Genomic DNA, 122,243 nt, shown 5'->3' on the forward strand with positions numbered 1-122,243 from the left:
CTTTAAATGCATTCTCCAAGCCGCCAACTGATAGGGTGGTGAGCGCTTCAAGAGCCACACAATATGTGTGGAAGGGCCACATGTGGCTTCTGAGCCACAGTTTGGCCACCCTTGACCTATGGTAAATAAGTGCTTGAGTTGATGTTAAACGGAACAGCTTACATCGCAGGTTGGAATGACAGGAGACCCCACCAAAACATTCTGTTATTGTTCAGGGGGTATCCACAGCAGCATCAAGAACCCTCTCGCGCTCTGCCCTTTAATGACATTTGCATGCCCTCCCAAGCATTGATAAAGCGTTACACAAAAAGAATCTTGACACAGCCACATTGCATCAAGGTGGCTTTTTCTGATGGCAGGGTTTTTAATAAATGCATTCTTGTGCGCTATGAATCAGGCAAGAGTGAAGTTACAGGAGGAAAGGTAAACCGTGGGAAATATGAGCATAGCTAGTGTACTATGTAAACTGAAGATTTGGGGAGGGTGGAATGAAAGAATGGAATCTTTCCTAATGTATTTATTCTGCTTCTGAAGCAAGACTAGATCATTCAGAATTCCAAAATTCAGAGAGAAATGCAACTGGGAAGAAGTGTGAACAAGGGGGATCACCAGTACTTGAAGGGCTGTCATGTAGAGGATGGTGCAGAATTGTTTTCTGTTGCCCCAGATGGTTAGACCAGAACCAATGGGTTGAAATTAAATCAGAAGAGGTTTCCAGCTCAGCATTAGGAAGGACTTCCTGACTGTTAGAGCAGTTTCTCAGTGGAACAGGCTTCCTTGGGAGGTGGTGGGCTCTCCTTCCTTGGAGGTTTTTAAACAGAGGCTAGATGGCCATCGGACAGCAATGCAGATCCTGTGATTTTAGGGGGAGAAATTTGTGAAATGGTGCAAGGGGTTGGAATAGATGACCCTGGAGGGTCCCTTCCAACTCTGTGATTCTAAGTGTTTGTGTGTTAAGTGCTGTCCTTTCTGACTTACAGTGACTCTATGAATTAATGTCCTCTAAAACATCCTATCATTAATAGCCTTGCTCAGGTCTTGTAAACTGAGTCACTCCATCTCATGTTGGGTCTTCCTCTATTCTGGCTGCCTTTGACTTTTCCTAGCAAGATTGTCTTTCCCAAGGACTCTCGTCTTCTCGGAATGTGACCAAAGTCCAGTAAGCCCCCGTTTAGTCATTTCAGCTTCTAGAGAGAATTCAGTCTTGATTTAATCTAGAATCCACTTGATTGGTCTTTTTGGCAGTCTACCATACCCAACGCCATGTTTCAAAGGAATCAACTTTTGGAGAAAGCGGCACCCCCCTTAATCAAGTCCTTTCAACAAGCAGCCAATCCACTTCCACAACAAAAGTGGACGTCGCCGTGGGCAGAAACAGAAGGCCGGGTTTAATACTGCCAGTCTGCTCATCATCCATTGCCAGGAACAACCTCTTGCAAGGCTCTGGCCAAAACGCTAACCCACAACCCACTGTAGCTTGTAGCTCTTTGAACGCCCTCCCTGCCAGCGCTGGTGCATATTTACCATACTCGGGGTGGAATTCTAGCAGGAGCTCCTTTGCATATTAGGCCACACACCCCTGATGTAGCCGATCCTCCAAGAGGCTTGTTTTGGTAAGCTCTCGGAGGATTGGCTACATCAGGGGGTGTGGCCTAATATGCAAAGGAGCTCCTGCTAGAATTCTGCCCCTGAACGTAGTTATTGGGACATTAGTTCTCCGGTGGGTGGTTTTCTTGGGTATTTGGGCTGTAGAGGAGTCAGAGTGGGTTTCACTTGCACGGATGTAAACCGGGAGAGGTTTGACAGGGCAGTCCTCAACTCTGACTCGGTAGCTCAGGCTAGCCCAATCTCATCCTGTCTCAGAAGCTAAGCGGAGTCAGCTCCGGTCAGTATCTGGATGGGGGGCCACCAGGGAGGACCAGCGTTGCTATGCAAGGGCAGGCAACGGCAAAGCTCTTTGGTTTGTCTCTTGCCCTGAAAACCTTCCAGGGTTACCCTTTCTCACCACTCCTAAGCAGACCTTCCAGCGTCGATTGAAGCCGAGAGTTAGGCGGCTCTGCTTATGTCCACCCAGTTAATTTCCCCTCTTCAGTTAAATGAAGAGCTGATTTGTCTGACAACGAGAAGCCCACGGGGAAAATCTTGCTCTTACACTTTCAGTCCTCTGAAACCAAGATTATCCTTTTAAGCTAAGACTCCCCGCAGTGGTTTGCAGCAGAGACATGCGATCGGGTGCGTTCACAGGGCACTAAAGAATGTGTTTCGCAACTGGATTTTCACTGCGTAAGAACAGCAAAAATCAAGTTACGTTATTTAGTGTAGTGTGAATGCACAAATGGATTCCCAAATAGAAGAGATGGGGGTTTGAAGCAGCGTAGAAGCCCCCCTGTTGAAACTAGGCATTTGGGGTTTTTTTCACCGTTTACAGAGAGCACACAGAGCCCTCAGCAAAAACATTTTTGTACTCAGGTGGAATTCTAGCAGGAGCTCCTTTGCATATTAGGCCACACCCCCTGATGTAGCCACATCCTCCAAGAGCTTACCAAAAAGAGCCTTGCAAGCTCTTGGAGGACTGGCTACATCGGGGGGGGGTGGCCTAATATGCAAAGGAGCTCCTGCTAGAATTCCACCCCTGCTTGTACTAACATATTTATGTTTGGATGAAAGAACAAATGTCATGATCTTCTGTGATGTACTGGCTATTAACGTTCCCCGTATGGACAGACCACATCAAGTTAAGAACATAAAACTGTCCGCAATGCCCTAAAAGATTTTTATGATTACACTAGTTCTGCAAGTATCAGAAAATTGATTGAATTTGGATGGGAGATTGTATTTATTTATTTTTTTAAAGTTACTGCCACTAAGTCCTGGCGGGGAATACAGATTTCTTTGATTCATGATCAGCTCAATCAGTCAGTAATAATAAGGGTCAATCAGGGCTTTTTTGGTAGCAGGAATTCCTTTGCATACTAGGCCACCCCCCCCTCGATGTAGCCAATCCTCCTGGAGCTTACAGGGCTCTTATTACAGGGCCTACTGGAAGCTCCAGGAGGACTGGCTACATGGGGGGGGGGGGGGTGGCCTAATACGCAAAGGAGCTCCTGCTACAAAAAAAGCCCTGGGGTCAATAGATTATCAGGAAAGTGTTCTGGCAAGCAGAGGTTGCAAACACCTGTAAACCAGGGGTGGCCAACGGTAGCTCTCCAGATGTTTTCTGCCTACAGCTCCTATCAGCCCCAGCCATTGGCCTTGCTGGCTGGGGCTGATGGGAGTTGTAGGCAAAAAACATCTGGAGAGCTACCGTTGGCCACCCCCTGCTGTAAAAGAATCAGACTTGACAACCCGCAGTGGAAAGTATTATGCTTTCTAATGCTGCCACCTAGCGTTTAAACTTTAGCTGGCCCACCGTCTGCAAGCCAAGTTTACCGCTAGAACATTATACTGTCTTTCCCATCAGGATGCGATGATGGATGAGCACATCTCCGGGCAGGGTCTCTGTAGCGCTGATGGGAACTGTTAATGCTGCTGTCCTGAAAGTAATGAATGGCTGATGGTCAGTGCTCTGAGGATAGGAGAGATTTCTGCAGACAGCACTAATGGGCTGAACCAGTGATGTTACTGGTCCCCAGCTGGTCTCTCTAAAAGCAAAGTTGGAGAGTGGAGTGAGTACCAGGTGAAATATGGCCACTCAGGGACAAGGGAACAGCTGGGTGATTTTCTGTAGAAGAATTAGGTTTTCCAGTTTCGATCAGGGACTGAATATTCTCGTTGTCAGTCAGGAGATGTAGAATGCTTACCTGTTGATTGGGCCTTCTTTTGTAGCAGGAACTCCTTTGCATATTAGGCCACACACCCCCTGATGTAGCCAATCCTCCTGGAGTTTATTAAGAGCCCTATAAGTGGAGGATTGGCTACATCAGTGGGGTGTGGCCTAATATGCAAAAGAGTCCTGGTTACAAAATAAAAGCCCTGCTGTTGATGCAAAGATAAATGGAAACAGAAAGGATGGGGAAACCGGCCGGCTCAAGAATTTAAGAGGTGGTAGGTTTCTGAAGGACGAGGTGTCTGTCAGTGGGGATGAGTAATCCCCACGCACCCATCTGTTCATGCTGCATTTCCTCACAAAACCCCATATGTAACCTCCAGTACCAATCTGCAATAGGTTTCAGCGTGATATATTGAAAATTACTAGAAACCAAGGAAATTCTGAGAATGTTCTAACAGCCTAGACACAAATTTAGTTTCCTCTTATTAATCTAATTCACAATACCAGAGCACTCGAAATCGTCTACTTGTGCTAGTTAAACAAAGACCGCAGCACATGGTCCTTATGAAATCTAGGAAACTTAGTTTAAGTATTTTTCCCCCAATTTCTTTTGTGTGTTTATAAATTTTTTTATTTTTGTTGCAATGAGATTATCAGGATTGTGAAAGGTCAGTGATTCAGGCATTCCGGTCTCTTATACGCAAAGAACTTTGGATACTTTGGACAAGGGAAGGAGTTGAAGTTACACAAAGATGTCCCTCTATTGACTCACAACTTCTTCCCTATGGTGCTGTTTGCTCCCCCCAGCAGTGCCAAATTGAAGTACTTCTCAGGTCAGCTTGTGTATAGTCCACTGAAAAATAATCCAGGTTCTTTGCTAAAAGTAATCCCAATTCTGCAGCAAAGATGGGCATATTCTGCAACTTGAATAATTTATGTAATCTTGTACATCTATTAAAAGGGGAGGGGGAGGAAAGCCCATTTCCTTGTTACAGTGCACCAAAGAAGCAATTTGAATGATTGTTATATGCTCATATTCTAGATCAAGGGTGTCAAATTCATTTGTTGTGAGGGCTGGACCTGACATAAATGAGACCTTGTTGGGCCGGGCCGTGTGTGTCATAAAATGTAATGCCAGATAGAAGAGAGATAAAATTTAAACTTAAAATATGCTTAAAAGATTAGCACACTTGCAGTATTTTGTTTAAGAGCCCTGTGGCACAGAGGGATAAAGCTGCAGTACTGCAGTCCTAAACTCTGCTCACAACCTGAGTTCAATCCCAGCGGAAGCTGGGTTCAGGTAGCCGGCTCCAGGTTGACTTCCGAGGTCGGTAAAATGAGTCTCCAGCTTGCTGACAAGGAAGTGTAGATGACTGGGGAAACAATGGCAAACCACCCTATTAAAAAGTCTGCCGTGAAAGCGTTGTGAAAGCAACATCACCCCAGAGTTGGAAACGACTGGTGCTTGCGCAGGGGACTACCTTTACCTTTTAATATTTTGTTTATTTAACAGTTTTTGATAACTAAAATCTCTTGCTCTGAATTATTGCATCAAAATCTGGAGACAATGTCTGTGCTGCAGCAATCTTGAGTATGTTGTTCAGGTGTGTATCTGTAAATTGCAAATCTACTTTTGATTTATTGACATTCATTACAAAAATCTCATGGTCAATGCTTTGAGCCTAAGACCCAGGGGAAAACTTGAAATGGCTGGGCATTGTGAGCTTTTGTACATAAATTGCTTCCTGTGCTAATCAGTCAGTGAAGAAAACAGGTTTTGCTCTGTAGCTCCTGTGTGATTGAGCAAGCCTGGAAAAGCAAGCTGTGACGCAGAAGGAAACAAGAGCGAGAGAGAAGGAAGCAGATGTGAGTTGCTCGTAGGCTTGACAGGAGCCCTCTGGAGTGTGTGATCCAGTCCTTGGATCACATGTTGAACGCCCATGTTGCTAGGGCAAGGACTCTCACAGTCACAGTAACAGATCTTAGCCTTTTCAGGTCTCAGTGTTTACACACGCATGCTTGACAATCCCACTGTTATGAGTCGGTCTGGTTTCCGAGCAAGCCGTGATTAAACTCCAAGGCTGTAATCCTGTGCTCCGTTCACTGAGAACAAACCTCATGGAAACCAATGGCAGGGAAGGCAGTGAGATGTGCTTCTGCCACGTGTACCAAGCAACAGTTCAACCCTTACCTCAGTTCTTTTAGTGTGTCACTGTCAGGGGTTCAGGAGAGACACAAAACATTAGCCCCTAGCTTGGATTTCCAGTGAGCAGATGCACAGGTGCTGGCACTTACCTTCAAAACCTTACACCAGGAGTGGCCAAACAGGCTCAGTGTAAGAGCCACATCGAATAAACATCAGATGTCTGAAAGTCGCGAGACATGAACGTCAGATGTTGGAAGGAAGGAAGGAGCTATTTCAAGGGAAGGAAGGCAGGAAGGAAGGAAGGAGCTATTTCAAGGGAAGGAAGGAAGGAGCTATTTCAAGGGAGGGAGGGAAGGAAGGAAGGAGCTATTTCAAGGGAAGGAAGGAAGGAGCTATTTCAAGGGAGGGAGGGAAGGAAGGAAGGAAGGAAGGAGCTATTTCAAGGAAGGAAGGAAGGAAGGAGCTATTTCAAGGGAAGGAAGGAAGGAGCTATTTCAAGGGAGGGAGGGAAGGAAGGAAGGAGCTATTTCAAGGGAGGGAGGGAAGGAAGGAAGGAAGGAAGGAGCTATTTCAAGGGAAGGAAGGCAGGAAGGAAGGGAGGAGCTATTTCAAGGGAAGGAAGGAGCTATTTCAAGGGAGGGAGGGGAAGGAAGGAAGGAGCTATTTCAAGGGAGGGAGGGGAAGGAAGGAAGGAGCTATTTCAAGGGAGGGAAGGAAGGAAGGAGCTATTTCAAGGGAAGGAAGGCATGAAGGGAGGAGCTATTTCAAGGGAGGGAGGGGAAGGAAGGAAGGAAGGAGCTATTTCAAGGGAGGGAAGGAAGGAAGGAGCTATTTCAAGGGAAGGAAGGCAGGAAGGAAGGAAGGAAGGAGCTATTTCAAGGGAAGGAAGGAAGGAGCTATTTCGAGGGAAGGAAGGAAGGAGCTATTTCAAGGGAAGGAAGGAAGGAGCTATTTCAAGGGAGGGAAGGAAGGAAGGAGCTATTTCAAGGGAAGGAAGGAAGGAGCTATTTCAAGGGAGGGAAGGAAGGAAGGAAGGAAGGAAGGAGCTATTTCAAGGGAAGGAAGGAAGGAGCTATTTCAAGGGAGGGAGGGAAGGAAGGAAGGAGCTATTTCAAGGGAGGGAAGGAAGGAAGGAGCTATTTCAATGGAAGGAAGGGAGGAGCTATTTCAAGGGAAGGAAGGAGCTATTTCAAGGGAGGGAGGGGAAGGAAGGAAGGAAGGAGCTATTTCAAGGGAGGGAGGGGAAGGAAGGAAGGAGCTATTTCAAGGGAGGGAAGGAAGGAAGGAGCTATTTCAAGGGAAGGAAGGAGCTATTTCAAGGGAGGAAGGGGAAGGAAGGAAGGAAGGAGCTATTTCAAGGGAGGGAAGGAAGGAAGGAGCTATTTCAAGGGAAGGAAGGCAGGAAGGAAGGAAGGAAGGAGCTATTTCAAGGGAAGGAAGGAAGGAGCTATTTCGAGGGAGGGAAGGAAGGAAGGAGCTATTTCAAGGAAGGAAGGAAGGAGCTATTTCAAGGGAAGGAAGGAGCTATTTCAAGGGAAGGAAGGAAGGAGCTATTTCGAGGGAGGGAAGGAAGGAAGGAGCTATTTCAAGGGAAGGAAGGAGCTATTTCAAGGGAAGGAAGGAAGGAGCTATTTCAAAGCATCAACATGAGAATAAAGAATTGTAAGGTACTTTTTAAAAAGTGCTACACACTATTAGGACTATATTAAAAGTGGAGAGAGGAGATTAACATCTGCCACTATTTATGCAAAATGAGTACATATGAACTCTTATCGCAAAAGCGAGAAAAAGCCACTGGATGACTCATGGAACTGGTGCTCAAACCCAACAGGTGGGAGCCGTCTTTGGTTATGCTTCAGTCCCCAATGTGTTTGTGGGCAAACTCCATCAAAGGCTTTTGGGGAAATAAGCCAAACTCTTGTTCATGCACTGGAACCTTCTGTGGACCAAAGGCACTCTTCTCACTATCCCTGAATGTCTCGAAGACGGCGAAGGAAATAAAGCAGCAGAAGACAGCAGCTACCATTTAACTACTTTATTTCTCTCCCACCCACCCCCAACCTATATACAGTTTAGTAATCCAAGAATCTTAAATAGTTGAACACGTTGGGGGTCATTAAAAAAAATACATCCAGCACGCAAGATAGGACAGAAATATACACAATATATACATTAAATAAGTGCTTTTGACATGGTTTAAGACTGGTCTGCAGTATTCTAACAGGGCTGATTCGCTTAGTTCCCGGTTACGCACTTCCCCTTCTGACCTCAAAAGGAGACTTAGGGGGCCACAGTATGTGAGGAGCATGGGCCCCCAAGTTGAGCTATACAAGTACGGCAAACAGAAAAATATATTGGCATTTCCCATAATTAGACTCAAACGTATTCCCACCCCCCACCCTGCCTGTGAAAAAAAAAAACCCACTTCTTGAAGCATGTCTGCTTCACCATTGTAAAAACTTCCTTACTCTGTACACAACTCACACGTGGTATGTCTGTACAGCGAAATTAAAAAACAAAGACATTGCACTGACCGGAACGTGAATACTGTCTGAACGGCGTGCTTCTAGAATACTGGGTTAGAGCCTAACTTCTACAGACAGAGGCCAGGAACTTCCACATGACCTGTCCGGTTCTGGTGCCTGCCACTCCAGGTTTCGGAGGTTAACCACTCCGCTGAATGATACCGATTGCTTTCTAGACAGCAGAGGAAGTTAATTATTGTAGCATTTTAATACAGAAGGACAATGTTACATTCTTGCCCAGGGGTGGCCAAACTTGCTTAACGTAAGCGCCACATAGAATAAATGTCAGATGTTTGAGAGCCACAAGACAGGAATGTCAGATGATTGAGAGCCGCAAGACAGGAAGGCAGGAAAGCAAATAGATGCGGGAGAGAGAGGAGGAAAGAAAGCAACTTCAACTTTAAATGCATTCTCCAAGCCACTGACTGGCCTGGCTTGGAGAAATGATTTAAAGAAACAAATGCCTTCTCCAAGCGGGCTGATGGGATGGTGGGAGCTTCGAGAGCCACACAACGTGTGCGAAAGAGCCACAGTTTGGCCACCCCTGTTCTAGCCATTCCAAAGAGAAAACACACAGCGCTTCGCGTCTGTTCCTCTGATGCGATGCCTCAAGTTCTACCCTCTTGAGAGCAATACACGAGAGCTGTTTGATACAAAAAAGAGGCATTTTCCTACCCTAACGCGAATGTTTCCAGGGTTGATTCCACTGGTCGCCAGTCTCAGTAGAGTTGCCAGCTCCAGGTTGGGGATTCTGGGGGTGGAGCCTGAGGAAGATGGGATTTGGGGAGGGGAGGGAGTTCAGTGGGTACGATGCCACAGAGTCCACCTTCCAAAGTGCCCATTTTCTCCAGGGAAACTAATCTTTGTTGCCTGGAGAGCAGATGCAATCCCAGGAGACGGCTCAGATACCACCTGACAAGTCTATTTTCAGTGCATCTGATTCATCCTGGAAACAACCCCTTGCTGGTTTACACAGAAGCAGGGCTCTTTGCGGGCAGGAGCACACAGCGGAGGTCGGCCCTGGGCTGGCACACTGGGGAAGGGGTGGGGAGGCATCTTTAAACACCTCCCTGATGGCTTCAGCCTTCCCCTGCATGCTCACTGCAGCGGGGAAGGCACAGGGGAACTCCTGTGGGGCTTTTTCTACAAAAAAGGCCCTGCATATAAGAAAATATTAGTCATAACTGATCAAGGATTTATTCTCTTGTGGCTGATCTCAACATGCAGCATAAGGCAATGGGAATGAAGGGATGGAATGAAATACACCGCAAGGGAAGGGTGGGGGCAGGGCTGTAGCCAGGATTTTTCATTTAGTGGGGCACACAGCCAGTGGATCTCCAGGTCCTACCTGGAGTCTGGCATCCCTACCCCCAGCCAGGTCCCACCTAAAGTAAGTAGTGGGGCCAGGGCCTTGGGGTCTGGAGTAGTGGGGCTGGGACTCTGGGGCCTCCAACATAGCTATGGGCCTGGATGGGTGGGAATAATTTTGACATGTTCTTTTATCTTCCTGCAAGCAGAAAGCTAGATCAGGGGGTAAGGAGCTAGAGATGTTCTCTTCCCCCAACAGGTTTATTTTCTTGTTGCAATGAGTTTTTACATAAAGAAACGCTGGAAACTGTTATTACCCCACAAGCCACTGGAACTGTTATCAGGGCTTTTTTTGAGCAGGAACGCAGCTCTGGTTGGCTTGGCGTCAGGGGGTGTGGCCTAATATGCAAATGAGTTCCTGCTGGGCTTTTTTTTTTACCAAAAAGCCCTGTGTGGAATGTTGGTGGCGTCGGGGTGTGGTTTAATATGCAAATGAGTTCCTGCTGGGCTTTTTCTAAAAAAAAAAGCCCTGTGTGAATTGTTGGTGGTGTCAGGGGGTGTGGCCTAATATGCAAATGAGTTCCTGCTGGGCTTCTACAAAAAAGGCCACTTTATTCTACTGCTTCTGAATTATTCTACTGCTTCTGAATTCTTCAGCCTCATTCTGTTGCCTCCCATGAAACCGTCCTGAAAAATCTGCATCTTGTTTTGAATATATGAAACTTTCAAGTCTGGAACTGTAAGCAAGCTCAAAATAATGATAAGTACTTGCCAATACCCGTGGGGGCGGGAGATGAGCAAACACTTCAGGAATTGCGGTCACCTTTCAAAGCAAGCTGCATGTATTGCGAGCCAGTGTGCCTTGAGACGAGACGAGCAGGTCATGAGAAAGCTTCCCTGGCCTTAGAGCTGGCAAAGTTAAGGCGATAAAATTTTAAATCAAAAAAGGTAACCTCAAGGTAACAAATTTTTGCATTTAGGAAAAACATCTGTGCCGCCAGTTCCAAGACACAGGAGACAGCTGCTGTCTTGCGATTCAAGGTGCGTTTCTTAAATCAGCTCCTGAGCTGTTTCATGTGATCAAAGAGCATGGCACAGGACAGAAATTAGCCAAACGAATTGGTCACTTCTCACTTCCCAGGCTAAAAAACAATTATGGATCACAGCTGAGATGCACTCCAAAACATACAAAACAGAACCGTGATGTAAGGGCTACCATGCTTTTACTTATAATTTTCAATAATAGACAATAAAAACAATTTTCCACAGAGCTCACTGTTGATTAATCATACAGCATGTAATTAACTAATAATAACAATAAGGCGCGTTTCTTTATGGAGAGTGGTTTGGCCAGCAATGAAACGGCAGGCTTTGCACAAGTTTTAAAAAAAAGATACTGGCTTACTTCTTCACTACATACAGCTTAACAAGAAGAAGAAATTAATAATACTGAAGTGGCAACATGAAACACGTCTTATTATTAGTTAATTACATGCTGTATGATTAATCAACAATGAGCTCTGTGGAAAACTGTTTTTATTGTCTATTATTGAAAATTATAAGTAAAAGTATGGTAGCCCTTACATCGCAGTTCTATTTTGTATTTTTCGAACTTCCCAGACCACTCAAGCCTGAGTTACAAGCATACAGGGCCCGGCGTTGTAGAAATCAAATTTTTTTCTTCCAGAACCCAGGATCCTTTTCCAGTTGCCAACTCTATGGTTTTATACCTACACGCACCTTTCCTAACCAGTGCTAAACACAAGCATTTTGCCTTCAAGTACCGGAAACAATTTCCAGAAATCTCATAAGCAGCAAATCTAGGGGGAGCAGCATAATATCTAATCTTCTTCCTCACATCTGTGCCAGAAATCTGTACGCTTGGAGCCGTACTTTACGTCAGCTAAAAGCCAAATACTGCTGTTCAAAACACACACATCCGGATCTTCCCTAATTAAGGAGCACATGTCGACTGAGCTGGAAATAAAGGGAATGAACGCAAGGGGGCAAAGATCAGTCACGGCACCAGATGGAGACCGATCATCCAGTTTCACGGAAGAAAACTCAAACACTGAAGAACCAATCGGACTAATCTAGTAGAACTCCAGTTAAAAGCAAATAACTGAACTTTCCCCACACATAACTCAGAAATGACTCCTGTGTATTCTTGGCATTTATCCCATGAATTTCAAACACCTCCAAGTCAGGAATACCAAGCTAGGCAAGTCTCATGTTTCATGGTGGATGGGATCTAATGTTCCCCCAACTGGTCTGAGAAATATTGAAGAAAAAGATGATGATGATATTGGATTTATATCCCACCCTCCACTCCAAATCTCAGAGTGGCTCACAGCAATCTCCTTTATCTTCTTCCCCCACAACAGACACCCTGTGAGGTGAGTGGGGCTGAGAGAACTCTCCCAGAAGCTACACTTTCAAGGACAACCTCTGCCAGAGCTATGGCTGACCCGAGGCCATTCCAGCAGGTGCAAGTGGAGGAGTGGGGAATCAAACCCAGTTCTCCCAGATAAGAGTCCGCACACTTAACCACTGCACCAAACTGGCTCTCTCTTGAAACAGCATTTTAGTTGTCAACAAAAAGCTCCACATGCAATTCCTGTGTTGCATCTTTAGAGGTGAAGGTTTGTGGAAAAAAGCATGATCACATGATTTTTTTAACTGCAAGGAATGGGACTGTTAACGTCCCATTGAAACCTCCCCGCCCCCTCCCCAGCTGTAAAAAGCTATTAAAAATGCAGGCTTAGGGATTTCCCTAGTGCAGGAAGAGAGGATTACGGTGTGATCCTAAACTGTGTTATACCCTTCTCAATTCACTCTAGTGAATGCGTTTAGAAGGATGAAAACACCGTTTAGGATTGCATCGTTGATCTCAACCCTTGTGCTTTGCCCGAGAATTTGCAAGACCTTACGCTCTCTCCTTGTTAAAAGAGAAAGCTAGCCATACCTTCTTCAATACACACACTCTCATTTGTACTAGCCTTTATTATATTCAAATCAAAAAAAGTAAACTCTTCATATATGTATTTTAAAATAAAACTTTTCAGGCTCCGAAGATTGTCCAAATCCCCGCATCACCTGGTTTATTTACACCACACACCACCTGGGTTCAGTTAATGCTCAGAGCAGCTATAAAAAGGGAAAAGCGGTGTACGTGGGCCTAGAGCAGCTTCGGCTCTATAGCCTGGTTTCGTTTTGGTTTTTTTAAAAAGAGATTTGTGGAATGTAATACTTTGCCTGGTAATGAGATTAAAAGGAATCAAGTAAAGCAGGACTGGCCGCCATTACTCGAACAAAAATGTCGTGGGGTTGCTCCGGAACCAAAATATTTTGTCACCGCAAAGACAACCAAGTGCCCCCTCACAGGGTAATACCAAAACCAGGAATGTAGTAAAAGCAGTGTGTTATGGTAACGCTCTCAAGGCAGACCTCGACTCAGTCAAAAGGCCTGCTTTGGAGAAAGTTTGCTTGTGGGCGGGGAATTTTTGTTTATGTGTTTGTGAGCCAGGGCCTTTTTTTGTAGCAGGAACTCCTTTGCATATTAGGCCACACACCCCTGATGTAGCCAATCCTCCTGGAGCTTACAGGGCTTACTTCTCACAGGGCCTTCTGGAAGCTCCAGGAGGATTGGCTACATCAGGGGTGTGTGGCCTAATATGCAAAGGGGTTCCTGCTACAAAAAAACGCCCTGATGTGAGCGCACACACCTGAGCCAGCATGAAGCAGGACGATTCCATCCACTGGTGGGGCACGGAAATCTAAGTCGGGGGGGGGGGGCAGTGGACCTGCGGTAAAATATTTGACTGCGCTTTTTAAAAAGTGTTTGACCTTTAAAAAGAAAAGTAGTGCTCCAAATGACAAAATGGTGTTCTCTACAAATGACTAAAATCCTCAAAAATGTACAGCACATAGAAGCCTGTACAAAGATCAGTGCATAACAGAGCGGGTTCCACAATCATGCTTACGCTCCGGTCACCACGGTGGCATAATGCTGCTGTGTTAATTCACGAGTTACTTTCCTCATCTTAAACAAATCTCTATCGCAACATCTTAATGGGCTGATTTGGGGCCTGCGCATCCGTTGGATTTTATGTTAAAGTACTGTGCAAAATGTGCAGGGCTTTTTTTGTAGTGAGAACTTCTTTGCATATTAGGCCACTCCCCCATGATGTAGCCAATCCCCCGAGAGCTTAAAGAACTCTCACTACAGGGGCTACTGTAAGCTCCAGAAGGATTGGCTACATCAGGGGTGTGTGGCCTAATATGCAAAGGAGTTCCTGCTACAAAAAAAGCCCTGAAAACATGTAAGATTTCTAACACGAGCCGCCATTACAAATGGGCCAAGATTTGAGTCCAGTGCTCTGACCGTTTACAGTAGCCCAAGGGGAACAAGTACACTACCCTTGTGGCTGGTGGTTTGCTAGGAGCGTTCTCTCTGTGCATGAGATGGCAGAATTCAGGTCTGGCCTTGAGGAGTTCTGAACAGCAGCTTTCCTATCAACGTTCCTACATCCAAGTTCCGAGTGTGGATTCCTACAAATGTCGTTTGCTGCAGGCTGAAGATTCCTTTCACTGCTACCGAAGACAACGGTGTCGAGGAAATCTGAAGAAGTCTCTCTTCCATAGCTCCTCAAGGAGTCCTTTACCTTAACAATTCAAGCCCAGTCCTGTCCAGTGGTCCGGCACCATCAGAAAATACTTGTCCATGGCTTCGCAGAACCTGGTCCGGTACAATTCTGGAGAAACCACGGTCGGCATTTTGCCTAATCATTTTTTAACAAGGAAACAAACAAAAAGATATGCCTTAGAAATTAAGTCTGAGGCAGCGAGGCCACGACAGCTAAACATTTATGGTAGCTACTTGTTTTGGTAGGTATGCAGGGGTGGAATTCTAGCAGGAGCTCCTTTGCATGTTAGGCCACACACACCCTGATGTAGCCAATCCTCCAAGAGCTTACAAAAAAGAGCCTTGTAAGCTCTTAGAGGATTGGCTACATCAGGGGTGTGTGGCCTAATATGCAAAGGAGCTCCTGCTAGAATTCCACCCCTGCAGGTATGGGAGGGCTTCAAAACAAGAGATCAAATTCCCAAGCCTTTAGCATCCCTCTTAACAAGGCAAAGGGACTACTGGTTCCTCATTTACCAATGAATCAAGTCTTTGAAAAAAGAAATAACATTTGAAATGGGACTCTTGCTAGCTTCCCCTCATGCTGCACACTTTTCATGTTGAGAGGATGAAAGAATCCCTGCTGTAGGAGATTTCTCCTTGAAATACTGGACTTGTTCAGAAGGATGCCTTTCACAAAGAGACAAATGGTTTACAACACAATATTATATGCATTATCTTGTTTTTGCTACATTGTTCTCTAACCTGGCCTGCAACCCAGCTTTTGAACTTCTTATGTCATGTGTTACACTGTCTCTATTAGATTGTTTTCTAACTTTGAAATCCAATCTTATTGCACTGTAATATGTCTTATACCAAGGGTGGCCAAACTTGCTTAACATGAGCCACATAGCAAAAAGTCAGATGTTGGAAGGAAGGAAGGAAGGAAGGAAGGAAGGAAGGAAGGAAGGCAGGCAGTTTTAACTTTAAATTCATTCTCCAAGCTGCTCTAAGAATAAATGTCAGACATTTGAGAGCCGCAAGACATGAACGTCAGATGTTGGAGGGAGGAAGGAAGGAAAATTATATGGGTGGGGAGAGGGAGGGAGAGATGGAAAGAAAGCAATTTTAACTTTAAATTCATTCTCCAAGCTGCTGGCTGGCTTGGTGAAGTGATTTAAAGAGACAAATGCCTTTTCCAAGCTGGCTGATGGGGCAGTGGGGGCTTCAAGAGCCACACAATGTGTGTGAAAGAGCCACATGCAGCTCCCAAGTCAAAGTTTGGCCACCCCTCTCTTATACTATTCTTGCTGCAGAACCAAGTTTGAGTCCAGTGGCACCTTTAAGATCAACAAAGTTTTATTCAGGGTATAAGCTTTTGTGTGCACACCTGAATCCGTATCCTTATTGCACTGTTTTACATTTTGTAACCTGTAAATAAACATGTGCTCAAAAAATTGCAGTCAAGGTGAAAACTGAAACCAAATCCAGAGTGCCAAAGAAGCCTTCAGTTCCATGATGCCTATTCCACAGCTGCAAATGACAAGCAATTGCCTCTTGTGCTTTCTATTTAGCTGTCAACAAACAGGATGGATGTCCACAGTATTTCTGCATGGCACTGCAAAGCAAAAGACTGCCCCTCAAGGGGGTGATATTATAGCACTGGGGGAACGTGCAGAAAAGGGCAACTAGAATGATTAAAGGGTTGGAACACTTTTTTTGGCCACTGTGTGACACAGAGAGTTGGACTGAATGGGCCCTTGCCCTGATCCAACATGGCTTCTCTTATGTTCTAATGATATACCAAACTGGGGGGGGGGGGGGGGTGGAGGGAAGAGATGCTCTCATGGCAACAGCTGAGGCCCAGAGTAAGAGCTTCAGGCCAATCAATTCCCAACAAGCTGGTTTGTATTTTCCAGAATGAGATTGGAGACTAAGGAAAGATTCAGCGAGCTGTTTGGAGAGCTGCTCTCTTAACTACTCCATTAAAACCTTTCCACACATACTGAAACTAGAGAAAATCCAGTGTAGTTCCTTCACATGCATTGCTTCCACACAATCAGGACAATTATGTGGGTTTGAAAATGCCTTCCCCCCCCCCTTTTTTACACAATAAGAGCATCTTATGGCATTTCGAGTTTTTATGTTCATATTCTCAGGAGAACCCAGCTTAGTTAAAAACATTCACAATAGGGAATAAAAAGAATCAGAAAGGGATGGAAAGTAGCACTGAATGTTGACTAGAAAGACCCCTCCGACTCACCTTGGCCTCCCAGAATTCCTGTTGACTTAACCACCATTTCAAGTTTTTTGTCCCAAGTAAATGTGCGGATATAATCTACAGTAAAGGTAAGGAAACCTGGGTTAGATACATGGTCTTGGATGCAATGCGTTCCAGAGGCTATGGAAAATCTGTGCCATTAGCAAGCGCTCCCTTCCACCCCTTCATAGCTCCTTTGGTCTATGTGGCACCTGCCCCATTTCCTCTTCCCTGTGATCCATCTCCCATTGTGCGCCTCACTTGCCCCTTGTTCTAATCTTTCACACCTGCGTATCATTAAGAAGGCAGCCCTTATGGAGGGAAAAATGTAATGGACCTTTGAGAACCTCTGCTGTCTATACAAAGAATGAGCTTGTGCCTGGCATTTTCCTGTTTTTGATATGACTGAATGTTGTATCATTTTTATTTACTGTTCCACTTTAAGCCATCAGTCTTGAGAAAGGCCACGAAACTTATACCAGTTTTGCATGGACTGGCTTTGTGTGAGTGGACTTTTCTTCTTACACATCAACGCTATATCGGAGTACTGATTTTTTTTTCGGAAGTATTTGTTTGATGTGAGGATTTTGAAAAAAAAATTCGTTGCAGAGCCTTTAAGAAGCGCCTGCGTCCACAAGTTTTGTACAGTCACTCTGTGGACTTCCTTGTATGTTTATCGTGTCTGCAACACACTTGGATTTATGAGTCCTCACAGCCGGACTCCTGTGAATGAATTGTTGAATCTCTGATCTATTAGATACCTTGTAACCTTTTTGCAACAAATCTTTAGGTAGAGCAGCAAGCATTGGCAGTTATTTCCAGGCATTATCTGTTTTGGAGTTTTCCTTGTTCTAACCCAGCAGATCTTACTGTTTCATCCATGACCACCTGTCACGTATACATTACCAATGAATACACACACACAGTAAACATTGGCATAAAACCAGCCCTACAGACAGGGCTTTTTTTGTAGCAAGAACTCCTTTGCATATTAGGCCACATACCCCTGATGTAGCCAATCTTCCAAGAGCTTCCAGGGCTCTTAGTACAGGGACTAGTGTAAACTTCAGGAGAATTGGCTATATCAGGGGTGTGTGGCCTAATATGCAAAGGAGTTCCTGCTACAGAAAAAGCCCTGCCTACAGACAACTTCATTTTACATGGGCTTATAATTAAAAAGGTAAAGGTAGTCCCCTGTGCAAACATCAGTCGTTTCTGACTCTTGGGTGACGTCGCATCACGATGTTTTCATGGCAAACTTTTTTATGGGGTGGTTTGCCATTGCCTTCCCTAGTCATCTACCCTTTACCCCCAGCAAGCTGGGTACTCATTTTACTGACCTCGGAAGGATGGAAGGCTGAGTCAACCTCGAGCCGGCTACCTGAACCAGCTTCCGCCAGGATCGAACTCAGGTCGTGAGCAGAGAGCTCGGACTGCAGTACTGCAGCTTTACCATTCTGCACCACAGGACTCATAATTACCTTGGCACATAATACACAGATCTCAGGTATACTTCTAACAAAACCTTTGTGCCTGAGAGCCAGCCAACTCCACAAAGTTAGGTTCGATGCCCATTTTGCTGTCTGTCACTTTTTGAATGCTCTGTGGGGTGGGGTGAGGATTCCCATCCTCAGAGTAGCAGGAGCGATATATTCTAGTTGTTGGAAGCCTGGTGAAGGTGATGCCTAAAATCCCTACATTCCCACCATAAGCTCTGAATGCTCCCTCAAGACTGCATTTTTGTAGGAGGAGCTCCTTTGCATATTAGGCCACGACCCCAATGTAGCCAATCCTCCAAGAGCTTACAGGGTTCTTAGTACAGGGCCTACTGCCAGCTCCAGGAGGATTGGCTGCATCAGGGGGTGTGGCCTAATATTCAAAGGAGCTTCAGCTAGAATTCCAACCCTGGGCCACACCTCCCTGATGTAGCCAATCCTCCAAGAGCTTACAGGGCTCTTCGTACAGGGCCTACTGTAAGCTCCAGGAGGACTGGCTACATCAGGGGGTGTGGCCTAATATGCAAATGAGTTCCTGCTACAAAAAGAGCCCTGACCACAGTTCACCCCCGGGTCCATCTTGCTCCACCTGAAGATCCCTGGCCCTGACCTGGGTGGCCCTCGCAAGCCCTGTCTGGTCAGATCTTGGAAGGATTGGCCCTGATTAGTCTGTGACTGGGAGACTACCAAAGAAGTCCAGGGTGGCTACAGAGGCAGGCAGTGGCAAACCACCTCTGAAGCTCTCTTGCCTTGAGAACCCCGAGGGGTCACCATAAGTCTGCTGCAACTTGACTTGACGGCACTCTCCCCCACCAAAGGTCACTGTCCTACATCACACTGATGTAATTTTGGAATGTGGCTCATTTTTATACATTTCAAGCAGAGTCTGGCAGAACAGCATTTAATACCTCCACAGCCTCACAGAACCTCTCCCATTACAATGTGTACACTCTAAATCAGGGGGGTCAAATATGTGGCCCGGGGGCCGAATCAGGCCCCTGGAGGGCTCCCATCAGACCCCTCAAGCAACTGGCTGTCATCGGCTTCCTTCTCCCTCTCGCTTGCTTTCTCCCTCTTGCTTGCTCCCTCTCCCATCACAGCTTGCTTTGCCAGGCTTGCTCAAGTGCACAGGAGCTGCAGAGCAAAGTCTCTATTTTCTCCATTGGCTGAGGCTCCTGTCTTGGGGAGCGAGGGAGAACTCGCTTTGCCAGTCTCTCTTAATAGCACAGCAGAGCTACTGAGCCAAGCCTCTCTTCCTTCTATTGGCTGAAGCTCCTCCCCCTCCTGGTCCTCTGAGCAAGGAAGAAAAGAGCCAGAGCCTCCTTTGCCCAGTTCCCTGAATCCCATGGAGAAATATAAAAAAGCACCATTAAGACCAACAAGTGCTAATATATTAATCATGTTTTATTTTAATTTTTTTTAAAAAAATCTTTGTGTTTGTCTGCATCCTTTATAAAGTTTATATCTCTGTTACCTGTCATTACATTTTATGCCACACCTGGCCTGGCCCAACAAGGTTTCATTTATGTCAGCTCTGGCCCTCATAATGAATGAGTTCGACACCCCTGCTCTAAATACATAGCTGGCGGCAGTATTGCATAATCAGACAGCGTGCTGAAAACATAACACTCCTCTGCTTTAATTCAAACCCAGCATTCTACATACAGCAAGGAAATATGATGCCGGTTTCTGGGAAGGCGAAGGGTTATTTTCCTTCAGCACAGAGACCCCATGAAAGCCCTTCTACACAGCTGTGACAGTGAGAGCGGAAGAAACCGAATGCTTGCCTTGCATCATCAGGGAAAGTTATGTCTATGTAACAAAAAAAAACAACCCTACTGAGGAAAACTAAAAACAGAAACAGATGGGGAGGTCAAAGAAAGGCTGGACTTTATTCTCAGTTTGAGATTCAGGGAGGCTACCCATAATGCATTTAGAAACTGCCTGTGTATTTTTTTGTATAAGGTCAGACACTATTATAATGTTTTCAGTTAAATGATATACATATTATAAAGAACTGTGTGTAAGCAAAATCCAACATCTAAACTTTTTTTTTTAAGTGGATATATTGTTGAGCTGGGTAAATTACTGGATTAGAAGAAGAGAAGTGAGAAGAAGAGATTGGATTTATACCCTGCCCTTCATTAGCTGAAGGAATCTCAGAATGGCTGACAATCTCCTTTTCCTTTCCTACAACAGACACCCTGTTCGGTGGGGCTGAAGGAGCTCAGACAGAAACTGCTCTTGAGAGAACAAGCGCTGAGACAATTGTGAGCGGCCCAAGGTCACCCAGCTGGTTGCATGTGGAGGAGTGGGGAATCAAACCTGGTTCTCCCAGATTAGAGTCCGTGCACAACCACTACTCCAGACTGGCTCCGAGAAGGCAGCAAAACAAACTGTCCACAGGAACCAGCACAGGACAGGGACTGCCACGACCACCAAGACGTTTCATTCTATCCAATCCCCTCTCCCCCGCTTACAATAGTGTAGAAATTGCTAAGTGGTGATTGAGGGGAGGAGCAATCCAAGGAGCACACCAGCTTATAGAGCGGATGCAACATGGCTGCTGCATTGAACATATGAAGAGATGAAGCTGCCTTATACTGAATCAGACCTTCGGTCCATCAAGGTCAGTATTGTTTACACAGACTGGCAGCGGCTCTCCAGGGTCTCCAGCTGAGGTTTTTCATGCCTACTTCCTTGGACCCTTTTTAGTTGGAGATGCTGGGGACTAAACCTGGGACCTTCTGCTTTCCAAGCAGATGCTCTACCACCAAGCCACCGTCCCTCCCCAAATCACGTGATGTGGCCCCCTTGTGAGACGGCAACCCAGTGGTCATTTCGGGTCGAGGGTTACGTACCGATGATCCCGACGACCAGCTCATCGGTGGTGTCGTCCCGGCCCACCAGAAGAGAGTAATCGATGATGAGGTGGCTGGAAAGGAAGTGAGAGTCGCTGTGGATGGAGACCCTCAGGACAGCCTTGGAGTGTGAGCGGATGTACAAGGGGTTGTCCCGCACCAGCTTCAGGAGGTTCTCGTCCAGCAAGACCACATCGCAGCTCTCTTTCCCAGTTTCGGTTTTCACGTTTCGGTTTCGTAAGGAGCCCTTCAAGTCGAAAACCTAGCAGGAGAAGAGGAGGCAGGTATAACTGCAGGGAAGTTACTTCAGGGCACTCTCTAAGTCAGGGGTGGCCAAACTGCAGCTCGGGAGCCACATATTGTGGCTCTTTCACATATTCTGTGGCCCTTGAAACCCCCACCTCCTTGGAGAAAGCATTTGTCTCTTTAAATCACTTCTCCAGGCCAAGCCAATTAGTGGCTTGGCGAATGCGTTTAAAATTAAAGTTGCTTTCCTTCCACCCCATCTATTTTCCTTCCTTCCTGTCTTGCGGCTCTCAAAACGTCTGATATTTGTTCTATGTGACTCTTGCATTATGCAAGTTTGGCCATCCCTGCTCTAAGTAAAGTAGGTTACCCTCTCCCTCACAACAATATGGACAAGGCACCAGATTTGAAGCTGAATTTTTTTTTGCCATAAACCCATCTGTCAAGCCTTCAAGTCATACACCTGAATGGCCAGGTCTTTGTCCACAAAAGGAATGAAGGACTTATTTTACCTGGTTACTTCAAGATTATGGGGCTGCCCTTGTCTTAAATCCAGCGACTCCAGCTAGTGCAGAATGCTGCAGCCAGGCTGTTAATGGGAGTTCCTCTACGGGAGCACATTCAGCCTGTGTTGAAAGTGCTGCACTGGCTACCGATAATGCACCGGATTCGTTTCAAGGTGCTGGTTAAAGCCCTATATGGCCAGGGGACCGCCTTTCCCTGCATATGCCCCAGCGAGAACTTCAGCCCGGGTCTCAAAACCTGCTGACAGTCCCAGCATCAGAGAAGCGAGGCTCAAATCAACAAAAGCCAGGGCCTTTTCTGTTGCTGCCCCTAGCAGGCGGAATGAGCTGCCGGAAAAGATCAGGGTCCTGCAAGAGCTTCCGCAATTCTGCAGGGCCTGCAAAACAGCACTCTTCCGCCAGGCATTTTCATAATGATAACATCTGCAGCAGCGGGATTGGCCCATAGAAACATCACCGACGGTCTACCTCTTCAAGCTATCGCAATCCTAGGAGTTCTTAGAATGGCTCACCACCATTCAGATTGCTGCCTGAAACCTTGATACCAGCATAAGTAGATGTTTTTAGAAATTGTTTTTATTGTTGTTTTATTTTATTTGGTCACACAACATAACTGTGCAACCTTAAATTTGTGAGCCGCCCTGAGCCTGCCTCGGCGAGGAGGGCGGGATATAAATCAAATCAAATTAGTTAAATAATTCAAGGCCATAAATAAGGTAGGGTTGATAATTCCTAAGCCACGATGAGATATATCATAACCGCTACTCGTTTGCACTCAAGAAATGCAGCTTCCTACACTGGCCCAGAACTATTTCGCCTTCAGAACGATTCTGCATTCTTCACAGCTTCAACTAAAAGTTTGTGGGGAAACAGCCTGGGACGTGTACTCTCAAATATAAGACAAACCATTTGTGTGTGTGTGTGCACGCACAATCTCTGCTTTAACAGTGTTGGCAGCCACATGTTTTATTTATTTATTTATTTGTAATTTATATCCCGCCCTTCCCACCAGGTGGCTCAGGGCGGCTTACAACATGTAAAATCTAACATAAAAATATAAAATTATGGATAAAAATTAGTCATTCACAATTGTTACAACATTCACAAATGTTACAAAAGAAGCCAAAGAAACTGAGGACCATTCAACAAGGGGCATTTGGTCAGAGCAAGATTAACACAGTTTTCAGTCGCTTCTTATGCCAGAATGTAATTGGGCAGGATCTAAGGGCCCAATTTGAATGGGGAGAGGCAGTCTGGCACACTGGGATTTTATGCTGAAAACAGCATCAGAAGTTATGAAGCATCTTTTCCTTTGTTTGTGAACCTCACAGTTCCGAGATGCACTAATTCCAACAGACTGAATCATTTTAAAAAGCGGGGGGAGGGAATCAGCTGTTATTTTTGTATCCCATTTAAGACAAGCTTTGTGCTTCATCACACAGCAGCTCCGTAACAAAACCAGATGACTCACCAATCCTTTCCTTCCCCAGTCTACGACTCAAAAACTAACATTTTAGTCTCATTTCTGTAATCCAGTCATATCTAATGAAAGCTAGGTTGAACAGCATGAGGTTTGTGATTTTTGTCCTATGTAAGCCTTGTGTCTGAAGGCATTCTCATTCATTCATTCATTCATTCATTGGGCTTATTAATCGTCCCATCCCTGCTAACGCTGAGTTCTGGGCGATGTACATCAATAAAAGATATATAAATTACAATCAATAATACAATTCAGGTTAAAACATCTGATATCTTACAGCCCCACCCAATGGCAGCTTAATTAATTTCTTCTGTTCCAGACTGCTGGGCATCATATTGAAAGGGGGGGGGCTCAGAGGGGTGGGGGAAATAAGGTGCCAGATCGGCAGCTATTGCTGCCCTTACTCAAAACCCCGGTGGAACATCTCTGACCGATTTCTCACTAGGCTTGTTCCAGTCTTGGAGCCCTTGTGCAAAGCGTTGGGGGAAAAGCACCAGGGAAAAAGGGTTTTGAGACCGGAACGAGCCTAGTGAGAAATCGGTCTCTGCCTTGCAGGCCCTACAGAATGGCCCAAGATTCCGCAGGGCCCTAAAGTCATCCGGCAGAGAGTTCATCGTCAATGACAGCTGGACCTCTTTAGGAGTAGGAATCACCAACAGGTTTTTACCAGCAGAGCATAATGCTCTTCCAGGGACATAGTGGAGGAGGCTTTAAACTCAAAGGCAGCCCCTTCCTTTCATCTTCTCTTGAACCGTTGTTTTGGCACTTCCTCACATATTGGATAAAGGGTTTGCAGAAAGTCTGATAAACATGTTTAGCCTGGAGAGGCGGCAGCTGAGGATGGTGTGGAATTGTACTTGAAGGACTGTCCTACAGAGGATGGTACAGAATTGTTTTCTGTGGCCCCGGAAGGTAGGACTAGAACCAGTGGGTTGAAATTAAATCAAAAGAGTTTCCAACTCAACATTAGGAAGAACTTCCTGACGGTTAGAGCGGTTCCTCAGTGGAACAGGCCTCCTCGGGAGGTGGTGGGCTCTCCTTCCTTGGAGGTTTTTAAACAGAGGCTAGATGGCCATCTAACAGCAATGCTGATCCTGTGAATTTAGGGGATGGTTGTGAGTTTCCTGCATTGTGCAGGGGGTTGGATTAGATGACCCTGGAGGTCCCTTCCAATGCATTTTAGCGATTGTTTGCAAGTAGGTTTTGCATTTGGGCTGGAAGTGCATTGTTCACAGAATGTGTGAATGTACTTTTAGTTGTAACAGCTTTGCTGATTTCAAGGGCTTCATCATGTGCATCTTGAGTCCACGAGGCTGTTGCTGCAGCCAAAAGGGGCTAGGATGGGCTGCCAAAACCACGACTGGCCCTGGGGAACATGACTGACAGAAGTTCAGGAAAGGGGAAGGGAGGACAAGCAGTTAAACATAGTTCTGCTATCTCAGGGTGCTTCTGGAAGCCTCACCACCTTCCAAAGAGAAACCCTTGCCCAAGAGCAACCTGGCTATCCCAGCAGTTGAGCTGTTGACTCACCTGAGCCATCTTCCTGCCGTAGAAGAGGTTTTCCATGACCAGCAGGTCAAGCTTCTTCTCTGTGTTATTCTGAGAGTTCTTGAAACCAATCCGATACACCCCGAGGATCTTGGCCAAAGCTGTGGGTTTCTGAAATGGAGAATGCATGTTTTGTTCAGCAGAGAAGCTGCTAGGGGTGGGCACGAACGGGAAAAATGCAGTTCGTGTTGGTTCATGGTTAGAACTGAACCATTAACTGAACCACAGACCGAACCGGGGTTTGTTCATGAACTGAACAGAGAACCCTGCAGAGAAGCTGCTAGAGGTGGGCACAAATGGGAAAAATTGAGTTAGTGTTGGTTCATGGTTTATGGCTGAACCATGAACTGAACCACAAACTGAACTGGGGTTTGTTTATGAACCGAACAGAGAATATGTGTTTTGCTCAGCAAAGAGAAGCCGCTAGAGATGGGAATGAACTGCAAAAAATGCAATTCATGTTAGTTTGTGGTTCGTGGCCGAAGTACAAACTGAACTGGGGTTTGTTCATGAACCAAACAGAGAATGTGTGTTTTGCTCAGCAAAGAGAAGTTGCTAGAGGTGGGCACAAACTGGAAAAAATTCAGTTCATGTTAGTTTGTGGCCCTGCAGATCTGTTCTAAAAGGACTGTGGTCCCTTTAAACAGAGTTTGCAGAAAGTCTGATAAAAATGAATGATGGGGAGGACTGTACACTCACTAGGCAGCTCTACAGGGGACTTGGGACCCTTGAGTTGAAAACAACTGCATTAGATCACTTGCTTGGGGGGGGGGGGGGTGTGAGATCAGAAGACAGGTACTATTATAAAAACATTGCCAGATTCTCTAACCCAATTTTACTTTCAAAATGCACTGTGCTGATTTGGGCTAGTAACAGAGCATTCTTTTAAAAACAGGTGCAATCAAGAGCACAGCTCAGCCAGAAAGATTCTGCAAGCCCTACCTTATGCTGCACAGCGTTAGTGATGTATGTGAAGTAGTGCGGGGCAAAGTCTAGGAAGGATTGGACCTCCAGGCGGGGCATCTGCTTCAAGATGAAACGATCATCTGAAGAACAAGTATTAAAATATCGTACGAGAATGATTTCCTGTGCAGATTTTTAAAAACGTTGCTTTGCCAGCAGCTGCTATCACACCACAAGGATCTTCACTATGTGACTGAAGGTAAACTGTGGCAGCCATTTTGTAGCTGGCTCCTCCTCCCGCAGCAGCCATTTTGTGTCTGCCCCCACCACAATGTATCAAAATTCCAAAGGGGCCCACAGGCTCAAAAAGGTTTGGGTTTAATGTGTCATGTTAAAACACTCATGCTTTGCTTCAGTTCCGTTTTTTTTTTACTTCCAACTGCTTCTAGACATCTACAACTCTAATCGTATTATTTATCAGATGTCCCATCCTGTTGATTGTATTGACTAACTATGTGTAATCTGTCTTGAGTCCCAGTGAGAAAAATGGACAATGTATAAAAGAAGAAGACTGCAGCTTTATACCCTGCCTTTCTCTCTGAATCAGAGACTCAGAGCAGCTTACAATCTCCTATATCTTTTCCCCCCCTGTGAGGTAGGTGGGGCTGAGAGGGCCCTCATAGCACCTGCCCTTTCAAGGACAATTCCTACCCTAGCTATGGCTGCCCCAAGGCCATTCCAGCAGCTGCAAGTGGAGGAGTGAGGAATCAAACCCAGTTCCCCCAGATAAGACTCCGTGCACTTAAACACTACACCAAAGTGGCCCAAAATGTTACCTTCAGTTACATAAAAAGCAGCTCCTGATTTGCCTCCTCGTGCCTGCCAGGGCAAAGAGTGAGAGAGCGAACGGATGAAATCCTCTTCACTGCTCCCAAGTATCACTTCGCGCATTTTGTGGAACTCTCCCGCATAGTAAATCCGGCAGTAGAACTTGGCGTTCGCATCGGAGAATTCTGCAAAGGAAGGCGAAAGCTCTTCAATTAGCAAAGGCAGTGGAATGGGTCAGAATGGACGCTTCGTGGGCAGACCTCTGTCGTTTCTTCTTGCCAATTGCACCAGAGACTTGTTCTCTTCTTTAAGATGTTTCCTTTCATAAAGAGCCAACCTGCCACACCAAACATGCAAAAAAGGGTCACACAACACAGTTTCTGTGCACTCAACATACACCAGGGCTTTTTTGAACAGGAACGCAGTTCCGGCTGACAGGCCTCAGGGGGCGTGACCTAATATGCAAATGAGTTCCCGCTGGACGTTTTCTACAAAAAAGCCCTTTGTGAAAGAATGGTGATGTCAGGGGTGTGTGGCCTAATATGCAAATGAGTTTCTGCTGGCCTTTAAAAAAAAAGAATGTTGTTGTTTGCTTCACAACAAAGCCCTATAAAAGGTCTTATGCATCCATGTCCTTACATCAGGACAGGAGATCTGAATTAAGGCTTCCGGGGGTTTGGTGGTGAAGGAAAGTGCCTCCAAGTCACGGTTTGGTGGTGACCTCGTAGGGCTTTCAAGGCAAGGGACGTTCAGAGGTGGTGGTGCCATTGCCTGCCTCTGCATAGCAACCCTGGGTTCCTTGGTGGTCTCCCATCCAAGTTCTCACCAGGACTGACCCTGCTTGGCTTCTGAGATCTAACAAGACAGGGCTAGTCTGGGCCATCTGGGTCAGGGCAGGGGTTTGGCACCTTTCTACTTTAAAGCACAGTATGAAAGTTGGACCAGAAGGAAGGCCGAGCGCAGAAGAATAGATGCTTTCGAGCTATAGTGGTGGTGAAGACTCTTGAGAGTCCCTTGGACTGCAAGAAGATCCAATCAGTCAGTCCTAAGAGAAATCAACTCTGACTGTTCCCTGGAAGGTCAGATGCTGAAGCTGAAGCTCAAATACTTTGGCGACCAAATGAAAAGGGAACATTCACTGGAGAAGATCTTGATGCTGGGAAAAACAGAAGGCAAAAGAAGAAGGGGACGGCAAAAGATGAGATGGCTGGACAGTGTTACTGATGTAACAAACACGAATTTGAGCAGACTTCGGAGGATGGTGGAAGACAGGAGGGCCTAGTGTGACTTGGTCCATGGGGTTGCAAAGAGTCGGACTCGACTGTGCGAATGAACAACAACAACAACATTGACTTCTTAGGTACACAGAGAACAAGGGAGTCTCATTCTATGGGAGGCTTTCCTTATTCGTTTATTTCATTCACAGCCTGCCATCTTTGCAGAGGCTACACTGGATCGGAATCATTTCCTCCTCCATTCCGGTTCTCTATCTAGCTCCTACTTACGGAGTTCAACGTGTGGGTTGGCCAGCTGTTTCTTCTGCCCATCGCTTCCATCCACTTCGTCTGAAAGAGTAAAATGGGAAGACGGATCAGGGATGCCTTGCCATGGGGGCCATACACAACTTCTCCCCCCACCTCCATTCTTGCAGATGAACAAGCAAAGGACTCAACAGCGACTGTTTCCTAAATGCTGAGCTGTTAAAAACAGCAAATGTCAAAGGAGGAGGAGAAGGAAGAGGAGGAGATTAGATTTATACCCCACCCTTTGCTAGCCAAAGGAGTCTCAGAGTGGCTTACAATCTCCTTTCCCTTCCCCTCCCCACAACAGACACCCTGTGAGTAGGTGGGGCTGAGAGAGCTCTCCCAGAACTGCTCTTGAGCAGAACAGCCTTGAGAGAACTTGTGACTGACCCAAGGTCACATCAGCAGGCGTATGTGGAGGAGTGGGGAATCAAACCCGGTTCTCCCAGATAAGAGTCCGCACACTTAACCGCTACACCAAACAAAGCTAACAAAATATGAGAAACACAAATCTTCCAGTTCATGAGTGCAAGCTTCTGTTATACATGGCTGTCCCTCCAAAACCTGATACTAGATAGCGACTAATGAGGACATAAGAACATAAGAGAAGCCATGCTGGATCAAGCCAATAGCCCATCTAGTTCAACACTCTGTGTCACACAGTGGCTCAAAAAAACCCAAGTGCCATCAGGAAGTCCACCAGTGGGGACTAGAAGCCCTCCCACTGTGCCCCTCCCCCCAGGACATGCAGACTGCTTGCCTGTTCAGTCACACAGCCAGGCAAAAGTTGAGCCCTGCAGCCTTTCTTTTGGGGTTATTTTTTGTATTTGTGTGTGCATGCGCACACACACATGCCCCCATGTCTGGAAGTCACGGCGACCTCTGGCAACTCTTGCTGGAGCATGGAGAAGTGGCTGCATACAGCCTGCCTCTGCATCCAGGGCCTGGTATTCCTTTGGAAGCCTTGCTTGCCGGGGTTAGCCTTGCTTAACTTCCGAGATTTAACGAGATCAGGCTTGCCTGGGCTATCTGCAGCAGGGCTTCTTTGGGCAATTTTTAAAGAGAAAGAGTGGAACTTTCTGTAGGCACCTGCATCTTTGCTTCAGATGGATTCTGAGTGGTCATGTGACCTGGAGGCAGGGCCGCCCTGCCACTAAGCAAACTAGGCGATTGCCTAGGGTGCCCCCTATGTGACTTGGTGACATTATCAGTGCAAGGAGAGGGGCACCAGAAGTTAGCCTTGCCAAGGGTGCCTGACAGTCTATGGCCAGCCCTGCTTGGAGGCCCACCTGTCCCTCTGCCAATGCGAGCTTACCTGGAGCATCTGCCCCTTGGTTCTCTGCCCCTTCTTTGCCCGTCTGCCCAACCTGGTAGTAGGCACTGTCTGCTCCACGCAAAGTCTCCTTTTTCTGGGCAGAGAGATCGGGGCTTTTCCCTCCAGTACCACGGAAGAAGGACAACACTCCGTACGGCTTCTTTGCTGCAATCACAGCAAGGAGAGAAAAAGTTAGCTTTCGTCAATCCATCTTGTCTCCATTCAGTCAAATAAATTTAGCCAAACCATCATCAGAAACTGCCTGCCGTTTTGTCTTTTGGCAAATTTATTTGTTCTAAGAGTTCTACACAGAGGAATTTCTTTATTGGTGGGAACCATTCGGACAGCCAGCAGCTGATAAAAGCAGCTTGACAATACAGACTCATATCTGGTGCTGCCTCCTTCACCCCTTTGTTTCCTTATTTCTCAAAACATTAAAACTTTATTCATTTACTTGGCAAAGCAAAAAGAATAAAAACTGAAGCAAGCCTCAGCTAGAATATCCCAAAGTTGGATTTCCATTATTCGCTTTCCTTGCTTCAACCTGGGTTCGATTTCCGAAGCAACACGCATCTAACTCTGTTTAAAACTGGAGGGGGGGGGGAGACACCCAAATTTCACCATTCTTACGCTGTTCCGCCTCTGCCATTGAGTTCGCTGGTCCCACGTTCGTCTCGGCCAGCCGGACTGGACTGTTGTTCTTTGCTCGGCTCTCAGCCAGACTGGAATCAAATACCTGTTGTCAATATGCTGTTAAAATCCACCATATAGAAATGTAATTCCAAGAGAACCTCATTCGCAACACCCACGTGCCCTTTAACCCGTGTTCAGCAATAGGTTCTCATCAGTGTTCCCTCTAAGCTGAGTTAGTGTGAGCTAGCTCAGTTTTTTAGCCTCCAGCTCACAAATTTTTGTCTTAGCTCAGGTAGAATGGCCCCAGAGCAAACTAATTGATGCAACAGCTCACCACTTTAGTGCCAGTAGCTCACAAGGTAGAGTTTTCGGTCTCAACTTCCACAGCTTAGAGGAAGTATTGGTGACCAGTGTTCCCTCGAAGCTGAGTTAGTGTGAGCTAGCTCACAGTTTTTTAGCCTCTGGCTCACACATTTGTGTCTTAGCTCGGGAAAAATGCCCCCCGAGCAAACTGATGCAGTAGCTCACCACTTCAGTGCCAGTAGTTCACAAAGTAGAATTTTCGCTCTCAAGATTCCACAGCTTAGAGGAAGCATTGGTCCTCATCCCCAAATCTTGGAGCCACTGCCCTTCAAACATGACAGTCCTGGTAGTTCAGACCATCTGGTCCCATCACATGTTCTCAAAGGGGATCAGTCATCCTCCAGGCAAGACATAATGGCAAAAGCCGTCCCCCTCCAATGTTCCCCTCAACTGACATTCAGAATTACAATCAAGAAGGTTCCATATAGCCAGGGCTTTTTTTGTAGCAGGAACTCCTTTGCATATTAGGCCACACCCACCCTGAGGTAGCCAATCCTCCTGGAGCTTACAGTAGGCCTTGTACTAAGAGTCCTGTAAGCTCTTGGAGGATTGGCTACATCAGGGGGTGTGTGGCCTAATATGCAAAGGAGTTCTTGCTACAAAAAAAGGCCCAGCATATAGCTATCTTGGTCAGTAGCCACTGATAGACCAACGGATCATATAAGAGATCAGAGACCAAACTGCATGCAGAGGGCACACCGGAAAGCTTTAAGACCGGACTATCAAAATCTCACTGCACAAGTTAGCAAAGAGAACAATTGGGAACTAGGGATATGCACAAACTGAATTACAAACAGAAGTTTATCACAAATTGGGCCCAGTTCGTGGTTCGTGAACCTCGGTACCTGCCCTCTCACCCTCACAAGCCCTATGAACCTCCCAGGTGGGCTTGCGTGGTTCATGTTGGCAGACCCACTGGTGTTGCCGCGGGCAGGGCTTGGAGAAGGTATTTAAGGAGACTGCCAATCTCCTGCATTTAAAGAGACAAGCCAATCTCCCCTTCCCATCACTAGATGCCAGGGTGTACATATGAAAATACATTAAAGTGCCCATTTTAAGTAACTCATTTAATGCCAAACAATGTTGAAAATAAAGCTAGTTGAAAATAAAAAAGCATCCACACTGCCTATTGATCCTACAGCACTGATGAAGTTAAGCTGTTGGTATTTTCTCAAGCCTATGGGGAAAGTTTAGGGGCTGTTCTGAGCAGCCCTGTTTCATGTCACTGCTCGGTAGCTACCACCTCATCACCTGCTTGTTTGAAGTCCTTCTTCTCCATTGCTTTTCAGGGACACTTTGGATAGTTCATCTAAGGCACTTCTGTACTCCTTGCAACTGTTAAGGAAAAGGATGCATCAGAATTCAAAGCGGGAAAGCCAGCCTTCTGGCAAAGGGTTGGATTTCCACCAAAGGTTTCTGAACACACAACAGACCTTGTGCACACAGCACTGACATTATCCCTTGCTGTCTGCTCGTGCTAAGTGAAGGTGATGGTGTTGAAAGCTATCTTTTCCACACATGTAATGCACAACATGAGGCATTTCTTTCAATCCCGTTTCAAAATTAAATTCAATGAACCGTCTGTTGTACAATGCTTTGCACGCTAGGCTACACCTCCCTGATGTAGTCAATCCTCCTGGAGCTTACAGGAGGTCCTGTAAGGTCTTGAGAGGATTGGCTACATCGGGGTGTACCTTAATATGCACAGGAGCTCCTGCTACAAAAAAATCCCTGATATTAGGACTTTATCATTTGAACTTCTGACACAATGGCATCTGCCACCTTTAAAATTACACTACATCAGATCACCCAAACAACCAACAGTCTGGAGGGGGTGTGGGAAGCTGGGCACTTTTAAGCACTGTTGGTGGGAATGTCCCATAGCTGCTACCTTTGGAAACATCATTATAACCCAAATTGATATAATTACAGGATACAAGACACCCAGATTTCCGGAGTCAATACTTTTAAATGCCTGGGATGAGTGGGATATTCCAGAGATAAGGAAAAAACATCAATAGTGATTTTTCTTGTAGCGGCCTAATCCGTAATAGCTTTAAGTTGGAAAAGTAAAATGCCACCCTATGGATGGAAAGCCCATATGAGGTTGCAGTTCCATATCCAAAACAGAGAAATAACTCACAAACCAGAACTGACTCATCTACCTGAGAGCGAAGGCAATGATGGAGCTGGGTTCCTTTTCACAGACCGCAATGGGAACGCGCTCGTGCTCATACATCAAGTAATGCTTGTCAGGCTCACTGCGTCAAAAACACAAGAAAGAATTTTAAGCTCTAGTACTTATTTTCTCTATTTGTCCATTTGTTAAAGTGAGGCTATCGTGCTTTGGTCGCATTATGAGAAGACAAAGAATCACCGGAAAAAGACAACAATGCTAGGAGAAGGTGAAGGCAGGGGTGGAATTCTAGCAGGAGCTCCTTTGCATATTAGGCCACACACCTCTGATGTAGCCAGTCCTCCAAGAGCTTACAAAAAAGAACCCTGTAAGCTCTTGGAGGATTGGCTACATCAGGGGTGTGTGGCCTAATATGCAAAGGAGGAGCTGCTAGAATTCCACCCCTGGGTGAAAGCAGCAGGAAAAGAGGAAGACCCAACATGAGATGGATTAATTCAGCCAAGGAAATCACAGTCCTCTGTTTTCAAGGCCAGAACAAGGCTGTTAAAGATAAGACATTAATACATAGAGTCACCATAAATTGGAAGCAACCTGGCCACATTTCTTCTGCGATTGTTTTTTGTTTGCGTTGTTTGCAATATTTGTAATCTGTCTTGGCCCTCACTTGGGTCGCCGAGATGAGCCCAATCTCATTAGATCTCAGAAGCTAAGCAACGTCAGTCCTGGTTAGTATATGGATGGGAGACCGCCAAGGAATTACAGGGTCACAACGCACAAGCAGGCAATGGCAAACCACCTCTGTTTGGTCTCTTGCAGGGCTCTTTGTAGCAGGAGCTCCTTTGCATATCAGGTCACACACCCCTGATGTAGCCAGTCCTCCAAGAGCTTACAGAAGTGTGTGGCCTAATATGCAAAGGGGTGTGTGGCCGAATATGCAAAGGAGCTCCTGCTACAAAGTGAACCCTTGACTTGAATATCCTAAAGAGTCACTGTAGATTGGCTGCAACTTGACAGCACTTTACACACACAATCTGTCTTGAGGGTCAGCAAGGAAGTCATACAATACAGGAAAGTAACTAACTATATACCGAAGAGCAGCACAGTTAAGACAGAATAAGAGAAGATGCAAAAAGCAGGCTGATTTACACACACGCTAATCCTGTTAGAAACTGCCCAATGCCATTTTGTTTCAGGAAGTGACAGGAATGCATGAAAAGCAGCCCCTGCTCATTTTCATCAGTTTCTGAGGGAAACCATGTTGGTCTGCAGGAGAAGAGCGAGATTTGAGTCCAGGAGCTCCTCAGAGACGGAGAAGTTCAGGGTAGAAACTTTTGCAAGTCAAAGCCCCCTTCATAAAAATTTCCCTTACAACTAAGTGAGGCTGAATTTGACTCAACTGCATTCAGTCAGGTGTCTTCTCTCTCACACACAAATACAGTTCCACACCATTGTAATAATGATGTTTTGTCTTGTTAGGCAATAAAAATCTAAAAAGAGACCTTGCCTGAACATCAACCCCATTTTCCTACTCCGCTGGAAGCAGGGTTTTACTCACAAAGGGGACGGGATGGGATTGTAGCTGTTTCCGGGTAAGAGATTTGCTAGGATAGCTTTCATGGTCGATTTCTCTTTCACCTGGCTGTCCGAAGAGCCCAGCAAGTGACCATCAAAAGGATCTGAAATAGAACGTTGCTTAAGTATTGTCTCAGAATTCTGGTTCTTGAGGCAATTTTCGTTTTAATAGCTGAAAGGCAGGATATAAGCCCGCACAAATTTCCAAGGGCTGGGCATTAAAGGTGACTTTAAAAATATTTAAACTCACACCCACAACACGGATTTTCAAAGAGTTCATCAAAACGACAGTAGGGGACGACGTCAGTACTGGGACGTCAAAAGCAACAACCAGCGGGATGAAGAAGCAATAGATGCTCTCCGGAATAAAGTTATTCTGAGAGACTTCAAGAAGGCCATGGGGGACAGGATACATTTCCATGGTAGGATAAACCTCTGGTGGCTTCAATGTTCAGGGCTCTGTCTTTATTACCATTCTATCTGTTGATGCACGCAAACACCAACTGATCTCAAAGCACAGACTGACTCAATGCTGGTGGAAACAACAGGTAGAGCAGATAGCTTCGTATTCAGAATTTTAACTATGTTTCACCACTGGCAGCTGTATTCCTAGTAGCAAAATGGAGGTGGTGAGATTAAGATGGTCTTAATATAATTTGGATCATGCAGCCTAGGTTTAGAAGTTGAACTGAGAGTGCTTCAGTGGTCTTTCCCAAACCACCAAAGTGTTCGGGGTTCAAATCTTAGAGGATTCAAAGCAAAGCCACAAGCAACTATTTTAAATAATCGGACACTGCATGAGGCTCATATCACAATGGCCTTTCTTTTACAAAAGAAAAGGAGGGCCACACCAAGCAAAAAGCAAGAGGGAATAGGCTCAAATTCTGTTGCTGTGGAAACTGTTCTGACTGAGATTTTGCAGATCCCTTGAGGAAGTGTACCAAAACGCATAGGGGGTCTCACAGTTGAATTAAACTGAATTCTCCCACTACACCAATTTGTGTTTTTGTTTATCCACAAACAGAAGACTACCTTTGTTTCCCTTATCAAAAGCCATCTCCAGCAAAAACCATAAAGCAGGGGTGTCAAACTCATTTGTTATGATGGCCGGATATGACCTAAATGAGACCTTGTCGGGCTGGGCCAAGCCATGTCAGGCCAGGACATGCGTGTAATCTTTGTCATATATTAATATAGTTCTTGCCACTCTAAAGTCAGTCATTATTGGGGGAGAAAGAAACCCAGGCTGTCAACAAGATAATTTGTTTCACTGGCACGATTCAGGTAACGTTTTAGCAACTGGATGAAATGAGATCAACAAAAGGACGTTGGTACCTTCAGTGCTGCTCGTGGTCTCAGGTTCAGGGAGCACGCTGGCAAAGGAAGTCCCCCCGGTCAACTGGTCTGACACAACTTCAGGAGGGGTGGGAAGCTGGAGGAGAGCAGAACTGGTGGAGCTCTGGCTCGACAAGGTTGTCAGAAAACGGTCCTCTGTGAAGTGAAGATGCCGACAAGAGATTACTCCAGCTCACCTCATACAGACATTCGGAACGTCAAGGCCAGGGGTCCCCAACCCCTGGGCTATGGACCGGTACCAGTCTGTGGCCTGTTAGCGACCGGGCCGAAGAGTGAGGCAGAGACCTTAACCTACTCCTTATTTAAAGACCCCCGTGGGGGGCAGGGATGAGGTGCGGGGGCAGCCTGGGGCAGCAAAAACCCCAACACCCCCACCGGTCTGTGGAAAAATTGTCTTCCACAAAACCGGTCCCTGGTGCCAAAAAGGTTGGGGGGGGCCACTGGTCTAGGCAATATTACACATACACCTCTGCTTCGTTGGAAAAATTCTTTTAAGTTAGCAAAAACACAGCAAATGATTTTTTGCCTCTTGCCACTTTACATAGATGGAGTAACAGCCAATCTGTTTCACTTTTGTTGCAAGGCTTGTTAAGAGAACGCAAAAGGTACCTTTGTCGCCATTCTGGACTGCTGGAGAGATGTTTCGGGGTGAGGCGTCCATTGAGCTGATCTGTGGAAGAGAAAGGGAGCACATGGTTCCTGCTGGGTTTCAGATCTGCATTTCTGCCCTTTTGCCCTGATGACTGTCAACCCACTAGAGACAAGATGGCTACCATGAAGCTGCTTTGACTACTCAAGCTTGGTTTTCCTCCTACTATAGTACTCCACTTTATTCAAGAGAGCTACCAAGTTGGAGACTTGTTTTCGCTCTTAATTGTTGACTTGGGCTTTCACTCTTATAGCCACAATTCTACACACATTTTAACTCAGGAGTTACTGAACTCTGTGGGACTTTCTGTGCTTAGAACAGAGCGGCAGAACAAAATACTAGGGAACAGTTTCCATTTGATCACATAAATGAGTGACTTAATCTTACAACTAGGGATAGGTGCAAACCAGATTACGAACCGAAATTTATCATGAACCAGGCTCGATCATGCTTTGCGAACCTCGGTTCTTGCTATGCTGCCCCCACGAATTTCCCATGGGTCAGTAACAACCCAGTGTTCGAACAGGGGACTACCTTTATCTTTTACCTTTATATATGATTAAGCTGTACCACTGTTTGGTTTAAATAAAAATTACATTTAAAAATGATGAAAAGGAACACTCTGCAACTCTAGTTGGAGATAGAAAGCAGCTTTAAAGTTCTTTGTTCCAAACAACAGAATTCACTACCTTGCTCTCTTCACCTTGCCTCAGTCTTCCGGGACTAGGGGGCACCGAGGGGCGTTTCCTGCCTTTCTCTTGTTGGAAGAGATCCTGTAGCCTGCAAATAGGATTTGAGTTACTGTTCCCATATATCTTAGGACCACAAATCATACCAACACTGGAAACAGGTTTTCTTTTCGGGGTATGAACTGAGTGGAAGGAAGGACATCTAGCTGATCAAATCTGTTTTCCCCAATAACCCATTCAGCCCCTAAATTGTTAAAGGCTTAGTTCCATCAGGTGGTCTGAACCCAATCTCCCTTCACACCTGACCCCACCCCACCTCTTCTGCTTTACAGAAGAAAGCAGTCTGGAACAGACTCCTGCTAATAGTATCACTCCACATCACTGGCAACCATCACTGATCTTCATCCCAGACTGAAATGACATTTACAGGGTTTTGATTCAAATGTGCACTTCAGAACTTCCAAAGGAGATTTTTCTGTGCTTACATTCACTTGCTTGCTTGCAGCCCAAACTCGCATGAACTCATTCTCAGTACAGGGACTATTTACTTAGACAACAAGCTTTTCCGTGGTTTCTTTTTTTGGTCAGTTTTGACCCCTTACTGCTTTGATTTATCCCCTTATTTCTGCATGCATTTTTGTGTCTTTAGTTTTCACCAGGCCTTTTTTTTTCTAGCAGGAACTCCTTTGTATATTAGGCCACTCCCCTCTGATGTAGCCAATCCTCCTTGAGCTTAAAGTAGGCCCTGTACTTAGAGCCCTGTAAGCTCTTGGAGGATTGGCTACATCAGGGGTGTGTGGCCTAATATGCAAAGGAGTTCCTGCTACAAAAAAAGCCCTGGTTTTCACTTCAGTTATTATTTTTCTGGTTCTTTTCAGACCACTTTCCCCCCACTGTTTTCCTGGAAGATGAATCAGAGTCGCCTTTTTCTTCGTATGTGATGTTCCTGTTGGATTCCTTTGTCCCATCCACTCTCCAGCCTGCTTCTGGATGACTGAACTATCATCAAACCACTCCCTCTCCTCCTCCCCCCCACCTGAAGATGAGTGGTTTCATATTTTTTTTAATGGAACTAAAGTATCAATATGCTGCAATGACAGGTCAAGCAGGTTTTCTGAATTCCCGGTTTTCATTTCTTTTAAAAAAACACTACATCTCTAGCCCCTTCGCTTGCAGAGATATAGGGGAAAAAACATATCTCGGCCAGGGAAGGGGACAAAGACTCACTTTTTTGAAATTAAAGCTGGGAATTTGGAGAACTTGCTTGACCTATCATTGTGACAGCGTATGATATTTTAGTGCCTTTTTAAAAAAACATGGCCATGATATGGATACAAAACATGCGCAAAAATAAAAGGGGAAGTTTTCAGGCACCAGATGACAGCACCTTCCCTTGAAAATCCTGATTATTTAAGGCATCTGCAGAAGAAAATAAACTGACTCTATGACTGTGAAAATGCATTTGGAGAGCAGATGTCCAGAAGATCCATGCTCATGTCAAGTATGTAGAAAAGCTCAGTGTTTACAAAGAAACCTGGGCCTTCATGGCTGCCCGTGACTGACCAACTGCAGAAAAAACGTTGATAGAAAAACAAATTCATGGCAACAAATGATAAGCAACAGCACTTAAGAGTTATAATTAAGAAATATTTTGTGATCATTGTATTGATAATCTACTGTACTGAGAATCAATTGTATTGAAAATCAATTCCAAATGAAAAATAGATAGGAAAAAAATTACTAGTAGAAAGGTAATCTGCCAAACTACTTATGCACAATCGAGATGAATAAGAAAGGAAAATACCCCTCCCTGAATACTAGTATAAATAAGGACATTGGTCTTTAGGTTGAAAATATAATATTTAATATATGAGTATGTTGGTCAAGTCAGCAGCCTCAATGGGTGCTCCAGAATCAATGGGACCCACAATATTTCAAGACATGATCAAAAAATTACAAGATAATATGCAAATCTATTTTGGGACAGTATTGAATCAGATGCAGGTGAATCTAGCAGAGCAGATGGGTGGGTTGAATTCAAAAATGGATAACCTACAGGAACAAATAATAGGAACTAAGGAAAAGATTCTGAACTTAACTCAGTCTTTAAAACCTCTTGATATTAAAGTGAAGGTTGCTAATCAAATATTGTAGGTAGATAAGACAACTCAAGTGATTAAAGAAGGAAAGTTAGTTAGTCCTGAGATGGAACAGATAATTTATAGTTTGAGACCTCAAGAAGTTCTGGAACAAAAACAAGACGACGGCATTTCACATGGTTCAAGTGATGCACTGGTAGTAGTAACAGAAATGGAGCCCTTGGATACAGAGGAAGAAACAGAGGATTTATATAAGGGTAATTCAGCCCATAATAGAAAGCATTCTTCTCAGAGGGAAGATTATAGTACCTTTAATAGAAAAATGGGTGAGGCAAGTTGGAAAGTCTTAACAGATCAATTATTGAAAATTACTGAACAAAAGATTAAGGTCTTAGGAGAAACTCCATGGTTGGGGAGGAAGAGAAGGTCAAAACTAACTCTAGTCTACACAAATGATCAAGGAAGGAAGGAAGGAAGGAAGGAAGGAAGGAAGGAAGGAAGGAAGGAAGGAAGGAAAATAGATGGGGAGGGAGGGAGAAGTAGAAAGAAAGTAAATAATGGTATGTGGCTTGTTTGTTTTTTTAGTGAATGAAGCCGGTTAAAAGGTTAATAAGGTGCTATGTTGAGTGAAGAGTTAGAAATATTGTGAAGGAGATACACGGTTGTCCATTGTTGGATGGTTTTATATGGAAGCTGCATTCTCCACCCTAATTTATGTTATGTTGTTATGTTTTGTTTGTTTTGTTGTTGTTGGTTTTGTTTGTATTTCTTTGTGTTCTTGGGTTTTGAAGAAAATAAAAAGACTATTACTGGGAAAAACAAATTCATGGCAAACACTGACATTTCCATTCATCCAGTACTATTCAAAAGAATGGAGGGAAACTGCAACTGATACAAGTCGTAACAGCTCAGAGACCCAAGAACCCCAAGAAAGTTAGAACCGGGGGGGGGGGCGAACTGTGGCTCAGGGGCCACATGTGGCTCTCTTACACATATTGTATGGTTGTCAAAGCCCCCACCATCCTGTCAGCTGGCTTGGAGAAGGCATTTCTCTCTTTAAATCACTTCTCCGAGCCAAGCCAGCCGGAAGCTTGGAAAATGCACTTAAAACTGCTTTCTTTCCACCTCTCCCTTCCTCCTTCCTCCCCATCAATTTTTCTTCCTTCCTTCCTCATTCATGTCTTTCAGCTCTCAAACATCTAATGTTTATTCTATGTGGCTCTTACAATTAAGCAAATTTGTCCCCCCCCCCCCCCAGTTAGAGCTGTCACCCTCTCACCTGTTATTCCACGCTTGAAGCATCTCACAGAGGTTCTGTTTTTTTGTGACCAGAGATTCGAAGACTGACTGCAGCTGCTGAGGAGTGTCCAGAGATGCCGAGAGCATCCTTGCTTGAATTTTCTCAATCCAGTTCCGGAACTCAACTTCCTCCATCTAGCAGAGGAAACAGCAGAATGTCTGGCAGAAGTCCTTCTCAGGCAAAAGAGCCTATTCCTTCCCCCTACCCCAGACGTTCTCCTAGAGCCGTCTTCCTAGGTGGCCACCAAGCACAGATCACATGCCTCGAGTCCCATTTCCCCTAATCCTTATCTAAGCTGCAGCACAGACCTTCCTGCTATGTTGCACAAACTAGAAACCCAGAGCTTTTTTTTGTAGCAGGAACTCCTTTCATGTTAGGCCACACACCCCTGATGCAGCCAATCTTCCAAAAGTTTACAGTAGGCCCTATAAGAAGATCTCTGTAAGCTCTTGGAGGATTGGCAACATAAGAGGGGTGTGGCCTAATATGCAAAGGAGTTCCTGTTACAAAAAAAAGCCCTGAAGAAACCTGTCCAGCTGAAAACCCCTTCAGGATGCTCTACCCACAGGTGTTAGATTCCTCCTGCATTTCATTTGGTACATTACCTCCTTTTGTGCAAAGAGGTCTTCCATCTTCTCCTCCCTCGTTTTACTAAAGGTATCTGTTTTCAGAGAGGTGAGGCGTTCATCCACAGCAGCGTACACCAGGGACACCCTGCCGGCAGGAGATTTTCAGAAGTTAAACCACAGTCCAAAATATTCCGAATGGAACTAGACACCCAGGGCTTTTTTTTGTAAGCAGGAACTCCTTTGCATATTAGGCCATGCCCCCCTGGTGTAGCAAATCCCCCAAGAGCTTGCAGTAAGCCCTGTAAGAAGAACCCTATAAGCCCTTGGAGGATTGGCTGCATCAGGGGTGTGGGGCCTAATATGCAAAGGAGTTCCTGCAACAAAAAAAGCCCTGTAGACATTAAGCAGATTTTGCCAGAGAGACAGAGTGATCTCTATCTCCTTGAAGACAGTAACTTAATCCCAAAATACCTGCATAAGCAGTTCTTCTGTAAATAAGCTACACAAACAAGATAGAAGGACCATGATGTTAATTGCCATGGAACAAAAGACTAATAGTGCCATGTGGAGGGAAGGGAGTCTTACTTTTGAGCAAAATCTTTCAGGTCTTGAAGAATGGTAACCTTTAATGGAACCCGACGTTTGATGTAGATCTTGGGGTGTGGCACGCACACCTCAAGCAACCGGATAGGAGAATAACTTCAAAAAGAGAAAAACAATTGTCAAAACTGAAAGCCGTCAAGTCCCAGATTACAGCTCACAATTCAGATTTAGCACCAAGCCGTGGTTCAGGTTAAACCAAGGTCTGGCACAACGTGCTAAGTAAGCTCACGTGCTAAAGCTTTCCTTTGCGATAATTATTTATTCAGAAAAGCGACACGTTCAAGGTGGCTTACAAGTAGAGCAATAAAGCAAAACCTTTAAAGTCAAGCCAGGATATTAGAACAAAATCTGTACAGGAGACAACATCCTAACGTTTCGCACAGAGCTGTCTGAAAGTGCAGTCGTGTTCCCCATCAACACAAAAGCATTACGTTTGAGAAGCACACTTCAACAGGCTAGCCCGATCTCATCAGATCTTGGGAGCCAAGTGAAGTCACCCTTGGCTAATATTTGGAAGAGTGACCTCCAAGGAATACCAGGGCTGTTATGAAGAGGCAGGCAATAGCCATTCACCTCAGAAATGTCTCTTGCCTTAAAAAAAAGAAATCTACCTCGCCACCTAATGGTGCATAATGTTAAAAGAGCTAGAACTTCAGGTGTCTGGCTGCCAGACATTCTTAGGATCTCCTGGCAAGACTACACACACTAGAAAAGAAAAACAAAGAGGGGGGGGGGGAAGCTTAACCCAGAAACTGGAATTAAGAACCTGAAAGGTATACAGCAGGGGTGGCCAAACTTTCTTAATGTAAGAGCCACATAGAATATCAGATGTTTGGGAGCCTTGAGAAAGGAAGGAAAAAGAAAGAAAAAGGAGGAGATGCAGGAGGTGATGGAGGAGATGCAGGAGATGATGGAGGAGAAGGAGACGGAGATGGAGATGTAGGTGATGATATTGGATTTATATTCCGCCCTATACTCTGAATCTCAGATCTTAGAGTGGTCACAATCTCCTTTATCTTCTCTCCCCACAATAAACATCCTGTGAGGTAGGTGGGGCTGAGAGAGCTCTCCCAGAAGCTGCCCATTCAAGGACAACTCCTATGAGTAAAAAGCATGAAGGCTCTTTCTACCATATGTGGTGGACTTGTGAAAGAGCTAAAATGTTTTGGCAGATGATTCAACAAGAGATATCTAAGATCCTAGGATATGAATTTAAAAAAGAAGCAGAGACATTTTTGCTGGGATTACAAATGGAGAATTTTCCAAAAGAAGATAGAACTTTAATATGGTACTTGCTCTCAGCTGCTAGGACATTGTATGCGCAGTTGTGGAAGCAAGAAAAAATACCAGAAAAATGGGACTGGACTTTAAAAGTTATGTCATGGAGTGAAATGGATAAGCTAACAAGAAAATTAAGAGACTGCGATTTAGAACTCTTTAATCGGGAGTGGAAGAAATTCAGAAGATATGTAGAAAAAGAGTGGAAAATAAAAGGACACTGGACAATTTTTGAAGATTAAGACCTTTAAGACAAGAATATAACTTTTGAAGGGTTTTTTTTTTCTTTCTTAATCAATTTTTGTTTTTTCTTGATAGTTAAAGGTACCTTTAATATCTGTTTTCTAAAAAATAACACTGGCGGGGGTCAATTATTGGGGGGTGGGGTGGGAGGAAAGTAAGATGTGGGGTAGAATGATGCTTTCATCTTAAGGCTTTTTTTATAAGCTGTAGAAATAGTTCTACTACCATATGTTACTAATAAAATTGTTTATACAAAGGACAACTCCTATGAGAGCTATGGCTGAACCAAAGCCATTCCAGCAGGTGCAAGTGGAGGAGTGGGGAATCAAACCTGGTTCTCCCAGATAAGAGTCCGCACACTTAACCACTACATCAAACTGGAGTCGTTGGAGGACAAAAAGCATCCCCTGGAGATTTTGGTAACAGCCTCTCTGTCAGGCCTTCCCCTCAGTCCTGTCACTTTGATGGCAAACGCAGAAGGGATGAGAACTAAGGATGGAGGGAATCTAGGAGAGCCAGTTTGGTGTAGTGGTTAAGTGTGTGGATTCTTATCTGGGAGAACTGGGTTTTGATTCCCCACTCCTCCACTTGCAGCTGCTGGAATGGCCTTGGGTCAGTCATAGCTTTCACAGAAGTTGTCCTTAAAAGGGCAGCTTCTGGGAGAGCTCTCTCAGCCCCACTCACCTCACAGGGTGTCCGTTCTGGGGGAGGAAGGTAAAGGAGATTTGTGAGCTGCTCTGAGACTCAGATTCAGAGTATAGGGCAGGATATAAATCCAATAATTTCTGCATGACATTTTACAGCACACATGGCCTGGCCTGACAAAGTGACATTGATGTCAGATCTGTCCTTCATAACAAATGAGCTTGACCCCTCTGAGTCTGTGAGATTTGGCAGTCTGACTACAGTAGAATAAGCCTCAATCACATGGTGATCTTTTGGAGTCTGAAGCAACCAAATATCCAGCCAGTGTCGCATTGCTCTAGCATGCTTTGAAGCCTTCCTTTGCAGCCCAAGAAGACACTTTCTGTTGTGGGAAGTTTTCTTAGGTGGGAAAAAAGACTTTCAACTTTGCTGAGCAGAGTCACAATTTGAACCCTATGTCTGGCAATGACTGATACTGCAAGCCTCATTTGTTCCTGGAAATGACACCATCCTTCAATTTAACATTACATTGAATACTAAGCCAGTGGTCCCCAGCCTTTTTTAAACCTGCAGGCATCTTTGGAACTCTGAAATAGGGTGGCGGAAAAGGCAGCCACAAAATGGTTGCTGCAGGGGGTGGAGCCAGCCACAAAATGACTGCTATAGCTTACTCTCAGTCACACAGTGAAGATCTACATAGCCTACCAAATCTCCAGTGGCCAATCAGATTTGCAAAAGCCCCACCTCCTAAAAACAACCCACTTCCTATTAGGCAGGCACCAGAAAAGATGTCAGCAGCCACCACGGTGCCCATGAGTACCAGGGTTGGAGACCCCTGAACTAGACAGCATTCATCCATTCTAACCCTACCATTTAAGTCAGTGGAACTTCCCAGGGAACAACATGCCCTCCCTCCTGAGAGGCTTGAAGCCTCTTCCGAACAAAAGCCAGCGTTACCTAAAAGAGGCCACCATCTGATTGTACGAAAAATACTGGTGGTAGTCGTGGTGTATGGAGTGGCCACAAGGCTCAGCATTGGCTCTGCGCGTGTACTGATGCCCATAGAAACGCAGCTCAAGGTATTTGGCGAACGACATTGACCATGAGTCGTTGGAAAGCGGGACGACTGGCGTTACCTTCAGAAGTGAAAAACTGAATGAATCACAGACACAAAATCCACTCAACCAGATCCAATGTTTCAGCATTTCTTAGATGAATCGCAAGTATGCACCCACTTGGCTTTATTTATAGTGGCAGAATATGAAGCTAAGCAAGTCTCCTGAGAGTGTTAAGTCAGTCAGCGATATTAATAGTACCTTGGCATGGGTAAAGTGTATGGGTGTGTATTCAAAACACTCCATGTACATTACCTTGCTGTAACTGACAAGAGCCCTGCGAGACAGGAATATTATTGCTGATGTGGGGCCAAGAAAACACGGTTTCGTGAGTAGAAGACAGATTAAAATTGTGCATTTCCCAATCCATAGCACAGACTAAATCTCTATATTACACCAAGTCTTGCGAAATTGATCTCTAGCTAAGTGGGCATCCTTCATAAAGGTATGTTTATCCAGTGGGACTACCTACAGCGGTCTGAGCAAAATTCCTTCTTGTTCAAAAACGAGTCCTGCCTCCATCCACTTTCTGACACCCTTGCTAGCCACCAGGTCCATCTTGCAACCCAATTTTAAGCTTGGAGAACCAGGGCTTTTTTTGTAGCAGGAACTCCTTTGCATATTAGGCCACACCCCCTGATGTAGCCAATCCTCCTGGATCTTACAATAGGCCCTGTACTAAGAGCCCTGTAAGCTATTTGAGGACTGGCTACATCAGGGGGTGTGGCCTCATATGTAAAGGAGCTCCTGCTAGAATTCCACCCTTCCCTTTATCTGTTACAATCTCACGTTTTAGAACTGTAAATGCAAATGCTGACCTTTAGAAACTGCAAACTTTGTCAATGGTCCTTGATGTACACCGCCCTGAGCCCTATTTTATAGGGGAGGGTGGTTTAAAAATCCAATTTAATAATTTAAAAATGATAAAATAACAATTACCTGCTTGCATATTCTACACCAGGAGTACGTCAGGATGGTGTGCTGGTAGCCAGGCACCGGGGAGTCCAGTTCCTTCAGGATGATTTGCACGCAGCCTTGCCCGTGGACAAAGCGACGGATGTGGTGCACCATGGGAGTTTCACAGAACATGCTAGGGCACTGGTAAGAGGGCCTGGAAACAAAGAAGGAGAGTGGTGAGGGCAGCATGTCCCAGCCTGGGCAGCCTTTTCAGTTTGTTCTTTCTGGATACAGGGCTTTTTTTGCAGCAGGAGCTGCTTTGCATATTAAGCCACATATCCTCTGATGTAGCCAATCCACCAAGAGCTTACAGGGCTCTTAGTACAGAGCCTACTGTAAGCTCCAGGAGGATTGGCTACATCAGGGTGGGTGTGGTCTAATATGCAAAGGAGTTCTGCTACAAAAAAAAAGCCCTGTCTGGATATAACAATGATTCTCCCCTTTGCTTCACCTCGTGCTGTACCTCTGGAAACCAAAAATCTTTACTAAAACACCTCTCACATAAAATAACTGATCATCTTCAATTTGCCGCTCTTCTCCGTCCTGCGGCTGTTATACCATGCCTCTTCCTGTTATGTTCTGTGTTGACATTCTAATATCCAGGGATGGAATTCTAGTAGCAGCTCCTTTGCATATTAGGCCATACTCTCCTGATGTAGCCAATCCTCCAAGAGCTTACCAAAAAGAGCCTTGTAAACTCTTGGAGGATTGGCTACATCAGGAGTGTGTGGCCTAATATGCAAAGGAGCTCCTGCTAGAATTCTACCCCTACTAACATCCATGCCCTGCGGGACTTAATGCAGTTCCACAGGGTCTGTAAGGCAGAGATGTTCCACTGAGCACTTGGTTGAGGACAGCAACGGCGTCCATCTGGCTGGCATTCTTACCCCCTGCCCCACCCCCACAAGGCAGTGGCACAACTGGAAGTTCCTGATTTCCACCTACTTAAGTTGACCACTGTAATTTTAATGTTTTAATCTTATATTCGTTTGAATCCGGTCATTTTATCTTTCATTGTACTCCACCCTGAGCCCTGTCTACAGGGAAAGGCAGTATAAACATTAAATAGAATGAATGAATGAATGAATGAATGAATGAATGAATGAATGAGCAGATAAAGTGGGATGGGTTCAAAGGAAAACAACGAAGCTTGTCTGTGCTTGGAATAACAAGGCTTACAAGGAAAGTGCGAAGGCACTGGAATGGAGGAGAGACAGGTGTGCTCTTCCCTAACGGACTGGCCCACAGAAGATGGAAGGACTAGATCAGGGGTGACCAAACTGTGGCTCAAGAGCCCCATGTGGCCCTTTCACACATACCATGAGGCTCTCGAAGCCCCCACCGCCCTGGCCGGCATGGAGAAGGCATTTTTCTCTTTAAATCTCTTCTCCAAACCAAGACAGTCAGCTGTGGAGGGTGGACTGTATCCCGCTAAGGTTTCCCCTCTCCAAACTCCAGTCTCCCAGGTTCCACTCCCAAATCTCCAGGAATTTCCCAACCCAGAGTTGGCAACAATACTCTTCAGGCTGAAGGAAGACTTCCAGCTTTCCTCAGCGTGTGATAGGATAGAGTCCATCCCACTGTCGAGAGCGATCGAAAAAAAGAATCTCACCTGAAGCAATATCTTTCAAGAAACACTCCCAAAGTGAGATCATTCTTTCCATAGAATTCCATCGTCACAATCCTGCAATGACAAGAGAAGATAATACTCTTTTTTAATGGTTTGAAAAGTCTTGTACTGTATTCCCCCCAAAAAATGTTCAAGAGGACTTCCACTTGGCCCAAACATAGCCCATGAGTGTTCTATATCAAAGCATTTATATCCTTCCAGACCTCATTTTGGGCAGGAGCTCACAGGAGCAGAGCTCTGGAACCTCAACATTTTGATTGCGCTCTTTCTTTCTTACCGCCCCCCTCCCCGTTGCCCAAATACTTGCTTCTGGGCTCCACTGTTCAAATCCCCTGTGAGAATTTTGCTGAATTCTAAGATTTGACAAACTTTCTCATATCGCCCTCCTCAACAAAAAATGGAGAAAGAACCAAAACATACAAAACAGACAGATGGAAATCTTCTTCATGCCTCTGTGGACACATAGGAGAAAGCAATTTAAAAAGTCTGATGTGAGGAAGGTTTTATGATTTGATTTGTTTGATTCATATCCCACCCTCCCCGCCTACGCAGGCTCAGGGCAGCTCACAACAGATCATAAAATGAGAATAAAACAGTTAAATTGAGCATTGATTAAACCATTAAACAGTATAAAACAGTTCGGTGCTTTCTACTATTTGGTCACAGATGGCGTTCGGTATTCTTATGCATCCTTTAAAGCTGATATTATCAGCAGTTTCAGTTAAAAGCTAAGTGAAATAATGCTGCCTTGCGGAACCGGGCAAGGTCTCGCAAGACTCTGACCTCCTGCGGCAGTTGGTTCCACCATCGGGGAGCTGCAATGGAAAAAGCTCTTTCCCTGGTTGTTTTCAATCTTCAGGGATCAATAGCAAGTTTTGGACTCCAGATCTAAGCACCCTCTGGGGAACACGTGGGGAGAGACGGTCTCTAAGGTAGGCAGGTCCTCTGCCATATATTACAATGACAATTCTCATTCAAGAAGCATCTGAAGGCAGCCGCTGAGCGTTGATATAATTTAGTCCACCTTCCGGCGATGTTAGGGGTGTTGGCATATGCAAATGAGTTATGCAAATGAGCTGTGCTAACGAGCTCCGGCAGCTCTTTTTCTACAAAATGACCCCTGTATCCTACCCCTTTCCCCCTCAGGAGTGGTTTGAATCACCCATAAAATCCCACAGCTACAAACTGAAACAACAATCCATGCATAAAAGATCATGACACTCAGAGGCACACTTGACATCATGACCTAGTCAGCCAAAAGGCTCACTTCTTGCTAAACAGGGTAGATCCTGGCAAGTACTTGGATAGGAGACCTCCTTGGAATACCAGGACTGGGAGGCAGAGGCGGGTTTTATTCACCCACCTCTGTGAATATCCTCCATGCCCCCAGTAGGAGTCAGTCACCAGAGGAGGTAGGAGGAAGCAGAAGAGGAAGAGGAGGAAGAAGAAGACAGCAACACAAAGGGGGTGTGGCATTTCTCCCATTCCAGCTCTCTTCAAAAGCCCTGACCTTGATCAGGCAAGCAGGATCTCGCCAGGCCTCCGATGCTAAGCACGGTTGGGCCTGGTTAGTACTTGGAAGGGAGACCACCACGGAAGTCCAGGGTTGCTACGCAGAGGCAGACAATAACAAACCACCTCTGAACATCTCTTGTTTTGAAAACCACATGAGGGGTTACCATCAATAGGCCACATCTTGCCAATACTTTCCATCACTCACTCCTGGAAAGTCTTCTGATCTGAAGTCAGAGGAAGACCTACAAAATCTCCAACCCGCTCCCTGTATCTTTCTTGTCCAATGCCCAAGATCATGTACAAGATTCGCAAGCCATACTGCTCCCGCCTACCCTTTACATTTGAAGCAAATGTCACCTTGGGGATTAGGATGCATATTTAAGTTAACCAGGATGCTCATTTAAGTTCACCAGGCAATGCAGACAAAGGGGTTTCATACCATGGGCTAACGCAGGCGCTTGGAGCGTTGCTGGATTGGGTCGAAGAGCTGCTGAACAACACGCAGAGCCTCTGGTGATTCAGAGGGCTGAGGCAGTCCACCTGAGGAGGCACAAACAACGGGGAGTTAATAAACCATTCCTGACTTGCACACCATCATCTACTGCTGAAACGCAGAGGAGCACTTTTTCTGTGCAATGTGAGCCTTTTGGGCCCCGATATGTTTTAAAATTATTTTACGCAGTTGTCTGAGTCAAACAGTTTTGGCTGAATGGTCTAGGAATGGATAATGTAATGACAGGTCAGACACACAGTTCCTTGGTGCCTGAAGTACAAGACACGTTTGCAATGCACGCCCATCTCATATTCCTCTGCTTTGTTCATCCCCTTAGCAGACCCCCAAAGGTCATGTGAAAGGACCTGCCTTGAAATTACAGAAGCACTTTCTTCCCCATCTTGTAAAAATCTGAGGCACTCCCCACCCCTTGGACCAAGAGAAAAAGACAAAAATTGAAGACACAAGCATATGAACAGGGCAGAAGGTATTTGAAAATGAGGTCCCTAGGTTTTATCCCTGCCTTGAGTCATTGTGATTTCTTGTAAAATCATTTTAAATTGGTCCTATTTTTAGTATTTATGGTATTGCTTGGAGTCAGTGTGCAATATATATCTGACCAATTGGCCGAAATTGGTCTTGGTTGCATATGCCTTCTGTTTGTACCTATGAATGATTTTATTCTGTTTTGAGGCTACAACCGAGTCTGTATGTGGTGTTATCTAATTTGTAATAAGTATGTGGTGTCATCTAATTTGTATTGTATGGAGCAACATAATTGGATATACACTTCGGCGCGCCTGATGAAGTGAGCTGACAAACAAAATCCTGTGCTGTAATAAATTCCCTTTTGTGCCTCAATGTAGTTATCTAAGAGCCCCAATCCTCAAATGCTTATGTGCGTGGCAAAATGCAGCTGTACTTCCTCCTTTTCTCAAGACATGTCTGCCTGAAAGGGCTTACAGAATAAGAAAAGGAGGAGGTCTAGAAAAAAACGGTAGATCGAGCACCCCGGTTTAATACGTCATCCTGATTTCCTGTTGATCCGAGTATTGTAAAGTGAGTTCACTCAGCTCTTAAATAAGCAGCAACAGTGTATTCAAGAAAAACTGTCACAACAACACAGGAAACTCAACTCAATATATACACAGCGTCTGAGTAAAACGTGCCCCCTTTGGTTGCCGGCAATCCCTCCTATTGGTCTCTCCAGGATCCTTCATTTGCATTTATTGGAAGAAATGCTTCGTATCCTGATTGGCTGGTTCTAAGAGAACAGCCAACCAGAAAGCAGGCATCAGAATCCTGAAGAGTAATGGAAGCTTGCTTCAAGCTCAAGCCCCATATAGCAGTAGGAACTATAATAAAGAACACCAAGGACCGCAGTTTAATGTGTTATCCTCTTTTCCTTAAAAAAAATACACACTCTTCTTTCTAAGTCCCCTTACAGGCAAATATACATGCAAAAAAACAAAAATAGCACACTTCAAACATGGTCACTTACTTTATGGGCCCATAAAGATTCATTCTGAACAAAGCCCCTCTCGCAGTCTTCTGCTTTCGTGCCGGGGGCCTCTTTTGGTTGAACAAATGGATCCGAGCTTTTCTGAGCAATCCTCCCTCCCCTGGCCCGGTAGTCGGACAGCATCGTGGCCAGCTCTTTGCTGGTGCTCAGGGACTCTGCGATTCGGCTGACCACCAGCTCGTGGGGGGGCAAGATCTGAAGGGGTTTGGCCTGGGTGCTCCCGTTCATCGCCTGCAGCCCACAGATGTCCCTCAGCAGCTGCTTCTTCCTCCTGCTCTCCAGCTCTTTGCATTCCTTGTTGAGGAGAGGAGACAAATAAACCTGCTCCGGGAAATACTCCCTGGTGGGGCACCGCATGCCCCTCTCTGTTAGCAGAAAGGGCTCCGGGAAGGTGATTATGGGGGAAATGCAGAGAATTACATCTTCCAGCTCTTGGTTAAAGGCCAAGGAGAAGGATTTGAGGCGGTCTTCTGAGGAGGTCACTTCTTCTGTGATGTACAGTCCGGTGTCATCTTGCAAGGGATCCCTAAAAACTCTCGTGTGACTGTTCGGCTCCCGAAGACTATCCAAATCCTGCAGGCTATCCAACGGATCGCTGTCTAAAATCCCCAGGTGGAGGGCCAACAGTGGCTCCGGCACCAGTGTTGGCGTAAAGCACGCTGTTAAATCCACTGGGAAGTCACCACTGTCATCTTCTGTCAGAATTTTTTGTTCCAAGGCGCCGATGTTGTCGGACAACACCAATTCGGAGATAATCGGCAGCTTGTCGGAAAACACATCTGCATCTTTTATTGTCGTGCTGCTTTCTCTGCTTGGCAGGTTTTGATACCCGTTTTCTTCTCCCCACTGCTTTTCGGAGGGAGAGAGAAGGGAGCCATTCCTGGCCAGCATCGGGGGCATGGCAAATTCGTCCATGAGGAAGGAGATCTCTAGCTGGGAATGGTAAGCCACACAGATCATAAAGATGAGGATCTCCTTTACACGAGCCAGCTCATACTCGCCAGCACCACGCAGCTTAATAGTGCAACCCAGGTGCTGCGGACATCCGTCAAAAAACATCAAGGTCTTTGTTTGCTCTGGGAAGTTATAGGGTGGAAGAAGAGAAGGAAAGAAGATGGAGACGGGCAGTTTTAGCATAAGGCAAATAAACATACAGATCCAATGCATCTTGGGTAATGTGCAGCTAAACTGTTTTAAATTAAAACAATTAAATAATTCCAGTTATTAAGATCAACCATCTAAAAAAGTAGTTACAACCAACACACACAATAAATAGAGGAATGTAAGAGATGCCAAGCAGCAGAGACACCCAGTGTGATGTAGAGGTTATAAGCAAGGTTGGCCACCTGCTTAACATAAGAGCCACATAGAATAAATGTCAAATATTGGAGAGGAGGAGAGGAGGGGAGGGGAGGGGAGGAGAGGGAAAGAAAGCAACTTTATGCATTCTCCAAGCTGATAGCGAATGGGGTACTGAGGGCTTCAAGAGCCACACAATATGTGTGAAAGAGCCACATGTGGCTCCCAAGCCACAGTTTGGCCACCCCTGGGTTATAGTATCAGACTAAGATCTAAGAGACGCTAGGTACGAATCCCCACTCATGCCATGGAAGTTTGCTGGGTGACTTTCAGCCAGTCACACACACTCAGTCTAATCTACCTTGCAGCATTGTTGTGAGGAAAAAATGAAAAAGGGGGGAAATGCTGAAAGACACCTTCGGGGACAGAAATGGGGTAGAAATGAAGTCAATAAAACAAGCAGAAGAAAGCCATAGATGATGAGCAGCCCTAATGACCAAGACCTCCTCAGAGGCTTGGTGAAAACAGAGGTGTCTGCACCAGCAGCCTGAAGAACAAAGTTGCCTGGCAGGCTGAGAGAACTTCTCAGAGAAGGTGAAGCCACTGAAGAGGCCATCTTGATTTCTGAGAAGTTCTTGGCACAAGCAGGTTTGTGCTTCCTCCCCATGAGGTCTGAAGAACACGGGAATTCCCCTACAAAGATGATCATGAAGAGCCATTTGGAGGGTAGGGGGAAAATAGTATGAATCTGCCACAACAAGAAATATGGAAAAGGAAATGCAGGGGGAAATATGCTGCAGTTAACAAAGCTAGTGTTGTGTGCAGTGTTCCCTCCAAGCTGAGTTCGCATGAGCTAGCTCACAGACTTTTAGCCTTCAGCTCACACATTTTTCTCTTAGCTCAGAAAGGATGGCCCCAGAGCCCACTCATTTATGCAGTAGCTCACAACTGTAATGCCAGTAGCTCACAAAGTAGAATTTTTGCTCACAAGACTGCAGCTTAGAGGGAACATTGTGTGCCATAACATTCATCAGAGTTTAAAATGAGCTTTCCATATATATATAAAAAGAACTCCCTTCAATACCCACTACTGGGCAAACTAGGCCAGGCCTTTTCAGGTTTACTTACCATTAGGCAACTGGAACACTTGGATGTAAAACTTGTGGCAGGTTCCCAGGTGTGGCTTGGTCAACAACTGGTCCATCGACATCACTAAGTCTCCCTGAGTCATTCGACTTACTCTGTCCAACACTTGCTGTAAGACATTGGTAAGATCAAGGATGTGTACATCTCACTTTGCATGGGGCAGCAAGAGAGAATCACAGGCTAAGGGCTGTGGTCCTTAAATTTCCATCTTCTATCGCCTACCAAGCAGACAACATGAACATCAAGTGCCCTCAAAAACAAGATGAGGCTGATGATAAGGATATTATCAACATCATCATCATCAACAGCACCATTCTAGACAAGTTGTAGGAACATAAGAGAAGCCATGTTGGATCAAGCCAATGGCCCACCCAGTCCAACGCTCTGTTTCACACAGCGCCAAAAAACCCAGGTGCCATAAGGAGGTCCATCAGTGGGGCCTCCTGATGGCACCTGGATTTTTTGGCTGCTGTGTGACACAGAGTGTTGGACTGGATGGGCCACTGGCCTGATCCAACATGGCTTCTCTTACGTTCCTACGACGTCTAAAATGGTGCTGTTGAGTGTCACACAGTCAACTTCAGGTAAAGGCATGACAAATGCCGAGAAGGAAGACAGAACTCAAAGCCTCAAGGATAGAGGAGAACAGGTGGAGGTGTTTCATTTTGTTTTTGCCCAAGTGTGGATGAGGCATTCCTGTTTGATTCCTATTCACTCAAGAACAAAGGAGAGAAACCCAGATTTTTAACCTCAGCTCGGGGGTGAGGTAGGATGAGCCAACGCCTCCTTTGCAAGTTTGTCAGGACTCACTGCATACAGGCAGGAAGCTTCATCTAAAACCCTAAGAATTGCCTCTCAATATTTGAAGATCTGTATGGCCCGGGTTGAGAATCATTGGGTTAAGACACCAGACGAAATCAAAGCTATTGTCTACTTTCTGGCAGGAAGTATAAACTCGACCAAACACAGATATGGCACTTGGAAACCAAAATCTGCAACAGTATTTACAAAAATTCTAGAAGGAGGCACTATCCCAAATTAAACTGATATCAGCATTTCCCCCCTTTTTCGTTTTGTCCTCACAACAATGCTGTGAGGTAGATTAGACTGAGTGTGTGTGACTGGCTGAAAGTCACCCAGCAAACTTCCATGGCATGAGTGGGGATTCGTACCTAGCGTCTCTTAGATCTTAGTCTGATATAATCTTGTTTTTGAGGGCACTTGATGTTCATGTTGTCTGCTTGGTAGGCGCTAGAAGATGGAAATTAAACTGATATCCATTTCCCGTGAGCCCCTGACATTCCACTTAGACCTGAAATCTTACTGCTGAACTACTGGCCTCAAGGAACGTATCCTCCAAGAAACAAATCAATACAATTATTGGAACTGCCAGAACACCAACTGCCGCCAAATGGAAAAACCAAGCAGCACCCAGCCTATGGTATTGCAAACTGTGGGATCAATATATAATGGAGAATATTTCAGATAAAATCCACAGAGCAATGAAATTTCCTAAACAAACTAACTTTACTGAAAAAATGGCGCCCCTTACTAGATTCCTTGGTAAACAAAAACTTTATACCACTTGCTTGGGTACAACTACAGAGATGGCGATAAAAAATGCTTTTCTCGGACACGAAATGTTATCACTCTTTGCTACAAATACATTTTGTCAGTGTGATACTTTATACCTCTGTAACTCTACATAAACTAATTCAATGTGTATTGAATGCTGTCTGCGTAATTCTAATCTCAACTTTAATAAAGTTAATTTTTATTATTTAAAAAAAGAATGTTTACAGGTGCAATGAGAAGACATGTGTGAAAGGGACTGGGGTGCAGGCAACTCTGTCCCCCAATTCCACACCTGCAGGCTGCATCATTCTTGAACTTTTTGCAAAGTCAAGCCAGCTACTAGCGACTTTGGGAAAAGCCAAGCTATTCTAAGAGTCCCCATGTAAACCATGCAGAGGTGGAAAGTGCTATCAAGTTACAGCTGATTGACAGCAACCAGGGGACGTTTTTTAGAAAAATAGGTGGTGGAGCTCATCCAGGGATTGTTATGCAGCTTTACCTACTATTCAATTGACAAGGTGGGAAGGAGGAGGTGGAACTCTCAGAAAGGTTCAGGAGCTGTGCTCCTGTGAGCTCCTGCTGAATCCGAGGCCTGACAGCAACCCAATAGTATTTTCAAGGCAAGGGACATTTAGAGGTGGCTTGCCATTACCTGCCTCCAGCCCCATAGCTAGAGGCTGAGGGGATAGGGGGCCGTGGGGGGCCATGGGGGAAGAGCTCTTTAAATTGTGCAGGAGGCTGGTGACTGCTCCTGTTGCCCATCCAGCGGATTTAGACCCCCTTAATCAGCTGATTTGTGGGCCCTTTAAAGAAGGGCAGTGGCCACTCTTGGGCACCCCCCCCCACGCAATTTAAATGGTGCAGAAAGGAGAGGGGAAGCCTGTGCGTGAGGGGCCCTCCAAAACTGTCAGGGGGCCATTTCCCGTGAGCCCCTGGTTAGCTACAGGCCTGCGTGCCTCTGCATAGAAACTCTGGACTTCCTTGGAGGTTTCCCATTCAAGTCCTAACCAGGGCTGATCATGCTTAGCTTCCAAGATCTATGAGATCAAGCTAGCCTGGGCCATCTAAGGCAGCGCTATACTCGCTGTATACAAATGCAAAGATTCTTAAACTAGTTAGTAACTGGACAGAGAACAGCCTATTTGTTTATGTCTCCAAGAACATTATCCTTTGCACTGGTTCATATTTAAAGGCGAGCACCCCTAACTCCATTGAGAATTCCCGCACCTACCGGCTTAACATTCGTGACTAGTGTAATGCCATGTTCCAGCAGCAGCTCCTGGGCAATATGGGCCACCGTTTTTTCAACCAGGACCAAAGTGGGCCTGACGTCCACTATCCGCTGAACGTAGTTCTTCAAAAATTCCCTTTCCTAACACAGCAAGAGAAGGTAATAACAGCATAAGAGAAGCCATGTTGGATCAGACCAATTACCCATCCAGTGCAACACAGTGGCAAAAAAACCAGGTGCCATCAGGAGGTCCACCAGTGGGGCCAGGACACTAGAAGCCCTCCCACTGTTGCCCCCCCCCACACAAGCACCAAGAATACAGAGCACCACTTGCCCCAGACAGAGAGATTGGAAAATACCCTGTGGATAATAGCCACTGATGAACCTCTGCTCCATGTTTATCCAGTCCCCTCTTGAAGCTGGCTATGCTTGTAGCCACCACCTCCTGTGGCAGTGAATTCCATGTGTTAATCACCCTTTGGGTGAAGAAGTACTTCCTTTTATCCGTTCTAACCCTACTGCTCAGCAATTTCATCAAATGCCCACGAGTTCTTGTATTGTGAGAAAGGGAGAAAAGTACTTCTTTCTCTACCTTCTCCATCCCATGCATAATCTTGTAAACCTCTATCATGTCACCCTGCAGTCGACGTTTCTCCAAGCTTAAGAGCCCCAAACAAGACAAACAAGAGAAAGATTCTACCACTACCTGACGGACTATAGGATCTATACACGTAAACTTTGTTTCTTCTCGGTAGAGGTATTCAATGGAACATTTCAACAGAAGAATTTTGGGATTTTTAATACAGAAATTCATCTGAGGGGAAAAGAGAAAAAGTTGCTAAATACAAAGAAATACCATTTTACAACAGTGTATAAAGTTCATGTTGACCTTATGTACCCCTTAATTCGTTAACTGTATTAATACCCATTGTAATAAGGGTATAAATTTTTGGCAGGTCACATAAGAAGCTGCCATATTGAATCAGACCATCGGGCCATTAAGGTCAATTTTTTTTTCGCCATCAAGTCAAACTGGCAACCAGTGTTCTCTCTAAGCTGAGTTAGCGTGAGCTAGCTCACAGATTTTGAGCCTCCAGCTCACACATTTTTGTCTTAGCTCAGGAAGGGTGACCCCAGAGCACAATAATTTATGCAGTAGCTCACAACATGAATGCCAGCAGCTCACAAAGTAGAATTTTAGCTGCTGCTGAGAGGGAACATTGCTGGGGCATGAAGGCAAGGGACATTTCAGAGGTGGCTTGCCATCATCTGCCTCTGCATCCCAGCCCTGGTATTCCTTGGAGGTCTCCCATCCAAATATTTGTCTGGGTCAGCCCTGCTTAGCTTCCGAGATCTGATGAGATCGGGCTTGCCTGGGCTATCCAGGTCAGGGTCCACCAAAGTCACTACTGTCTTCTGAGACCAGCAGCACCTTGCCAGGGTCTCAGGTGCAGGCTTTTCATATCCCCTACCACAGGGGTCCCTAACCCCAGGGCCATGAACCGGTACCGGTTTGTCGCCTGTTTCCAACTGGGCCACACCTTGCCACCCCCCCGCAATCTCGCGCCCCCCCATGGCGCCTCCTCCCGCTTTAACCATTTAAAGGCTGGGGAAGGGGTCCTGAAGTGCTTCCCAGGCAGACACCCCCCCGCCACCGATCACCTGATCAGGGGGGAAACCACAGCAGTAAGCAGCAAGGGCAGTGCAGCTCTTTCAGCAGGTCGTTCGTTGCTGCTGCTGCAGGGGGGGTCAGCTTGGGAATCGCTTCAGGGCGCTTTCCCCGGCCTTTAAATGGTGAAAACGGGGGGCGGCAAGGCTGCGCAGGAAGGGGGCGGAGGAGGGAGGAGGAAAACAGGGGGGGAGGCGCCGCAGGGTGGGGGCGAGGCCAAATTGGGTGCCTCCACCCTGCCGGCTCTGGGGCCATGGTGGGACGGCCAGTCCCTGGGGCCAAAAAGGTTGAAGGCCACTGCCCTAACACACTGAGCCCTTTAACCAGAGATGCTGGGGATTGAACCTGGGACCTTCTGCATGACAAGCAGATGCTCTACTGCTGAGCCACAGCCCTTCCCAACACATTTATCTGCATCTTATGGCTTCTAATGCCTGACCCATTTGCTATTGCTGTGAAATTCCGTTCTAATAAGACAAAACATATAATACAATTTTCCTCCTATGAAGCATAACTTGTTAAAAACCAGCTTTGCATGTGTCTCAGGTACAGTCGATTTGACTTTTCAGACATACGGTGGACAGCGTCACCAAGAGCGGAGATTGTAGAATCTTTGTTCTGACCCTGTGCACATCTGAACACAAGTATTCTGCCAAAAAAGCATTTTTCAGAAGCAGGGCTGGAATTCTAGCAGGAGCTCCTTTGCATGTTAGGCCACACCCCCCCCGATGTAGCCAGTCCTCCAAGAGCTTACAAAAAAGAGCCTTGTAAGCTCTTGGAGGATTGGCTACACCAGGGGGTGTGGCCTAATATGCAAAGGAGCTCCTGCTAGAATTCCAGCCCTGAACAGAAGCAACACATGTGCAGAACTTGGGCAAAAACATACATTTTGCTATTAATCCAGGTCTGAAGTTATACGAGGGAGCAGAGTGATGAAACCTAGATCACAATATTTCTAGTGCTTAGGAACAGAAAGGGTCGAGAGAGCAAAACTGGAAGCTACAGAATGGTTTCTTCACAAGGAAATGACGGAGAGCAGAGACATTTCTCTGAACGAGTCTTTCCTCAAGGCATACAAAGATAAATACAGTTGCATCCTACCTTTTTATGAACAATGTTCTTGGTGCACACAAACCCGTTCACCATCATCGAGTCAAATTTTTTCCCACCGGGAATCTGGCAAAAAGATTGTTTACATTTAGTCCCCTCATTTTCCAGACACACCTAGTTCTGAATTAATAAGTAAAGATATTTTAGAGGAAGGGCTTTTTAACCACAACCAGGGCTCTTTTTTTTTTGTAGCAGGAACTCCTTTGCATATTAGGCCATGCCCCCTGATGTAGCCAATCCTCCAAAAGCTTACAGGGCTCTTTGCACAGGGCCTACTGTAAGCTCCAGGAGGATTGGCTACATCAGGGTGTGTGTGGCCTAATATGCAGAGGAGCTCCTGCTACAAAAAAAACCCTGACCACAACCACCAAGAAGCCAACCAGAAACAGCCTCTGGAAGATGTGACCTAAGCTACGTTCCTTTGAACAGCTCCTCTGTGGACCAGAGAACTCTGCCTATGCTCAGGGCCGGCCCTGCCAGTGAGCAAACTAGGCGATTGCCTAGGGTGCCAGCCTTCTGGGGGTGCCAAATTCAATGCCCCCCTGTGACTCAGTGATGTTACTAGTGTGGGGGGTGGGACAGAAGTTAGCCCTCCCTAGGGTGCCAGACTGCCTACGTTTTCAGACACTTAGTTTAGGGCCTTTCTGCACCATTGTTCGCTCAACGTTCAGCTGATGTTCACTTCTTGGGTTTGATCCAGGGTGAAGCTTCTCTTGCGCTAGAGCTCTTGTGCAAGAGGAAACGCCAAGAAAAAGAGCACAACAGCCACATGCACCAAGCCAAGATTATTGTTGTCCAGCTTGCATTTCTAGTTGGGGAAGATCTGGTATAACAAATTTCTGGGCACAATAATAGATAAGGAGAGAAGGGCTGGTGTTACACAAGGCCTTGTGCAAGCGTAACTGTTCTAAGTCCATTTGTGTTTACACTTCCGCATCGCTGGATCCAAGCTGTGGATTACAACCTAGACCTCTTCCCTCAAGGAAGTACTTTTCTTTCTGGGGAAATCTCTTCTTTTCACAGCACTCAAAATAACAAGGTGCTGTAGATCAGGAAAGACTATCCATTCCCCCATCTAACTGGGTACTACAACTTGAAGTATTCACATATAAAAATGGTAAAGGTAGTCCCTTGTGCAAGCACCAGTTGTTTCCAACTCTGGGGTGACGTTGCTTTCACATTTTCACGGCAGACTTTTTAAGGGCTTTGCCATTGCCTTCCCCAGTCATTTACACTTTCCCTCCAGCAAGCTGGGGACTCATTTTATCGACCTTGGAAGGATGGAAGGCTGAGTCAACCTGCAGCCAGCTACCTAAACTCAGCTTCCACTGGGATTGAACTCAGGTCGTGAGCAGGGAGCTCAGACTGCAGTACTGCAGCTTTACCGCTCTGTGCCATGGGTCTCTTAGTCACATATAACATGCTAGGAATAAACTTTCTTTTTAATTGCATTTTAACTTTTGATATTGAGAGCTCCCCCCTGCACAAAGGTGGCATATAATACACTCACAACTCACACAGATAGTTCCAAGTAGACAGCCGTATTGGTCTGAAGTAGTAGAACAAAATAGGAGTCAACTGCACCTTTAAGATCAACTTAGTTTTATTCAGAACATAAGCACACGCAAGCTTGCGTTCTGAATAAAATTAAGTTGGTCTTAAAGGTGCAATTGACTCCTAATTTACATGGAAGAATACCAGCTGGGCTTTCTCTATGCCAACAGTACCCACCCAACCACCCCAATTTTCTGAACATTTAAAGAGTTTCCCTGAAGAGATACAAGTTTGAACACTGGGTGAAGCTACAAGCAGCAAAGTGAAGACGTGGGAAAAAGGGGCAGGGAGGGGATTGCTGTTCTACTTGAGCTTCAACTGGAAGTGAACCAAACAGTCATAGCCAAAGCCTGTCCGTATTTGTTCGCACACCAGTTCAAAAGTGCTTGCAACACACAACCTTGAGCAAGGGCCTACTGCTGAGCGATTCTAAGAATTCACATCAGATGTCTGAGAGCCACAAGACATGAACGTCAGATGTTTGTGGGAGGGGACGGGGGAAGGAGGGAGGGGACGAGGGAAGGAAAATAGATAGGGGAGGAGCAACAGAGAGGTGGAAAGAAAGCAACTCCAAGCTGCTGGCTGGCTTCACTTAGAGAAGTGATTTAAAGAACAAATGCCTTCTCCATGCAGTGATGGGGGCTTCAAGAGGCACACAATATGTGTGAAAGAGCCACATGTGGCTCTGTCCCGAGCCACAGTTTGGCCACCCCTGATATAAACTAAGTCTCTGAAGGTTCTTTTGAATCCAAACCTAAAGACATCGAGCTACCTCATCAGCTTTCACAACTAAATATTTCACAACTAAATATTTGCTGTTACCAGCAAAGCCTAGTTCAGGCTTATTCAACTTGTGACATGCTGTGGGGGTTAAGCCAAATGTTCAAATAAAACTCACCTTCTTGACATGGACGAACTGGCGGATGTCCATGTCGTCGTCCCTGTTCTTGACATCGGGACGGACGGTCTGAACCACCTGGCAGACGACGGGCACAATAATGTCCCTCCAAGAGAGGGATAAGGACTCGTTGTATAGCAACTGCTGGAGCAGTGCCAGCATGTGGTTGTGATTGGCCGAGCTGGAGGGAAAGGGTCAAAAAAAGAATTAGGGGAAAAAAGGAATACCACAACTCTGGCTATGAAGGGCTGTTGTTCTTCCATAGTTCAATAGCTTCTATGAGATTTTTAAAAATAATTTATTTTGGTATGTAACCAGCACAAAACACAATTATAAGCCATACAGTAACTACATAGGCTTTGGTAGAGAAAAGGTTAGATGGAAGCTCTACAAATATTTTGAGGAAAAGAAAATCTTTATCTTTCCCAAACTGAAAGCTACAAAGGCTCTTTGCAAAGTCTTTAGGGATTTTATAAACTACAGCCAAAAAATTTGGTGCACACAAGCATAACTTAAGAGAATCCAGTAAAATCCAGGGGTGGAATTCTAGCAGGAGCTCCTTTGCATATTAGGCCACACCCTGCTGATGTAGCCAATCCTGCAAAAGCTTACAAAAAAGAGCCTTGTGAGCTCTTGGAGGATTGGCTACATCAGGGGCGTGTGGCCTAATACGCAAAGGAGCTCCTGCTAGAATTCCACCCCTGTTTAAATCTGGGTCCAAAAGACCCAAAAATCTATCCAATATAGGCTGGATATAATTAGCACGTATCTCTTGAGAGTACCCACAACCAACAAAAGTATGTTCAATCTTTTTCACTTTGTCAGAACCACGGGGATCTTCTTATAACAGCCCTCTGCAACCGAAAACGGAAAAATATTACATAGGGTCATAGAAAAGGCTCTTTGGTAGGACAGGATTTCCAAACTTGACAGCTATGAAGCTAGAGACACCACATATCTCCTTTGGGGGATTCTATGAGATCCATCCACTCAAAGGCACACCCTTTACATTTATGACACCTTCATCTTTGCTTAAAAATGAACTTGTAACTCTAGATTTCAAGGTACTGAAGCAAGCCTGAGTTACAAGCACAGAAATTCAATCTTCCTTAATAATCACTGTGTGCCATCAAGCCACAACTAAATCACAGTGTCCCTTATTGGGATCTTCAAGGCTAGAGACTTTCAGAGGTGGTTTGCCATTGCCCGCCTCTGCACAGCAACCATGGACTTCCTTGGTGGTCTCCCCATCCAAACACTAACCAGGACCAATCCTGCTTCGCTTACGAATTCTGATGAGACTGGGTTAAGGTGAGCTATCTTGCTGCTCCTCAACCTTCCTTAAGTCTCAATTAATACTAACTTGCCCCTTTTTAACTCATATGGTACAATATTCGCATGCGGAATTCACCTCATTTTCCCCTACACTCAGAGGCATTTATCTGAAGTTATCCCGCTATGAAAGACTTCCCCTATTACAGAAATGTCTTCAGAACTAGCATGCCTTCCGATGAGATAAAAGTGTTTGTTTGTTTTTCACAAGAACGTATTTCAACTCAGTTGCCTGTCCATGTGATAGAAAGAGGTTTCCTGCTGCCCTATTGCTACCTCAGATATTTATATCTGAAGAACAGGGATTTTTTTTCTGGGGGAATGCAAAGGAATGAGATTCCGGAACCTGTTTGTGGAAACAAAATTCTCAACCAATGTTTAAAAGTTCCTGAGGGGCACCTGTGGGGTTTTTTTGCCTTCATTTCTCTCTTGAGAGTTTCCCAAAAAAAGCCCGTCTGAAAAATCTAAAGTACAGGCTATTATTGGAACCAAAACCGAGTAGAGTGAAGAAAAAGAGAACTACATATTTCCACAGCGAAATATGTTGCTAAGTAACAAATACCTCACTGTAAATATTGACAGTACCAATTGCAAGAGCAAGGGAACAGAATAAGCCCTTCCACCTTAAGAAACCATAGAGGCTCAAGAAAGGTACACTCTAGACTTCGGCGCTCCCATGACCCGACTTACAGCAGTCTCTCCATCGCTTGCTTTTCCCCATTTTCCTCTCTCAGCAAGTCAAGGTTGCTATGGTGCCACCCCAAAGGCGTGAAGAAAAGATCTTTGGATTTTTCTTCCACCCTCCGATTGAACAACGACTCTATGAAACAGGATGGGAAAGTGAGGGAGTTGTGAGATTATAATGCATGAGCACACGGATCTTCCATATAGAGTCAGTCTATTGGCCCATCGAGTTTCAGGATTGTCTGCTCTGACTGGCAGCAGCTCTCTACAGTCTCAGAGATATTTCACAGCACCTGTTATTGGATCCTTTTAACTGGAGGTAACAGGGAATGACCCTGGAATCTTTTGCATGCCACACAGATGCTGTACTGCCAAGCCACGGGCTCTTCTCAATACCACCCCGTTTTCCAAAGTAATTTTGCAAACAGCCGTTTCATACAACATTATCCCTACATTGGAGGGTGCTGCTACACGGGATGCATCCTTTAAGAGGTGCTTACTGCCATAAACTAACTGATTCTCCAGCTCAGCTGCATGACACATTATACCTGGAGTTCTGCTTGTCAACCAGTTCCTTGGACAAGGTGGAGGCCCCCTTTGTAAAGTTGCATGGAGACAGAGCAAGATGGGTAGATGTGATAGTCTGTCTGTAACAGAAGCACCTTAAAATTTGTGGCGGCGTATGGGTTTTCGTGAGTCATTGCTCACTTTCCAGAAGTCCTGAAGGTGTAAGAAGTGACTCACGAAAGCTCATACCTTGCCACAAATGTTGTTAAGTCTTTAAGATGCTACTGGACTCTTGCTCTTTTCAATTCCTAACCTGGTTATTGAAACAACTGTATAAAGCTCTCCTTCCAGATGAGCTAATCTAAACACTTAATACAACCTGTACTGTAAGAACAATCATACGTTTAAATCAGACGACAGAAGAGAAGAGGATCCAGACATGTCTGATTCCAAATTAAATTTCAAAAGGATGGGGTTGAATTGGGTGGTATGAGGGAAGCATCACTGCATTTTTTGGGCCATCTTTGCCATCCAACTTAGGATTCCTCCCCCAGTAGCAGACGATCAAAACATTAAAAACTAGCTTTAAAAGATATAAAAGAAGGGTTTTTGTAGCAGGAACGCCTTTGCATATTAGGCCACACCCCCTGATGCAGCCAATCCTCCGAGAGCTTACAGTAGGCCCTGTAGTATGAACCCTGTAAGCTCTTGGAGGATTGGCTACATCAGGGCTGTGTTCCTGCGACAAAAAAGTAGTTCATGCGACAAAAAAAGCCCGATATAAAAGCAACAAAAAAATGAAACACACAAATGAAAAAGGAAGGGCCAGTGAGAGATTGCCAAACAAAACAGAAAAGTCTTCACCCAGTGGTAGACAGGAACAGACAAAATCTCCCCAGGGAAGTCACTGGTTTTTTATTTGTGCGGTTTTTAGAAGAATATTTGCAAAATGTTTCTCGGCAAGCTTTTAAGAGGCAAATTTTAAAAAGTACCCAAAAGCATCAAAACAATGGAAATATTACGATATTCTTTTTACTGAATAGCTACTTCAGAGGACCAGCATTTTTGAACTGTGAAGGGCATGGGGGTTTCTTATAGGTCCCAGCTGCTTGTCTGGCATTGGAGGAAGCCCAGAAACAGAAAACTGAACTTTGCTTTTATGACGAAAGGGGCAGGAACGCACAGTGAGTGCTAATCATCAGTTTAAAAAGCAGCTTCAGGTAGCTCTTTCTGTGTGCGCACACAGCAAGGTCTGAACAGGACGCTCCGGCAAGCTTGAAAACATGCCAGGCAGCAACAGAAGCCAGAGGAGGACAGATGCAGTCACATTTGATGTTTACCTGCAGGGATTTCATCAGGCTTGGGACGGAATCCCAGCTGCCCTAACGCAAGGCAGGCGGGGAGGATCACACCTTTAAACTGTTCGCCCGATGCCTCCACCGAATTCCCACCCCACCCCTCCCCTCCCCTTCCCCTTACCTTTGATGAAAGCGTCACTTATTGAGATCATCTGTTGCCCTCCGTTGTCTGCAATCAAGTACTCTGGAAGAAGAGAGGGAGCAACAAAAGAAAAAATAAAAGAAGGAAAGGATAATGTATGGAGACGGGAGGAGAAGCTAAGGCAAAGACAGGTCGGGCTGGTGCGGCTGCTATAATTACAGGACTTCCACACCCACTCCGAAAGCGAGAGAAAAAACAGCATTACTCATGGCATATGTTTAGTAACAGGTCCAGAAAGCAAAAGGCTAGAAATAACTTTGACTTCTCTCATTCTCTGTCTCTGTGTCGGCATGACTCCTAAATATTAAGGGGCTACAACAGTGGTGGTGGCCAGACTGTGGCTTTTTCACACATGTTGTGTGGCTTTCGAAGCCCCTACTGCCCCATTGGCCAGCAACATGGAGAATGCATTTAAAGTCAAAACTGCTTGCTTTCCACCTCTCTCTCCCCATGTAATTCCTTAATTCCTTCCCTCAAACATCTGAAGTTCATGTCTTGCGGCTCTCAAACATCTGATGTTTATTCTATATGGCTCTTACGTTAAGCAAGCTTGGCCACTCCTGGGCTATAAGAGCAGATTGCTAGGGAAAAGACGACGACGGCAGAGAGCCCCTTTCCGAATTCACCCTGACTTCCTTAACCTAACCGCTGGATAGCCTTCCAGGAAGGAGTTTCACACAGCAAGCGAGGGTTCGGATAAGACCAGAAAATAAAAACCAGGGTTGTCGTTCACATATTTTTATATTCATTATCCCCACCCACCACCCACCCCGCTGCCGGTCTCGACAAACAACTTATGTACAACAGGAGGCAACGCCTTGGGATCCATTATGCGGGTTACTGAAGAAAGGCCCTTGTTTGGGAAAACGGTAGCTTGTCAAAAGGATGGAAAACACTGGTGAGGGCAGGAAAAAAGAACACTGAATGACTTTGTCAACTAATGCGGCAGCCAAGAGAACCGACCTAGAAGAAGAAGAAGATGTGAAGATATTGGATTTATATCCCGCCCTCCACTCCGAAGAGTCTCAGAGTGGCTCACAATCTCCTTTACCTTCCTCCCCCACAACAGACACCCTGTGAGGTGGGTGGGGCTGGAGAGGGCTCTCACAGCAGCTGCCCTTTCAAGGACAACCTCTGCCAGAGCTATGGCTGACCCAAGGCCATTCCAGCAGGTGCAAGTGGAGGAGTGGGGAATCAAACCCGGTTCTCCCAGATAAGAGTCCGCACACTTAACCACTACACCAAACTGGCTCTCCTAGGGCTGTAGCCTGTCAATTCCACTCCACAGTCTAATGTTTACAACAGTGATTGCTGCCATGAAGACACAGCGGAAGTATCTCAGTTTTGAAACTCACCCCATGATGGTTACATCCAGTAAGGGAAGTGGGAGTCCAAGAAAGTTATCTTATATTAGGGCTTTTCTGTAGCAGAATTTCTTTGCATATTAGATCACACACCCCTGCTGCAGCCAATCCTCTAAGAGCTTTTAGGGCTCTTCGTACAGGGCCTACTGTAAGCTCCAGGAGGATTGGCTACATCGGGAGGGGGGGGGCTAATATGGAAAGGAGTTCCTTCCTGCTACAAAAAAACACCCTGTCTAATACAATAAGGCACACTACTGGCTGAGCGTGCCTATCTTTCCTCAAAGGCCTCCTCAGTTTGTAGAGGGTTCCCTCTGGCTGATTCACCCCAGGGAAGGAAAAAAAACAAAGCAGGAAACTCTGTTTTGTCACCGGAAGCATCATGCAAAAAACCTTACTTGAGACCTGCTCCAGGATATGACGGCTTTCCCCACCCCCACCAAACTTTCCAGTCAGAAATATTATACAGAGCCAGTATTCAGTCATTTAAAAGTCTGTCTGGCTCTGTCTTTCCTGCTACAAAATGCACACATTTTCTTAAGGTGCAAAGTCTACCTTAAAACAGGACAAAACTCCCACCCAACATTGTAAACACCCTCCCCATCCCCACCCATACTTCCCCCATATTTTTAGAATGCTCAAAACCCACTTAAAGCAACATCAGTTCAACTATGATGCTAGCTTCCAAACCCATTCTTTTATCTACAGGAAACAGAAATCAGTACATGGTAAAATTCCTCTGTTTATTGGTTCTGCCTTCCTTGGGTTTCTCAGCACGCCTCAATACCCCGTTCCTTCCTCTGTCTGTCTTTAACATCTAAGCAGCTTCGGTTTCAATGTACTATATATAATCCTCGTACCACTGCAAGCTGCAAATACAGCTCTTCCAGAGCTGATCTACACTGTATGAATCCTACTTCCCAGAGGTCTATTCAAGACTGTGACATTCAGGGGTGGAAATCTAGCATGAGCTCCTTTGCATATTAGGCCACACATCCCTGATGTAGCCAATCCTCCTGGAGCTTAGAAAAGAGAGCCTCGTAAGCTCTTGGAGGATTGGCTACATCTGAGAGGCGTGGCCTAATATGCAAAGGAGCTTCCGCTAGAATTCCACCCCTGGTGACATTATAGGCAGCCTTTGAAGAGGCTCAAGCTTACTGGACATGGTTGTAGAGGTGTAATACTTTGAGATCAGAGCCTTGAAGAACTGCACACGCACAAAATCCAAAAAGGAGTCTGGCGGTGCCCGCAAGTCCAACAGCTTTTCTGCAGCACAAGGCCTTCTGAGTTGGAGCTCGCTTCATGAAACGCATGGTGTACAGCTACAGCAATGCGGAAATATTACAAAGGGAAAATGGAAGAAAACCAACCCATTCTAATAGGGTTGCCAAGTCCCCCGTGGCCTCTATGGTATCATAGAGTTTTCCTCCCAAATTGCTAGAGCATCTGGGAAAACCATAGAGTTTTCCTGGACACTCCTAGAGTGACGCCATTGCATTTCATTGGAGGAGGATCCTCCCCACCAGCCCAATGTGGGCCGGCGGGTTGGAAACTCCCAGGGTGGGAGAACCCCCACCCCGCCTGGTAATTTGGCAGCCCTACGTTCTAATCAGAGCGGGTGAGGATCGCTCCTAACTGAGTCAGAGTCCTAACTGAGATTAGTCAGAGGGGTTTTAACATAAAATCAGACGTAATCTTATATCAGTTCTTTTCTGCCCATCTTCAACAGTTGACAGGAGTGGTGTTGCGACAGAGAGTGCTGGATCAGTATCTGGAAGAGCCAGGCTCAAATCCCATAGACTGCCATGGAAGCTTGCTGGGTGACCTTGGCCCAGTCACACACTCCCAGACTAACCTACCTCACAGGGTTGTTGTGTTGATAAAATGGAGGAGAGGAGAAAGATGTAAGCTGCCTTTGGGAGAAAGTTGAAGTAGAAGTGAATAAAACAAAAAAAAACTAGTATTCACCCATTTGGAACAGATTGATTTCTCTCCCATGGGTTATTGTTTTCAAACGTCTCCACACTTCTGCCAGTTTGGTGCAGTGGTTAAGCATGTGGGATCTGGAAGAACCGGGTTTGATTCCCAACTCCTCCACTTGCAGCTGCTGAAATAGCCCTGGGTCAGCCATAGGTCTCACAGAGTTGTCCTTGAAAGGGCAGCTTCTGGGAGAGCTCTCTCAGCCCCATCCACCTCACAGGGTGTCTGTTGTGGAGGGGGGGAGTAAAGGAGATTGTAAGCCGCTCTGAGACTCCAATTCAGGGAGAAGGACAGGGTATAAATCTGTGGTCTTCTTCTTCTTTCTGTTGTTTGCAGTTATTACTATAAATAACTGCGACGGATGTATACGTCAGAACTGGGCTTGGGTAAGGTTTGCCAGTATTTAACATGCCACTGGGCTTACGTTTAATTTTGCTACCACAGGCTGACAGTTTGGTTACACCTTCTGAGGTTAATGCAAGAAAACTCCCTGCCTTGGGACAACCTCAGGAGACGTACGTGACATTGAAACATTTTACAAGCAAGTCCCAGCGGCAACTCCTCCCATTCCTGTTCTTACACTTACAAGCTGGTTTACATGCGACTACGGTGCCTTGTAGTCTGGTCTCACTCTTCCTCACTCTTCCTCCGCTCACTGCCAAGTTTATATGCAACACGCAGGGGTGGAATTCTAGCAGGAGCACCTTTGCATATTAGGCCACACACTCCTGGTGCAGCCAATCCTCCAAGAGCTTACAAGGCTCTTTTTTATAAGCTCTTGGAGGATTGGCTACATCAGAGGTGTGTGGCCTAATATGCAAAGGAGCTCCTGCTAGAATTCCACCCCTGTGCATCAGTCCAGAAGCATCACCCCAGAGGTCGAGAGCCTTTCTTCCAGCTTTAACAGGGAATCAGACTTTAAAAGAATTTGAGGAGCTTTAAAAGGGAATTCACTGCCAGAGGGATGAGGTGATAGCCACAAGCACAGACAGCTTTAAAAGGGGATCAGACACAGGAATGGACTGCCACAGAAGTGAGCAGCTAAAAGAGTGGACAGAACAGCCTTGTATCCACAGATGCTTTCATACACACCCTGTGAAGAAATGCATTTTCTCCTGGAGCAGGGATGGCCAAACCACATGTGGCTCTTTCACACATATTGTGTGGCTCTTGAAACCCCCACCACCCCACTGGCCAGCTTGGAGAAGGCATTTCTCCCTTTAAATTGCTTCTCCAAGCCAAGCCAGCTGGCAGCTTGGAGATGTATTTAAAGTTAAAGTTTCTTTATTTCCACATCTCCCCCCTCCTTCCTTCCTGGCACTCGAATGTCTGACGTTTGTTCTATGTGGCTCTTACATTAAGCAAGTTTGACAACCCCTGCTATAATACATAGGGAGAAAAGCACTAGGCACGCTACAAGATCTCACGCAAGCAAGATAGGACTCTGTTTAAATTTCCAATTGCTAATCCCTGGATCCAACCCTCTGTCTGGTTGCCATGTAGCTGAACTTCATAGTACTCTTTAAGTCCTTTGGCAATGTATTTGTGTCAACTGCCAAGCCAAGAAAACTTTGAATTGGGTTTTTCAGGATTTCTTGCAAAAGACTTGGAAGACAGACCACTTAAATGTCTTTCTCTCCAGGAACTACATCAGAACATTTTTGACACATACAACCATATTATACAAAGCTCAGGGTACAGCAAAGCCAGAGATAAGCCCCATTACTACAGTTATTCTACAGCATTAGTTTGTCTACAGATCACTTCAGTAAAAAACATTTTAGTAAGCAGAAGCTATTGCATATCTAAAAAAATTTAGCTGAGAATTGCTTTTGTTAACTTCTCCACATGAGCATGCATAGATGAATTTGCTTACTATCATAGTCCCATCTTTAAATTTAAAAAAAAGGAAAGGAGCCAATCTAATTTCCATAGTGGATGGAGTTGGAAAGATGAGGGAAATGAAAGAGGACAGAACCAGCAAAATTTGTGTTTCAGGATTTCAGTGACTGTCTTCTTGAATGGTAACCACTGAGGGAGAGGTTACCACAGAGAAATAGAGATGAACACCGCTGAGGGGGAGGTTACCACAGAGATGAACACCAGTAGCCTTCTGTTTTAATGCTTTTAAACAAAGAGGTCTGGGCTCCAAACCATATCAAGACAGCAAGGTCTTGTGGAACCCTGAAGATACATAGTTTTAAGGCGATATCGGGTTTCATGAGCCAGAGACCACCTCTGGTCAGATGCCACAAGAAGTGTGCCCCTGTCATTAAGGTACCTCAGAATCTGGAACAGTCCAACATGGCTACCGCTTTAGGAAGACTGATTTTATATAGATGATGACTGTTTTTTAAACATCTCAATACCCAGTACAAAATAATCATATAATAAATATGCCAATTTAAAGAACTCCCGGAAGGCAAATATCCTGCAGTTACTCTTAAAATAGCTAAAGTTGGTTGGTTCACGTTTAGGACAAGAAAATTACTAGTAGCATAAAATGCCGGAATACATTTGTTTTAATGGCCATTTCTGAATATTTTTTCAATTTTAATAATGTTATAATACTTTTGTCATGTTTTAGAGATAGTTCTTATGGATATGTATAGTTATCCCTTTTGTTTAAGATGTTGGCTTTGGCTGTAAGTAAAATCAAATCTAAAATAATCAACAACATATGGCAGGAATTCAGCTGCTGATTTGAAACACGCTACAAAATAATGTGATATTTTTCATTTTGTTGTATGTACAACACTTTAAACCCCTCATCTCACAGACATGAATCAAGAAACCCTAACGTATCTTCATTAGTTGTCAGCCTAATATTACAATCTAAACTAAAACTTTCTCCTTGATTAACAACAGCTTTGTTCAAACAATTTACAGGGTTCATGTTAAGCTTAACTCTATGGCATTTAACTTCCACAGAATTACCAGTCAATTTAAATATCAAATATAATCATGGAATCATCTGTGACCATCTCATTAGGCTGTGAGCAGTTTGTATTCCATTAGAAACCTGTTCTCAAAAACCACTGCATATTTAAAACAATGATAGTTAAGTGAAGTCACTCACAAAGTTACCGGGAAAAAATAAGCATTTTAATTTTGTGGTAACTTTGAAGTCTAGGACCCTGTGAGTTGTCCCAACACTTTTTGATACAAGTTTTACCTTGTATTGTAACACTATTCATATTAGGTCAACTCTTAATGAGGGCACATTTGGTCCCCTGATTTATGTCTGTGAAATGAAGAGGGTTTTAAGCATTATCATAAACGGGTGAGATATCTCTGAATACACATAACAGGACATTTTATTTCGATTTTAGGGTGTGTTTGCTTTAAACCGGCAGCTTCTGTCCTGACGTATTAGATACAGATAGCTATACAGTATCAGGTGGAAAAGATCTTTTTTCCATCATTTTTTTCTGGTTTTGGGGGCGGTTGTAGGTTTTATTTTCCTCTCGCCCCCTCCCCCACCACCACCATCATTTAAGGCAGGGGTGGGGAACTTCCGTCCCGAGGGCCATATGCAGCCCTCGAGGTCACTTGGTGACCTAGCAATCACTCAGGGATTGCTAGGCTGAACTGAGTCATCTGGCAGCCTCCCTGCGCCCTGGCTGGCCAGCGAGGATTGTGGGGCCCAGCCGCACTGTGCAGCAGCCTGCCCAGGGCCAGGCAGGGATCACAGGGTCCAGATGTACTATGTGGCAGCCTCCCTGGGGCCTGCCTGGCTGGCCAGAATTGCTGCAGAGCCTGGAAAAGTTACTGTCACAGTTCAGTTTGCACTTGATTACCCTAGATGGTGTGACCTAATATGTTAATATTAGGGGATGTGGTCTAATATGCTACTGAGTTCCTGCTGGGCTTTTTCTACAAAAAAGCCCTGGACCTATGCATTTGCCTAGGGCGGCGGGCCGGGTGTGCGTGTGTGCCAGATTAGGCTCTCCCCACATGACTTCATATAGAAAAACAATTTTTTGCATTAATTTTGCTGGCCCGAATTGTTCTCCCTCGGCGGAACAATGTTTTTTAAGTTGATAATTTTTATGGCCCATGAATGATGTTATAAATATCCATATGGCCCTTGGCAGAAAAAAGGTTCCCCACCCCTGATTTAAGGCATCTTAGTTTAGCCTGGTGTGACTTTGTCCATGGGGTCGCAAAGAGTCGGACTCAACTGTGCGAATGAACAACAAAGCTTAGCTCAACTTTATGGAAACAGACTAAACACTCCCAGTGTATGTCAAGTAACTCAAAACCCACATTGGCCTATTGGGTATTGGACGACGGCGCCTCATTTGACAGGGCACCAGGGGTGGAATTCCAGCAGGAGTTCCTTTGCATATTAGGCCACACACACCTGATGCAGCCAATCCTCCAAGAGCTTACAAGGCTCTTTTTTGTAAGCTTCAGGAGGATTAGATACGTCAGGGGTGTGTGGCCTAATATGCAAAGGAGCTCCCGCTAGAATTCTACCCCTGCAAGGCTCTAAGGCAGCTTGGCCTTGAATGCACAAGAAACTACCTCATACTGAACCAGACTATCGATCCATCAAGGTCAGTATGGCCTACTGCCTGATCTTTTAGTTGGAGATGCCAGGGATTGATGCTTTAACACTGAGTCATGGTCTCTCCCTCTTAAATTGAGATCTGCTTGAAATTTCCACAGACTGAAGGGATTCCTGATGTTGAGATGTGATTCTGCCTCCCCTCTCTGGCCACAGGCCAAAATGCCCTCCCCCCTGCCCCGGTGCTAAGGGGAGCAGATAGAATGGCAGAGTAGGATCTTGGGAGACACAGGTTTAAATCCCCATTTCTCCCACGGAAGTTCTGCCTTATTACATCCAATATTAGGGATGTACTGGGCAACTGATTTAGGTTTTTTTTGGTAAGAAAAACCTGTGTGAACAAATGGTTGCTTCTAAGCAGAGCCTTTTTTCCTGGGGGGATGTGGCAGAACAGAGTTTTGGAACTTCTTCATGGAAACAAAATGCTGAAAAAATGTTTAAAAGTTCGTGAGGGGGCAACCCACATGTTTCTCCTTCATTTCCCTCAAGAGTTCCAGAAAGTTCCAGAGAGTTCTTTTTCCAGAAAAAAAAGCCCTGCCTCTACGGAATGTTACATGAGGAACTGCGCACTCTACGCTGATTGCCTACAATTGCAAGGTTCTCTAAAGAATCAACCCAGGGGATGGGGGAGACCGTATTCAGAATCAACCCAGGGGATACGGAGACCGTATTCAGATCAACGACTATCTGAGGAGCCCAACCCTCACCCTTGAGCATCTCCAAGGGGGGGGTGCATGTAACCACCTCCTACCTTTCTGGTCGGCAGGGTGAGGGGGCACGTGAGGGTACTTGGAGTGCTTCTTGATATGGAAGTTCACGTTGTCCAGCTCCACGTTCAGGCTGATGGAAGCGGCTGAGTCGCTGTCCATGGCAGACTGGAAGCTGCTGACTGAGGGACGCTTGCTAGGGCTGGCGGAATCTTTTGCGATTCGGGCAAGGGGGGAAAAAATACAGGGAGGAGAAGGGGTGGGTGGGTTCAGACAGGTGTGCACGGAAGATATCAAGGAGAGGAGAGAAACGGTCTTCAATTACACAAAGCCCAGTGTGCAACGCTATAAGCAGAAAGACAGACAGAAAGACATGCTGGTTTTGCCTACTCAAGCCCTGCCAGCAGCCGTCACCTTCCAATGCAGTCTAAACGCTGTTCATTCATGTTTTTTGGAAGTGCAGCAGCCGTCAGTAGGGTTCCCTCTGCTACAGCAAAGAGGTCTCAGGCTTAGTTGGGAAACTGGAACAAACATCTGTAGCAGGCCACACAGGAAAGAATACTGCCTCTGTTTTTCACGGAACTCACTGAGGATTTTTTTAAGGACTACGACGGCTGCAGGCAAAGCCAAGCGGGCACGTTCACTGGTTGTAAGATGGCTTTCCAAGCTCAAAAATAACAATACGGACTCACTGGTCATGTTATCATCTCCTTCTTCGGCAATCTGTTCTGTGTCGCTGTCGTCGAATTTGATGTCTTTGAACCAGGAGGGTTCGGAGTGGCCTTCCACGGAGTTGACAGAATCACTGTCCGGAGACGGGGTTTCCGAAAATTCAGTGCTCTGAAAGATCACAATAGGAAAGAAAAAAAGAAAACAAATTTGCATCATTGTTCTTTATTTATTTATTTTGTGCGTGTGTGCACCTGGAAAGACATGGTTTGGTAACCCCTACCGGGACTTAGAAGTTCAGAGAGGCAGCTTCTATTGCCTGTCTCTGCGCCCCAGGCCTAGTATTCCTTGGAGATCTCCCATCCAACTATTTGCCAGAGTCGGCCCTGCTTAGCTTCCAAGATATTACAAGATTGGGCTTGCCTGTGCTATCCAGGTCAGGGTTTTCCATCGTTATTTTTGAGAATAAGTTAGTAGAGCTACAAGAAGTATGATTTACAAATTAGGAGAGTTTTACAGAAATATTCTGAGGGCAGAAGTATGAGTGGCCAAGAAAAGGAGGGCTGAGAGCAGGATTATGGATAGATACACATTTATGGGGGATTTTCTGCAAATCTGTAACCAGAAAATCCCACCTTGGATGAATATGGGTGAACTCGGGCCACTCATTCTCTAAGCCTAAACTACCCCACAAGGTTGTTGTGATGGTAAAATGCGTGTGTGTGTGTCTTACATGCCGGCATGTCACTTCATATATAATGGAGACCCTATGAACTAATGACATCTAAAAAGTCCTATTGCCAACAGCCTTGCTCGGGTCTTGCAGATCGAGGGCTGCGGCTTCCTTGACTGAGTCAATCCATCCCATGTTGGGTCTTCCTCTTCTCCTGCTGCCTTCAACTTTTCCTAGCCTTATTGTCTATTGAGAGCCAGTTTGGTGTAGTGGTTAAGTGTGCAGACTCTGGGAGAACCGGGTTTGATTCCCCACTCCTCCACTTGCACCTGCTGGAATGGCCTTGGGTCAGCCATAGCTCTTGCAAAGCTGTCCTTGAAAGAGCAGCTGCTGTGAGAGCCCTCTCAGCCCCACCCACCTCACAGGGTGTCTGTTGTGGGGGGAGAAGATATAGGCGATTGCAAGCTGCTCTGAGTCTCTGATTCAGAGAGAAGGGCAGGGAATAAATCTACAGTCGTCTTCTTTACCAGTGACTGTTGACTTCTCATACTGCGACCAAAATATGATTGCCTCAGTTATATTCATTTTAGCTTCTAGAGAGAGTTGAGGTGTGATTTGGTCTAGAATGCTCCCTTCATGGCTTTTTTTGTAGCAGGAACTCCTTTGCATTTTAGGCCAAACACCCCTGATGTACTAAGAGCCCTGTAAGCTCTTGGAGGAATGGCTACATCAGAAGGGTGTGGCCTAATATGCAAAGGAGTTCCTGCCAAAAAAAAAAAGCCCCGATTCCCTCTAATTTTTATTTCCCTACTGAAGATAGAAGATATTGGATTTATATCCCACCCTACACTATGAATTTCAGAGCGGCTCACAATAAATAAGCTGTCCCATGGCACAGAGTGGGAAAGCTGCAGTACTGCAGTCCAAACTCTCTGCTCACGACTTGAGTTTGATCCCAGCAGAAGCTGGGTTCAGGTAGCTGGCTCAAGGTTGATTCAGCCTTCCATCCTTCTGAAGTCGGTAAAATGAATACCCAGCTTGCTGGGGGGAAAGTGCAAATAGATGACTGAGGAAGGCAATGGCGAACCACCTCGTAAAAAGTCTGCCGTGAAAACGTCGTGATGTAACGTCACCCCAGAGTCGGAAACGACTAGTGCTTGCACAAGGGGCTACATTTGCCTTTTTAATAAATAAGAAAACAAAATCTTGGGTGAAGGAAAAAGAAAAAACTTGGCTAACATCTTTAACCCATGAAAGTAAACTTTAAAACCCTGTTCTTCCTCCTCTCTTCCCCTCTCCCTCCTTTGCATATTAGGCCACATTTTGCATATTAGGTGAATTCATCAGTTGATGTTTCACACCTCTCCTGTTAAATTTCTTGACCTTCAGGGAATCAGATTACTGACCATGATGTCAGCTGAAGTCCTTTGTACACTTTCCAAACAAGCAAACAAAAAAATCCCTTCTGGTAAGATACTGAAGTCACTACACTGGGACAGAGAGGAAAAGGAGGAGGAGAAGAGGAAGAAGAAGAGAAGGAGGAGGAGGAGTTGGATTCATACTCTACCCTTCACTTGGGAGTCTCAGAGTGGTTTACAATCTCCTTCCTTTCCCCTCCCCACAACAGACACCCTGTGAGGTAGGTGGGGCTGAGAGAGCTCTGAGAGGACTATGGCTGATCAAAGGTCATTCCGCTGGCTGCATGTGATGGAGTGGGGAATCAAACCTGGTTCTCTATATTAGAGTCCACCGCTTTTAATCACTGCACCACCTACATGTAAGTCCCTCCGTACGAAACAAGATTCCTACCTGTAGTGGCCTGTAAAGTGCATACTCATCTCGGAAGAGCTGATCGTGATGGCTGACGCATTCCAACCACCGGCCGTCGACCAAGGCCTGCCCAATCGCTATGGCTTGAGCTCTGGAAAGAAACAACGGCACAAACGTCAACCAAAGGGTTTCCTCTGTTAGATTTAGCAGACTGAACTCCATGAGCCCAGCACACACATACCCTGCCTCCAAGGAAACCCGGTTCACATGTGCAAGACCTCAGCCTCAACGCCCTCAAGACTCATGAGCACTTTGCTGCACAGGTAAGACCAGCAGCCAAAGCAAAACAGGGAAGAAGAGGGGGGGGGGAATGCAGAATGATGAAGAGTCACAGAAATATCATTTAACTAAGGTGCCCCACTCATATAAGGGCAGGGGGGTGTAATTCTAACAAAGCAGAAGACCGTCTTCAACCTTATAAAAAGGTAAAGGTAGTCCCCTGCGCAAGCAGCAGTCCTTTCCGACTCTGGGGTGACGTCGCTTTCACAACGTTTTCACGGCAGACTTTTTACGGGGTGGTTTGCTGTTGTCTTCCCCGGTCATCTACACTTCCCCCCCCCCCCCCAGCAAGCTGGGTACTCATTTTACCCACCTCGGAAGGATGGAAGGCTGAGTCAACCTTGAGTGGGCAACCTGAACCCAGCTTCCACCAGGATCAAACTCTGGTTGTGAGCAGAGCTTAGGACTGCAGTACTGCAGCTTTACCACTCTGCGCCACAGGGCTCTTCCTTCAACCTTATACCCCCTCCATTTAATGTCCTTAAAGGAATGAAAGGGAGACTACATTCCAATGGCAGCTTTTGTCTCAGAACTGCGGGCTCACACTCTCTGTTTTCTCCCCAATGCTTAGCTGGAAAGATTCAAGACTTCCTCAGCTGGTACAAACCATAATTCACTGTGATGCCTCAAAATGTTTTAATCATTGATTGGTTTTAATGTGAATTTAATATGAATTTATTGTTTTATTATTGTGTTGTTCACCTTAAATGTTGTTAGCCGCCCTGAGCCTGCTTCGGCGGGGGAGGGTGGGATACAAATAAAATTTTACATTACATTACAAAATAACAGAATATGGTTCTTTTCTCTCTGACAAACCAGGAGGTCTTTTATCTGCAAGCCATGCACTGCTCTGAAATTGTGACTGAAATTGTTCAGCGATCTCATGAACCAATGGTGGCTCAAAGAGCACAGGAGACAACACATTTTTGCAGGGCCATTAAAAGCAATGGTAAAGTAGTATCATGTACCCCTATCAATCCTGAGCAATCCAGACCGCAAACTGTAAAACAGCATCGTGTACCACTATCAACCACGAGCAATCCAAACCACTGAGTGTCACAAACCAGCAGGGCAATTACTGTGAAGAAAAATCAGGGTGTAAACAATCTCTCCCCCCCTCCCAATCCCAGGTAATGTAAAACTTATATCATGTTAACTCCATAGCTTGAATATGAATGAGACTCAGCACTAGCTTGTCGAGGGAGGAGAGAGAAGAAATGCACTCCGTAAAAATTAATCCCAAAGGAGCTACATAATGTTCCTCATGCCCCTGGAGCTTCCGTACCTCGTGGTGATGTGGCCATTCCTCATGAGCCAGTTCACCAGCTCCTTTCCCACAATGCAGTTGGGATGCGTCCGCAGCCAATAGCGGTGGTCCTGAAACTCCATCCCGTTGCTGTGGTGGCAGATTTTCTTCCACAGGTCCTTCAACTGGACAGAGTCCTACAAGATAAAGATGACTTTTAATTTTTTTTTTTTAGGTAGCATATGTTTGAGGGGGGCTGAAGTGCCCTCAAGGCAGAGAGGGAATGCTGTTTATGTTTGGTGCAAATTATTCACTAATGGTTTTCGGGCACACTGAAGCCAAGACAAGGTACAGACAGCTTTTTACTCTATGTAGCTATTGCTCAAGTGAAGCTAAGTAGCTGTTGCTCAGATGATATCTCATGAAAAGAAGTCTGATTTGCACTGAAAGGTAGCATCTTGTTTGCATGGAGTGCATATGCTGTTTTCTTTTGTTCTATCACTAGATGCACCAAAATTAGCTTCTGTGGGCCTTTAAAAAAGAAAAGTAGGCTATGATGTAAGAATTTATGTGCTGTGTAGAAACTAAGAGATGGACAGTGCAATTCAAAACAGAGCTATATCCTTCTAAATCCACTGAAGCATAACTTTGCTTAGGAGTGCACTGTGAACTATTTATAAGGTAGTCCATGACTTGAATGTTCCATCTGCCCAGATAACCTTAGGCAAGCCCCCTTTACAGCTGCCCTCCCCCTAAAAATCTGCAATATTGGGACAATACTGATCTGCCTTACAGGGCTATTGTAATCCTTACAGCATACTTTGATAACTCTGGAGAAACACCAAGATTAATACAATACAGTAAAGGAGTATTATTACCACCACTGCCTGTGAAGGGGCCAAGCACATGGAAACATCTGCCAAGATGAGCAATTATGTGAATATAACATAATACAAGGCTGTTAGGAAAAGCCTGGGCTCCATTGAATATAGTTATTAAAAGACAGACCACCAAGGACTAAAGAACAAATTTCAAAGGCCAGAGAGAAAAACTCTGGCCTCTACAGTCCATCTACTGGCCCTCTAAGGCAACTGGCGAGCTGCCTCACAAAACGGCATGCTGGATTAGACAGGACCACTGGTCTGATCCAGCAGAGCACTGCTTGAGTCTTGATGCACAAGACAGCCTCATTCAAAATTTCAAGCATCCAAATGGTGCATAGCAGGAACCCGTTCCTCTCAGAAGGGAGCAACATGGAAACAAGAGCTTGGCTCGTACCAGCAGAATTTTGCGCTCATCTTCATTGGCCTCCTTTGCATAATTGCGGTTCGCTTGTGGACTGACGGAGGTCTCGTAGGCAGGCCCCATGGAAGTCCCGGAACGGTCCAGAGACAGGTTTGTGATGCTGGCTGACCTGTGGGTCGAATGGAACACTGATCAGATTGTTACACAACTTTCGTCTTCCAAAATTATTAAACTTTAACAGGACAGCTCAGGACATTAAGGAGCCTCTCCCTCTCACCGATTCATTCCTGTCAGGTGCATAGCCATTTTTTAAAACCTTTAACTAGAACGGGGTGGGGAACGCCCAGCCCGAGGGTCATTTACGGCCCGCGAGATAACTTGGTCTGGCCCTTGGAGATTGCTGGGCCAAGCCAAGCCATGTGGCTACTGAGTATGTGACCTAATATGCTAATATTAGGGGATGTGGTCTAATATGCTAATGAGTTCCTGCTGGTTTTTTTCTACCAAAAAAAGCACCCTGAATCTAGGCATTTGCTGGGTGTGTGCATGTGTGTGCGCCAAATTAGGCTTTCCCCACATTACTTCAAATAGAAAAACAATTATTTGCATTATTTTTGCTGGCCTGAATCGTTCTCCCTTGGCAGAGCACTGTTTTTAAACGTTGATAATTTTGTACGGCCTGCAAATGATGTTATACATATCCAAATGCCCCTTGGCAGAAAAATGGTTCCCCACCCCTGAACTAAAGCAAGAGCTCTCCTCAAATATTGAGCTAGCTTTACCTACCGAGTTCTTTCACCCATCTTTACTCTCAAAACAATAGACAGGAACCCACTTTAGTGTCTCTTCTCCGTATTTAAATGAGGGGGGGGGAGGAAATTAAGATCAGCTTAATTGAGGAGTCTTAGGCACAATTCCCACTTGTGGCAAGCTGGAGTTTATTTTACAAAATGTATATCCTGCCGTTCTGCCCTCACAAGAGCCACCAAAGCGGCTAACAAAATATAGTGAAATCGTTTTTTAAAACCATGCCCCCCCCCTCCACAACACATATCATTAAAACTGACTCCTTGGGAGGGCCCAGAGGCCCCAGTCAGGTTCCACTCATGAGGGGGGAGACTTTAAGGGAAACTGGGGCTTCACATGTGACTGAGCAGTGAGCGCAACTGAGGCAGCTTGGAAGATGGCTGCCCTATGGGCAAGCACCAGTTCCTGGAAAAAGAGGGTTTGCGAGATGGTTGTTTGGTCATGAGCCCAATTTTCATATATTTACTTTATTACATTTGTATCTCACCCTCCCCTGACGGGCTCAGGGCAGCTAATATATAGAATACTTCCAAGTCAGTTCATATGACTCTCAAAACCTTCAGTAAAACCTTCATATCAAATGGAATGAGAAACCATCTGGAGTTGAAATAAGGAATCATAGACAAGATTTCAAGTACATTTATTGGAACTTATAGGACACAGCACAAGCACTTTAAACTTCGTTACTGAAGCATATGAGACAACATCAGCATTTTATTGAAGATTTTGAGAGTCATATGGACTGACTGACTTGGAAGTACTCTATATATGAATTGTGTTCATATGTGTGTGTTTGGAATTATGTGTTTGGGATATTGAACCTTGGAATTAAATACTAAACTTTGATAATGTGACTTTGAATGTGACCCTCCCTGAGCCCATTTTTGGGAGGGGGGGCAGAAATATGAAATAATAAACAAATAAATAAATAATGAATTACAGCCATGTCTCTAACTGGGTGACTGAGAGCCAGTTTCTCTCTCTCCCAGCCTAATCTACCTCACAGTGCCGCTGCTGTTGTGAGGAGAAAATAGAGGAGGGGTGAGCAACACTGTAATCAGCTTTCCTCATAGGGGAATAAGTGAGGTGTGATTTTAATGAACAGTTAACATGTCAAAGCTACAATTTATTTATTTATTTATTTGGGATTTATATCCCGCCCTTCCCACAAATGGCTCAGGGCGGCTTCCAACAGTTAATCAACATAAAATTTAAACAATTTCAAATATAAAACAATTAAATATTTAAACAATCTCCTCCCAAGTGCCACAAAGTAGTGAACAGAATTGTCTGGTCTCAGACCCAAAGAAGAATCCACCACTAATTCTTTTTTAATCTGCAGACAATATCATCAAGCGTCTTTAACCAGTTACTGGTAAAGAATATTTAAGAACTGTAATCCTCTACTTGGTAAGTGGTTACAGCATTTAACACACAAGAGCTGATGCTGTTACCCCCCCCCCCCAATCAGACTTAGGAGAGTTAAACATAATTAAGACAGATTTTTCACAATGGTCAAAAGGTATTTATACTTCACAGCCTGAGAATTCTTCCTGGCTTTAGCCTATAAACAGGATACTCCCAGAGAAGCATCAGTGCTGCTCTAGTCACAGAAAAATATTTGGGAAGATGACACATGTTCTCCACAGCTGGGTCACCCAGCTCTTAACCTTCCTGTTCAATCAGACTTTTCAAAATCTCTTCCCCATTCATCTAAGCTACCTTGAAGAATGCCATTTGAGAAAGTTTCATTGTTTATCTGAGGTATTCCAGAAGCTGAGGCATGGAGCTTTGCTAATATGACCCTCTCTTGTTGAGAAATGAAAAGGCTGAAACAGGGTTGTAATGCTTTTTTGTTCACATATAAAGCAGGACTGGGTTGTCTGCTTATGGCCTCAGAAGAGGTACATGGATGAGGAAAACTGTTTCACACCTCATTTGTTTGAGTCCCAAAATCTCAATCACTCTTCTCCCTGGTTATTTTTCCTCTGAGAGGCAAGGAAACGGGGCTACAAAGCAGAGGCGCAACTTCACTGCCATTTTATGGATGAACAAAGATGGCTGCCCCCATTACAACTGAACTGGTCTGGACCTGTTAGATGGCACTTTTTTCCTGCAAGGAAACCCTACTTTATCAGTTACTGGATGCAGAAGGCGATACAATATTACAATACATATCACACACAAACCTCCAAGTCTGAAGGGACCATTCTTCCTAAAATGTGCTTCTAGCCAATTACCACTGAGCATTTGGTTCACACTTGCATTGTTGGGACAAATAACTCTCACTGAGACATAAGATGCCCACAGTCGTTTCCCCGCTCTAAGATGTATACAATGAATTTTAACGATTTTACTGTAATTTATTTTAATATTATGTATCTTAACTGTTGTGAGCCACCCTGAGCCCGACAGGGGAGGGCGGGATATAAATATAATATAATAAAATAAATAAATAAGATGCTGACAAGAATTAACAGAAAACAACTGCTTTAAACTAAATCCATCAATACTCTCAAACTTCACCAGAGCAAAGAAGGGCATCATTAACACATTAAACCATCAAAGTCTGTATTGTCTACTCAGATTGGCAGTGACTTTCTAGGGTCTTAGGTCTTTCACATCACCTGCTACCAGAACTTTTAACTGGAGATGCCAGGGATTGAACCTGGGACCTTCTGCAAGCCATGCAGATGCTCTCCCACTGAGTCACAGCTCCTCTCCTAACTGGAGGATGATATCAAATCAAGCAGCCAAGTGGTATTACTTACAAAGTAACATAATGGCTTCAATCTCACTATCTGCCTGTACTGACAGAAGGGATTTCCCTGCTCCAAAGTCTACAATAGGATCAGAAAACAATAATCTGCTTTCATCCGAACACTCTTCGCCTCTGAGTTTCACGGTACAATATAAAATCACATGACTCAAGATTTAAAAAAAAAAACACCTGTTAGCTAGCCAATTTATAGAACTGCTTAGTTGGAATATTCCACCTTCCCTGCCTCAATTCATGAGGGAATGATAGAGGGAGGAAGTGAGAAGAGGCCGCTGGCTGGCTAGCGAGAGCTTAACAAGATCTGGCTGAGGCAGAATCCATTTCCCCTCAGCTTCTCACAAGTATCAAAAAGAGCTGGATATTTTTGATACTTGTTTATTTATTTATTATTATTATCAAGTATCACAAGAGGAGAGAGCAATCCCGTGGCTGGGAGCTGAAGGGCAAAACTTCAAAGGCTGTAAACCTACGGGTGAGAGAAAGATCCAAAAGAGAGAAAGAGGAAGGCCTGATCTTCAAGTGAAGCCTCCCACATTCCTTGGTTTCTGCTGTATTTCTTCCTTTTGTATTCTAAAGCCACCTTGGGATTCCCCCCATTGATAAGAACAGCATAATGTAAATTATTCAATTAAAAGTTATTTAAAATCACCAACTATGTGAGAAACACTGATGCAGTCACATCCAGCTTCTGAGTCATCATTCAGTATTATGTGCTTCAATAAAAAGTTAGCAGAACCCCTTTTCCATGGCCCACAAGAAGAGCTGGTTTTATACCCCACTCTTCACTACCTGAAGGAGTCTCGGAGCAGCTTACAATCACCTTCCCTTCCTCTCCCCACGAAAGATACCCTGTGAGGAAGGGGAGGCTGAGAGAGTTCTGAGAGAGCTGTGACTGACCCAAGGTCACCCAGCTGGCTTTATGTAGAGGAGTGGAGAATCAAACCTGGTTCTCCAGATTAGACTCTGCCGCTCTTAACCACTACACCAAGCAGGCTCTCAGAGTGAGGAAGGGGTACAGTCAGGGGTGGAACTCTAGCAGGAGCTCCTTTGCATACTAGGCCACACACCCCTGATGTAGCCAATCCTCCAAGAGCTTACAATAATAATAATAATACTGGGAATTATTAGGAAGGGAATTGAGAACAAATCAGCCAGTATCATAATGCCCCTGTATAAATCGATGGTGCGGTCTCATTTGGAATACTGTGTACAATTCTGGTCACTGCACCTCAAAAAGGATATTGCAGCATTGGAAAAAGTCCAGAAAAGGGCAACTAGAAAGATTAAAGGGTTGGAACACTTTTCCTATGAAGAAAGGTTAAAATGCTTGGGGCTCTTTAACTTGGAGAAATGTCGACTGCGGGGTGACATGATAGAGGTTTACAAGATTATGCATGGGATGGAGAAAGCAGAGAAAGAAGTTCTTTTCTCCCTTTCTCACAATACTCATGGGCATTTGATGAAATTGCTGAGCAGTCAGGTAAAAACGGATAAAAGGAAGTACTTCTTCACCCAAAGGGTGATTAACATGCGGAATTCACAGTCACAGGAGGTGGTGCCAGCTAAAAGCATAGACAGCTTCAAGAGGGGGTTACATAAAAATATAGAGCAGAGGTCCATCAGTGGCTATTAGCCACAGCGTGTATATATGTGTGTGTGTGTGTGTGTGTATATATAAATTTTTTGCCACTGTGTGACACAGAGTGTTGGACTGGATGGGCCATTGGCCTGATCCAACATGGCTTCTCCTATGTTCTTATGTTCTAAAGAAAGAGTCTTGTAAGCTCTCAGAGGACTGGCTACATCAGGGGTGTGTGGCCTAATATGCAAAGGAGCTCCTGCTAGAATTCCAACCCTGGGCACAGTGATATACTGAGTTGTAGGGCAGAGAGCGCAAGGCATAGGGCAGAAAACGCAGTTATGCTGAGATCTAGAAACCTGGTTTAATGCTGCACAAAAAAGCAAAGGCTGGTCTGGGTGGCTGTGGGAGCGTCTAGGCCAGGGGTGGCCAAACTGTGGCTCAGGAGCCACACACAGCTCTTTCACACATATTGTGTGGCTTCTGGAGGCTGAGGAGGAACTTACTGCAGGCTTACTCTCTAAGTAAGTGTGCTTAGCATCAGGACCTCAGTCGGCCTCTGAACACTGACTCATAGAAAGGAGGGGGAAATTGGCAGGCTTGCAAGCTCTTCTCCATCACAGAAGTCGTTCGGAGACCTAGAGCAGGGAAATAGAATGCAAGAGCCGAGGGACCCTGGAAGGAGGGATGGTATTAAAGAGGGTGATGCAGGGTTCACCCTTGTAGGAGCTGTATCTATTAACCCTGGTGCCAAGGCAAAGAGAGATGCATAATGATACAAACAGTGGTCAATGATTCCTATGGTACGTGTGTGTTTCCTTCCCCCACCAGTGCCAAAAAACAATTGCCTAACCTTTCCCTATGCTGGTCTTATGGAGACTGTTATTCCTGGCTTTTTTAAAAAAAAGTCTCCTTATAGCATGGCCATGTAAAGTGTATGCATGTGTCTTTTATCTTTCTGTGCAAAGAAAGCATTAAGAGTTTTATTAAAGACACGCATGTAACATTTGTTCATATCTTGTGGCTCTTGAACATCTGACTTTTACTTTGTGTGGCTCTTACATTAAGCAAACTTGGCCACTCCTAGTCTAGGCCGACTGCTGCATAGCTGTGGAAAGCATTTTAAAAGAGGAATGCCTTTAGAGGGCCAATAATCATGAGAACCTAAAGGGCATTAGCACACCACTCTGCAACTGGATAAGCAAGGCCAAAAATCATGACTGGTCAGGCAGAAAATCAATGACACAAACACCTGCCTGCCTGCCAGGGCAGATTTATTTGGCACCAGCTATTAAGTTGCAGAAGCGCACGTGTTCCTGGAATGCTTCTTGATCTACGCAAGCCACCAGGGGCTGGCTTTCTGGGAACAGATCCTCAAACACAAGGGTGGCCAAACTTGCTTCATGTAAGCGCCACACAGAATATACATCAGATGTCTGAGAGCTGTAAGATAGGGATGTTAGATGTTTGAGAGCCGGGAGGGAGGGAGGGAGGGAGGGAGGGAGGGAGGGAGGGGGGGGAGGGAGGGGAAGGAAGGAAGGAAGGAAGGAAGGAAGGAAGGAAGGAAGGAAGGAAGGAAGGAAGGAAGGAAGGAAGGAAGGAAGGAAGGAAGGAAGGAAGGAAGGAAGGAAGGAAGGAAGGAAGGAAGGAAGGAAGGGAGGGAGGGAGGAGGGGAGGAAGGAGGGGAGGAAGGAGAGGAGGAAGGAGGGGAGGAAGGAAGGAATAGATGGGGTGAGGAGTGAGGGAGAAGTGGAAAGAAAGCAACTTTAACTTTAAATGCATTCTTCAAGCCACTGGCTGGCTTGGCAAAGTGATTTAAAGAGAGAAATGCCCTCTCAAGCTGGCCAATGGAGCAGCAGGGGCTTAGAGAGCCGCACAATATGTGTGAAAGAGCCACAGCTTGGCCACCCCTGCTCAAACACTTCCCCCCGCCCTCGGACTAGCAGCCACTCGAAGAATTTCAGAGGCCCCCAACGTCATTTCTCCAGTGCTCAGCTCGAACTCTGGACTCCGGAGTCTGCAGACCTCTTGCCAACTGTTGACTATAGCGCAACCTCTTCCCGATGAGGACACAAGGGCGGGGAGGGGGGGAGGAAAGGGTCACTCCACTGTCAAGAGGTGCAATTATCCCTCGGCGGAGCATCATTAGAAGAGCTAGCCAATAGGAATCACCCTGCATTCATAAGAACAAACCGGACCAGTAGCACATGCCCCCTGTGTGAATCAGGCCTGCTTACCTGTTCCGAGCAGGAGATTTCCCCGCGTCCTCTTGAACGATTCCAAGGCGCGTCGACAAAGGGGTGGGGGAAGATTCTCCGTGGGTCAGGCTGAAAGGGAACAAAACTACATTTAGCAATCCTTTGTGCCATATTTCAACATTCGAAGGCAGGCCACCGTCACTGAGCAGTCACAGTGGCCTTCCTAAAATAAACGCTTTTGCCCTCGCTATTCAAAGAATTTGTGTGACTCTTCTTCACTCTAAGTAATCTTCTCAAATATTTAAAAGCTCCAAGTTGTCCGAAGTTCCACAAGCATCTTCTCTTCCGGCCAAGGTCTTTCTGTTAACATGCAAAGCCCAGCCATTGTCAGTCTCCAGAAGATATAGAAGCTGAGATTTTTTTAGTGTCCCCTCCTAAAAAAAAAAATCGGTAGGATCTTTCATGGCCAGGATTACACAGAGAGGCAGGATGGTGGTTAAGAGCAGTGGACTCTAATCCAGAGATGTAAGTTTGATTCCCTGCTCCTCCACATGACGCCTGCTAGATGACCTAGGGCCAATCCCCGTTCTCTCAGAGCTCTCTCAGCCTCACTTGCATCACCTGCCTGTTGTGGGGAAAGGAAGGAAGGTGACTGTTAAGTCACTCTGAGACACATGAGGCCTGCTGGGTGACCCTGGACCAACCACAGTTCTCTCAGAGTTCTCTCAGCCCCACCTACCTCACAAGGCGTCTGTTGTGGGGAGAGGAAGGGAAGGAGATTGTAAGCCACTCTGAGACTCCTTAGGGTAGAGAAAAGTCAGGTACAAAAACCAACTCTTCTTCCTCAAGAGCAGTGTCTCTCAGAGCTCTCTCAGTCCTACCTATCTCACAAGGTGTCTGTTGTGGGGAGTGGAAGGGAAGGAGATTTTAAGCCGCTCTAAGACTCCTTAGGGTAGAAAAAAGCCAGGTATAAAAATCGGAAGTGTTTAAAAGTGTTTTTATCAATGTTTCTGGTGTTAACTTCTAAAAAGGAGCAGGGTAGGTTTGCACATTCAAATCATCTGGCGTGTGGCCAACATCAGGACTGCAAAGTTGATCTAGACACCTCTCTTCCCAAGGAACAGGAGTGAGGGGGGAGGAGAGAAGGCACCCCTTCCACTCCACTGCTCATGTTAAGTGCAAAAAACTCTACTGCTCATGCGGGTGCAAAAAAGTCACAAGGGAAAGGGACACTGAAGAAGAAGACTGCAGATTTATACCCTGCCCTTCTCTCTGAATCAGAGACTCAGAGCGGCTTACAATCTCCTATATCAGGGGTGGCCAATGGTAGCTCTCCAGATGTTTTTTGCCTACAACTCCCATCAGCCCCAGCCAGCATGGCCAATGACTGGGGCTGATGGGAGTTGTAGTCAAAAAACATCTGGAGAGCTACCATTGGCCACCCCTGTCCTATATCTTCTCCCTCCACAACAGACACCCTGTGAGGTGGGTGGGGCTGAGAGGGCTCTCACAGCAGCTGCCCTTTCAAGGATAACCTCTGCCAGAGCTATGGCTAACCCAAGGCCATTCCGGCAGCTGTAAGTGGAAGAGTGGGGAATCAAACCCAGTTCTCCCAGATAAAAGTCCACACACTTAACCACTACACTAAACTGGCTCTCTGGCACTGTACATGTTCAGGGATACTCCTTTTTATTAGGCATCTAAACATGGACATGCTGGGTGGAAAAGGCACCACAATCCCCCTACACAGCCGAAAAGAAGTGTTTCTTCTCTTCACAACCACTAGAGGGAGCTCTACAACTTCTCTTTAAAGACTAGGTCTGCTCGACTGACCCGTAGTCATGACGGGGGTGGGGCAGGGGGGCCCTGCTCCCGACTTCTTGCCAGGGCCCCTGGCTGTCTCTGCTGCAGCTGAAGGGCCACGGGAGTCCTTTCTCAGCCTCCCACAGCCTTCCCCACCCTCCTTCTCCACAACTGAAATTGCAAGGGAAGAACGGTGGAGTAGCCGCTGGCCTCCCATGCTATTTAAAGGGCCCACCAATCAGTTCATTGCAGGACTCCAAAGGCCGCTCCAATGCCCTTCCAGCACAATTTCAATCATGCGGAAGGGGGAGGTGGCCATGGCTCTCAAGAGGCCATTCTTGGCCACTCTCTCCTCTGCTGCCCTCTCCCCTGTGATTGAAATCTTGCAGGAGGGGCAGTGGAGCAGCCACCAGTGTCCCACCCTATTTAAAGGGGCCACTGATCAGCAGGTCCTTTAAACAGTGTTGGAGGCCGGCGGCTGCTCCACTGCCCTTCCCACGCAATATCAATCATGGGGGAGGGGGCAGCAGAGGGGACAGTGGCTGAGAGAATGCCCACTTGAGAGCCATGGCCACTGATGCTTCCTCCCTCCTTCCACTGGGGGGGCCCACCGAAAAATTGAGACCCCCCCCCGAATTTTCTAATCCTGGCTTCAGCCCTGTTGCTCAACAACATTGATCATGATTAATAAGTCCACCTTCTCAACAGGACCCGCGAGAAAGAAGAATCGTGTGGCTTGAAAGGTGGACTCGAGCCTTCAAAACCTAAGTGGGCTCTTTGTGGATTTACAACTCCAAAGTGACAAAAGCTCCTCGGTACCTTTGCCAGGTGAGGTCTTCTTCCAGAAAGATGTTGCGACTCGCCTTTCTGCTGGCGACAGGGGTCCGTGGCTCCCCCGGATCCAGCACTGACACACAACTGGGAGAATCCGACAAGGCGCTCAGGTCTTCCCCAATGGAGTTGCTGTCTGTGGAGTGTGCGTAGCTTAAGGCTATTTTACGACAGTAAGTGCAAGCTCTGAGATCACCTGGGAGGGGGGGAGAAACAGATAGAAGAAAACAGGGACAGTCTTGGGCCCTGCTGAGCGAAGGCAAAGATCTGAAACCAAGACTTCCTTCGGTAGTTTTCACACAAACACACCAGCTCCGCTTTGCGAACGCACTCCATAAACCAATGCTAAAGTTAGATTATGTACACATTAAAGACAGGGCATGAAAGAAAAGATTTTATGTTCTTTCAAAGGCAGTGAAGCAGGAAAATAAGCATTTGTGTGATTTAGGGACTGAACTTCAAAATACCTTTTACTTTCCACAGACCCAATAAAGAAGTTTTTGTACAGTTTTCATTTTAGAATGAAGAGCAAGTGTCTCTGACCTTTTTGAGTCTGCGGGCACTTTTGGAATTCTGACACTGCATAGTGGGTGCAGCCACAAAATGGCTGCCACAGGAGGCGGAGCCAGCCACAAAATGGCTGCTGCGGCTTCCCTTCAATCACATAGCAAAGATCTTTGTGCTGTAGTGGCAGCTACTGCCAAAGCAATGTTTTTTTTAATTAAAAAAATCTGCAGTCAATAAAATCTGCAGTGACCAATCAGAATGACCAATCAGAAGTCCAATCAGAAGTTAAACACACACCTTACCTGTGTAACCCATGAATTTCCCAGGTATTTCTTGGTTGCAGCATCGGCTGCAGAAGATCTGCCCGCATAATCGGCAGTGGTGTCTTCGGCGGAAGGTAGTGAATTTCTCACTACAATCGTAACACTCTTTGCACTGACTATCTGGCATCCAGTATTGCTTCAGATCGCTGTCCTGCAGAGTGGAATCAAGTAATTTTGGTCATGCTGGAAATGCTCAGAACACCACACAATATCATGCAATGTTAGAAGGCCATAAGCAGATTACACTTCCTCAGCCACAGACCAAATTGGATTTTCCATGGAATGAGCCCATCTCAGGACAGTTAGCTGCAGAGCTTTCTCAGATCACCAGTAAAAGGCTTGCAGTCTAATAGACAAGATCTATCCGTGTAACAGATTTGATCTCAGATGCCTCCCAAAGACCCCTGTGCATGTAAGTTACATTAGTGATGTACAAAGAGGGCTTCTCTCTCAGTTCATAACTGAAACATTTTAACGAGTCTAATTTTTTTTTAACCTTACATGGGGATACCATGCCTCAGTCATAAGAATCTTCCAGATGTAACAGTCTGTGTGTGGTCATCGTGACTATATGGATTTGACCCAAATAAAAGGCAGCAACAGAAAACAAAATATTCAGGAGAGAAACAGGGTTGCCAAATTAGATTGTCAGAAAAACCTTAAGTAAACAGAGCAACAGGAGGTGGAGGAGGTGGAAGAGAAAGAGAAGAAGAAGAGGAGGAAGAAGAGGAAGAAGAAGAGGAGGAAGAGGAAGACCACAGATTTATACCCCGCCCTTCATTATGAACCAGAGTCTCAGAGTGGCTTACAATCTCTTTTATCTCTTTCCCCCACAACAGACACCCTGTGAGATAGGAGGGGGTGAGAGAGCTCTCACAGCAGCTGCTCTTTCAAGGAAAACTCCTATGAGAGCTATGACTGACTCAAAGCCATTCCAGCAGGTACAGGTGGAGGAGAAAGGAATTAAACTCGGTCTCCCAGATAAGAGTCCGCACACTTCACCACTACACCAAACTGGCTCTCTAGGGCAGGGACAGACATTTCTGAGGGCTGGACCACCACCCATTTTCAGAGGGTTTGCAGCCCACCTTTGAGTCCAAACCCACCGGTTGGGAAACAGTTCTATTGGATCCCTAGACCATCCCATTGCATTAAAACACACTTAATTCAATACCTGGCTTTTTCCTTCCATGATTTCTTTGAGCCGCTTCAAGACTGTGGTGAGGCTTCGGAGCTGAACAGCCGTCCGAGGGTCATGACCACCGAGGGGTGGCTCTTTTCTTCGACTGTCTGCAACTGAAAGGGTGCCATTTGACAGGTAAATTCTGGCTACCTCTGACAAGGAGGTGTTTTTCTAAGAACACACACATGCTGCTTGAGCTCCTTTTTAAGTTCAAAGCAAACAGTGAAAAGATGGTTTTTCAAAGTTTAGTTTAAATGAGCAAGTCCATTCCAGAGCCAAGACATCTCCTCGTCAAGAAAAGACACTTTCTACTTATTCTGGGAAGAGGCACCTGTCAAACTGTTTCCCAGAACATGACAGATTTGATAGCACAGAATTGCAAAACTGAAAAATCCAGCCTGCCAGATTTCAAGACGATGATGATATTGGATTCATATCCCGCCCTATACCCTGAATCTCAGAGAGGTCACAATCTTCTTTACTTCCCCCCACCCCTAACAACAGAAACCCTGTGAGGTAGATTGGGCTTTCAAGGACAACTCCTACAAGAGCTACAGCTGACCCAAGCCCATTCCAGCAGCTGCAAGTGGAGGAGTGGAGACTCAAACCCGGTGCTGCCAGATAAGAGTCTGTGTATTTAACCACTACACCAAACTGGCTCTCTTAGAAGTTGTTTCTAAGGAAGCATACAGCCTTCGGGTTCAGCCACAAACCATGATTCTGTTGAGTGCCGCTAGTCTTCAACAAGACCAGATTTAAAAAAAAAAAAATCAATTCAGAAACACAGCCCTAATTACCTTAAGGGATTGCTTCTCAACTTATTTGGCGTGCAATAAACCAAAGTATATGCCAGGTCCAGTTAATACTACCTTATGGAAAAGAGCTATCCCCACACCCTCACAGATCGATGTGTTTGGTACAAATATGTGAATGCAACACACACACACGAATAAACCCACTTCCATCAATCTCACTGAAACTAACATTAAATTCTGAGAGAAGCCAGGAGTATCAACAGGACGCCTGTGTTTAGAAGACACAAAACAACCACAGTTAGTAAGCAGGCCCCACCAACATTAAGGGGATTTCAGCAGTACTGAGTTACGTACTTCAGCGACATTCAGGTCTGAGATCCTCTGGGCCGATCAAATCCCAAGCTCCAGCCACAATTTATGGGTTATCAGTTTTTGAAAACGCACTGGCTTGAATCCATTGGAGTTCTTTCATGGACAGAAGGCTTTCCACTAACAGAACACAACTTTTTTGCCTCCACACCCTGCTGCAGCCCAAAATACCCTTCCACCCCAAAAAACATCCCAATGGATCCAAGCCACTCTTTAGATGAGGAAAGACAACTCTCAATTCGAGGGAGGGGGGTTTCTGCCACTGACAGAAGAGTAAAATAAAACCATCCACATTCTGAAAATGATTCCCAAATGACTTCCTTGTCTGAAGAAGCGTGCATGCACATGAAAGCTTACGTTCTGAATAAAACTAAGTTGGTCTTAAAGGTGCAGTCGACTCCTATTTTGTCCCAAATACATTGTGCCTGACGGGGGGAAGGAGAAACTGCAAATAAACCAGTGACATGGATTCCCTGGGATACGTATCCATCAGAGAAACTTACAATGGCCACGTTCTCTCAGCAACCATGAACCCGGCTCAAAGCACAAACAGAAAGGGGCAAAAGGCCTGAACAGCTTTTTGTCTGCCACCAAAACACTGAGTGAAAAGAGGTCTGAAAGGAGGGAAGAACAGAGCATTCAGCAAACATTTGTCCATCTTATTCACGGTTTAAAACATTTCTACCCTACCCTTATTTCCTCAGACCCAAGGCAGCGATCTAAAGCAAGAAGATAAACAATTCCCCTTGAGGTAACTTTCACCGCTTAGCGGAAAGTCTACTTTAGAAACAAAAGTTACCGTATTTCAAATGTAACATTTAGTATTCTAGCCATCGCACACACAAAAATAAATACAAGGGGGAAAACACTAAATTAAGCTCAAAGCCACCCAGTAAAACAACTTCAACTCACCACAGCAGATACAAAACTCACCCAAATGTCTTACGATTCTAAAGCCATCAAGTTAACCCAACCGCAAACTGGGAAACAGTTGGCCAAAGTTTACTCTCCTCTCTCCTTGAAATACCCTCTCTGTATTTCAGATTACCATCTCTGTATTTCAGAGTTTCTTACCAGCTGCACCATTCTCCATTCAGGCACACATTTTGTTTTGCTCTCTCTTGTATAAGAGGGAACAAAACATGGCTTCTTTGTATGAACTGCTTTCTACATCGCTGGTGTCAGCAAGAATGAAAGCAGCTCAACAAAGAATGAAAGAAACGCAGGCGAGTTAACTGTTGCTGAGCGATGGCCAGGCTTCCGGGGGATGAGAAACTGTTTGCCTTTTGAGGTTTAGATTCTCTCCCACACTCACTGGGAAGCCACCACTAGTAAGGCCCAGCTATTTACAGTGAAGTCTTAAGCAGAATTGCATCTTTTGAAGTGCACTGAAGTCAGTGGGCTCAGAATGGCATAAATTAACTAGGGCAACACTGTTGATTTCCTTTAACAGCTTTGGGACTGAACAAGGATCTTTCTATGTATGGCACAATAAAAGCCTTAATCTTTCTCATGCTGTATCTGCCAACTTCCAGTTTTGGGGGGAAACACTGTGTGTTACATTTTCAGAGGCACTTGTGAACTTTTATGCTGTACTTCAAATATTTAATCTCTTGGGGCTGCTTCAATGGATTTTCAGCACACACTACGTTTGATGTTCAGAATGACTTTAAACACACTACTACAAATCGTTCACCATTAACTGTGTCTTTATCCAGCTCTTCTGCAAGGAGTTTTGGGAGGTGCACCCAGTTCTCTCATTTTCTGCCACAACACCCTTCTGAGGTTAAGCCAAGAGACTGCAACTGACTCAAGGTCCTCCAGTAAGTTTCACAGCTGTGCTAGGATCTGAACCCAAGTCTCTATGGTTGAGCAGTCTAACCACAGCCCTTCCAGCTCTTCCTTTTATGACTGATGTGTTCCAAATCCTTTTCTACTCTCCTCAGGGCCTTGTGTTGTCTGTCTCCTCCAAAAACACACAAAGCTTCAGTCTGAACGTATCGTTAAGCCTGTTAATGAGATTAGTGAGCTTTTTTTAGAAAGAACAACAAATGTATATCACAAGATGGAGGGAGGTACTTTTCTGATTTGATTCCCCACGTAAAAGTTATGCAGAAATAGACAACAGCTGTAAAATCTGATTGCCTCTTCTAATCGAATCATGGTCATTTGGACCATCTTTCCTTGAGAAGGCCTGGAAAGTAACATACATTCTTGCGTACAGTTAGAGGAATGGAGTTAGAGGAATCTAGCTTTTGCAAGGCATTCAGTGCACTGTTTCTCACTCCCCACCCTCCTGGCTTATACTCGGACAGAAATTTCTGTTAATATTTAAATTGCTAACTGCTATCTGGTGCAGCACTCCGGTTTCCAGCGTAAGGGGGGGGGGGGGAGCAAAGACCAGCTCGTCACATTGTCACGATTATGCAATTCCTCACCGTGAAATGAACTGCTGGTACACAGGAATGCACACAGCATCCAAAGCTAACAGTGCAGAGGCCCTAACTTTGAGAACCTTGTGAAATTCTGCTTTAAAAACAAAGATAGGCAAGAGTACTCAGCAGGCAGGTACTCAATCGAAGACCACCAGCTTCACAACTTGCTTGGAATATTTCAGTCTTGTAACGATAACAGGAGGTGAGCACACTGTACACAGACGAAGAAAGAAGGGGATGATGATGATGATACTGGATTTATATCCCGTCCTATACTCTGAATCTCAGAGCAGTCACAATCTCATTTACCTTCCCCCCCCCCACAACAGACACCCTGTGAGGTAGGTGGGGCTGAGAGAGTCCTCACAGAAGCTGCTCTTTAAAGGACAACTCCTACAAGAGCTATGGCTGACCCAAGGCCATTCCAGCAGGTGCAAATGGAGGAGTGAGGAATCAAACCCGGTTCTCCCATATAAGAGTCTGCACACTTAACCACTACACCAAACTGGCTTTCACAGGGCAGAGATGAGAGTATTCCTTTGCAATATATCCCCTCCTTTTCCACTTCCCTGGCAGAACAGACTAAGCACTGAGCGCAAGAGACCGCCACAATAAAAGGACAGACTCTATGTTTAGAAGCCATGCAGCAGCTAAGAGATGAATTTCTCACCACTTGCCATTTCTTTATGACCTGCTTTGCATTGGGTGCACCCAGGGCTTTTTATGTAGCAGGAGCTCCTTTGCATATTAGACCGCACCCCCATGATATAGCCAATCCTCATGGAGCTTACAGGGCTTACTTCTCACAGAGCCTACTGTAAGCTCTCGGACAACTGGCTACATCAAGGGGGTGTGGCCTAATATGCAAAGGAGTTCCTGCTATCCAAAAAAAAAATCCCTAGGTGCACCACCTCACATTGCAAGTGGATTTAGCAACAAACAATTATTTGCACATGCAGAATTAATGAATTCGGAAGGAGGTTTGGTGGCCAACCTCCCCCCACCCACCCCTGACATATGAAGGGATTCTTTTGCAGGGACTTGTGGGTCCCCACGTGTTATATGAAGTGGTACGGCTAGACATATATTCGAGACAGCAAAATACTGAGCTGCTTGAAAAGCCACAACTGCGACAGAAGGGGTTTATTCTTCAGCAGAAACCAGTCAACTTGAGTTATAGTACCAGGGAGGCATTTTCATATATTTCTCACTGTTCTTGGTACAGTAACACACCCATATCTCAGACTAGAATTCATCCAAAGACTCTTCTGCAATTTAGCCCTGGGTGCACCACCTCACACTGCAAGTGGATTTAGCAATGAACAAGTCTTCACACATGCAGAATTAACATGTTAGGAAGGAGGATCATTGCCCCAGACAGAGAGTTCCAACAATACGCTGTGGCTCATAGCCACTGATGGACCTCTGCTCCAGATGTTTATCCAGTCCCCTCTTGAAGCTGGCTATGCTTGCAGCTGCCACCTATGGCAGTGAATTCCACATGTTAATCACCCTTTGGGTGAAGAAGTACTTCCTTTCATCCATTCTAACCCAACTCAACAATTTCATTGAGTGTGCACGAGTTCTTGTATTGCAGGTGGGAGAAGTTCATGCTTTTCCCTGGTCGAACGTTCTACAAATTTTGATTCTTGGGGCCAAAACCAGATGTAACCAGACAGAGAATTATGTGTATTCATTCATTCTCGGTGTGACCAGTTTGGGAATGAAAACCAAAGCAACAGGAGTGCCCCCTGGTGGCAATCTGCCGCATCCAGCAACTGGGTTTTCCATTATTTTCACTGTATCCATTCCATGTATCGCCCTGACCTGGATAGCCCAACCTTGTCAGATCTCAGAAGCTAAGCCACATCAGCCTTAGTCAGTACTTGCATGTGAGGTTACCAAAGAAGTCCAAGTTTGTGATGCAGAGGCCAGCAATGGCAAACTACTTTTGTTCATCTCTTGCCTTGAAAACCCTACAGGCTAAACCAGGGGTGTTGAACAAGCAACCTGCGGGATAGATCCAGCCCCTGCAAGGCTTAGGCCCATCCCGCAAGCAACTGATCTCCCCCCAAATCTCTCTGACTGTCCAAGAGGCAGAATCGGCTGTAGAAGCAGGAAGAAGACCTCTCCTCCCCCACCCCCCACACACCTGGGCTTACATTTTATGGCACACATGGCTGTAGGACGCAGATTCAGATTCACTAGAACATGGACAGAGCGCCAAGTAGAATTGCATTAGCTATACTCATAGAATTTCTCTAATGGAACCCATGGAGGTCTTAGCATGGAGCCCTTTAGAGAACAAAGAAAGAAAAGTCATTGCATATCACAAAGCACATTTCCCTAGCAAGAGAATGTTATGAGAGTTCTGTTAGCATCCTTTGATAAGGAAAGCTTTTCTCCCCACCTCAGGAAGAACCCCCTAGCCTGAAGAAGCCATCACGCCCACGCAGTAGAGATTGTACTTACTGACACATTCTCTGGAACCAAGCCATCTGCACATTTTTAAAGGAACACCTAATCACAAAGTTCTATGCAGATGCCAGAAAGACGGGAGATTGGGAGTAGAGAACAAAGAACTCCCTAAGGAATTATCCCATCCTGAGAGAGACGGGTTTCTTTAAACCAATGAGATACCACAAATTGCCGGAAGCGAGGACTTTGTAGCCAATCAACTGAATTTCTTTTGTTTACAGGAGGGTATAAAATGATTATGTTTTGTAAAGGAAAGTCGAAGGAGAACGAAGGAAGGGGGTGTGAAGGGCTGTTTTCCTCCCTACATTAATGTGAAAACAAAAAGAGCTGCACACCAACTGTTCTGCACCTCTGTTGTTTGGGGAGTCCTTTGTTTGGGAAAAAGGGGACTCTGCGGAAATACAACATGGCCCAGCCCGACAACATCTCATTTATGTCAGATCCACCCCTCATAAGAAATGAGTTCAACACCCCTGGGCTAAGCCATACGTCAGCTGTGACCTGATAGCACTTTTCACCACTATTCTCTGCAGGGCTTTTTTGTAGCAGGAACTCCTTTGCATGTTAGGTCACACGCCCCTGATGTAGCCAATCCTCCTGAAGCTTACAGGGCTTTTCTTACAGGGTCTACTGTAAGCTCTTGGAGGATTGGCTACATCAGGGGCATGTGGCCTAATAGACAAAGGAGTTCCTGCTACAAAAAAAGCCCTGATTCTATGTATCTAGGGCTGACACTTGGAAATACTGAACTGTTGAACTGGCTGTCCTAAAACCCAGCTGGCTGGCCTTAACGAAACATCTGAGCCTTAGTTTTCGCCAATATATTTGCTTGGAAGCTGAGCTGGTCAACAGACAGACAGTAACACTGCAGGCTTTGCTAATGCCTTTGCATGGAGGGTGTAATGTCGTCGGGTTCACAGTGAAAACAGGTTAGAACTCGTAATAAAGCAAAGGGCGTTCAACAGAATGTGGGATAGATCCAAGAGGGCAGCCGTGTTGGTCTGAAGCAGTTGAACAAAGCAGGAGTCAAGTTCCACCTTTAAGACCAACCCCTGCTTTGTTCAGAATGTGGGATATACACTGTACTGGCATCCAAGCATTCCTTCAGAGCTTCTCTTTGGCTTTCTCTTGTTTGGACATTGTCCTGTTCTGCGCTTTGAAATGTCAGAGGCCAAGATCTCTTCACACATTCGAGCAGAAAGGAGTCCCCAGGAAGATTCCCGCTCCAATTAAGCATTCAGCAATGGATTTCCTAACTATATAAAAATTCTGCTTTCAAAACCAGCATCCCCCTGCAGTTGCCTGGGAAGACTAGCTTTTATTTCTAAACCGAGATTTCATGCCATTTTTCTTTCCACACCCCACAAATGGAAATAGAAAAGTTAACTTTGTGGGCAAAGTTGGAGTCCAGCAGCACCTTTAAGAGCAACAAAAGTTAATTCTGGGTAACAGCTTTCATGTGAATGCACATTTCTTCAGAGATCTTCGCGTATCTTCTTCAGATATTTTCAGGTCTCTGGAGAAGTGTGCATGCACGTGAAAGCTTCTACCCAGAATTAAACTTTGTTGGTCTTAAAGGTGCCACTGGACTCGAACTCTGTTCTAGCGCTTAGACCAACATGGCTACCCACCTGAATCTGTCTTTGTGGGCAGTTTCTTCTATACATTAAGACAGGACAGTTAAGGTAAGTCTTCTTCAACCAGTACACTTCCAGTGCAATGGACCACAGTCCATGTGCTTATTTCCCTTCCTGCTTTTCTTATTTCCAAAACCCACCTTCCCATAGTTCGATGCAATACTCAAAATCCTGTGCAACTAAAGACAATAAAGCCAAAGGAAATATAAACAAACTCTCCATTTTGCTTAGCTTATTCTGGCCACAGGAAACTAGGACTCCAAAGGTGAATACTTTTTTTAAAAAAAAGCACAGACCTCCTTAAAGCCATCTCTCCAAGGATCTCTGGAGGTGAACATTTGGAAAAGTTTTTGAACCCATGACGGGTTAAGCCAGTTCAGTTCAGTTTATTATTACAGTCATTGACCAGAACATGTAAGTCATTTAGAACAACCTTAAAAGTACCTTATAAAAAGTCCCATAAAGAGTCTACATATCAAGATTTGATGATTTGAGGGTAATAACAGTAAAAAGAATATAAAAGATTATTTAACCTTTTAAACCTGTTAAAAAGTCACTTTAAAATTTGTTAAAAGATTTACAGTTTGCCCTATGTGTCTAGCTTTTTGCGTTCTTAATAAACGTGGGAACAGAACCTAGCCATCTGTCTTGTTGTCTGGTAGTTCCTATCTGACAGAAAATAATCTAATTTGAGTTTATTTGATCTGCCAGGGAACCCTTCCAGGTTAAGCCATAGACGCTACCCCTTTTAAAGTGCAGCTCTCTTACCTAACGACGTGGAAGATCTCCTCTGCAGCTCCCCAGCGATCGTCTTTTTGTAAGGCACTGGTGATCGCAGGGACTGTCCCCTCGAACAGTGTTGCGGGCTCGGCCAGCTTGTGTTCAGAGGCGGCTGGTCCCCTTGCCCCGTTTCGGCTCTCTCTGCAGAGAAAACAGGTCGACCATCATCTAGAAAACACAGAGTGGACATTAGTGGGGTACAACCAGCAATCACGAATGTGAACAAACTGAAACTCTGATGGAATGCTTTCCACTTCTTTCAAAGGATCTGTTCAGGCAGTTATTTGTCCATGGAGTCAACATGCAGATCTAAGAAGGAGAGAAGTAAAAGGAAGAAAGCCCTCTTTCTTCACCTGTGAACTTGCATCGGGGTGGGGGGAGTGTAAACTGTACCGCAGCTCCTGGCCGGCAAAGATGTTCCATTCATAGCCAGCACACAAACACTGGACTGAAGTGTCCTCATCTTCCCTATTAACCTCTCTGAGGACACCCTGACCACGTAAACAGATGGAACTACACTAATGACCAGGCCTCAGATTCAGCAGCAAGCTCACAGGAGCACAGCTCCTGAACCTTTCTGAGGGTTCCCCCTCTTCCTCCCCACCTACCTTGTCCATTGAATAGTAGGTGCAGCTGCATAACAATCCCTGGATTAGGAGAGTGGACAGCCAGCCACTAGGGGCTTTGCCACACCCCCAGCAGCCCTCATTAACCTCTGGAGAAGACCCCCACTCTACCCTTTCTCCACTTCTTATGTGATTTTGGGTGGCGGGTGGCTTGCTGGCCTTTTGACTGAGGGGGGGGGGGCAAGGAGAGCCCCAGGTGAGCGAGGCCTGCTTAGGCTGGCTGGATCTCTAGCCAGCCCAAGCAGGCCTCGCTCGCCCGGGGCTCTCCTTTCTTGCATCAGGTTGCTTTTGGATGGTGGGGGGCCCACATATGCTAATGAGTTATGCTAATGAGCTCTACCACCTTTTTTTTTTTTTACAAAACAACCCCTGCTAATGACACAGAATAACCATTAGCTTCTCAAGCACTATAACATGAATTACTCTACGGGAGCAAAAGTTCTTTGGATTCAGACTGCAGCAGCTGCCATTTTGGGTTTAAAAAAAAAAAAGACTGCATAATAGATTACGAGGCCTCCTCTTTCTAGGCCATGGTAATATATCAGTGTTATTAATAGTAATATAGATGAGAATTTGGTCCATCCAAATTAGATGTCTAAATGGGGGAAAGACTGGTTGTGCAATACTTGTTACGACAGCACTTGCGTGTCTTCGCACCCAACGTATGATGTTGTGGGCAGTGCAAATTAACCTCGCAGCCGTCTACGTCAGTCTGGTTTAATGCTTTCAAGAGATTTCACTAGCTATATTAACTATTCCACACACAGTGTAGCTACCTGAAGGCCATTTTCTCCGGTAACCTCCATCTTGTAATAAGAGCTAATGAGCAGCAGGTTCAAGACGGACAAAAGGAAATACTGCTTTCCACAGAAAGCGATTAAAATGTGGCATTCTCTGTTAGAAAATGTAGTTAACGGCCGCATGAATAAATAGATTTAAAAGGGGGTTAGATAGATTTAAACGGGGATTAGATGGATTCATGGAGGATTAGTTTTATCAATGGCTACTAGCCCTGGTGACTGAGGGGAACCTCCACACTCAGAGGCATTAAGCCTCTGGATCACAGAGCCAGGAGGCAACATCAGGGGAAGCCTCTGTGCCCTGTTGTTAGCCCTCCAGTGTGAGACAGGATGCTGGACTAGATGGACCATTACAGGGGCGGCCAAACTGCAGCTCAGGAGTCACATGTGGCTCTTTCACACATCTCCTGGGGCTCCCCACTGCCTGGCTGGGAGAAGGCATTTGTCTCTTTAAATTCCTTCTCCTAGCCAAGCCAGCTGGCAGCTTGGAGAATGCCTTTAAAGTAGCTTTCTTTCCAGCCCTCTCTCCCTCCTTCCTTCAGGTTCTCAAACATCTGACAGCCACACCCTGGGGCTCTCAAACACCTGATGTTTATTCTACACAGCTCTTACATTAAGCAAGCTTGACTACTCTTGGACTATCAGTATGATCCAGCAGGGCTCTTCCTATGTTCTTAAAAGCCTTTACTAGAACTAGATTCCCCACAGCATTTATTTACTAAATTTATATCCCACCGTCCTTTCCAATGGGAACCCAAAATAACTTATGCCATTCTCTTCTCCTTTCTATCCTCACAACAACCCTGTGATGTAGGTTAGGCAGAGAGCATACGACTGGCCCAAGGTCAACTGGCAGCCTTCCATGGTACAATGGGGATTCGAACCTGGGTCCTCTTAGATCCTAGCCCTGACAATAACCAGTACACCGCACTGGTTCTCTGTCATCAGGGAATCGTAGAATCTAGAGAGAGAACTACTTTACAGTCTGATGCTCTGCACGTTTACTCAGAAATAAGCAGGGCTTTTCTTATAGCAGGAACTCCTTTGCATATTAGGCTACACCCCCTTGATGTAGCCAATCCTCCAAAGCTTACCGTAGGCCCTGTAGGAAGAGTCCTGTAAACTCTTGGAGGATTGGCTACATAAGAGGGGTGTGACCTAATCTGCAAAGGAGTTCCTACTACAAAAAAAGCCCTGGAAGTGTGCTAATTTAACTAGATTGATCATAGACACGCATATGCTCGTTGTCCAACAAAAAGAAAATCTTCAGACTGGCCTTAATTACCCTCTTCCTCCACCTGTTAGCAAGAAAACATTATACAAATGGAGCAACGAAGTTAAAAGCCCAGAACGGGAGGGGGAGTCTATCTTTCTCACTCCTGTCTCAGCTTCCATTACCAGCCATTAGTTTAGACATCAGTCGAGAGCAGGGGTGGAATTATATTAGGAGCTCCTTTGCATATTAGGCCACACACCCGTGATGTAGCCAATCCTCCAAGAGCTTACAAGGCTCTTTTTGGTAAGCTCTTGGAGGATTGGCTACATCGGGGGTGTGGCCTAATATGCAAAGGAGCTCCTGCTAGAATTCCACCCCTGATCGAGCGAGTCATACAGGAGCAGATGCCGCACCACAGGGTGACTCTGTATTCTCCTTCTTTGCCCATTTAAACCTCCATTAGAAACTGGACCAGAAGAAGTCATTCAGGTCTTCCATTGCAATCACCAGGATCTCCTAAGAGGGACAGCTAGAACTTTTGGAACCATGTGAGACTGAAAATAAGTCAGCCATACCTAGAAAAGTCGGCTTTCTACTCTTTCTGCTTGCATTTCATAGCTGAATTCAGTACACTCAGATCCTGATTCAGTCCTTTAGGCAGGAAGAGAGGAAGAGAATTTCTAGACAAATATATCCGTTAAGTCAAGCATCTGGGGGGACATGACCTACACTGTAGAGCGTGATATGGTTCTGGCACCTCCCAAGTTCTCACGGTTTCCTCAGTACCTGCCAGCAAAAAACCACCAGCTTTCAAAACAGCAAAAAGAGGCAGTTTGGTGTAGTGGTTAGGTATGCTGACTGTTATCTGGGAGAACTGGGTTTGATTCCCCACTCCTCCACTTGCAGCTGCTGGAATGGCCTTGGGTTAGCCATAGCTGTCCTTGAAAGGCCAGCTTTTGTGAGAGCTCTCTCAGCCCCATCAACCTCACAGGATGTCTGTTGTGGGGGGGGGGGGGGAAGGTAAAAGAGACTGTGACTGCTCTGAGACTCTGAGATTCAGAGTATAGGGTGGGATATAAATCTGCAGTCTTCTTCTTCTTCAAAACGTGAACTCTTAGCCGCTAAGCGAACACAGTCTCTTTTACAAGCCCTCTCTCCAGGGCTCAGCCTGACTGGAAGGGGGCAAAGGTTGCCACTTTTGCCCAGATTAATAAATGCATGCCAGGCATTGCATAAACCAGGCATTCTCCCTCCTTAATCCAACTGTCATTACAAGGAGCTGAGGGCCAGATACTTCTCAAAGGCCTTCCAGCTCCATGATCCAACAATTCTTCCTTTGATCGACCCTCCTCTGATAGGGGACAGCAAAGACCACCAAAACCTTCACCTCCACTTTGTATCTTATGGTTGGTTAATCATACCTACTGGAGAGTATTTAACAAAGACCAGAGTCCTGTTGAAATTAACTGGGTAGGATGGGGCGGAGAAGAGAATGCTGTTATGTCTGCTGATATTCAAGGTACCGTTTGTGAAGGATTCAATGCAGTCTGCTCCCTGCAAAAAGAAACGGAGCCCCTATCCACGTCCCTGTGGAAGTCACAGATAGTATCAGCAGGTACAATCCCCTCTACACAGGGCTCTGGTTATCTGCAACAACATTAATATGCAGCCTAAACTAGTACAGATTTCTGGCACAGATACTTTTGTTGTTGTAAGCAGGGCTTCTATCGTAGCAGGAACTCTTTTGCATATTAGCTACACCCCTCTTATGTAGCCAATCCTCCAAGAGCTTACAGGGCTCTTCTTACAGGGCCTACTGTAAGCTCTTGGAGGACTGGCTGCATCAGCGGGGTGTGGCCTAATATGCAAAGGCGTTCTTGCTACAAAAAAAGCCCTGGTTGTAAGTAGCCCCCCCACACACACACTTCTGCTAACAAGCATGGGGCCTGTATCATAAGCCTTGCTGGATCAGACCAGTGTTCCATCTAGCCCAGCATCCTGTCTCACATACAGGCCAACGAGTTACTCTGGGGGGGCCAACAAACAGGGCATAGAAGTTGAGGCCTTCCCCTTATGTTTTGCCAACCACAAATCTTTTGTAAGGATGAAAGAAGAGGCTTGCTGGATCAGACCAGTGGTCCATCTAGTCCAGCATCCTGTCTCACACACACAGGTCAACTAGTTACTCTAGAGAGCCAACAAACGGGGCATAGAGGATGAGACCTTCCCCTTATGTTGCCTCCCAGCACTGGTATGCAGGGTTTTACTGTCTCTGAATGTGGAGGTTCCCTCTGGTCCAGTAGTCACTGATGGACCCACCATGAACTTAACCTAAGCATTTTTTAAAGCTATGAATGCTTGTGGCTATCACTACATCCTCTGGCAGTGAATTTCACATTTGAATCACTTGTTGAATAAAGAACTTCATGGCACCTCAGAGAGGCAGAGCCTGTTATTAAGGTCATGCAGGATCTAGTCCAGTGTCCCCTCTAAGCTGAGTTAGCATGATCTAGCTCACATTTTAGCCTCCAGCTCACACATTTTTGTCTTAGCTCATGAAAAATGGCCCCAGAGCACACTAATTTATGCAGTAGCTTACAACTTTAATGTCAGGAGCTCACAAAGTAGAATTTTTGCTTACAAGACTCTGCAGTTTAGAGAGAATACTGATCTAGTCCAGGAGTGGCCAAACTTGCTTAACCCGAGAACCACACAGAATACATGTCAGATGTTTGAGAGCCACAAGACATGAACATCAGATGTTCGAGAGCCACAAGGAAGGAAGGGGGGCATACAGATGGGAGAGGGAGGAGAGTGGAAAGAAAGCAACTTTAAGTTTAAACTTTACTGCATTCTCTAAGCCTCCAAGCTGGCGTTGCAAAGTGATTTAAAGGGACTTTAAATGCCTTTTCCAAGCCAGCCAATGGGACAGTGGGAACTTCCAAGAGCCACACAGTATGTGTGAAAGAGCCACAGTTTGGCCACCCCTGATCTAGTCCAATGAATAAGAGAATATTCACAGGCCCTGAAGAGCTGTGAGACATATTTCAGCCCTCCTTCTCCAGCACTTCGCTGGTTGGACACAAAAAACTGAAAACAAAACCGAGTTTAGAGCTTACCTTTAGAAAAACGGAAGAGATTCACGAAAGAGCTGTAGGCAGATTTAAAAGCAGGTTCATCTTGGTCGGGAGTCAAAGGCTTGAAGTGTGTAAGGTGGGAAGGACTGCCGCCAGGGGAGGAGGGCACCTCACTCGTTGAGTCCGGCGTCGGAGATGGCTTGTCATCTGTGGCCATCTCATGGACCCCCAGGAGATTGGAGGCACACTCTCAACACTTTGTTGGCTTCTTCCAGTGACCACACAAGACACCATCCAGGCCTCAACAACTTTTCTGGTCCAGTATGACAAGATCCTAAAGTAAAAGGATGTCTGATTTAGGAATTCGTTCTTGCCAACCTGAGCTATCTGCAACATAGATCCAAGCAGAGCTTCCAGGAATTTCCTAACCTGGATTTGGCAACCCTATCTTCTTTCCTTCCACAGAGCCCCATTGATGGACCTCCTGGTGGCACCCGGGTTTTTTGGCCAACTGTTTGGCAGAGTGTTGAACTGGATAGGCCACTGGCCTGATCCAACATGGCTTCTCTTATGTTCTTATGGTCCAGCACTTACCATTATCAGGTAGCAGCATATGGATAGATTCAAGTCCAGTTGCACTTTTGAGGTCAACAAGATTTCAGGATATGAGTTTTTGAGAGTCAAAGCTCCCTTTGTCAGACACTCATACCCCCAAAAATCTTGTTGGTCTTGCCCTGATCTGGGTAGCCCAGGTAAGCCCAATCTCAAATCTCAAAAGTTGAGCAGGGCCAACCCTGGCAAGTACTGAGATGGGAGATCTCCTTGGAATACCAGAGCCTGGAAGCAGGGGCAAGCTGGGAGACACTGATTGGCTTGAAGTCATCTAGCAGGCTTCTGGACAGACAGATGTTTGACCTCAAATTTCTTCCACCCAAACTCAACACTGCACCCTTCTGCGGTCATTTCCCCTTTGCATGAGCTATACAGATTAAGAACCAAAAGTAGCTCCATTATGAGAAACTGGGTTGGATCCAATCAGCATGGGATTGGAGAAGTCCACCTGACATTCTTAGAAAGGAGTCCAACTCCATTTAGGGTAAATATCTGGACATTTGGGATTTTCCTTTTTCTTCAGTGAAAACTAAATCCCGGGGAAGTTGCACGGGGGTAAGGACTCCTTCAACTTTTTGATACAACACAAAATTTTGCACACACTATAGTGTGTGTTTAGCTTCGGTAGTTCAACTCTATTGCTTTTTATTGGAATGCTTTATTGTTTTGCCCCTTCTCCATTCCTTTTGGGCTCAACCACCTTTTTCCTTTTCTTTTTCCTCCCTTTTATAATTACACATTTTATAAACTTTTTTTTTTGCTTCACTTATTACAGTCCATTGCTCTGGGATATTTCTCTAAATCTTTTCCTCGCATGCTAGACTGCACAGGTGCTGCTACCAGGTTGGCTAGAAGGTATTTTATTATCGTTCTAGTACTGGGTTGGAAGACTACCTTCTCAGAAGGTCATTCTAGATGTTCTCAGGAGACCCAGAGTGGTGGCAGCTACTTTCTAGGGAGCCCTTGGTCTAAGGGAGTTTCCCAGCAAGGAAAGGTACCATTTCCTCCTTGCTACCATAGCAATGTCATTTGCAGACCATCAACAGCCTGAAAAGGAAATAACCAACCCTTCAGACTTATAAGATGTTTACTGCCGGGAAACCTTTATTTTTTAAATCACTGCAGACAAATGGACTCCTGGAGGCCATTCACAAGACTGAGTTAAAGCTGAAGAATGTCACATGTTGTAGTCATGTTTTTATGATCACTAATTATGACTAGTCCAGACAACAAGAAGGAAAAAATGTTTCTCCCCAGAGGATTATTTTTAGTGAAGCTTCAAAGTTACTGAGTTGGATCCCAGGTTGCTGTTTCATCAGCGGAAGAGCAGGTAGTGTAGGGGTGTCGAACTCACTTGTTATGAGGGCCGGATCTGACATAAATGAGACTTTGTCGGGTTGGGCTGTGTTGGGCTGGGCCATGTCAGGCCAGGCCATGTGTATACTTACTTGAGATTAATTAGCAGAGATATAAACTTTTAAAAGGACACAAACACAATTGGAAAAAAATTTAAGAAACTTAAAACATGCTTAAAACATTAGCACTTGTTGGTCTTAAAGGAACTTTCTTTGCATTTCTCTGATGGGATCCAGGGAACTGGGCAAAGGAAGCTCTGAATCTTTTCTTCCTTCCCCAGGGGGCCAGGAGGAGGAGGAGCCTCAGCCAATAGAAGGAAGAGAGGCTTGGCTCAGTAGCTCTGCTGTTTAATTGAGAGAGCCTGGCAAAGCAAGCTCTGCCTCCCTTCCCCTTCCTCTGCAAAGGAAGAGCCTCAGCCAATGGAGAAAATAGAGACCTGTGTGATTGAGTAAGCCTTGCAAAGCATGTTGTTACACAGAAGTAAGCAAGAGAGAGGGAGAAGGAAGCAGATGACAGCCAGTTGTTCAGGGGCCTGATAGGAGCCCTCCAGGGGCCTGATAGGAGCCCTCCAGGGGCCTGATTCAGCCCCCAGGCTGCATGTCTGACACCCCTGGGGTAGTGATTTCCCCTTCTTCTTTGCCTCCCCATGCTTTTCCAGAGCTCCTTGAACCCCAGGAACAGAACATGGGCTGGGTCATAAGCTGCTTTAGAAGAACTGGTTTTTATATCCTGCTTTTCTCTACCCTGAGGAGTCTCAAAGCAGCTTACAATCACCTTTCCCTCCCTCTCCCTACAACAGACACCTTGAGAGGCAGGAGGGGCTGAGAGAGACCTGAAAGAACTGTGACTGGCCCAAGGTCACGGAGCAGGTGCCACGTGAAAGAGGAGTAGGGAATCAAACCTGGTTCTCCAAATTAAAGTCTACTGCTCTTAACCACTACACAATGCTGGCTTTCAGCAGAAGTCAGAAGACGGAGAAGTTCCATTATGCAGACTCCACTCTGGATCAGTAATGAGGATCCAAACCACTACTGCCATCAAACAGACACGTTCAGCAGAGCAGCTAAACTCAATGTCAGCAAAAAAACTTTAACAATCATCCCAAATTGTTCACTCTGCCTCCAGGAAGCCGATGGGCGGGGAAAGAGGAACAGGGCAGTATCGGATACTCAGACAAGCTTATATTCTTCTAAGTCATGAACGAGAACAGGTGAGTTTGTGGTAAAAAGAAATCTGAGTCTAAAACAGTTTAGCCACAATGGTTTTTCCAATCCCTTTGTCCCACCTCCTCCCCCTGACAACTGGCAGAGATTTCTCCCAGAAGCCATGTGAATCCAGGCTGCACAACACGGTCAACGAACTACCATTCTAAAAAGGGGAAACGAAGGTTTACTATAACTAAATACATTCAGGTGGGTCTGAAGCAAGAGAACGAAGTTTGAGTCCAGTGACACCTTGAAAACCAACATGTTGGAAACGCGAGAAGCAAGTGGGCACTTATCATATATGGTGAACCTGCAAAGTTGCTAAAGGGTATTGGATAAAGGTCCATGAGTTGATACAAAAAATAATGAAGCTAACAACACCATTTAAACCCGAGTTATTCTTGCTAAATATGCTTTTAAAGAAGGATAAATCGGCAAAATATATGCCAATTCATATAATAACAGCTGCAAGAATTATATTTGCGCAATTTTGGAAAAGAAAGGAAGTTCCATCTATAGATGAGCTGATAGTAAAGATACTGGGTATAGCAGAAGTAGATAAACTGATATGCATGCTGAATACTCAACCATGTAAAAAGAAGATACGGGATTAGTCAAAGCTCTATGAATGATTATGTAAGTGTAAATGAAATGAAGGACGTAATTAGGCTAAGCTCGTAGGGCAAAAGAAGAAACATAAAAGAAAATGAGAGCAAAGTGTTGCATATGAATGGACGATGGAGAGTGAAACTGCCTATCTCACCTTTGTTTTATTGATTTGTTATGTATATAGAAGTATAGCTTGTGTTATAGTTTTGTGATATACTGTAAATGTAAATAAAGGAAATTGAGTAGAGAGAACTGTGAAGAAGGGAAAAAAGACCAACACGTTTAATTCTGGGTAGAAGTGAGTGTGCACACAAAAGCTTATACCAAGAATTAAACTTGTTGGTCTTCAAGGTGCCATTGGACTCAAACTTTATTCTATAACTAAATACACTTCAGCAAAGGCCAGATAAGTCTAAAGTGATTCTGCTGCCCATCCAAAGTCCTTGATGCTCGCAACAAGTCACTTGTCTCACGTGAAGCTGCCTTAAATTGAATCAGTCCATTAAGGTCAGGGGTGGAATTCTAGCAGGAGCTCCTTTGCATATTAGGCCACACACCCCTGATGTAGCCAATCCTCCAAGAGCTTACAAAAAAGAGCCATGTAAGCTCTTGCAGGATTGGCTACATCGTGCGGTGTGGCCTAATATATAAAGGAGCTCCTGCTAGAATTCCACCCCTGATTAAGGTCAATATGGTTTACTCAAATCGGCAACAGCTCTCCAGGGTCTCAGGCAGAGTTCCTTCATATCACCCACTGCCTGATCCTTAAGAGAAATGCCTGGGATGTAAGACCTCATCAATGCCAAGCAAATGCTCGACTACTGAGCCACAGCCCCTCGCATTGCTCTTGTTTTCTGTGGCCCCAGAAGATAGGACCAGAACCAACGGGTTGAAATTAAATCAGAAGAGTTTCCAGCTCAATATTAGGAAGAACTTCCTGACAGAGCGGTTCCTCAGTGAAGCGGGAGGTGGTGGGCTCCCCTTCCTTGGAAGTTTTTAAACAGAGGGTAGATGGCCGTTCCTGTTTACATAGGAAACGTCTACAGTGCTGCTCCAGAGAACTTGCTTGAGGTGGTATACAAAGTAAAACATAGTAAGAACATAAAATGTCATGGAAGTTGTTAGCATGCAAAGCAATGCTGATCCTGTGAACTTAGGGGGAGGTATTTGTGAAGTTCCTGCATTGTGCAGGGGGTTGGACTAGATGACCCTAGTGGTGCCCTTCCAACTCTATGATATGAGGGGGGGGGAAGCTCTATTATAGGAAGACAGACCATCGATCCATCCAAGTTGCCTGACTCACAACAACATTCCAGGGTGTCAGGGAAAGATTTTTCACATCACCTTCAGGGTTCCCTCTAAGGTGAGTTAGCGTGAGCTGGCTCACAGATTTTTAGCCTCCAGCTTACACATTTTTGTCTTAGCGCAAGAAAAAACAGCCCCAGAGCACAATAATTTATGCAGCGGCTCACAACTTTAATGCCAGTAATGCTGCTGTTAGCCGCCCTGAGCCCACCAGGGGAGGGCGGGATATAAATTTGATAAAATAAAAATATATAAATAAATAAAAGTAGTTTTGCTCACAAGACTCTGCAGCTTAGAGGGAACACTGATCACCTTCTAGCTGACCCTTTTATCTAGAAATCCCAGGGATTGAACTTGGGACCTTCTGCACCTCTTTACATAGGAAACGTCTACAGTGCTGCTCCAGAGAACTTGCTTGAGGTGGTATACAAAGTAAAACATAGTAAGAACATAAAATGCCGTGGAAGTTGTTAGCATGCAAAGCTCTGCTGAGACGCAGCCTCTCCTCAAGCGGCATACAACGGTAATTAATTTAAACAAGCAATTACACAATTAATAAATTAAAAATACACACATGCACAAAGCCACAGTCCGGCCAGGTTCTGAATCTGGTGGCTGGCATATTTAGTGGTTATTGGCCCAAGTCTCTGGCCAGACCCAGCCCTTCACACATGTGACAGGAAGGAGACAGAATCACAACCAAGATGCAACAGCAAGCCAGACTGTTACCCCAACAATTCCTTATAGTCAAAGACAGAATAATTTTGGGGAAACAAAGATGGATGCAGTCAACATCAGCCTTCCTCTGGTGACCATCCCTGAGGTAACTTAGTTGACCATTGTCAGGGCAGTGCCCTAGATGTCTCTTTGGTCTAATCCAGAATGGCATTTCTAAAGTAACATCCTTTCTTTCACTCCATCACTCCTATATTTCAATGTTGCCAACACTTGAGAGCCCGCACTTCAGTTGCTAGCCCTTGTGACCCAGCTTGGTGTAGCAGTTAAAAGCAGCGGATTCTAATCTGGAGAACATGGTTTGATTCCCCACTCCTCCCCCTCCACATGAAGCCTGCTGGATGACCTTGGGCCAGTCACCATTCTCTCGGAGCTCTCTCAGCCCAACCTACCTCACAAGGTGGCTGTTGTGGGGAGAGGAAGGGAAAGTGTTCGTAAGCCACTTTGGGACTTCTTAAGGCAGAGAACAGTGAGGCCCAAAAACCTGCTCTTTGGGAAAGACCCCAAACAGAAGCCAACGACATAACGCTGCCCTTGGTTTGAATGAAACGAAGACAGGTAAAACAGGGGTGTCAAACATGCAGTTCGGGGGCCGAGCCCCCAGAGGGCTCCTATCAGGCCCCCAAGCAACTGGCTGTCATCTGCTTCCTTCTCCCTCTCTCTTGCTTCCTTCAGCATAACAGCTTACTTTGCAAGGCTTGCTCAATTGCACAGGAGCTGCGAGCAAAACCTCTGTTTTCTCCATTGGCTGAGGCTCCTTCCTTGGGGAAGGGGGGAGGCAAAGCTTGCTTTACCAGGCTCTCTCAAATTCACATCAGAGCTACTGAGCCAAGCCTCTCTTCCTTCTATTGGCTGAGGGTCCTCTGCTTCCTGGTGCCCTGGGGAAGGAAGGAAAGAGTCAGAGCTTCCTTTGCCCAGTTCCCTGGATCCTATGGGAGAAATACAAAGGAAGCATCTTTAAGACCAATGTGCTAATGTTTTAAGCATGTTTTAAGTTTTTGAAAATATATATATTTGTGTTTGTCTGTGTCCTTTATAAAATTTATATCTCTGCTACCTAATCTTAAATAGGTACACACATGGCCTGGCATGGCTCGGCCCAACTCAGCATGGCCTGGCCCAACAAGGTCTCATTAATGTCAGATGCAGCCCTCATAACAAGAGTTCAATACCCCTGATAAAATCTAATGGTGATCAGAAATCTATTATGAGCCAAGTTCTTTTCCATCTATCATCCAGTGGAAGCAAACAGGTAGATTTATTACAGTCATACAGATAGCAGACAAGCAGCTAAGCTACTAAAAATGAAGAACAGTGTTTCTGTTCCTTTGGTAGTAGAATAAGCTAAGAATCTTCAGCAAATGATGGCTCAGGAGCCCGGCTCTTTCGATGAAGATTAAAGGCACTTACAAAAACCTGCACTGATAGGTAAAAGGGAAAACTCAGCAGCTGGCAGGAATTTCAACATAATCAGTTTTTTAAAACATGCGATCATAAATCCATGCTCATTCCTCTGTGCAACGAATGCCACTACAATCTATTTCATCATGATTAAGAACGTCAGCCGATTAGAGTCTCTCGGAAGTTAACCGATTAACCAATTAAGATACAAGCTTGATATATTATATATATATAACATGCTAATGCATTTCTTAGTTTAAAGAGCCGTTCACAAACATGGTGGCAGAACCATAGCAAAGTGCAAGAAGCAGGTGACATAACCAGCCAGCAAGCACCTATTGAGTTATCAGCAACAACAGGGAGAGGAACAAATGCTACCATCAGCTGCATTCAAGACGCTCGCATGTGCAATACTCCCCATGTGGTGTCCACAATATCATGCAAGAATTGTTCATCTATGACAGGCAGACACAGTCGTGTTGGAGGAAAAAAGATTAAATGAACATAAAGCTGACTGGAAAAGAAAAACAAGCCGGAAAATCCTGCTGGGTGAATCTTTAATTTCCCTAGTCAATCTGTTCAACCATCCCAAATAACCACCCTCAACCTCCACGGGATTCAGGAGAACATACAAAAAGCGAGGGAGGAGGAACAGGAATTTGTTTAGAAACCTGACTATTAATCACAGTTTCTTGTCATGCTGGAAGAGCTGAAAAGTCACATTGTTTTTCTGTCCTTACTTGCCTCACCCACCATCCGTTAAGGGGTGAAACTCACTTGTTATGAGGGCCGAATCTGACATAAACAAGACCCTGTTGGGCCGGGCCTCATTTAAGATGAGGTAGCAGAGATATAAACTTTACAAAGGACACAGACAAATACAATTAGCCTTTTAAAAAATTAAAATAAAACATGCTTAAAATATTAGCACTCATTGGTCTTAAAGGTGTTTTCTTTGTATTTCTCCCATGGGATCCAGGCAACTGGGTAAAGGAAGCTCTGGCTTTTTCCTTCCGTCCCCAGGGGACAGGAGGGGTGGAGCTTCAGCCAATAGAGAGGCTTGGCTCAGTAGCTCTGCTGTGCGATTGAGAGAGCCTGGCAAACCAAGCTCTGCCTCCCTCCCCCTTCCTCCCCAAGGGAAGAGCCTCAGCCAATGGAGAAGACAGAGGTTTTGCTCTGCAGCTCCTGTGCAATTGAGCAAGCCTTGCAAAGTAAGCTGTTATGCAGAAAGAAGCAAGAGAGAGGGAGAAGGAAGCAGATGACAGCCAATTGCTCAGGGCCTGATAGGAGCCCTCTGGGGGCCTGATTTGGCCCCTGGGTCACATGTTTGACACCCCTGCCTTAGGATGTCCCTTTGTAAGTTCTTGCCACAAGCACTCCACCATAACAAGTCCTTAAACATCTCTGGAAGCAGGTCTGTTGTTCTTTCTGCCATCAAGTCACCACCAGTTTATGGCGACCCCGTAAGGCTTTCAAGGCAAGAGACATTCAGAGGTGATTTGCCATTGCCTGCCTCTGCATAGCAACCCTGGCTTTCCTTTGAGGTCTCCCATCCAAATACTAACCAGGACTGAGCATGCTTAGCTTCTGAGATTTGATGAGATCGGGCTACTCTGCAATATCCAGGTTAAGAACATAAGAGAAGCCATGTTGGATCAGGCCAATGGCCCATCCAGCCCAACACTCTGTGTCACACAGTGGCCAAAAAAAACCAGGTGCCATCAGGAGGTCCATCAGTGAGCCAGGACACTAGAAGCCCTCCCACTGTGCCCCCCCAAAGAATCAAGAATGCAGAGCATCACTGCCCTAGACAGAGAGTTCCATCAATACCCTCTGGCTCTGGTTTAGGAGGTTTGGGAGTGGAAGCAGCTCCTGCTTGGTAAATAGCCGAAAACTGAATTTTCTACTTAAAAAAGAAACCCTAACAGAGTCATACTTGAATGATGAAGGTGCATTTTGCTTGACTAGATGGCAAACAATTTACCATAAGAGAAATTACCTTAACTTTGAGGTCTGGAATAAGAGAACATACCTAACACAACAATACCACCAGTCTTCTTTCACAGTGCAAAGTACCAACTCAGATCCTGTTATATTTATGGTTGCTCTGGACAATTGGAGGCAGGGGGAGCCGCAAGAGATCTTTCTCTTGAAAGCAATGGGCTCAGACTGGAATGACTCTGCATAGGATTACCCCGTAGATACCTTCAGCCGCCATTTTAAAAAAAATTATGGAAAGGAAGAAGAGAATTATGTTTGTTGTTTTAAAGCCCCTCCTAATTTCCTACAGAATTCAGTTAATAAACCAACCCAACATTTTTGCTGTACTTTCCAAATAACCAGGGCCTTTTTTTGAAGAAAAAGCCCAGCAGAAACTCATTTGCATATTAGGGCACACCCTCTGACACCAATCCAGCCAGAACTGCATTCCTGTGCATTCCTGCTAAAAAAAAAAAAAAGCCCTGAGAATAACTGTTACTTTTTAAAAAACTGATCCAGGCTGTCAACAAAAGGTCTAGAAATTCAAATTATGCTAATTATGTTTATAAGAGCTAAGAGGTGAAAAGTAAGTTGGAATTGCTAGGAGCAAAGGCAGTCCAGACATTTCATTTTCTCCTCTGCGAGAATATTAAGCTTTTGCCTTGAGATACCTACCATTTATCCCTAGCAACTGACAAGAGGTATGTGCTAATCCTCTAGTTGTACCTCCCTAGTTATTGCTTCAAAAACAGCTTATAGGTCGCTGGAGAAAAAAGAGAATTACCACTAGGTGCAACCACCAAAGAGTAACAATGGAAGGCAGCCCAAGTTCTAGCAAGTACAAAGCATTTCCCCTGAGCGCAAAATTGCAAATATGCATCTGTATTGAGCGAACCCCACTGTTATCTCAAGGAGGCATTAATCAGTGAATTGTTCCCAGGCCCATGTTGGTCTTTTGTGTGAACTTCACACAGGCTGAGACCTGGTCCATGCATTCTTAGCCAGCAAGAGATTTAGTTGAAATAAAGTCCTGCTTTAAAGACAGAAGCTTAAGTGCTCTTCACAAATGGCAGGGATGCGGACTGCACAGAGAGCAGAGCTTTGTAAACCACTGTTCCCTGTTAGCCCAGTGGACTTCACTGCAAATGGGGAGCTATACAGCCACGTTCCAGTGCACAATGCCCTCATGGTTATTCATCAAGGACAGTGGTCCCCTGTGTGCGCTGAAGGGATGCTGTAAGCTTTTCTTTGCTTTGTCCTGATGTACCACCTTGCACCTACCATCTTTCAGTAAACACCACCCTTGATCACAAGCAATTGGATTTTCTTCAGGTATCCCCTGAACCTTGGAGCAGAGCCTGGCTGGCTCAGCCTCTGAAAGCAGGCCAGTATCCCAAAAGGATGCTCGCAGATGCCTAAATGCTCTAAGTTATCCACAGAAGAGGGAGAAAGAGTGGTCCATGTCTCTCCCTTAAAAGCAGCAACTCTGTCCAATGTTACATCAGGCAATTGAATCCAGGATGCTGTCAGATGTAGTTTGTGCAAATATGGAAAATGCAAGGGTAGACCATCAAAAAATTCCCAAAAATTCACAGGTTCCAGTAGACATCGGTCTATCAAAACGTAGTAAATACAGAAAATGAAATAGAATTGGTGGTCCCAATTCAGATACAAGTAGTCAGAACTCAATACCACAATTCAAGAAACATCCCAGAGATCACAGATGTATGTGTTTCGACTTTGATTTCTTTTCCTTCATTGTTATATCATAGTTCCATTTGTCAGCATACACCTGGAATTTCAACCGGACCAATTTCGCACCAGATTTTAAACCCTGCTTTAGCCTTGTCCCCAAACTGACATTCTACACTAAAATCATAGAATCACAGAGTTGGTTTCTCTGATTCGAGTGCAGAATGCCAGTTTGGGGACAGAGTTAAACCAGAATTAAAGGTCTAGTGCGGAACTAGTCCTGGTGAGTTGTGACCTCCAGCCCTTTCTCAGCCGCTTCGCCTCCGTCCTTTCCTAGAAGTCCCAAGATGGAAGTAACGCAGCAACAACAATCCTGCCCGCGGTGCTTTGCATTGCATCTCTCTCTTACCTTCTCCTCCTTGCAGAGGTCCCGCTCCCACAGGCGCTTCTCCCGCCTCCCCCACCAGCTCCAGGCCCTCCAGGCGATTGCAATGGGGGAAGAGGAGTGGAAGACGATGCCCGGTCCTTTGCACCCTTGGCCCGGCTCTTCCTCCTTTGCACCCACTTCCTGTTTCCACTCCCGGCCCGGCGAGCAGCAAAAGGAGCCGCCACGGCTGCGCCGCTCTCGGCTGATGGGCTCCCGCAGGCCGCAAAATCGAGGCCGGAGAGGCCGAGAGGGAGCAACCCGGAAAAACAGGCCGGGCTAGAGAAGGGAGGTAGGCGAGAGCAATCGAGCGCGCCGTCATCGTTCGCCGAGGTCCCTACGTTCCATTTCCAAAGGTAAAAAAGTTACTGGGGGCGGGGTTCCCTCTAAGCTGAGTTAGTGGGAGCTAGCTCAGCTCATACAGCGCAAACTCATTTATGCAGTAGGTCACAGCTTTAATGCCAGGGGCTCAGAAAGTAGAATTTTTGCTCATAGAGGGAACATGGTGGGGCAGTGTTCCCTCTGGGTTAGTGGGAGCTAGCTGAGTTTTTTAGCCTCTGGCTCACACTTTTGTGTCTTAACTCAGGAAAAATGGCCCCAGAGCAAACTAATGTATGCAGCAGCTCACAGCTTTAATGCCAGGAGCTCACAAAGTAGAATTTTTGTTCACAAAACTCCACAGCTTAGAGCAGGGGTGGCCAAATTGGCTTAATGGAAGAGCCCCGTAGAATAAATGTCAGATGTTTAAAAGCCACAAGGAAGGAAAGAAAGGTGGAAAGAAAGCAAATAGATGGGGGGGAGGTGGAAAGAAAGCAACTTTATAAATGCATTCTCCAAGCCGGGCTTCAAGAGCCACACAATATGTATGCAAGAGCCACATGTGGCTCCCGAGCCACAGTTTGGCCACCCCTGACTTAGAGGGAGTATTGCGGGGGGGGGGGGGAATGTTCTGACCTTTTAACAGAAATTCACAGTACAGAAATGGGTAGTTGAAGCTTTTCTGGGAATCAATCATGTCACCCAGCATTTGCTTATATATCAGATATTAAAGGAACCATTTAAAAATTTGATAGTGTTCCTTTTTCATGTGAAGGAAAAGCATCCTTGCCTAACCAAGAAACCGAGTGTGTGTGTCTCCAGGTGGGGCCTGGAGATCTCCCGCTTTTAAAACTGATCTCCAACTGGCAGAGATCAACTCCCCTGGAGAGAATGGCTGCATGGAAGGGTGGACTCTGTGGCATTGTGCCATGCTGAGGCCCCTCCCCAAACTCCACCTTCTCCTGGATCCACTCTCGAAGTTTCCAGGTATTTTCCAACACAGACATGGCAACACTAGCTGTGGATTTAGGATGCCAACAATCATGGGGGGAAATATCCTGACCCTTTAATAGGGGCTTAACATATGGGGAAAGGGCAGCTTCTCATGGCATGGAGCTAAATAGTGCCACCTAGTGCATGGGCATCCTATTTTGTCTCTGTTAAAGAGATGGGACCTTTTTTCCTTCGGACCTATTGGTAAGTCTGTTAACTGATTAAGGTGGGTAGCCATGTTGGTCTGAAGCAACAGAACAAATTTGGAGTCCAGTGGCACCTTAAAGGCCAACAAAGTTTAATTCCGGGTACAAACTTTCATGGGCATGAAGATGTGTGCATGCACACAAAAACTTATACGAAGAATTAAGAAAGTCAACCTCAACCAAATACTTTACATCCTTTTGATTCCAGTGTAAGAACAGGACACATGGAAATGGAACTGACTTTGAAGGAAAACATTAACACATAAACTTTCAGCATGCCCAGGGCATGTGGAGCCAGAAGAAGAAGCAAATAGTACACACTTCAACAGCAGCTATTTTGACTGGAAAAAACAGCACAGGAGGGAAGCATGAAGCTTGTTATTCTCTCTTGCAGGGTATGGAACTGCATGGAGTAAAGAAACATTCTTTAAGGTTAGTCCCCGCCAATGTTCCTTCTAAGCTGCATAGTCTTGCGAGCAAAAATTCTACTTTGAGAACTGGTATTAAAGTTGTGAACTACTGGATTAAACTTGTGAGCTGCTGCATAAATTATTGTGCTCTGGGGTCATCCTTCCTGAGCTAAGACAAAAATGTGTGAGCTGGAGGCTAAAAATCTGTGAGCTAGCTCACACTAACTCAGCTTAGAAGGAACACTGGTCCCCACTCTGATGTTTGACTAAAAGTCCGTTTGGGCACCCAGGCACTGACAGGTGCCAAAGGTAATGTGTATTTTGGCCCTTAAAGGCAAGCTTCAGTTTTCTGATCCATTAAAATACAAGTCAGGTTGTTTAAACTTCACAGAACAGTTGTCAGGAGGAAATACAGAATTCTGGAGCATGCTGCATCGTTTAAGTAATGAATACAGCTTGATCATCTTCTATATCTAAAAGGGTACTACCGTCATAGACAGAAATCAAATGCACCTTGTAAGGCATAGGAAGACTGAAACGAGATTAAAGTTCAAGTCCAGCGGCACCTTTGGAATAAAGTTTCATTCAAGGTATAAGCTTTCATATGCATGCACACCTCTTCAGCTGCATTGAAGATGTAGCCTTCTTAACTGTGGAATGCTGAGAGTAATTAACTGAGACATTGCTGTCACGCGCCATCCATCTAGTCCTCTCGAGTGTGGAGAGGCAACCATACAGCATAACTCAAAACTTTCTCAAAGGCCATAGGTGATGCAGGCACATTTAATATTGCCTTTCTGGTCTCGCACAACGGTCAGTTTGGTGTAGTGGTTAAGTGCGCGGACTCTTATCTGGGAGAACCAGGTTTGATTCCCCACTCCTCCACTTGGGTTAGCCATAGCTCTCACAGAGTTTGTCCTTGAAAGTACAGCTTCTGGGAGAACTCTCCTCAGCCCCATCTACCTCACAGGGTGTCTGTTGTGGGGGAGGAAGGTAACGGAGATTGTAAGCCGCTTTGAGATTCAGGGTATAGGGCAGGGTATAAATCCAATTATTTCTTCTTCTTCTAGCATTTTAAGTGATGCACATGGATTTGGCCTTAGCATGACCAGAATTCAGGATGTATAAATGGAAGCAACTTGATTTCTTAAACTGGGGTTCCCAAGGGCCACCAAATTAGGTGGCTCTCCGGTGATCTCGCATCTAACAGAACAGTCATCGTTAACTCCTGTTTTTCAAGGCCCTACTACAGTGAAGGGGCTGGGCTTCTCAGGGGCTCTGAGGGGAGAGGTAAAATCTCAACGGCTTCGGAGGTTTTGTCCTGAGCTATCCATCTCCTGTCAGCTCCATCCCAGAGGCAATAGGGCACAGCCAGTTAACAATCTTATTCAACCCCACCAACCCCATTCAGACTGTGCCCCTCCTGTCAGGCTCCACCAACAGATCAAAAATCTGGAAATTCTAGGAGGTACAAATCCAGCCCTGATACTGAGCATCCTGTCTGTCAGCGATGGGAGAGTGTGCAATGTGTCCGTTTGCCAGAATGCAGAGTGGGGTGTAGAGCCAATATGGACAGTAGTTAGAGCAGGGGTGTCAAACTTATATGTTATTTATGAGGGCCGGGTCTGACATAAATGAGACTTTGCTGGGCCGGGCCATGTGTGTCATAAAATGTAATGCCAGGTAGCAGAGGTATAAACTTTATAAAGGACACAAAGATTGTTTATAAAACTTAAAATAAAATATGCTTAAAACAATAGCACTCATTGGTCTTAAAGGTGCTTTTTTTTCTGTTTCTCCCGTGCAATCCAGGCTCTCTCAGTTGCACAGCAGAGCTACTGAGCCAAGCCTCTCTCCTTTCTATTGGCTGAGGCTCCTCCCCCTCCTGGTCCTCTGGGGAAGAAAGGAAAGAGCCAGAGCTCCTTATGAAGGAAGCTATCCTTCCCCCCTTCTTCCCCAAGGGAGGAGCCTCAGCCAATGGAGAAAATAGAGGCTTTGCTCTGTAGTTCCTGTGCTATTGAGCAAGCCTGGCAAAGCCAGCTGTGATGCAGAAGGAAGCAAAGGAGAGGGAAGCAGATGACAGCCAGTTGTGGGCCGCATGTTTGACACCCCTGAGTTAGAGTGTCACACTGGCATCCTCGAGGCTCGAATTTGAATCCCCCCTCGGCCCATGGAAGCTTGCTGAGTGCCCTTGGGCTGGTCACATTCTTTACCTAACCTACCTCACAGAGTTGTGGTAATGATAACATGGAAGAGAGGGCTACACTGCAGGCCATTTTGAGGAGAAAGGTGTCATATATAAATGAAGTTTAAAAAATGAATAAAAATGGGGCGGTTGTGTGAATTAATTGCAGCAAAAACAAAGCCTCAGGCTGTGGCACGTTGAAGATGAAACAAACTGGACCTCACTTTGTCAGACGTATTTATTAAATTTCTAGACCAGCCTGTAAAACAGGGCTTGGGGCAATGTACAACAACAAAATAAACAGTTAAAAGCGTCAAAATACAATTGGCCTAATTAAATGACACCTCTTTAAGATGTCATTTTACTCAAAAAAAAAACCCACCCCATCCTCTTTAAGATGTCATTTTATGACTCCCCAAAACAACTAGCAGGGTCAACAGGTCATGAAATTTATGCAAAATTCAGGTCTTAATCTGGGGGAACACAAAGACCATTCAGAAGTTATGCCGGGAGCCCCAGCTTCAAATTGCCAGGGGATAGCACTGGGTGACTTTGCAGCAGTCATACTCCATTTCTCTCTACTTTTCTCTCTCTCTGTGAGGATTAATTCTGGGCCTCCTTGGAAGCAGGGTGACAGGAAAATAATAGCCCAGGGGTGGCCAAACTGCAGTGCCCCGTGTGGCTCTATCTCAAAGCCTCCACACTGTCCAGTTGGCTTGGAGAAGACATTTCCCTCTTTAAATCACTTCCCCGAGCCAAACCAGCTGGTTGCTTGCGGAATACATTTAAAATTAAAGTTGCTTTTTTTCCTCCTCCCCTTCCATCTATTTGCCTTCC

The 122,243-nt window shown here is 45.4% G+C and overlaps 1 protein-coding gene across 1 annotated transcript; it reads right to left on the minus strand.

Annotated features, from left to right (window-relative positions):
* Positions 1-12,733: 12,733 nt before the first annotated feature.
* Positions 12,734-106,302, minus strand: PIKFYVE (phosphoinositide kinase, FYVE-type zinc finger containing). The gene is made up of 41 exons (XM_060257462.1): positions 106,018-106,302; positions 100,245-100,424; positions 91,794-91,909; positions 90,599-90,770; positions 89,778-89,985; positions 87,195-87,284; positions 79,826-79,961; positions 78,587-78,744; positions 77,002-77,113; positions 74,543-74,690; positions 73,895-74,062; positions 65,209-65,271; positions 63,229-63,358; positions 61,207-61,387; positions 58,746-58,820; positions 56,682-56,789; positions 55,976-56,116; positions 53,152-53,278; positions 50,704-51,800; positions 49,149-49,249; positions 47,177-47,248; positions 45,547-45,718; positions 44,450-44,628; positions 41,309-41,422; positions 40,760-40,868; positions 40,134-40,288; positions 36,756-36,846; positions 36,027-36,087; positions 35,397-35,552; positions 34,045-34,165; positions 32,518-32,613; positions 31,604-31,687; positions 29,987-30,078; positions 29,357-29,521; positions 28,024-28,083; positions 26,527-26,703; positions 25,730-25,833; positions 24,770-24,898; positions 20,990-21,251; positions 16,636-16,710; positions 12,734-14,529 (listed from the first exon to the last, which is right to left on the minus strand). Exons 1-41 carry the CDS (start codon positions 106,190-106,192, stop codon positions 14,414-14,416), a joined length of 6,276 nt encoding a protein of 2,091 aa, XP_060113445.1. The 5' UTR covers positions 106,193-106,302; the 3' UTR covers positions 12,734-14,413.
* Between the last annotated feature and the right edge of the window lie 15,941 nt (positions 106,303-122,243).

This window comes from Heteronotia binoei, chromosome 16 (genome assembly GCF_032191835.1).
Source record: "Heteronotia binoei isolate CCM8104 ecotype False Entrance Well chromosome 16, APGP_CSIRO_Hbin_v1, whole genome shotgun sequence".
In the NCBI taxonomy this organism is placed as follows: domain Eukaryota; kingdom Metazoa; phylum Chordata; class Lepidosauria; order Squamata; family Gekkonidae; genus Heteronotia; species Heteronotia binoei.

Bases quoted from the DNA above. Each gene is read 5' to 3' on its own strand.
- PIKFYVE (XM_060257462.1), bottom strand. From the start codon at position 106,192: ATGGCCACAGATGACAAGCCATCTCCGACGCCGGACTCAACGAGTGAG. The intron at 90,771-91,793 runs GTATTGAATTAA...TCCACTCTGCAG, and splicing joins TCATGGAAGGAAAAAGCCAG to GACAGCGATCTGAAGCAATA. The intron at 78,745-79,825 runs GTACGAGCCAAG...TTTATCTTGTAG, and splicing joins ATGAGCGCAAAATTCTGCTG to GACTCTGTCCAGTTGAAGGA.